This window comes from Chionomys nivalis, chromosome 2, assembly GCF_950005125.1.
Source record: "Chionomys nivalis chromosome 2, mChiNiv1.1, whole genome shotgun sequence".
NCBI classification, from domain to species: Eukaryota; Metazoa; Chordata; class Mammalia; order Rodentia; family Cricetidae; genus Chionomys; species Chionomys nivalis.
In genome coordinates, this window is record NC_080087.1 from 65,472,981 (window position 1) to 65,617,159 (window position 144,179).

Below are 144,179 nucleotides of genomic sequence, written 5' to 3' on the forward strand. Positions count from 1 at the left end.
TAAATTAGACACAAAGTAACCCACCATGAACTTTATAAGAAGGGTCTTAAACACCCAAATTATTGTTGGCCTAAAATTATCTCAGGACCTGTACCTCAAGGCCTGTAGGACAGAGAAAAGTCTGGGTCGAGTTTGAGAGATAGTCTCAAAGCTACCAAGGATGAGACAGCAAAAACTAGGTAGATGCTCTTCCAGCCAGAGGGAGGGCTTGGCTGTCTCTCATTGACTGGAGGAACCCCCACCTCACACGATGTCACTTAAACTATATAATCTGACGTTCACAGTAATAAACTGAGTTCCTGCTTTGACTTGACTCCCTATTGCATCTGATTATCCTGTATTATGGACCTGTGATATGGGTGGATAGCACACTCATCTTTCCCTGGGGAATAAGGCTAAGGATACCTGGAAAATTATACTGAAGACCAAAGAGACATAAGACTGGGTAAAATGAAGGATATACAAGATTTTAAAAAAGAAAGAAAGAAAGAAAGAAAAAAGATATCAAAGTATTGAAGAGAATTCAATCTGAAACCAAGTTAGAAGTGCAAAAGTCAGTAATCCAAATGGAAATCTCAAGTGAAGGCCTTACAAGTTGATTAGATCATATAATGATTACAGTATCAAGACTCAAAAGAAATGTAGAGGAATTTGCCTAATGAAGTAAAAAATAAAATATTTGAACTAGCACAGAAAAGAAATACACAGGTTATGTTGTCCAACACAAATATAATTTTTTAAATCAAAGATATAGATATGGAAGCAGAACCTAGACTCAAACTCAGGAATGACATGCCCTTGCTGATACTGGAAACATACATAACACCAAATAGGAAATAAGAGAGAGAGAGAGAGAGAGAGAGAGAGAGAGAGAGAGACCCCAAGCATGTTCCAGTTAATACATAGAACAAAACAAGAACATTTAACTCTGAAAAAGAAAAAGAACTAAATGTCATAAGTAAAGGAAAGCCCATTAGAATGACAACTGATTTCATAGGACAAAAAATAAATGGAAAGAGCTCAGAGCAATGCATTCAAACTCCTAAAGAGAATGCCCTTATTGGCTAATGTACACCATAAAAATGTCTACCATAATTGAAGGAGAAAGAAAAATATTCTTATGAATGAAACAGTGTCAAACAATAAATAACAAGCATGCCAACAGAGAGCTAAATATAGGAAACAGTATTTAACCCTGAAGAGATGACATGTGCTATTCCAGCTAGTAAAGCAGACATGTTAACTCAGACTTTTACCTCTACTTCTGCTGCATGAAATCCAATCCCACAGTCCATGCCCAGCTGTGCAAGAGAATACCTGTTACAACTCCATCTTCATTGGATAGAACAGACCTTTTATTCTTAACCTCCTTCCATCCACTCTTTTTCCCCAACTCTGGCGGGAACTTCCTGGAAACTCACAGGCCATTTCTGCCAGGCAAGATAGTAGGATAACTGCAGATCTTAACCTCTCCCTCTGTCTCTCCAATTCCAATCCACTAGTCTCAGTGTCAGCTCTGCCCAAATAATTTCTGGTCTGATGGATCCCACTTTTCTCACCCCAAGCCTCCCCTCAAATCCAGAAGAATCAAAGACAAAGACCACACAGGGTAAACAAGCAGATAGGCTAGTTGCAGATCTTCACCACTCCGTTCTTCAAGTCTCATCCATAGGTCTGAAAAAAACAAGCAAACAACTAAACAAAAAAGAACTCCATCTGTTTCCTTTCTTTTCCCCCCTGCACATATTTACAGTGGATCACCTAACTGATTACTTTGTTCCTATCTCAAACTCAAGCAGGAACTCCGGGACACATAGGCCATCCTGACCAGGGAAGAAAGGGGACTTCAATTATTCCTTAATTCCTCCCTTCAAGTCCTATCTCCCAGTCTCATCCCCAATTCTGTGGCAGATTTTCTGCTGTGGCCTCTCATTACTCTCAGTATATTTATATGTTGATGTTATCTGTGAAATCAATGATAACAATGCGACAGTCTGTAGAACACAAAAAACAGAATGAAGTATGGGGCTATAGGAAACAGATTTTATTAAGAGAGAGAAATTGAAAAAAATTTATAGATATATGGGAGGCTGCAATGGAAGAATCAGTTGTGCAGGGGGAGTGAAGAGGAAGTTCTAGGATAAAACACAGGGAGAGATAGATAAAATTAATTGTTATTTGAGGGGTACTCTGGTAACCAAATACAGTAGAACCTTCCTAAGGTATATACATATGTGAGAGCCCTCTAAATGAAATTGCTAAGTATATAGATATATGAAGGAGTTGTGAATAAAATGAAATTGTCAAGTAATGGGGGAGACACATTTCCAAATTACAGTCTGTTATAACCAAAGAAATTTTCAGTACAAGGATTGGAATAAATTTAATTGAATTGTTAGCCAAAGGACCCCACAGGGATAACCAAACAAACCAGGCTATTGATAGGACTAGAGCTTCCTCTCTAGGAATTGAAAGCAAGGTTTCATTGCTTCAGACAACACCTACACAATTCATTGAAAATGGAGATGTCAGCTATTGCCTACACAAAGACTTTAATCCCTATTTTCCTGTGTAATGGAACATGTTCTATATACTCTTAGAAGAGAAACATAAACAGCAAGTAAACCCCAAGCCCTTTATCTTTAACTGCGTTATGCATGTAAGATATGCCATGGCAAGGGTATCACAAAGCTTGTTTTAGTAAGCAACCACTATCTGATTTGACTTAAAGCCAACTACTCAAGATGGAAAGCAAAACTGACAGTGCTTAGGTGATCAAGAATATGAAATCAGATAGCCCAGGAACCTAGAGTAAAAGCAAATAATATTGGTCTAAAAAATAAAAAAATGTAATGACAAAAATAGACTCCTTGTGATAATCTGCTAAACTTACAGATCAGTGTCTTGTACAGATTGCATTAGAGAAGCTTGCTCCTACAGCAGATGAGAAAAAATATAGAGATCTACAGTCAGACATTACACAGTGAGTCAGAGATCTTGGAACACTCAGCCTGAAATGGGATGTCTATATCAAATCACTCACCTTACAGCTCAGGAAACCCTGCAAAAGAAGAGGTGGAAATAGTACGGGGGATTGAGGACACCAAGAAAACAGGGTCGTCTTGTAGCAAGTCTGTCTGTGTACCACTAGCTAGCTCCCAAATAATGACTCAGAGACATCTTATTAAGCTTGGCTTAAGATTAGATGTATCCCACTAGCTCTTGTAACTTAACCTGTTTTGATTAATCTATGATCTGCCACATGGCTTTGTTACCTGTAGTCTACACTATATGTCTGATGATTTAATGTCTTCCTGGTGTCTCCTCTGCACCTATATTTCTTCTCCTCTTTCTATCCTTTGAAACCTCACATGTTCTCTGTCTAGCTATTGGTCATTCAACTTTTGATTACACCAATCACAGAAACAGTTTTCACACATCCCACAATACCCCTTCAATCAACATTGTCAAATCTCAATGAACTCAGAGAGATGAAAATAACAAGCACAGCACCTGCATAGGTCTGCAACAAGTTTTATATGTGTATGTGTACACATATATATGTATGCATATATACCTACATTATGTTTACACACACATGTATAAAATTGGTATGGGAGGTTTTTCTGTCTATGTGTTGCTTTTATTGGTTAATGAGTAAAGAAACTGGCTTGGCCTGATAGGGTATAACAGAGATAGGTGGGGAAAAGTAAACTGAATGTTGGAAGAAAGTGAGCAGAGTCAAGGGAGAAGTCATGGAGCTGCTGCCGAAGACAGATACACTGAAACCTTGCTGGTAGGCCATGACCTTGTGGTGATGCACAGATTAATGAAGATGGGTTAAATTAAGATGTAAGAGTTAGCCAATACGAATATAGAGCTAATGGGCCAAGCAGTGATTTAATTAATACAGTTTCTGTGTGACTATTTCTGTTCTGAGCAGCCAGGACAAACAAGCAGTCTCCCTCCAACAAATTGGCACAAATGTGGCAACTAAATCCACTTATAAACCTGAGAGAGCTTGATTATTTCGGTTCTGGTGGCCGGGAAACAAGTAGCCCCCTGCAGCATAAAATGACTTCTGATTTAATGGTTTTGTGTGATTCCTGACATTGACAATTGCTTGGTCTCTGCTTCTTATATCTTCAACTCTTTTCCTTCTGTTGTTTTTTCTTGTAAAACTTCAATATGATAGGCTATGTTTTACCTAATTAAAATTTATTTTGTTACATTTAATAATGGATGGATGGATGGATGGATGGATGGATGGATGGATGAGTAAATGAGTGAATGAGTAAGTAAAAACTTTACTACATGAACAATTGAATTGTCAATTAACATGGTAGGAGAGGCAAAATAAGTAGTTAGAAGTAGAAGTCATGGTTTCCCTTTGATTGAGTGGGTCTTAAGTCTAATTAGAGAGCTGTTCATTAGCATCGCATCAAAGCTGGGAAAAGCTGGTGGTTGCTTCTCTTTTGTGGAAACTTGCTGGGACCTTTATATATGTAGTTCTCAGGGAGGGAATACTGCACACATTTCCAGCTCAGGAGTCTCTGGGCACTGTTTCTAAAGTGCATGGTGTCTTCAGCAATGGGGACTTGCCTTCTATTTCTGGGGCCAGACAAGAACAACTACAAATAGGCTGTGTGTTTTGAGAGTCTTTTGGAGAGCCCTGCCCAACTACTCAAAAGGACTTCCCATGACTGACTGTTATTAAGATTTTAGTTAGTTGTTCTTCAGCACTTGGAGACAGAGCTGTCAGCTCATATAAATTCATTAAATCATATATGAAACTTTATGTACAGAATTACGTGAAGTTTGATTTTAAATAGTACGGTTCCTTATGTTTGTTTCAGACATAAATTTTTTTCTGTTACCTTCCTTCCTCCTTCTGTTTGCACCTCCCTTCAACTTCCATTAGAAACAGCCCTTCCTTATTTCTCCTATCAGATAATTTATATCCTGTAGTTGTTTCAAGCATCTTTAGTGTTATGTTACCTTACTTACTCCCTCCTTCTTCAGTATTCACCTCCCTCAGGAACTCCCTTTCCTATTTCCCCTATCAGATCAATTGTGTCCTGCTATTTACCTTCATGCGCCTCACACCTGTTATCATATCTACTTCCTTCCTCTTCCCTAAGAAGTACCTGTAGTAGTAATCTAATTGGTCTTAGTAATAAAAACCGGGAGACAAATATTAGGGAGTGAAAGCTAAAAGATCAGAGAAGTAAAGTAGCCAGCCACTTAAGTTCTTACCTCTATGAAATCCTCAGACCGAAAGGACTGAGTTCCTGTCTCCTCCTGCTCTCTCCACCCAGCCACATTACTTTCTGCCTCCACCTCCCAAGTACTGGGATCAAAGGCATGAGAAACCAAGTGCTGGAAATCAAAGGCATGTGCCAACACTGCCCAGCCTCTGTCACTAACTAGTAGCTAGCTCTGCCCTCTGATTTTCAGGCAAATTTTATTTGAGCACAAACAAAATATCACCACAAGCATCTACTTTCTCATTGTTTCTTTTATGATGAAAAGTTTCTGTATGAATTATCACTCATGTTACAGCTAACATTAATGCTACCTTTCCAGTATAAAACATTTATAACCCAAAGCAGCAGTAAATATTTTAATTTACTAATTAGGAATATAGACAAGAGTCAATTTAATGTCATAAACAATCTGTAACATATAATTAAAGATCAAATACTATCAACACACTAATCTTTACACTGAAATATATGCTACAAATGAAAATACAGTGTTCAACTCAAATATACAAAAAAATGCAAGTTTGATTTTAGATAGTTACCAGAAATCTTATTCTGGTACAAGTTTTTATGCCTTAAATTATAAGTTCTATACCATTAACAATTGATTTCAGACTTACTTCTATATGAACATTAGAACATATACCGCCTATTTTCAAAGTAATTGCTTAGTGGATGACTTAGGTGGAATTTTTATTGCTGTGAAGAGACACAGTGAGCACAGTAACTCTTATAAAGGAAAACATTTAATTGGGGATGGCTTACATTTCCAGGGGTATTGTTCATTATCATCATGACAGGAAACATGGGCAGTACTATGGTAGAGAGGTAGCTGAGTTCTACATTCATATCGGCAGGCAGCAGGAAGAGTGACACTGAGCCAACCTGGAGCATTTGAAACAGTGATACACTTCTTCCCACAAGGCCACAACACTTAATACTGTCACTCCCTATGTGCCTGTCAGAGTCATTTACATTCAAAATACAAGAATGAATATAAGGTTTATTTCTGGATAAAATGCTTTCAAATTTATACAAGTGTAGAATTTCCTGGTGTTACTCTCTGATGTTAAGGTTTGAACATTAGTTAGAAGTTTCCATCTATTCTACTCATGTTAAAGATCATTTTTCTTGGGTGAACAGTGGGTTAGCATTACACTTGAATCTGTCTCTTACCTAAATCTTATGTGTTCTAAATTTAGAGTTGTGGTAATGGATTTCAAACACTCTTTACATCTCTAAGGTTTGTGTCCACTATGGATTCCATGGTGATACTTAAGATTTGAAAACCAGAGTCAGGCAGTTGTGGCACACACCTTTAATCTCAGCACTCAGGAGGCAGAGGATCTCTATGAGTTCAAGGCCAGTCTGATCTATAAGAGCTAGTTCCATGACAGGCTTCAAACTCTGTCTCAAAAACCAAAAAAGTAAAATAAATAAATAAAAGGGTTTGAAAACCAGGTAATGGAATTTGAACATTTATAAAGATTTCCTCATGAATGGATTTTTTGATGTTTTTGAAGAGTTGAGCCCACAGCAAAAGACTTGTCATAGTCTTTGCATTTGTAAGGTTTTTCTCCTGTATGGATTCTGTAGTGGCTTTGGAGATGTGAGTGCTGGGTAAAGGTCTTGCCACAATCTGTACATTTGTAAGGTTTCTCTCCAGTGTGGATTCTATGATGAACTTGAAGAGTTGAGTCCCTGGTAAAGGATTTGCCACATTCTTTACATTTGAATGGTTTCTCTCCAGTATGGATTCTGCAATGAGCTTGAAGATACGATCTTTTGGTAAAAGACTTTATACATTCTTCACATTTGTAAGGTTTCAGTCTCCTATGTATTCTTTGGTGAGTCTGAAGTTGTGAGTCCTGAGAAAAGGACTTGCCACAGTCTTTACATTTATAAGATTTCTCTCCTGTATGGGTCTTGCGATGTCTTCGAAGAGATGAGCTAAAGGAATAGGACTTACCACAATCTGTACATATGAAAGGTTTCTCTCCAGTATGGAGTCTGTGGTGGGTTTCAAGAGCTGAGCCCTCAGCAAAACACTTGCCACATTCATTACATTTATAAGGTTTCTTTCTACCATGTATTTCATAGTGAGTTTTAAGATAGGCACCCCAAGCAAAGGACTTGCCACACTCTTTACATTTGTAAGATTTCTCTCCAGTATGGGTTCTGTGATGTTTTCGCAGACTTGAGCTGTTTGTAAAGGATTTGCCACAATCTGTACAATTGTAAGGTTTCTCTCCAGTATGTATTCTGTGATGAGCTCGAAGGTTTGATCCTTTGGCGAAGGACTTCCCACATTCTTTACATTTGTAAGGTTTCTCTCCAGTATGGACTCTGTGGTGGTTCTGAAGATGTGTGCGCAGGGTAAAGGACTTGCCACAATCTGTACATTTGTAAGGTTTCTCTCCAGTATGAATTCTCTGGTGATCTTGAAGATTTGATCCTTTGGCAAATAACTTTCCACATTCTTTACATTTGTAAGGTTTCTCTCCAGTATGGACTCTGTGGTGGTTCTGAAGATGTGTGCGCAGGGTAAAGGACCTTCCACAATCTGTACATTTGTAAGGTTTTTCTCCAGTATGCACTCTGTAATGAACTTGAAGAGAAGAAGCATGAGTAAAGGACTTGCCACATTCTTTACATCTGTATGGTTTTTCTCCAGTATGGATTCTATGATGAATTTGTAGATATGATCCTGTGCAAAAAGTCCTTTCACATACTTTACATTTGTAACGTTTCTCCTCAGTATGGTTTGTATAATGCTTTTTAAGGCCTGAGAACTGGGAAAAGGACTTTCCACATTCTGTAAATTTGCATGCTTTTTCTCCACTAGGAAGCATCTTAATCCTGAGGCCTGAAGATCTGGAGCATTTCCCAGATTTCTTATATTTTTGACCAACAAAGAATCTTGAAGGCCCTGTAAAATTTGAAGGAGGGGTAAACTCTGGTCTGTATACTTCATATTTCTGAGGTTTTTCTCTAGTATGGATTGACTCATTTTGGACATTTAAATGGAAATTGAAGGAATTATTACTTTCAATAAACAGGCATGGTTTTCTTCTACTATCATTTATATTATCCTTCTCTATGTTAGATGATTCAACTGAGACTTTACTGTACTTATCACATTCGTGTCTGTAAAATTCTCCTGTAATCCTAGTTTCAGTACAAGGGCAATTTGATGACCCCTTTAAAATTTCATCCTGCTGCTTATTTTTGGATAAATTCTCTTGGCTTTGGTCCTGCTGGTGGAAAGGGGATAGTGTGCACTGACAAGAGACATCCATACATCTACCATTTTTGTAACAATTCTCCAGGAAACAATTACTTATTTGACCATCATTAAGAGTTACATGATGATTATACTTGGCCCATGAGTCATTACCTGTAAACTGGCATTCAAGCCTCGCTGGATTGATAGACGCATTCTTATGTTGATCTAAATGGCAGAACTTGTCACAAAGTAGATTTAATTGCTCAGGAAGTTGTAAAGAATTTGGAGTCAAACATTTTTCACACTGAAAACACTGTATGTGTTTTTCTGTATTATTAACTCTCTTTTCCTCACAAAGTGTTGAAGTAGTGCTTATTCCCATACTATATAAAAAATATCTCAAACATTCTGATCTATAACCACATATGTCACTTCCCAGTGTATTCACATTTCTCTGTAGAGTAAGGTAATGTTTCAAAAACTGATGTGAACATTTTCCTAGAAGAGGCTCCCACTGTGAATGTGAAAGTGACCCAGGGTGAGCCATGTCAGGAGAAGGTGAAGTTTCTCGATCTCCTCTGTTAGGAATGTCAGCAGTGAGTGTTGCATAAAGATCATAGCCATCAACATATAATTCATGCTCTTCATTGTCACCTGTACATTCCCAGAATTTCCTTACATGTAACTTTCTGAGGTTATTACTTTCAAATTGTCCTGATCCTTCTCTCTTGACAAATTCTTGTTTGTTCTCTGTTTTGAACAGCTCCTTGTTATGAAAGCACCACAGGGCTAGAAGAAAGAAAAGCAAATCATTATCTCACTTTGAGACCTTACATGAAAATAATATAAAAACATAATAAAAATGGGAAATCAGTACGGGAACTGTAGCAAGATGGTGCTACCCAAACTTCAGTTCTGCTGTCAGGAAACAAGTGTGCCAAACTTGAGGATTACAGGAGGATATCGTATGGAAACATGTAACTTGTAATAAATGGAAAGGCTGGCATTGATTTTGTAGTGTAAAAGACAAATTTTTGCTGTGCTTAAACATGTCTAATATAAACTATTCAGGGCCAGGTTCCCAAAGTTCAAATCAACACCAGCTAATTAGTCAGGTTGACCCATACTGCCGTCTTGCTTCCCTGGATCATTAATCTCCTGGCATTGGTAGTTGCAGAGGCATCTGTAACTTGAACCCAAAATGTAGAACTGGACCCTCAGAAGATAATAAAAAATGTTAAATAAAAGTAGAGGTTATGAATTTGGTTCCACCATCCAATGTCTCACAAAGGTAAATAAGAGTTAAACAGTATGGGTTCTTCTTAATCCTTGAGGCAAAGTATTTCCTACAAATACTAAGAGGTTTGTTAAGACTCAGAGGAGCAAAATACTCAGAACAACAGCTCTCCAACTTCATACAAATAACTGTAAAATTCATTCTTTGGTTTCTGGAACAAAAAACCACTGATAGTGAAAACTACAAGTGCACAGGAAGCAATATAAAAAGAGCCCATGTAAAGGGGAATAAATTTTGGATAATTATTTTGCAATCTGGATGTGAACAACACATTGCTTGGACCCTTTAGGAAGGACTGTAAAATGAAAAACATCTTCTGCTGTACACATCTTGACACCACAGGCTGACTGGACCCTATGGCTGCTCAGGCTTCCCTGTGGTTGCTGGGTCAGGCATTTGGGGTTCACCCTCATGTGTGATCTGAGTAGAGACTGGCATAACCTGGGATCAGTGTAGCAGTAAGCAGGTCTGTGCCTAAACACCAGGGATAGGTGGCTCTCCTGCCTCACAGTCTGACACGACACAGCAGAAGAGGGAGAAGGACCCAGTAATTTTGTAAGGGGTTTATAAAGACAAAAATCACAAGACCACCACAAGATTACAATCTCAAAATACAGAATTACTTATCACAATTGTCTAAAGGTTAGGTAAAGCTTAGCTGTTATTCTCTAATAGGCTGTCATTGCCTAGGGCGGGTTGTTCACTCATAACAACTGTCCCGTGGTCATGTCCTCAGGATATCTGCTGACCCTTTGCTAACCACAGGGGCTGCTTGAAAACTTATCTGATTGGTCCCTTGTTACTCAACTGATAGGGGAAGTTAGGTGGTCAGCATCATGTCAGTAGTTTTGTGTGACCTGGATTTTTCCCATTAGCTAATACTTCCCTGCAAAGGGGGCTAGCAACCCCTGGCTTTTCTCACGGTTGGGGGTGAAGTTCAAAGTCCCACAAGGTCCCAGGATCAAAATGGAATCCGTTCTGGCCTCACAAAAGAAATCATAGATTGGATAATGATAAGAAGGACAACTTATTGGTACAGAGCCAAAACAAATCATTGAGCCAATTAAATAATTGCAGGCTGATTGTTTCACACTGACGGGAAGTAATGGCACATTTTTGCTCAGAATCTATAGATAACCATTATCAGCAAGGTCTTTCAAGACTTTTTGAAGATATGCCATGAATAACATATAAAATTATGTCTTAAAAAGTCTAGAGATTGTTCTTACAGATGGCTCTTCAAAAGGACAAGGAGCTTGTATTTTATATATAAATTCTACATCTTCCACAAAAAATAAGAAATCCACACCTGACTATACAGCTCAACAGTCTGAACATACTATAATCAATCAGCTTTTCTTAGATGTTTCTCAGTTATTGAATATTTTGACTCTGCACACTGTGTTCAAAGTATTTCTTTCCTAGAAACTTCAAGACTTACATCCACCCACACTAACAATGTTATTTCACAATTATTTCTCTCCTCTTTCAGGCATCTATAAGACAATGGTCTCAAGAGTTGTTTCATAACTTACATTCATACTTATTCTAAGTTTCCAAGTTTGTTAATACTTAATTCTCATCTAATACTCAAGCTGATGTACTGACCTATTTCTTGCCCTTAATACTTTCTTTTACAGTCTCTTAAAAATCTGACGAACTTCTTTACCTTCTTGTTTCTTCAAATTACTGCCCTCTACTGATGGAACTAATCATCAAGGTTTAAAATCTAACATACCATTTGGCAGATAGTACTCATATCTCAGAATTTGATGTTTAAAATATGTTCATGTAACAGTGCATACTTTTTCTAATATAATTGTTGCTTCTGTTCCTAGCAGTGTAACAACTTTGAAGCCATTAATAATTTAGTATGTAACTTTTCCTTTCTAGGACTCTTATTACAAGTAAAAATTTATAATCATCTTGTTTATACTAGCAAACACTTTAAACAATGTATGTGATATTAATAATGTTACTATAATCCTTCATATTCCACATAATCAAGCTATTATAGAACAACATGACACCATCAAATATTTAAACAGCAAATTTTAAAAATAAAGGGTATACAGTCACCTAAATCAGCACATACTATGGTATATCCAACTATCTCAACTTTAAATGTTTTTACTTTAAAGGTTAGTTATTTTTCTGTTGCCCCAAAGTATTTGGCATTAAAAAAGATAGAGCTTAAAGTATATTAAAACTGTAAAACTCAAGAAACTAATCAAAAGAAAGAATAAGATGTCCTGCTAACATTCAGGAGAGGTTATACTGCTTCTTTCCAGGAAATCAAAGTCCCAGTTCGTACCTACTCTGATGCATTCAACCAGGACTGCATCCTGGAAACCAGCAGACAAAGCACATGAAGACTGACAACAAGCATATCAAGAGGAGACAACCCAAGAGGAAGAAGATCTTGACTTGTGGTGACAAAAGGACACAATACTATGGACCCCCAAATATGATACTCAGTTTGTCAATACAGACTCCAAATGCTTTTTTTTTCTTCTTTTGGTCACAGGGGATAAATGTTATTCCTGGAATAGACAGTAAGATGTTGTCTGTCATGGTAAGGATTGTTTAGATTGTTTATATGCTTTTTTTTTTTTTTTTTTTTTATGTTTTTCGAGACAGGGTTTCTCTGTGGTTTTGGAGCCTGTCCTGGAACTAGCTCTTGTAGACCAGGCTGGTCTCGAACTCACAGAGATCCGCCTGCCTCTGCCTCCCAAGTGCTGGGATTAAAGGCGTGCGCCACCACCGCCCGGCTGTTTTTATGCTTTTTGATTATCGGTCCCAAGAGTGATTACTGGTATAGTAATAAAAGTTTAAAATATGACTGTATGATTAGAAAAAGTACTAAAATTACAACAGATATATCATTGGAAACTAATAAAACTGTGAGTAAAATGAGAATGGTAGGAAGATAAGGCCTACAAGGCCGAAAGATGAGCCAACCTGAGTGCCTAACAGCAGGCACTGTCAGAGACCCTGATCGTGCCTAGCCAATGAAGGGTGACTACAGGATGTCAGTGGACTGGTATGCAAACAGGGTGCTGGGAGGAGGAACTACAAGGCTCTCCTCACTGCTGAATAAATGAGTCTGCTGTTTGCCTTTTACTTGACCCCTGGTCTCTATGTCATTGATAGGGTGCCTTCTCAATCTCACCCCCAAAGGAGTCTCTAAGACCCTGCAACATCTGGCACTTGAACAGGTTCTAGTTGTCTCCCTCTCACTTATGGCAATGGACAGCACCCCCAAGATGGTGTATTTCAGTCAGGAGCTCCATCAATATTGTGTGGTTTTTGGTAAAATGTTGAGACCCCATTTCTTTCCTTTGTTGATGTCTGTCATGTTTTTCTGCCAGTATGGTTAGGAAGACGCATTTTTTGTTTCAGTTCACAAAGCACCTCCACATAAGGGCTGACCCCCAAGGAGGTGGAGCAAAGGTTTGGCTGACAAACAACATCTCTCATGCAGAGATACCATTCTGGAAAACAGCCATGACCTAAAAACCAAGGAAGTCCCTGACTAAGCCTAAAACATGAAGGTCCGACAAAATTTTCCACCCCTGTTGACTGCCATCATCTCTCTGTTACTCACCTGCTGTCTCCCTCAAAACGGGTAACTTCTTAATCACCCTACCCACCCCCCTTCCATGACTGATCTCTCTTTGGCATCCAATGAGAAGACAGGAAGCTGAAGTCCTGCAAGAAAAAATGCTAAGGAGAGCACAACCACAGTTAGGACTGCAAAAGCCACTTCCCTGTCAGCTCCGTTCCAGCTGTGGGGAACAGCACTTCTCCTGAGGCACTCTTGGAGGGAAGTGCTTCAATGTCCACCTGCCCCTGATGATGAAAACTCCCTCACACTATGGCATGAGCCCTAGCCACTACAGTCCCTGTGCCCCCACCACCACCCCCCAGTCATCTCAGGCCTCAAAGGCCAGCAGAAGCCTTTCCAGTCAACCTGGGACGGAAAGCTATTAATCAGTCCTAGATTGCACCCCAACAGAAGGACTCTCCCTTATCCGGAAGGTGTCTAATGTCTCAGGTAGTGTAGTGGAGAGTAGACCTTGGCCCCACTAGGGAACTATTACTCAGACAATTGATTTGGGAAGGCCTTACTGTCCCCCCATGCAATGCAGTTGCAGCAGTCCTCAATAAGGATATTCGCAAGTGAGAACTGGCCACAAAAGATCTTGACCCCAGTAATGGACCCATCACTGTCCTCACCACTTCCCTAGATGTCTTCCTTGTGGACAGGCAGCATGCCTGTTGGACACACACTCAAGGGTCCACAAGTAGATAGATCTTGCTGGGGATGCGGCAAAGCAGGCCATCTGTGGTGTGATGGCCACTGAGCAAAACCTAAGATCCAGATGTAATAAGGGATTTTATTAGGAAAAGGATTGCAGATCATAGCCTGATGAAGCACCTGCCCCTTTAAACTCCAGGTAGGGCACTCCTTAGCCGCACCATTAAGAGGAAGCTCTGACAATCTAAAAATCAATTGCACACTGTCCGTTTTCTTCATGCTCCCCAATGCTGACCATCTATCTTGATGGACAAGCTGTTAGAGGCTTGGTGAACATGGGTACAGACATCACCATATCATGAGAAATGAAGGCACTTATCTTTCCCCATTGGAAATTTAGAGATGGCCCTCCAATTAGTGGAGTAGGAGGCCAATAAGATAAAAAAAACTTACCACCCATTCAGTCCATTGGAAAGACCTTGATGGCAACAAGGGAGTCACTCACCCTCTCATTTCTATGGTACCAAGAAAACTCTGGAACAGAGACATCCTGGAGGATATGGGTGGTGTCCTAATTACTGCCAATAAGAGTTTTCTTTGATCACCTTCAGGCCCACAAAAAGACAGATTTGGCAAACTGTGATTCTATGCATGACTCACACCCCCAATTCTAAGGGCCACTGTCCCTTAGAAATCCACCACGATCGAACCTCCTTACCCCATTTCATTGACATGGCTCTCAAATCAAGACATCTGAGTAAACAGTGGCCTATAATTGAACCCAAGCTGTCAATCCTAAAGATATTAGTTACAGTTATGTGGCATGGCTAATTGGCTTAAACTTTCTGTCGAACGTAGCCCGCTGTACCTTCTACAATTGGTGCTCCAAAGTGATGGACTAAATCCACTTAAAAATCTGAGAGGGCTTTAAAAAAAGGAGAGAGAGTATAACACAGCTTTTTTGCTGTTTGCTAGGACATGCCGTACAGAGATTTCCTGTTTCAGCAATAGCAGCAGAAAAAAAGTTGTGTCATTTTAAAATGTGGCTTCCTGGGGCTGTGCCGCCAGTGCAAACTCTGACTTTAAAGCATTTCAATGGCTTTTATGGGACTGGATGTTTGTGTTCCCGCTAGAGATCAGAAAGAAAGTACTCTGAGACCATGCCAATGGCTCAGCGCTCCCCGCCTGCACCTGGGCAGACAGCAGGATCACGCTTAGGCAGGTGGGAGAGCATGGCGGATTCCAGCCGCCATACACAGAGACGTTTCCAGGCTGTGCAGTGTTCTGCATAGTAGATTTGGCTGTAACTCAAAAAGAAAGAGTTTATGTGCCTCACGCTCAGTCTCAAGAGTTAAAGTGCTGAATGCAGCTCCTACTTGGTGGCACCAGAGCTAGTAGAAAATGGTACATCCCCCGTTTTGAAGTTGGAAAGATGTGAAGCCAACATCCAGAGCAGCCCCCCCCCAGAGGCGCAAGCAACTGATTCAGAGTCACAAGCGGCTCCGCCATGTTGGACTGGGCTGGGCAAGACCACAGTACCTGTCTTTGACCTAGGAATGTCACAGCTTAGATTCTTAAGTGCTCAGCAATTTAAAGGCACAAATCAAAAGTGCTCCTGGACGGTAAAAAATTAGATTCACAATAGAACAGTGTAGGGCCCGAACTACCCTTGTTCCTGGGGTTCATCTTGAGGACAGTTTCTGGTCAGCCAGCTAAAACATTCTGTTTGTTCCTGTGCTCCCTCTGCCCCACATGGTGATTAGCTGTAGGGCATTGTTGACTCCATCTTTGATGTGGTAATTTCCCACCTGCCTGGGCGGAAATCCTTATGCAGATATATATCTTTAGGGCTTATATATGATATATATGAGAAGGCAGAACAACTGTAAAGGCCAGAGGTCATGGATAACTAAAGAAAAGGCATTTTCCAGATATAACAGGACTATTGAATATATTATACTCACCAAGACTGTGACAGCATGCACAAGATTTACACAAGCTCAAGACAGAGAAACTCCCAGTGAGGAGGAGTAGAGAAAGAAGGCACAATCTCATACCCCTAGCCAAGCACCTATTTAAAGTCCACAGATTCTGGGAGAGGGAAAAATCAGTATCCTTCAATGGAATGGAGATGTTATATCAACCACATTTCTTAGTATGCCTCATGTTCAGAAGCATATGGCCAACAAAAATCCAGATCTTTGGCCTTTTGTGATTTTTTTCAGTCTTGTTTTGTTTTCATTTTTGAGAAACAGAGTGCATATAAAAAAGAAACCATGTTGTTGGGTTAGTGTGGCTGAAGAGAAGTGGATAGGAAAACAGTGAGAGAGGAGAAAACATAAGAAAAATATGTATTTTACAAAATTCTAAAAAAAACAACAAAAAACCCCAACCAATCAATCAAACAAACAAAAAACAAGTAAATGAATCTAGCAATACTGGCTAGTAGTGTATGGTGCAGCATGCAAATGCACCATGTAGAAGAACACACAATAACCCTAAAAAACAGTGCCACACTGATTTTGAAAAAGTAGATATTACCTCAACATTATTTAGATGAAATGAGATTAAAAACAATGTAATTCCACTGTATACTACATTCTGGATGCATTAAACATCATTTCTAATGAGGAAATGGGCTAATACCTCTGCAAGTCAGTATTGTTATTTGCTTTAAATTCACCACAGGAGATGATGTTTCATTCCAACTTACCTGATTCTATGCCTTTTGCCTCCTCTATGCCTGTAATTGAGGATTCTTTGTTTGGTTCAAGACAGATGACTCGTTCTGGTTTTGATATAGGAAGGCCTGTGCATTAGAAGAGACAAATGACAATCTCCTTACATTATGTTTACTCTGGTCGGGTTTCAAACAGTTTTTTAGCCAGTGGATAAGGGACTAGAATGGAAGATCCACAAGAGACTTCCTAATTGTTACCTTTTAAGAGATGCTTTAGACTTTCAGATATTGATACATTTAATTTTTGTATATATTTACTCTCCTTTAAATTACTCTGAGAAAAATTACAACTGGTGGAATCAGCTTTAACAAAGATACATATATGTGCTACTAAATGTCAGATACATGTAAAAGTACTATTGAATTGAAGGAAGGATTTTGCTAAATATCATGATAAGGTACAGTGGTTTAAAAAGATTCTATTAACAACTTCCTCAGTCTAGGATGAACAGAGCTGAGACTCAGAAAACAGACAGATATAAATAGAAAACATATTTGATAGAAACCATAGAATGAAGTAGAAATTATGAAAGAAAACTGTTCTCACCCATAGAGACCAGGTTGCTGTAATTCTCCAACATGACAACCCAGTACAAAGTCCTCTGAGCAGAGTTCAGGCATTCCCACTCCTCCTGGGAAAAGTCTATGGCCACGTCCTTGAAAGTTAAAGGATCCTGAAATAAAAATTGTTTCATTCTGTGTCCTTTGGCTGAGTCTTTACTAAGTGAATGAAATTTATAATTAACTACAAAATTTGTTCTGTTATCATTAATCAATCTATATTTTCCTAAAGTTCTGATCTGGGAGGGAGGGAGAGAGTATGTTTTAACTTGTCTACAAAGATCCCACGGACCCTCAGGTGATAATTTAATGGGCGTGGGTCTCTCCTCGGTAAGAAATAATCATCCACATCTTTCTCTATAGCACTTAGTATCTACATTCACCTCTATTTCAGAAAGTTTGTAAATATTTCAGATCATGCATTCTTGGAGAGAAACATAAAACAAGGGAAGAGAGGGGAAAGCACATTGCAGCACATAGGTGACATAAATTTTAAAGGGTTAATATTGAGAACCATATAAAATAATCAAAACAACAAAATAGGCTAACTATGATGATCAGGTCCATGTTAGTCTTGTTTTTAGAAGGATGGAGGACCTGGTGACAACTCATCTCTGTTATCTTCTGTAGTCTCCTCCAGTTGGGTGTGATGGATACACAGGGTGACAGTGGCAACCTTCACTGATGTAGAAGTGATAAGGATCACAGGATATGGGCCTTTCTATGTTGGCCTCTGGCTTTGGGTAAGCATCCTCTTCACCCACATAAGGTCACCAGGATGGAAGTTGTGGGCAGTCTCAGACACAGGTAAGGGTGCAGCCTCTTGACCTGTCTGATAAACGTCCTCTGGGTCTGTGTAGGGTCTATAACAAATTGAGAAGGAAGGGGTTAGTAACTTGTTCCTTGGGAACTTCTCTATATGGGGTGTACCTCACCTTTGAGCGGGCAGAGTAGGAGGTTGACCCAATTTTTACCTGTCTAAACAGAATATTTAGTTTTACCTATGCTGAGCAGAGCATATCATAAAGTTCATAAACACTGTAGATTATACATGATGGAGAGATTGATCCTGAAGAATATATGAGGCAAACAGATGACATGCTCTGTGCAAGAGTTGATATTGGCAATCATGTGAAAAAGTGTAAAATAAGTCTTATAAAAAGTGAGGAAGTAGTGACTGCTTGAGGGTTCTGCAAATGAAGCATTCCTGTAAGAACAACCTGTCCCATCCCTGTGCATACCTTAAAACAAGCCATCTCTCATTAACCTTCTGTTTGATATTCTCAGGAAACTTCACCTCAAAATTTCACCTTCCTCATGATAATCTAGATTTGAAGGCAAACAGCAAACCCTCTTTACACCTATTACTATGACCTCACTCTGCCCTATGTCATTGCAGATGTGCTTCCTCAAAAGCTCCTAGAGAAAGAAAAAGCCAAGGTTATTACTTTCTGTATTTAGGTAGGCAAGTGAGAGGAAGGCCTATATTGCAGACCTGTGAAGGTAACTGAAATCACCTGCTATACATTACACACACAGGTTGGCATTTCCAATGGAGCCTGAGCACAGCTGTCAGAAGCCCTAAGGACTCTTTTCCTCACTTTCTTTTTCTCTGTGATGTTTGAACAATATTGATCATTCTCTTGAGAATAACTGACAAAATTTGTGATGTAGCAACAGCTAAAACTATTTCTCAAACTGGCTGAAAGATCTAGATGTTATGTTTGATACCAAAAGGGAGCGAATAAATCCATGTCCCACAACTGTCTCCAATGAGGTACTCTGGTTTCCACATCCCAGTCTAAAATCCTATGATGCTGCAGCATGGCAGAGACACTCATAATCAGATTCTTTTACAAGTTTCCTTTTCACAATGACATTGCTTCTCTAGGATGCACTGTCAAAAGCACTAATGTAAAAAAGAGACATGAGAAACAGAAGGTGAAATTCAGACCAAAACGTGGTCTAATGCACTGCTCTAATGCCTTTGGTCGTTAAGACAGACAACTAAACTCCATCCTCAAACATCATTGTCATTGTCGGCAATTTAACGTATATAAAAGAATGAAAAATCTCTCATATATAAGTGTGCTCTAAAAAACAAGAATCCCTTAATTCAATTGTACCAAGAATGCACTGCACAATACTGGGAAGTGACACTGTACTCCATTTCAGACCTCACACATACTCAGTTTGTCTTCATTTTCTTCAGATATTGGGCAGTAACTACTCAACCATTCCTTTAATATTTAAAGGGAATGCTCAAGCTTTTCTAATTTCCTGTTTCTGTCTTCCACTGAGGTAAGGTGTTTCATAAAATCCAGGCTGTATTCCATGTATCTCAGGATGCAGAATACAGGTTGTATGGATCCTGCACTGTGAAATTTAAATTTCAGAGTTCACTTCAAAATTACTACAAATGACATATATCCATTGAATTTTAAGTGATCAGTAGCATACCAGTGCATAAAAAATTCCTTAAGTTAGAAATGAAAGCAGAAATTGAAAACATCCCTCAAGAGATTTAAATATAAACAACTCCAACATTGTTGGCTATGGAATTCTCCAGAAGAGGCACATCCAGCATAAAGAAATAAACCCCCCAAAGTCCAACTTTTCACCCAAGTTCCTGCAAGAAGAATAAGGAAGAAGAAGAAGAGGAGGAGGAGGAGAGGAGGAGGAGGAGGAGAGGATGAGGAGAAGGAGGAGGAGGAGGAGGAGGAGGAGGAGGAGGAGAAGAAGAAGAAGAAGAAGAAGAAGAAGAAGAAGAAGAAGAAGAAGAAGAAGAAGAAGAAGAAGAAGAAGAAGAAAGAAAGAAAGAAAGAAAGAAAGAAAGAAAGAAAGAAAGAAAGAAAGAAAGAAAGAAAGAAAGAAAAAGAAGAAAGAGCAGCACACAGTACAAGGAGTGAGAAAAAAGACCCATCACTTTGGATAATCAAGCAGAGGTATAGTGGCAGCATTCAAGATGTAGTACACCAGTCCTAAGCTTCTCCTTACTCAGAAAAAAAAATGCAGGGAAATAAACCTATGTTAACTAAGATGTTTGGTCACAGTAATTTCTTTCTTATTGATTCAGGCTCTGTATATCCACTGTCATACTGACTCTTCTCTCCTTTCTCCCAAAATAACAAGTCATTCCTCCTTTAAGTTTCTTTGTTCATACTTTCTTTTAAATCACAGTAATAGACACATTTAACACAGGAGAGAGCAAGCATTGGTGTAAAGGATCAAAAGAGAACTATCGAACAGGAAGAGAAAAATTGGAGTTTCACATGTTCTCATCATTACCAAAATACCAGAAAAACGGGTCCAAATCAAACTTCTGTCCTTTTTATTAGATTTCATCCATAAATTTCAAACAGCAATGGAGTTAAACCCCCATCTCTTACGCGTTTTGGCTAAAAACTTTCTTATAAGACTATGTATGCAGGTACTTGTACACACATTGGCAAACACCATATGGGCATGCATGCACACATACACACACACAAACACACACTAATCCGAGGTTGTCTATTTAAATCATTTTTTTTAGTTTAATGTATTTAAAGGTAAATTAAAACTACTAACATGCATTTTATGGGATTATAAAGAGATTTAGAATAAATATGACATGCATAAAATCTATATTTTATAATATAGATTGAGGATTAACCAATGACTTACTTTGTTATAGTCATTTCAATGTCCCTGTAATACTAAATATGGCCATTTAGAACAATACTATGCCAGTTAGTTCAGGTTTAAGTTCTCTAAAAAACTTCCCTAAGGAAACACCTGCATCTTCTTCCGGCCTATCTTGTTGTGCTTCTTGGCAAAGCTCATGTTCCTCAGGAACTTGGGGTCGACCCCCTTGAGAGATTTGTATCTTTGTGACCGGGGTTTCTTGATGCCATTTCTGTGCCAGTATAATTGTTCCTATTATATAGGAATGAATGAATAGAATGAATCTTTATTTCACAGAGGTTCAAATAATTGGGCAGAGTTTAATGATGTGTGTAGCATGAGGGCCAGTTTGTTGGGGTTTATGTCCCACCAGGTCCCTCAGCTGTTTAGTCCCAGAGAAAAATCACACAAAGAGTCTGCATTAATTATAAACTGATTGGCTCCTTAGCTCAGGCTTTGCATTAGGTCTTATAACTTATATCAACCCATCATTCCTATAGATAGTAACCACATGGCTCGGTACCTTTTCTCAGCGGGGCAGGTCACATCTTGCTTCTTCCATGATCTACACAGGACTGGGAGGAATGGGCTTCCTCCTTCCCAGAATTCTCCTGCTCTCATCACCCCGCCTCTACTTCCTGTCTGATTGACCCACCTATACTTCCTGCCTAGCCACTCAGCATTTATTCAAAACATGATTGACAGAATACAGACAATTCTCCTGCACCACTTCCCCCCCCCTTTTTTTTTAAACAAAGGAAAATATCCATAGTCCATTTTAGCGGGGAATGTGGGCATAGTATTCCAGGCTACTTCCAGCTGGTTGGGGGTGCTGATAATCTTATGGGGACCTAAATAAAATTTAGAGTTATGATCAAGTCCTGAGTGGAGTATCCTGTGGGGCTTGATCATCTCAGGCAGCATCCTGAATCTGTTCTGGATGTAGAACTCAGACATCTGGGCCATCTATTTCTACTGGAGATTTCTTAGGTGGTCTTCCTTAATCAAACCTGATTTTTCTTAACTCAGAATGAATCCACAGCCTCTCATTTCCTGTGGAAACAAAAGCAAAATCTCTTCTCCAAAGTAACATATCTTTTGACATCAATTTTGAAGTCAAGGTATTTTCAAAATACCTATCTTAGATTAATTCAGCAGCATTTATAAGCAAATATCTTTTAGCAGCTATTGCTCCATCCTCAGCATTCATACAATTCAAAGAGAGCACAATAACATACAGTATCAAGATTCTCTGTGTATTTTTCATCTCTATGTGGCTTTACTTTAACATTCGTTTCTTTTATTTTTACCTTTTGGCTTTTTGAGACAGGGTTTCTGTGTATCTTTGTCCTGGAACTCACTCTGTAGACCAGGCTGTCCTTGAACTCACAGAGATCTGCCTGTCTCTGCCTCTCCAGTGCTGGGATTAAAGGTGTGTGCTTCTCCATCATAGAGCAACATTTTATATTATATCATGAAATATAATACACTTATTCATTAAAAAAGCTACATTCCCCTTGTCCATAAACACAACTGTCAAATTCACATTTACTTGGAAAACACCTGGTTTCAGCGACTGAGAAACAATTACTCAGTTAGATTAAGAATCACTTTACCAGTACAAAATTATTAGGTTATCTGCTGACTAGGTTGAATTTTTTTTCCAGATATACAAAGAATAGGTTACAATTACTGATTGTTGTTCACATTCATTTCTGTCTATAAAATCTTATTGGAAAATTTCTAGTATTTGATAAACTGGTGATGTTATCCTAATGAAAAGTAATGAGTGAATTATTTTGAACACTCCAAATATTTTGCTGCTGGAATAGAGAATATTGCCTTACTGTTTTCACATCCTGCATGTCTCCAGAAACATAACAAGGGAATAAGGAAAAAACAGACAGATACACGATAGGTGATCTCGGCTCTCTGATGGAGAAATTATATCACCAGGAAAGCTCAGTCTTTTTGTATATAGCTGAACAGAGAGGCCAGGTTATTGAACACAAACAGTCAGGGTTGATAGATACAGCTGAACAAAGACATGCTTGACTCCTATCACTAGAAACATCTGTACACACTATCAACATCCACTTACGAATACCAGAGGAAGCTTTGTCGCCTTCCAAACTTCACATACTGGAGAGGGAGATGCTTTGCTTTTTCCCATGGTTCTGAGGCTATGGACACATACCCAGCCACTCAAGCCTTCATACATTAAGAGCTGCTTTTGCCTGATGATTGCATCTGTTGAATTTGTCTAAAGAGGGAGCTGCCAATTACGTCCAGCTATGGCCAAGTCCAATAACCACACCACACACAACCAGTCCCGGAAATGGCACAGAAATGGCATCAAGAAACCCCGGTCACAAAGATACAAATCTCTCAAGGGGGTCGACCCCAAGTTCCTGAGGAACATGAGCTTTGCCAAGAAGCACAACAAGATAGGCTGGAAGAAGATGCAGGCAAATAACGCAAAAGCCATGAGTGCGGAGGCCAACAAGGCCCTGATGAAGCCCCAGGTGGTCTCGCTTTCATCGCTCATCCCAAGCTTTGGAAGCGGATTAGAAGCTACATGGCCAGGGGTCGTAAACTCCAAAAAACAAAGCCCAAGGTTCAAGCCAAGGCAGAAGCCTCAGCTGCAGCGCAGGCTCCCAAAGGTGTCCAGGCACCTGTGAAGGCCCCATAAAGAAGGTCTCAGTCTGCCAATGTGAAGACAGATGGATTGGTGTGAATATCTATACAGTATTTGCAGATGTTCAGGACCTTATACTGTTTTTACAAATAAACTTGAGGCAAGTTCTGTTAAAAAAAAAAAAAAAGAATTTGTCTAAAGCAATCTACATTGTCCTGTCATAACATGTTGTTCGTTGCATCACGACTCATGGAACATCTAACATTAATGACACCATATCAGTATATAATGGACATTCATCAGTAATTGAACACAAACTTTAATATAGTTATTAGGTTTTGAAAAAAGAAAGGATTTGAGGCTAAAAACAATTTTTAATACAGTCTATTAAAAGCTCAAGTACTACCAACACAATCATCTTTATATTAAAGCTTATACAGATACCAATACTCTGTCCCAATAAATTTACACAAATTTTGTGAATTTTTTTTAATGTGGATGGTTACCATTAAACTTTGTTTCAAATTGTTACAAGAAACCAAGCTGAGAATATTACTCAAACACAGCTTATACTATAGATTGTATTTAATTGGTTATAGCTTAGAGAGGCAATTCTTTCCAGCCAGCTGAGAATACATTCAGGTATTCTATCCTTAAAAGCCTTTAGAGCAGCTGGGTCGTGGGGGCCCACATCTTTATTCCCAGCACTCAGGAGGCAGAGGCAGGCAGATTTCTCTGAGATCAAGGCCAGTCTGGCCTACAGAGTAAGGTCAACAAAGTGAGTTCCAGGGCAGGCACCAAAGCTACAGAGAAACTCTTATCTCGCAAAATCTTGAGTTAAATCATTGACTTATCCTGTTATAGAGGGAAACGTTGGTCCTAAGAACCATAGCTTAACTGAGTTTATTTTGTTTTATACATAGTTGGTCATGCAGGATCCCTCTGTTAGTCCAATCCAATAAGAATGAGTGGTTCAGCTAATGTTGATAGTGAGGTAGTCAGCCATAAGGACTAGGTAAACAAAGGTTGATACCAATTATCTGATCTACATCTACCTTTCTCCCTTTCTGTATTTTTTTTTTCTTGAACTTGGCAAGGTTTACCTTAATTACCCCTAAGTGGTTGGCATAAAAACAGCAAGTGATTCTCCCAAAGTCATGCAAAGTCCTCACTGCTTCATTTAAAAAAAAAAAAAAAAAAAAAAGTTAAGCCACCTTAACTTCTATAGCACTACCTTTGTGGAGGAGTCAGCTTGACTCTCCAGCATGGAAACAGAATTCTTCAAATGGCCTTGGTCTAACTCTATCTGGTAACCGAGTCCTCTCCTCTAAAGTTTTGGTACCCAACAACCAACGCTGAGGTGCCTATGGCAGGTCCACCAGTTTATTTCCACTACTAGCTTCAGGAGAGAGCTAGGGCCCATTTGACTACTATTAACAATGAGTCAAGGCCAATATCAACTCTGCCCTCTTCATTGCAGACATATGCCTACAGGTAAGAGCATAGACCAGTATACATATAGAGTGGTGGTATGAATTTCTAATGAGTTGGAGGAGCCATATTTAGTCAAACCAATTAGTACAAGACAAGCAAGCTAGTTAGATTCAGAGGCATAAAATAATATATATGGTCCTCTAGGCTAGCACTGGTTCTTTGGGCATTGGCACAAACTTTATTATAAAGAAGCAAGATTATAATTTAAGAACATGATACAGATACCTTGTCCTTGAAAAAACAACTCACCACTGGCAAAGCATACATAAATTTTAAATCCCAAAGGCCTTTTTCTAGCCAATCCTCTCCGCCATCTAATTTACTGATCCCTATCCCTCCCTAGAACCCTACTGTTTCATTCCTTGAAGGGACATAAAAGAACAGAGGTCCACCTGAAAGGTAGCATTTAGTGATTCACCCAACAACATTAGACACACTAAGTTCAGTGACTTCCAGTGACCTCTAAATATCGAACACAACCCAGCCAGATTACAACTGCTTCCCAGTCACTAACATGCCCCAGATCACCTTGACAGTCAATAAATGTTCCCTAAGTGCCATTTCCTAGTTTCCACATAACATGAAATAACTCCCAACACAAGGGTCCAAATAATACATAATACACCCCATCATGGAAGCAGCATTTATGCTTTCTTCTTCTTCTTCTTCTTCTTCTTCTTCTTCTTCTTCTTCTTCTTCTTCTTCTTCTTCTTCTTCTTCTTTCTTCTTTCTTCTTTCTTCTTTCTTCTTCTTTCTTCTTCTTCTCTTCTTCCTCCTCCTCCTCCTCATTCTTCTTTCTTCTTGTTTTTTTTTTTTTTTAAGACAGGGTCATTGGGTCACTGGCCTAGAACTCATTATGTAACAGAGGTTGCCTCTGATATCCTGGTCACCCTTCCTCTTCCCAATGCAGGGACTACAAATGGGTGCCACCAAGCCTGGCTTGGAAGCATCACTGAAACAAGCTTCTAGAAACTACTTTTACCATTCAGACTTGGTGACTGGTTATAGTAATAACACAATTCTCACTTCAACGGCAATATGAAGTTTATTCTAGAGCCAAGATGTGTTACCATGTCCTGGGAGCACAGATCAGGCTATCCAAAGACCATATGTCCTGCTTCATGGAAATGTCTGCTGGAAACTATGGGCCTGTAGGCCGAAGATGGATGCCCCAACGGTACAGAAGAACTTTGGGTGACTGTCCAGGCAGCGAGATGTCTCTATGATTTCTAGAGTTTTGTAAGTTGCTTACTTCTCATTTACTTAGGTAATATTATATCCTTCTGGAGTCTTTGATGGAGTTGAAGAATGGTTAGTTATAGTTTTCCTTAGTTATGATAAAAGATAAAATAGATATAAATATTATGACTATAATTCTTGCTTTAAAACTGTTTTGCTATATGTAATTTTACTATGTTAAAATGAAAGCCTTCCTTTTTGTTTAAACAGAAAAAGGGGAAATGATATGGGAGTGATTTCTTTCTAATCTGTTGCTTTCATTGGTTAATTAATAAAGAAACTGCCTAGGCCCATTTGATAGGCCAACCCTTAGGTGGGTGGAGTAGACAGAACAGAATGCTGGGAGAAAGAAGCCGAGTGAGGCAGTCGCCATGATTCTCTCACTCCAGACAGACGCAGGTTAAGATCTTTCCTGGTAAGCCAGCTCGTGGTGCTACACAGAATATTAGAAATGGGTTAGATCAAAATGTAAGAGCTAGCCAATAAGAGGCTGGAACTAACGGGCCAGGCAGTGTTTAAAAGAATACAGTTTCCGTGTAATTATTTTGGGTAAAGCCATGAGGGCGGCTGGGTGCCAGGGACGCAGCCCCGCCGCTCCCACTTCAACACATATGCCAATGCAAAAGAGTTTGATGAAATCTTTCTAGTAAGAGTATAAAACAAAGTCATAAATCAGAGTACTTTTATAGTATGTTGGTGAAAGCACCAGAATGGTTTAGAGGGTGCTTTACCAACATGCCTAACAACACAAGTTTGATGCCTGGGACACATATGGTAGAAGAGAACTACCTATAACCTATACATGCACATGCTCCCAAACACATATGATCATACAAAACACACACACAAATATATAGAAACCCACTCTCAGAAAATAAGAAAGAGAAGGCTTTAGGAAGAGACTAGAAATGGTCATCTGATTTCCATGCCCATTTCCATGCGGGTGCAGTCTAACAAATAGGTACACATACATACACACCAAAACAATACCACCATAAAACTAACATTGGTGGGACAATGAGATAGGAGCATTATAATAAAGTAGGGAAATCTCTATTATGGGCCTCAGATGCTCTCCAGTGACTTCCTTTGCCTCTCAGTTATTGGAAATCACTGGGCTGTTCAGGTGAAACACAGGGATGGATACTGAATACATATCGAAGAAACAAATACAGCTAAAGATGATTAGACTCCATACCTGAAACACACAAACTCTCTACAATCAATAGTACTTTCCAGTTCATCAGCCTCAAAGAATCTTTAACATAGGTGCAGATTTTAGTTTCTCGAAACTTTAATTGTAGGCCTATAATCCCAGCACTCCAGAGTGGAATCACAGACATATTTCAGGCCAGACTGCTTTGCAAACAGTTGCAGGCTAGTCAGGATTACATAGAGACATCCTTTCAAAGGAGAGACAGGAAAGAAAAAGGAAGGGAGAGAGAAGGAGGGGAAAAACACTTGCTGCTTTAGCAGAGGTCCAAGGTTCAGGACTCACATGAGGCTCACAGCCTCATGTAACTCTAATCCCTGGGTATCAGATTCCCTCTTCGGGGCTTCTCTGGGCACTATGAACACAGTTGGTGTACCTATATACAAGCAGTCACTCTTATTAAAAATAAACCTTAAAAATGAAACACTCGAAAAATAACAAAACACACACATACACACACACCTGCTTTTACTGAGAAGCATTGTGCATGTCTTCATCACGTTGGTTCTGACTTCTACTCTACTCTAATTACTAACTTATCTCATCCCCAGCCAGGCCTCCAGGTAAGTGATCCTCCAACCCCTGCCTCCAGAATGCTAAGATTACAGGGCAGTCCTGACTTCCTTGCTCATATTATACCTCCTTCCGCTCTTCAACTAGACCTTGGGAGCTCAGTCCAGTGCTCTGATGTGGGTCTCTGTCTCTATCTCTGTCTGACGATGGGATCTCTATTTGGATGCACACCTTCCTAAACCTGGATGTAGGGGGGAGGACCTTGGACTTCCCACAGCGCAGGGTAGCTCGCCCCTCTCAGGACTGGAGGGGAAGGGTAAAGGGTGTGGGGGCAGCTGGAGAGAAGTGGAAGGAGGGGAGTAAGTGGAAATTTTGATTGGTATTATTTATAAAGTAATAATTTTAAGAAAGGATTACAAGTCAGTCATGTACCACCACAACCTGCAGGACATAACTCTTAATTTCTAAACCTAAGCCTCAAGTCAGTATACCAGAGACAGACATTGGCCCACTAGGGCAATTTAAGGCTTCTTCTGGCTAATGTAACCAATGTATGAACTCTCAGCCTTTGTTTTTCTTTTTTTCCTCTAAAAAAAAAATCAGGTGGAACTCAGTTGGAGAAAGCAGCTCACTGGGGAATAGAGAAAAAAAATTTTTAAAGATTTATTCTTACAATTCCATTTTTTTTTCTCAATTTGTATATGGGTGGTTTTTTGCCTGTCTGTGTGTCTGTTCATCACAAGCACATGCACGCAGTACCCAGGCGGCCAGAAGGAACTGTAGCTCCTGCCAGTTCAAAGCCACCGCTGGGTGTGCGTGCTGAGAACCCAGCCCTGCTGAGCCATTTCTAGGCTCCCTCTGCTTTTCATCTTCACCAAACTCGACAATAGGCATACTAGTTGAGGCTGGCTCTTGCCTGTTTGGGTGCAGAAACTTAAGCTTCTGCCCTAAATCCACTCTGGAGTGCCTTTCTGCCTAACTAATCCTTATTACATCTACAGGTCCCAGGCACAAGCCAAACTACTGACCCAGCCACGCATCTGCAGAGGACTCCAGTAGTTATGGAAACTGGCAATAGGAAATAAATTAGGATTAGTTTTTAAAAATCATTTTTTTCTGTATTCAGCTCCAGTTCCATATAGAAAATACAATACAGGGAAAGGAACTTATCAGAATACTTGGTCACAGGTGCCACTTAAACATACCCGTATCTACTCTCTTTCATTGACTTCTTTCTTTTCAGTAGAAGGAATCTATAGCTTATGGTGTTTAGGCTGACATGGATGACGGATACTGTGTCCCAGTTTACACGTAAATAAACTCATTTTCCCATTTTTACTTACCGCTTGGACTTTTTCTCCCCTCTCAGGCCCGTGTTTGGCTCGGAGTCAGGGCTTCAGTTACAAGCTTCTCAAACATTACCGTACCATAAGTTGCGCCTTCACAAGCACCGGTCCCAGGCTCCAGCGCTGCCCAAGCCGCCCCACCAGTCTGACTCCCAAACCAAGCACGACCGGGGCGGGTCACAGGCCACCTCGGGAACTCACCCAGAATCTCCAGGATCCTGCTCCCACACTCACTGAACCCTCTGCCCCGACCGGGGTGAAATCCCACAGGAAAGCACACTGGGAAGTGACAAATGAACAGAATGAAACGGGCCGTTCCCCACCTGTAGCACAAACCGGCGCGAGGCTTCCCAGCGTCCTCCCAGTTCGCCGCCACTCTCCTAAGGCTCGCTGCACCTCGGAGACCCGGGACAACCGCACGCAGGAACAGAAGTGCGCTCGCGGACACCCACACTTCCAACGACCGCACTCCACGCACACGCGCAGTCCTCGCAGGGAACTCCGAAAAGACCTAAGAGGAAGTGACCACTCTAGGCTACTTCCGGTTATTTTGTTTACTGAGTCTCTCAGCCTACACTCATGCTACTTGTGGGAAGATACACAGGCGCGCTACCACTGGTGGAGGTAAATCTTGCCAGTACTTATTATGGCTCATTTGCTGGTTTCTGTTCCTTCAGAAAGTGACATGGCCGCACCCGCAATCCAGTGAATGATAGGAGGCCACCATCAAAGTGAATCAGTTCCATACAAACAGGTTTCTCTGGGAGGAACAGGCTTCTGCCTCAGCTGCCCAGTCCCCTTTTCTTTGGCTTTCTATTTTCTGATTATTTCCCTACACTCTTTTCAGGACACTGTATCAACTCTTAAGAATGTTTATTTTGGTTTTTCAGGTGGTTAAGTGTATAACAAATATTCAATAGTGAAAATCTAAAAATTTAATGTGATTCTTTAGGTAGGAGCTACCTATAAGCTGCAGGTGTACTTCCTCCAGAAATGGCATTGGGAAGTAACTTCCTGTGTTCTTCTGTTGTTTGAAATTAGACAGGTCATTCTTGTCTCTGCAAACATCTTATGTTGACGTAATGGCCTTAGTATATGCCGTTACAACCACAGCCTGCCTTCTATAATTCTTTGCAGACAACAAATGATGGATGGCTTTCTATGAGGGCAGATGCTTGGTCCTGTATCCATTCCCTTTCAGCCTAGGCTTTCTGACACAACCAGCAGTGGAGCTCTTACATGTACAAGAATGAAACCAGACCTTCAGCTCTTACCCAGCACAAAAGCCATCCTTAATTCAGTAAAGGCCTTCAGGTAAGAACTTCCAAGTTGAAACTGTTAGAGGGAAACACAGGGAAAACTCAAGATACTGGCATAGGTAAGGACCTCTGAAGAGGATTTTGTTCCTCAGGAAATAGTAGCGATGCTCAGCCAATTCAAAGTCACTGTGCAATAAAGGGAATGACTGATTAATTAAGTGAAGAGACAACCCACAGAATGGGGGAAACATCATTGCAAACTGTGCATCTAAATGAAGAGTCATAGATCCAGAACACTGAAAAATCAAAATAGAAAAAAAATGTTGTCATCATTTTGCAATAATTCTCTAAAATGACAAACACAAAGAAGAAGAGGAGAGGTGCCTGCTATGTTTAAGCCTTTTAGAAAATATGGAGTCCTTCATGTGGTCAAAAACATGAGAGTCTTTGAGAAAAGTAATACTTTAGAAATCAGGAGAATGGGTGTTGTTTACAAATTAATGGCCATAAATGGTGCCATTCTACATACTGTTAGTGTTGTGTAATATTCTATGCATTGGAATAAGGGTAAAAGCCATTCTTAGTTTCAGGTAGTGGAGACAGGGTTTCAAGTATGAATAGACTTTGTCTAATTTTCATCATGAGAACATGCTGGATAGAAGATAAAATTGTGCCAGTCTTTGGGGAAATAAAAAAAAGTAACCCCATGAACTGGTAGGACGTACATATGCTGTATACTTAGGAGGCAGAGGCAAGAAGGACCAAGAGTTTGAGGCTAGCCTACATTAAATGAAGAGCTTACATCTTCCTTGAACACAAGCTCATGTCTCTAAAACCACACAATTATCACAACAAAATGTAGTTTGTTTTTATTTTACTCTTTACTCTTTTGGGGGATGGCACCCAACTGCAAGTTAATACACAGAGGTTTATTATTACTTATGAATCCCCAGATTTAGCTTGGCTTGTTTCTAGTCAGCTTTTCTCTCTCTCTTTTTTTTATTTTTGCACACATTTTAATTTTATCTATCTCATTTTTTGCATACCAATCCCAGTTTGTCCTCCCTCCCCTCCTTCTGGTTCCCTCATCTTCCACACACCCCACCTAACTTTGGCTCCTCAGAGAGGGTAAGGCTTCCTTCCCATTGGGGGGTCAACAAACTATGTCACATCACCCCATTGAGGCACGACCAAGCTAGCCCCATGTCTGGGCTGAGATAATGCAGAAATTGATCAATTACTAATTGGAAGTGTGTTAAAGGCCTCAGAATTCCATAAGAAACATCATGTCAATGGCAAAGGTTTAAAGAAAGAGTTTTCTATTACATGGAAACAAGCTAAGGAGATTATAAAGAGATTTTCTATTTGCTGTTTCTATAACCAAACACCACTGCCTGCAGGAATTAACCCAAAGGATACTCAAAGAAATTAAATCTGGCAGATAGATGTGTTCCAATTTGCAGAATTTGGAAAATTAAAATATGTGCACCACACCATTGACAATTATTCTGGTTTTCAGTGGACAACTGCTTTAAGCTCAGAAAAGGCTGACTCAGTAATCACATATTTATTAGAAGTTGTGGCCATCGTTGGTATACATGCTCAAATAAAGAGGGATAATGGTCCAATCATCCCGTTTCCCCAAGTTCCCCCCATCCTCTCCTTCACACTTTTCTCTCCCCATCTCCCCTTACCCCCATCCCACCCCACCCCCAAGATGATCACAAGGGTTTTTGTCTCCACTCTCCAGTCTCATCAGTAAGAACCTTGTGAAGTTCTAATAAAACCGTTGCAGTCTAAAGACTATACAAGAGCAGGCCCAAGATCTGAAGATATCAGACACTCAGCCTTCAGCAACTTCTCGCTCTGGAATTAATTTAAATATTTTTGCCAGCTATGGCTCCTGTGATTCTGATGGCCTATTCTCAGTGTTGATGTTATATTTTCTCATCTCTCAATTGTCTAATTGGTGTATTTTTCCCATGACCTCAATTTTCTGGTGAAATTCAGAGAGGTGGATGGACACAAGTTGAATACTTTGTTTGTTTTTTTAAAATATTTTAAGTAGAAATTAAATTCCCAAACATTATTACACAATATCTAACTTTCCTTCATATAGAAGTAATAGAATAACAGCTTGAATGAGCACCTTTCATTGAAATTTTATTTTGTTTAGTTTAACCCACCATCTCTTCACTAAATTATGTGCATAAGGTATTACTTTTATGAAGTTTAATCTATATAGATTCATAACACATAAAAATTGTATATTACATAAATTATAGTATAATTTTAAGGTTTTTTGTTTTCATTATTACTACAGTTTTGATTAGTTCTTTCTGGAAATATGTCTGTAGAAGACTTTAATATGTACTTGTTTATATTCACTTGTTGTAATTTGTCTTATGTGCCTGTTATAATTAACAGCAATTTACACAGAAATTTTCAAGTTTTTCAAGATAGAGTTTCTTTGTGTAGCTCTGGATCTATCTCTGTAGACCAGGCTGTTCTTGAACTCAGAGAACTACCTGTCTCTGCCTTCTAAGTTCTGGGACTTCTGTCATGGACCACCACCCAAGCCTGGCAAAATCTTGAATATTTAAGAATAACAATTTTGCTCTGTCTTTTTTTTAAGTACTATTAGTCAGAACACTGAAGATACTTGTCATTTTCAGTGCAACAAAGATAATGACTAACTTAATATAATTTATCTTCATATATTCTACTAAAATAATGTAAAACATCATCTTTCAGACATATTGCTTAACTAGCTTCCTACAATTTTTAAATTTCAGAGGATACTGATCAACTCCAAACAATGAACAATGGGCAGGTCATCCAGGCAGAAACTAAACAGACACATAATGGAAATAACAGACATTATAACTCAAATGTACAGACAATTCCACCCAAACACTGAACAACTCACTACTGAGTTACCACTGAATCAAGGAAGAAATAAAGACTTCCTAGAATTCAATGACTTAAACCTATGTGACTCAATGAAAGCTGTGCTAAAATGAAAATCCATGGCACTAAGTGCTTTCATGAAAAATTTGGAGAGATCTCATACCAATGACTTAACAGCACACCTGAAAATGCTAGAACAAAAAGCAGACCCACCTAAGAGGAGTAGATAGCAGAAAATAATCATACTGAGGTCTAAAATCAATAAAATAGATAAAAAGAGAATAACAGAAAGAAACAATAAAACAAAGGGTTGGTTCTTTGAGAAAATCAACAAAATAGATGAATCCATAACCAAACTAACTAAAAAGCTGAGAGAGAATATACAAATCAACAAAATCAGAAACTAAAAGGACATAACAACAGACTCTGGAAAAATACAAAGAAAAATAGCACATTTGCATCTCATCGCTATAAAAACTCTTGCTACAAAAATCTTGGTATTTAATCATTTTCTCCACATAACAACTGAATGAATGTTAGAAAAAGCCTCTGGAGGAGTTTGATTTCACCAGATCCTATGTTCATTCTGCCTATCATTTTCTCTTCCTACCTTTAGTGTAGACAAGACGGCTAGAGCTCTCACATCCACCTGACAAATGAGAGTGAATTATAGATCAAAATCAAAAGATTAGATGGGAGAAAGTGGGTCGACATAAACTAATTTCTTATTATATGCTGCTTTATGACTAATACACCATTAACTGTGAGAGTCCTTTATAAGTATATAATCATTTAACCACTGCTATCATCTTCATTCATTTAGAACTATATCCTCTTACAGCCCCATGCTTGTCCTCAACAAGTAAAACTTTGGGTTATTTTCATACTTAGACCACCATGAATGCAAAGTCTTGAGCATGAGAATTCTGATAGTTCTTAATACTAGTTTTAGTTGAACAGAAAATATACTGGGAAGCCTGCTGAGATCCATAGAAATTCTGTCATTTTATGAGAACACTGTATAATGGAGACAGACATTAACACATGAAGAAAAAGAGAATGTCTGGAGAACATGTCTCACTCTTTTGTTTGTAGTAATGGGGTTGCTTTCATGTAGGCAAATATGTCCAAGTGTATCAGAATATGAACACTAAATACATGTGATTTTACATCAACTATTACAATGCAACATGCTTTTAATTAATTTTAGCTGATCTCTATGGAAAATTCCAATCTACTGCAAACAGAGATTATTTCATATGATACTACACAATTCCACAGCACAGTCAGAATCACTCTTAAACTTTGGAGCATGTTTTACTTTTACTCTTTGTTTGCCTTTTCAAATAAACTCCTCGAATATATTCCCTAGGGACTGGAAGGCTCAGTAGGCCCAACTATGGGATGTCATGGTTATAGTATTGTCCTGCACGTACACACAAGCAATGCTTTTGGTGTGTGGTAGGAAGACAAATTGGAAAACTGATAGTCGGATTTGTAGAAATTCTCAACCTTGCATTCCACATACAGTTTTATGTGATAAGTTTTACAAATAGTTTAAAAACTGGTAGATAGGAGATATTAGGAGTTGAGAAATACTTGATTAGAATGCTTTAAAAGTTTAAACTTTCCTCCACCAGCCACAAATGGCCTGATTCAGAGAAATTCATTTCCATGGAACAAAGAGAATTTCTGAGCTGCAAGGATTCTTGGACGTTCCTGGTGTTGGGAAGGTGAATAGGGTCACTACCAAGGTGAACATATTGGCCAACAGAAACAGTCTGTCTAATGGTTCATTCAGCTCCTAGCAGATCTGAAAGCTCAGTCAACCTGCTCCTCCTGCGTGGAGAGCAGTGTGCCCCTACTCACGAGGGCGTGGGCTATGGTCTCCCTCATGGCTACCTATAGCTGAAGAGAATCCTAGAAGAAAAAAAATCCACAGTCTACCTCCCACTAATGCCACTTGATTGTTAGGCTTGTCTAGAGTCCCTTAATAGCTAGAATTATCCTACTGGGCCTCAGAATAGAAGCATCCCCTACTAGATAAAAAGAGATTTAAAGACTAAGGCAACACAGACCTTCCCAGCTCTACCCTTCCATCCTAGGAGCAGACAGGGTTCTAGTATGGTAAATTTGTATTTTAGTTGAAACTATTCCAGTCTTTCAAAGCATTTTTTCTTCCAAGAAACCATAACCCTTGTGTATGTACTCCATTATGCTCTCACTGATCAGTGCAGCCAGCCTTCTTCCTTATAGCTTAGAAGTTCTGTGGCCAAACATAGGTCACATTCAAACACTGTTTTAAAAGGAAAAAGAGGCCATGAATGAGAAAACAATGAAGTATCTATGGGTGGACTTAGAGGCAGGAAAAAGACAATGGGAATGATTATTTTTAAAAGTTGAAACAGGGTATATATCCATGTGCTCCATAGATTGGAATCTGTATAGCACACACCAAGTACATATCACACATTTTCTCTCAGGCTCTACAACTTACACCTGTACAATAATAATTCTTTTAGGCAGGACCACACTATTTTATTCAGTTCTATTTTAGACAAACTAGTGTAACTACTGCAATGTGGTTTCATAAGTTCAGTTCTTTATCAAGAGTTTTGATTACCTATTCTGTGAATACAAGAAACGGTCAGTCATAAGATTTAACAATGATCTAAAGTTGATTACATTACTAGTTACTGCTTAATTGAACTATGGTCAAAGAAGAAAAGCTTTCATGCTCCTTCTTGCCCATCCTTTTCTCTGCTGGGGCTACACCTGTTTTAGAGTTGGTCAGTTAATGGGGTCCTCAAGTGTCCAGTTCATACGAAACCTTCCTCAGAGTTCAATTAAAGACACCATAAGTGAAAAGGGCTAGAATGTGAGGGTTAATAAATCTACTCACAAGTTCTTTTTGTCCATGTCTTTTTATTCTTCTTCACTTTCTTACTCTTTATTCTTCCTTGTTCTCCTCCCATTACAAATGTTCCCAGTCACATACACCCTTATAACCAGCAATTCCCAAGCTATAGCATGTTCTGGGGCTGGAATTCTTTCTCCTTGATAAAATCAGATAAGAGTTTTAACACAGAGAGACTTTTCATGGCTGTTAGCTCAAAGGTGGAAGTGACTTAGAGCATGTCCAGAGAAGTCCTTGATGGAGAAAGTTCGGAAAGGAAAAAAAATCATCATGTTAGAGCAGAAGATTCGTGCACTATGCTACACTTTTGGGTGACTGGTAAAGAGCTAAAAGGATTATTTTCAGTAAAATTATGAATTCTCTGGTTTGCAGTTAATCAGCAGTTTTGCTATCCTTGAGAGTAAAACAAAAGTAGTTAAATTTTCTAAAGTAAAATCATCAGTAAACTGAGTTGAAGGTGGGAATAAGGATTTGGGAATCTTTTAAAGAAGGTTAACTTTTGGTCACTGTAAGTGAGGTAAAACCAGGGCTAGCTTATTCTTCTATCTGGACAGCTATGAATTAACAGTTTGGGGCAGGTAGTAATTCTATGTCCTTGGATATCTGTGAATATATTAAATGGGATACTTTTGCCTGGACCATAAAGACAGACCAATGCTTGCTTGGTAATTGGAGGAGGGTATATTTTTGCATTTCCCCAGGAAAGAGGAATGAAGGCCTGATAATGGGAAGCTGTTTTCGCATATAGATAGATAGGGGAATGTGATCAGTGAGACCCAAAAGCATATGAGACAGTTCTGAACTGTGGGAATTAATTTCCAAATATGTAACAAAAGGAGAGTTAGCTACAATGAAAAATCTACAGCAAAAGACAAATCTTTATTCACAAAGGAATAATGCCCCAAACCCTTGCCTTTGGTTTAACCTTTATCAAAGCCCTTAATTCTGATAAGTCACTCATGCAAAGATGGCTGAGCAATTGCTGCATAATGCTGCAGCTTGCAGCAGTCAGTCAACTCAATTCTTACACATGTTCCTCTTCACTTGTAAGTTTGCAATAAAATCCAGAGATACTGGAGGACACGCATTTACTGGTCTAATTTTTCTCCTCACTGACCAGTTAAGACCCAGTCTTGAAGTAGTTGCAAGACTTTCTTTCCAGTACTGGGCAGCAGAAGCAGGATAAGGTGTTTAAAGCAATTGTCAAATCATAGTTTGAGGCTAGCGTAAACTACAAGAGACATTGTGTAACCGCCCAGCGGGTCAGTTATTCTAGGGTTGTAACCCACCTGGTAGGTCAGTTATTCCAGGGTCCTGAAGAGGCACTATCTGAAAAGACATGGGCGGGAAAGAGGAAGGAGATCAAGCAGAGTTCTTGTCAAGGTCTCCGTTTATGAGCGTAATGGTTGTGGCTTATATAGCCCTTGAATGAGGAATTTGGCTTGGGATGGGGGCAGGGGCATGGGGAGGGCAGGAAGGGATCTTGCAGTCACGAGTCGACACTTGGTCACAGTTGGTCAGGAGGTCACAAGTTGACACACCTAGTGTTCTCTATGCAAGCAGAATCGTTCCTTTTGTGATTCCAACCACAAACAGTTCTCTAGATAGTTGGAATGCAGGGCAGGTTCTGCTAACAGATAGCTCTCAAGATAGTTGGGTGTGTGGTGGGCTCTGCCAACAAACAGTTCTCAATACAGTTGGGGTGTGGGGCTCTCAGCAAACATCCCCAGGACAATGGTCTCTGCTATCATCTTTGGGAAAATGGCTCCTGACACATTGCTCTAAACAAATAATTAGCAACAACTGAGAAAGATAAAAAGAAATTCTTAATGACCTGCGAACAATGGGAAATAGAAACAAATAAGAGATTAAAGCATGGTGTATTTAAGGAAAATAAAACTTAAAAACTGAAACAAATAACTGTCTTTTTAAAAAGATAAATATTATTGAGAAAACACAAGGCCATACTAACTTTGAAAAAGAGAAAACCATACCCTGATAAAGGGGTTAGCATTAATAAGATATTATTGCACCATGCAATTATGTTCAATGTTAGCGTGTGAGACCTGTGACCTGACATATACAGCTACAGTTAATAGATATGGCCATGACAAGAAGGATTGTCCATATCTGCATACAAGAATTTCATTGTTGGAAACTCAGTATTCATTGGTGCAAACTAGTCTTCCCATATATACACCCCAAATCTGTCCTGCCATCATTTACCTAAGATGGATAAATTAATGCTGGGAAATGACAAAAATCACTGATCCTGCCACAATCAGGTCCTATTTCATAATGGTGACTTCACCAGCTGTTTGCCTACCCATTTTCTCCCTACAGTGTATACAATAAACTATTCCTTTTACTTTAGTCTGAAGGCAGAAGCCATGCTTCACAAACAAATCCTTTTTCTGTTACTGAAATGGACAGTTGACTACATGACTCAAATTTGGAATTTTAAGACTCATTGGTGGTTGAGTTCTTTAATATATAAATGTAGTTGGTATAATCACAAGGGCAGCAAGGTCATTGGCCTGGCGAGCAATGACGTGGGATCAATGCTACCAGATTCAACATAAGAAAATTTGTCTCAGAAATATTTTTTACAAGTCTTGAGTTGCTGCTGTTCTAGAATTAATATGACTTTCCAAGGATGACTCATTCCACACATTTAAAAGTTTAATTAAAAAAATTTCTTTAATAACAACACACAATCAATGGTGGTCAATGCTAGAAGAGGAGTCAGATTGGCACAGAGTTGGCATTCCACATATGCTGTCATCCTTAAGCCTCTTTTAGGTTCCTACCTGAGATTATACACTGAACAATTTAAACAGGGACAGGAGAATGCGAGTCTAATCACGTAGGCAGATGGAGATTTACAGAGCAAAACTATCTTTTAGATGAAGCATTATTAGGTAAATATAAATATACCACAATGCATGATTTATAAAACAGATCATAGTCTAACATCTAAATGATATATTTAAAAGATGTATCAGTGCCACAATGCTCATACAATCAAAAGACAGAGAACACAAATTTAAAAAAAAACATACGAAAGTCACATATCCCCACTGTGAATAACGATCTTAAATGAACAGCTATTCTGAACTATTCTAACCTTAGAATGAGGCTTCTTTTGCCTCCATGCAAGTTGGCTTAAAGGAAGGCTGCAGAGACTTCTATGATAGACAGCCTTGACTGCTGTCTCAAGACTGTGTGACATTACTGTAAAGAACTGAATTTTAAGCTTTATTTTATGTCGATGAGTATTGGCTCTCATGTGTCTGTGTTCAGTACGTGCAGAGGCCAGATGAGGGAATCATATCCCTTGAAACTTAAGTTACAGGAGATGGTTAGCAATCCTGGTTCCTGGAAATTTAACCTCTGTCCTCTGCAACAACACCAGTGCTCTTAACTGTGAATCTATCTCTCAAGCCACACATTTTATTTAAAATTTATTTCTATACATTTTAATTAAAACTTACTGCATCACTTTAACTCTTCCTTGTCCTCTCTCCGTTTCCAAATTCTTCCCTTCAAATTCATGCCTTGTTAAGTAGGTGTGAATAAATATGTTTTAATTTATGAGACCTACTGGGTACATTTATGTTCCTTGTGTGTTATGACTTCAGTACTGAACACTCGGTTTTGGATATACAAATAGAAAGAACATCCCTGCCTGAGGCTAAATGACCCACTAACAGGAGAATTTTACTCTTTTTTTTTTTTTTGAGTCTGACCCTTAAGTATCTTAAGTGCCTTGAACAGAAAATATTATCAAGAAAACTTTGAGTGGTAAATACCTCAGCTAATACTTCCTAGTGCCATAGTCCTGAAGTTTTACAGCTACAGGGGATACTATGGACACCGTCCTGAGATAATCACAGTCTCCCAAGGTTCCATGGGCCTCCCACCATACCCTAATGGCCATTTTCATCTTGAGTGACACGTATGAATAATTTGCATTGATGTGGATTTTAAGGTCAATTTTGTTATATGTATATGTATTTCTGATCTTGATTAAGGTATTGTGATTGTGACGTTCATTTAAAAATATAATGTATAATTAGGAAATATAGGTTGCTAATGGATAATCATCGATAATAATAAAGCTTGTAGTCATGTTAGTTAGATTTTCTAGATATATAGAGATATATTTCAGTTGGATAGGCATTCTTCATATCTTTCAAAGACTACAGAATATGACATTTTAAATGTTTTAATAACTTAGGGCTTTTCATGACAATGAGACACATCTGCTCCTGGCAGCACCAGCTACTTCAAGAGGAAGATGGGCATTGAAGAGGCTCCTTATGGAGTATGATAGCCATTTAGGCAAGAAACTGCTCTTGCATGGACTGTTGCATAAACTGGACACAAGGAACCCACAGAGTGAGGACTGCTGAACTTGCCTAAAGGTGAGATGGTCTTTCAGGGTTCCTGACTCATGAAAGAGTCTGCAAGACATTCTGCAGGACACAGCAGATAGTGACTAAACTGTCTTTAAAATTTCCTGCTTCATGGAAATGTCTGCTGGATACTATGGGCCTGAAGGCCAAAGATGGATGCCTCAACGGTACAGAGGAACTTTGTGACTGTACAGGCAGCGAGATGTCTCTGTCATTTCTAGAGTTTTGGATTTCTTATTTGTTTAGGAAATATTATATCCTTCTGGAGTCTTTGATGGAGTTGAAGAATGGTTAGTTATAGTTTTCCTTAGTTATGATAAAGGATAAAATAGATATAAATATTGTAACTGTAATTCTTGCTTGATAACTGTTTTGCTATATGTAATTTTACTATGTTAAAATGAAAGCCTTCTTTTTTGTTTAAACAGAAAAAGGGGAAATGATGTGGGAGTGATTTCTTTCTAATCTGTTGCTTTCATTGGTTAATTAATAAAGAAACTGCCTAGGCCCATTTGATAGGCCAACTCTTAGGTGGGTGGAGTAGACAGAACAGAATGCTGGGAGAAAGAAGCTGAGTCAGGAGTCACCATGATTCTCCCACTCCAGACAGATGCAGGTTAAGATCTTTCCTGGTAAGCCAGCTCGTGGTGCTACACAGAAAATTAGAAATGGGTAAGATCAATATGTAAGAGCTAGCCAATAAGAGGTTATAACTAATGGGCCAGGCACTGTTTAAAAGAATACAGTTTACGTGTAATTATTCCGGGTAAAGCTAACTGGGTGGCGGGACACAGCCCCACTGCCCCACCAACAATCTTGGACGACTTTGAATTCTTGCCTCCACTAAGTGTCATGGTTACAGGCCTATGCCACCATAGCTGGCTTAGGTGGCTTCAACTTCATTTAGTGAGTCACTAGAAGGATGAGATGAATAGGATGAAACTACACAAGTATATTAAAAAAATACTTATCTGCATAAGCCAGAGCTTTACTATATATAAAATAAGGACAGTACCTTGCCAAAGTCACTTGATAAATTACAATAGACTCAAAGACAAAGAAAAGCAATATGGCTTGTATTTGGAAAACAGTGGATTTTGAGGCAGAAGGGCTGCAGTTGATAGGAGTCTTTTTCGGCTGGTTGTCTGCTATGTGCGCACCTATAAATCAGGTATACTGGAGACAAGGTGGGCAAATCTGATGTTCTACAAGAACTTAGTCTATATAGTGAGCTCCAGGATACCCAGAGATTAATAGTGAGATTATTCTTCAAAATAAAATGAGGGCAATAAAAAAGAAAAATGAGCAAATTATTATAAAAAATTAAAAACATGACTTTTTTTTCATTGTGACTAATTTGGAACACTGATGAATACATAAGGCAGTTAATCCATTCTTGGGGTCCTAAAAGGTTGAGATAAATGACAAGAGATATACACAACTAAGCAATAAAACTAAGCCATGTAATGAAAGTTTTAACATCTCTAAAATGTCCCCCAACCTTAGATCCTGTCTCTACTGCAAAGTGGTCAAATAAAGAGTGAATGTTTCTTCAGGAGAGACATTCTCATCTGGAGGAATCGGTCTTTTTCCACAAAAAAATTCCTAGGGAAATTAGAATTTCATGTGACTGCTATTTCACTATTTGTTCACCAAAGGGAGAGATATAAATGTCTCTTAGAATTCTCTTAGTGTCTGGGCTACCTCACTCCGAATGTTTTTCTCTAATTTGATCCATTTGCATGCAAATTTCAAGATGAGCATGGAATGTACTCACTCATAAGTGGATACTAGCTGCAAAGCAAAGGATGAAAAGCCTATAGTCCTTAACCCCAGATAAACTAAGTAACAAGGAGAACCCTAAAAGAAACATATATAGTTTCTCCTTGGGAAGGGTAAATAGAAAGAGCTCCTTATAAAAATGGGAGCAAGGGGGTGGAGCGAGAAGGAAGGTTAGAAAGGGAGGAGGGTGGAAGGGAAGGGGAGGATAACTTGAGAGGGAATATGATGGTCAGGATGGGGGAAGGGAAAACATTAACCAATAAAAGCAACACATATACAGAAGGGAATCCCACATCAACTGGTTCTGTGCCCCGTTGGATAGGGGTAGTGTGTGTTTCTTTGGCTCCAGGTCCAGGGAAAAAGTGTTTCTTCATTCTCCCCTTTTAACATTTGGGATCTGTTTTCAGGGTCAGGGAGTTTCTTTCATTGGCTCTGAACTCAGGGGCAAGGTGTGTTTCATTGACTCTGGTTTCACCACCAAAGTATGTGTCTTTAACTAGTGCTGGTTTTAGGGCCAGGGTGCTTTTCTTTAGCTAGCCCTTCTACCCTATACATATATATGGCTTCATAAATTCATAAATTATTTTTTTCATGAGTTTACTGGTACAAACAATATAAAATCAGATATAAAAATGCTTGAACAGATTTTGACACAAATTTTTTTCTACTTAATAAATACTCTTGTGCAACTGATTATAAGTGTGCTGGCTAAAGATCTTACCAAATGATTGCAATAAGAAGCCCTCAATATTTTTTCAGGTAGTCAAAGATTACTGTGATATGCAAAGCCTTTAAAGATTGATTGCACACAATAAGTTTTACTCCTGTATAAAGGGTAAAATTTTACCTCACTGACTACATTTATAGAGGTTCTCTGCAGTATGATTTTTTCTCATGTTTTCGAAGACTACATATCCATGAAAAGGCTTCACCACAATGACTACATTCATAGGGCTTCTCTCCAGTATGTGTTTTTTTATGCCTTTGAAGATGAACTTTAGATGTAAATGCTTTACCACATTGATTACATTCATAGGGTTTCTCTCCGGTATGTGTCCTTTTATGTATTTGAAGATAACTGGGAAATGGAAAGGCTTTACCACATTGATTACATTCATAGAGTTTTTCTCCACTATGGGTTCTTTTATGCATCTGAAAATAATTGTGAGATGCAAAGGCTTTACCACATTGATTACATTCATAGGGTTTCTCTCCAGTATGGGTTCTTTTATGCATTTGAAGATTGCCCTGTTGGGCAAAGGCTTTACCACATTGATTACATTCATAGGGCTTCTCTCCAGTATGTGTTTTTTTATGCCTTTGAAGATGACCTTTAGATGCAAAGGCTTTACCACACTGAATACATTCATAGGGTTTCTCTCCAGTATGTGTCCTTTTATGCATTTGAAGATTGCCCTTTTGGGCAAAGGCTTTACCACATTGATTACATTCATAGGGTTTCTCTCCAGTATGGGTTCTTTTATGCATCTGCAGGTGACTGTGAGATGCAAAGGCTTTACCACATTGATTACATTCATAGGGTTTCTCTCCAGTATGGGTTCTTTTATGCATTTGAAGATGACTGTGATATACAAAGGCTTTGCCACACTGATTACATTCATAAGGTTTCTCTCCAGTATGTGTTTTTCTATGCATTTGAAGATGACTGTGATGTCCAAAGGCTTTAACAAACTCATTACATTCATAGAGTTTCTCTCTAGTATGTGTTCTTTCATACTTTTGAAGATGACTGTTATATGCAAAGGTTGTAGTACATTGAGTATATTCAGAAGTTTTCTCTCCAGTTTGACTTCTTTCATGTCTGCAAAGATATAATGGCACATATAAAGCATTATCATATTCAATTCACTGTTGGATCTTTTTTCTCTTTATGAATGAATTTTACAATTTTGTCCAATTGTAAAGAAGAATTATATCTTAAAGTTTTACCATTGTGTTTACACTCATGTTGTTACCCTTTACTATGATTTGTTTTGCATCTTTGGAGACACTTGTGATGGTAACATCCTTTATTACATGGTTCTCATTTACAGAACCTTTTTTCTATATGAGATTTTTCAGAAATTTGAATAGAACTGGAAAAAAATCAAACCTTTACCAACCTGATTGCATTCATAAAGTTTCCTATACTGTGATACTACATCTGCTACATGCACTAGGGCAAACAGAAGTATTTATACAGTCCTAGTACTCATGGGGCTTTTAGGCCACGTGAGTTTGTTAATGTATTAACAATAGAAATAAAAAAGAAATTACTTGTATACTTTAATCAAATTCAACAAGAATACTCAATGTGGGGACTGTTACATATCTTCTAATTATTCTGAGAGAGAGGTATGCTATATCTTTCCACATGCCTATGCTCATATGCCTTGTAACCAGACAGAAATATAATACAGCTAATGAAGGAAGAATAAAAAACATAAGGTTTCCCATTGAATACACAGTTTGACTTTCTGTCCTCATAGACTTGTGATATAGGTATTAAGGTTACTCTAGAACAACTGTCCCTTGCCCCTTGACTCTAACTGCCACCTCAAAAAACTTAGCACTCAGCACAGTCACAAGTATATGAGTTATACTAGTTTTACTATGGTCAATTTGTGTATTACAAAGTTTTGGAGATATACTTATCAGCTCTTCAATGTGTAAACCTTTTGCAATGTGAGCAATATGAAATAAATGGAATGACAATTCTACATCATAGCTCTCATGGAGCTATAATTAAAATGGTAACATATGTTAAGGCATTGTTTCCTTGACTTCTTTCTTAAAAGGATGCCTTGCATATGCAGTTCACCAATCTTATATGCTTTTGTAAGGACTTAATAATCTCCGATGCACTTTAAGTTGTGCTCATTCACACTGTTGCTTTTGTTTAAAAATTCCAGGACAGATTACGATTTCTTCAGAGGCAGATTTGTATCAGCTTGCACATGAAAATTACCTTTCATGTTTTCTAGAATGTTGACAATGTTCTTCAATATTATGGTCTTCCCAGTTGTATCCTAAAAGATAATACCAGAAAATGAATGTTATATTATTGCAAATTTGAAAAAAAAACTACTATCTTTAGTGAACTTTAGAACTATGCCTGTTGTACTCACCTCATTCTTCTTCTTTCTCAATCAAATTACAGAAGAATATCAAGAACCAACAAACAGTTGTCCCCTTATTTTAACACATGAAGGAAAATTCAGTCTTACCAATGGTAGTGAGGTTCCTGTAGGTCTCCAACATCACATCTTTGTAGAGAGTCTTCTGGGAAGGATCTAGCAAATTCCACTCTTCCCATGTGAAGTCGATATGCACATCATCATAGGTCACTGCATTCTAAAATATCCCATACACATGTATAACAGAAAACATGTTATTGACAATATTATACATGTATACTTCTTTGACAGTACAGTCACATAACTCTGGTGTTCCCCATTCTTATTCCATGATATAGACATGATAATTGAATCACCAAGTTACTTTAGAAGGAAATTGAATAGGAGATTCACCTTTGTCATTTCTGTTCCCTTTGAAAGGGATATCACCTTGCAAGAGAAAAGCCTACTGAAAACGAAAGACAAACAGATCAACAGTACAAGGACACATGAGAGAAACTGTATATAAACAATTAATTCCTAACTAGATAAGAGAAAAATAAGATGGGCAAGCTGGGTACAATGACTCTTGCCTTTAATCCCAGCACTCCAAAGCAGAGGCATGTACTGCCTCTGAGTTGAATGCCAGCCTAGTCTATGTAGTCATTTCCAAGACAGCAAGAAGTACATATTAAGACCCTGTTTCCCATGCAAAAAAATCAGTCTAACAAAAAAAAAGATGAGGAAAAACTCAGGGTTTTTGTGAAACTTCTAACAAAGTGTTATGCATTCACTCCAGTTCTTTATTCATCTTCCAGATACCTGAAATGCCCCTATTTAAACTGTAACATCAAAATGATTTTACTAAGAGGAACTGTGTATTTAAGAAGTTACAAATGGATAGATTAAAACAACAGAAAAATTAATGTTAATCACAAATAACCAATACAAGGCAGGAAAGATGGCTCAATAGTAAAGAACTCTTGTTGGTCTTGCATATAGTTGGGCTTAAGTACATGCATGGGTGATCACAACTTTCCACTATTCCAAGTTCAGAGTTTCTGGGACCATCTTTTGATTACTATGAGGTACCCATATGGTGCATATCCATGCATACAGGTAAAATACTCATATTCAATAAAAAATTCAGAACAAATACAACAGTCAGGAATAAGGTTATGCACCTGCAATCCAAAGGCTAAGAAAACTCAGCTAGGACTAATGTCATGAATACACGCCATTCCGAGACACAGAATGATAACCTTTGCCAAATTTTAAAATTTAAGATATGGGTGAAGCTCAGGACAACAGTATATACTTGACAGAGGCAAAGCCATAATTCAATAATATAAAAACAAAAAAGTCAGGAATGTTGGCACACCTTTAATTCCAGCACTTGGGAGCCACAGTCCAGGGAACTCTTAGTGTGAGGCCAGGCTGGTATACAGAGCTACTTTCAGGACAGCTAGGGCTACACAGACTATCCTTGTCTTTGAAAACAAACAAGCAAAAATTAAAACAGTAGACTACCAAACTGCCTTAACACTGAATAGCAGTTACTTCTATTGAATTGTATATGATGTAGGAACAAAGTCTATAATGATGGTGAAGGCATAACACCACAAGAAGGAAGCTAGACAGATTAGTTTCAACCATAACACACTAGACACAAGCAACAGGAAATAGGCTGATGCTACAGAGATTCATATCATATCCCCAATGAGGAATTTTATCCTGAAGGGCTCCTCCTAATAATTAATAATGGTTTGTTAACTTAAGGTTTTCATGACAATGAGACACATCTGCTTCCGGCAGCAACAATTTACTTCAGAGATCATACACAACTGAAGAAACTGGACTGGAATTTGCTTTCATTGCAGCAAGATTAGCCACTGGGCAAAGAAACTGCTCTTGCCTATAACTGCTGGCAATGTGCTGTGCAGGCTGCACATGGAGGGCACACAGGAAAAAAGGCTGTTGAACTTTGTCAACATAAGGTACAACAGACTTTCAAATTTTTTGCTTCACTGAAAAGTTTTACAGCTCTTCTGGGCCTGTAAGCCAAAGATGGATACCCAAACATCACAGAGGAACTGTGGATGATTTTCCAGGCAGTCAAATGTCTCTGTTGTTAGATGATATTACATCCTTCTGTGTCTTTGATGGAGTTAAAGATTAGATAGTTATAGTTGCAGGTTTTCTTAGTTATGATAGAAAGTAAGTTAAGTGTCAAATTTTGGATTCATTATGATAGGATAGATAATGCATTATTTTCTCTGAATACACTAAGTGCAAATGCACAGCATATTTAAACATAATTCTTACTTGATAATTGTTTTTATTGTATGTAGTTTTAATAGGTTAAAGTTAAAATCTTTCATTTCTGTTTAGACAAAGAGGGGAAATGTTATAATATCATTTTAGATGTGTTACATTTGGTTATTCTATGGAAAATTTGCTTTGAAGATGAAAAAGGTGTTGCATTTATTTAACACTGTGAAGCTTGACGGTCTTATAAGTATCTGAATGGCTAGTTCCCACCACCCAGCTCCCGGCCACTGGCTAGCTTTACCCAAAACCCAAAATAATTACACGGAAACTGTATTCTTTTAAACACTGCCTGGCCCCTTAGCTCTAGCCTCTTCTTGGCTAACTCTCACATCTCGACTAACCCATTTCTAATAATCTGTGTAGCACAACCAGGCAGTAGCTTACCAGGAAGGATTCTAGCCTACGTCCATCTTGGGCAAGAGCTTCATCACGTCTGCCCCAGAGAAGAGAGGCATGGCAATTGCCTCACTTCCTCCCAGCATTCTGTTCTGTTTACTCTGTCTACCTTATTTTCTGCCCTATCAAGGGCCAAGGCAGTTTCTTTATTAACCAATGAAATCAATACAAACAGATTGACAGATAACAATACTACATCATTTCCCCTTTTTCTGTTTAAACAAAAAGGAAAGGCTTTAACTTTAACATAGTAAAATTACATATAACAAAACAGTTATCAAGTAAGAATTACAGCTACAATATTTGTATCTACTTTATCTTTTATCATAACTAAGGAAAACAATAACTATCTATCTATTCTTCAACTCCATCAAAGACTCCAGAAGGATATAATATTACCTAAGTAAACAAGACATAAGAAACTTCCAAAACTCTAGAAGTGAGAGAGACATCTCACTGCCTGGACAGTCACCCAAAGTTCCTCAGTACCGTTGGGGCATCCATCTTCGGCATACAGGCCCATAGTATCCAGTAGACATTTCCATGAAGCAGGAAATTTCAAAGACAGTTCAGTCACTTTCTGCTGTGTCCTGTAGAAAGTCTCACAGACTCTTTCATGAATCAGGAACTCCGAAAAACCATCTCACCTTTAGGCAAGTTCAGCAGTCCTCTTTCTGAGAGTTCTTCGTGTCCATTATGCAACAGTCCAGGCAAGAGCACTTTCTTGCCCACTGGAGTTTACTTTTATTGTTGCAAGACTAACCATTTGGGCAAGAAACTGCTTTTGCCTTGACTGCTTCAGTGTGTTGTGCAGACTGAACATGCAGGACTCACAGAAAAGTGAATTCTGAACTTTGCTAAAACAAGGTAAGACAATCCTTCATGATTCTTGCTTCAAAAAAGTCTGTGAGAAATTCTTTAGGACACAAAGGAAAATACTCATGAACTTTGCAAATACTAGGCAGGTTAGTACTTCAAATTTTCTGCTTCATTGAAAAGTCTGTCAGATGCTCTAGGTCTGTCAGACAAAATGGATTCCTCAATGTTTCAGGGGAACTTTGGGTGACTGTCCAGGCAGATGTCTCTGTTGTTAGGTAATCTTAATTTTTCCTGAGGTCTTGAAAGGAGTTAAAGAATAAATAGAGTTTAGTTTTCTGTAGCTAAGATAGAAAGTAAATTAGCTATTAATCTTTGGAGCCACTAAGATCAGATGAATAATAGAGTGTTTTCTCTGAATTTGCTAAATACAAATGAACTGAATATTGTAAATGTAATTTTTCCTTGATAATTGTCTTGTACAAAGTTTTACTATGTTAAAGTTAAAATATTTTGTTATTAGACAACAGGGGTGAAATATTGTGGAATATTATTTTAAGATGTGTTATTGATACAAGCTGCAACATTATACAGTAATTGTTTAGCCATTTTTTTTTCACAAGTGACTTATCATAACCAAGGGATCTGATAAAGGTTAAAGCAAAAAGAAAGCTTTTTTGGCATTGTTGCTTTGTGAATAAAGTGGGTGAACTTTGTTGGAGATGTTACTAACTCCCATTCTGTTAGATATTTGGGAATTACTTCCCATAGTACAGAACTGTTTCTTAAAAATAGTTTCCCACTACCAGTCTTTCTTTCCTCTCCCCTAGGTATACACAGAGATCTGCCTTCCTGCAATTATCTTTATCAGTAGGCATTCAGTCAGTACACAGGCAAAGAGCATCCCACTTAAGATAACCACAGAGCTCCAAGCACATAGAATTACTATCTGTAAAAGCTGCTGCTCTAGCTTTACTGCAGGACCAGAATAACTGATAACAGCATACCCCAGAACTGATAATTTAGAAGACTGGGTCCCTTATGTTTCTTTCTACTGCCTAGAGTAAAACTCCAGACCTAGGTCCATAGAAACTTCAGTGTCTGGTATATGTGCTATTTGATCAAGAGCCATCAGCTTCCTCCTGACTGTTTATGTAGATTGCCTGGTTACTTGGTAGCCTCTATGCATACTGGGAGAAAAGAAGCTGCACTCTGATTCAAAATATAATCTATGCTTTATTCATAATTTTACTGAACAGGCTGAGACTGAACAGAGTGGACCAAGAGGTAAATGATTACCCACCCAGCAGAGCACCCCACTCTCTAGGCCCTCAGTAATGGGGCAAAACCCTGCGACCCACCCCCACCTGCCACACTTCTCTAGTCAGCCAGCAGGACAGCTTCCTGCAGGTAGGCTGTTCCAAAACCCCTACCCCATCAACTGGACCCTGTAAGCTACAAGTCCCACTCCGGGATCAAACCCACCTATACTGTGCTACCTCAGAGGAACTCTGAAGAACAGACTAGAACTGTACAGAGGAGACCACGAGGTGAGTGATAACCCTTGCAGCTGGAGGACCCACTATCTAGGCTCTCGGTACCAGGGCAAAACCCTGGGCCCCTCCCCCATCTGCCACAGCTTGTCTAGCCAGATAGCAGGCAAGCTTCTTCCAGGTAGGCTGCTGCAACAACCCCACCCCATCAATCAGACCCTGTAAGCTACAAGTTCCAGTCTGCCCCCAAAACTGCCAATACACCCAACACCATCCACTTCCCCATCCGTCACCCCTGCAAATCACAGAGCAAACCAAAAGAGCCGACCAAGGACATCAGTAATAACCATTCAAAAGATTCAATATTCCAGTTAAGGAACTAGCCCACTATTTCTTAATTCTGATTTACTAAATCTCCAGAATAAGAAAGGCCAAAATATCACACAAATGACTTCTAGCTTTAACTTTTATGGTCTGTCTTTTTCCATCTGAAATGCTATGATCTCAATCTCTACTTTCTGCTATTTCTTTTAACATTCCCATCTTCCTGGTCCTACAAGGATAGCAAATTAAATTCTGTATACAACTTTCTATGTTTTTTGCCACATAAAGTCATTTCATACACATTCTTCTAAAAAGACAACATTTCCAGGTTCTACCTAGCAACAAAATTACATTTTGTGTTCAATTTTTTGTTCTAACATGCTCTTTTTTTTTTAATTTTCATTTTTCGAGATAAGGTTTTTCTGTAGCTTTGAAGCCTGTACTGGAACTAGCTCTTATAGACCAGACTGGTCTCAAACTCACAGAGATCCGCCTGACTCTGCCTTACAAGTGCTAGGATTAAAGGCATGTGTTATCACTGTAGGACTTTAACTTGTATTTATGCTGCTGGACAAAAATGCAAGTTAGAGGCAGGTGATCTCTGGAGTTCAAGATCAGCCTGATAAGTAGAGTGAATTGGATGACCATAAGGGCTCCAAAGAGAAACCCTGTCATGAAAGAAAAAAAGTATTTTCATAAGTAGCAAATCATGCAGCAATAACCCAATGATAATGTTTGTTAAATGCAAGGCAGGTCTTGGGGGTTACAGATTCAGACCATCACTGTCTTAGTGTTACTAATGTTATAATGAAGTACCATGACCAAAAAAGTAATGTGTGGAAAAACAGGTTCATTTCACTCAGTTTCATGTAACAATTCATCATCAAAATAAGTGAGGACAGAAACACAAGCATGGTAGGAACCTAAAGGTAGGCACTGAAGCAGAGGCCATAGAGGGGTCCTGCTTACTGACTTGCACTCTATGGCTTGCTCAGCCAGCTTTTTCTTATAGAACCCAGGAAAGCCATTTTGGGATTGGCCCCATCAACAATGGGCTGGTCACTAGCCCACTAATCACTATTTAAGAAAATGCCCTTCATTTTGACTGCAGCACAATATTGTGGAAACATTTTCTCTGTTGAGACTTCTTTCTCTCAAATTTTCCTAGATTATGTTCAATTGACATAAAACTTGCCAGTACAACCACAGAAGTAAATAACATGTGAGTTTTGTTGTTATTGTTCTTGTTGTTTCCCAATGCATACAAAATTGTTTCTAACCGGGCGGTGGTGGCGCACGCCTTTAATCCCAGCACTTGGGAGGCAGAGGCAGGTGGATCTCTGTGAGTTCGAGACCAGCCTGGTCTACAGAGCTAGTTCCAGGACAGGCTCCAAAACCACAGAGAAACCCTGTCTCAAAAAACCAAAAAAAAAAAAAAAAAAAAAAATTGTTTCTATACTTTCTGTACAACATGATAGCACTATTTCCAAATAATGTATGATCCCTAACTTAGAAATGTGCTGCAGATTCAGCAAGATGGGGAAAACCACTGGGCCCTGAGCCTGAAGTTCTTAGTTCCATCCACAGAAACCACATGGTGGAAGAGCAGAACCAAATCCTGTGAGTTTTCCTTTGACTTCCACACTCATATTGCCTTAACACAAGCGCACATTCACATGTAAAGAATAAATATTAGATTAGTTTAAAGAAAATTATGCTTCAGCTAAGAACTATTGATGATGACAGGTGTGGGAGGTCATGCCTGTAATTGCAACACTTGAGAGCACGAGACAATCTAGACTACATAGTGAGTTCCCAGACAATCTGGGATAAAGAGCAAGACAGTGCCTCAAGAAAAATAAGCTGGGTACATCTGGGTGTTACACATATGTTCATTTGGAAGTCAGGATGCGGAGGCAACAGAAGACTAAGATTGAGGTCAGTATACAATATACAATACAAGAAAAACTTGCCCCAAATGGACAATCACCACATTCAGCATAGTGTTCCCTTTTTGCTGGAGGCATAATTGATTTTGGTTTCCATACATGTTGTCTTATGCAGGGGCTGCATACGGGCTAAAGATTGGGTACATGTGACAACTTCCTCAAAGAGCTCAAAAGATTAGTTTCCTATTTTCACTACACACACACACACACACACACACACACACATACATATGCCCACACACCCCAGTATGCTGTGCTGCTTGATAGCATTTTACCTGCAGTAAAATTTTCTTCAAAATCAAGAGAAACCTGTCTCGAAAAACCAAAAAAAAAAAAAAAAAAGAAAAGAAAAGAAAAAAAAAGAAAAGAAAAAAAGAAAACAAGGGCTAAGAATATAGTACATTTCAGTAGTAATTTGAAGTCCTAAATTTCATGTCAAAGGACTGTCACAAGTGGGGAAAGGGACATCACTAACCTTTCAAGCAACCTGGCTCTTACCATGGGAGCCCCGATTGAAAATTACTAGCAAGATATTGGTAGTTTGATATAAAATGTTCCAACCTTGTCAGGCAGTGGTGGCACATGACTTTAATCCCAGAAATTGGAAGACAGAAGAAGTGGATCTCTGTGAGTTCAAGCCCAGCCTTGTCTATAGGAAAGGCTTCATAGCTACAGAGAAACTGTCTTAAAAAACCAAAACCAAAAAAACAAACAAACAAAATAAATGAATGCCCCAGCCTTCAGAACAGTAGGTAGGCATATTTATTTATTTCTTGTAAGTTAGCCAGCCTTGGATATTATAAAAATAACAAACTAATATAGGTCTTACCATCTATATTCTAACCAACATAAGTACCTGGGGAGGATGCAGTGAAAATACTTTTTTTGCCTGCTTGAAATACAGTTGCTGTTTACTCATGGAGGACACTAGATATCTCCTTGTTTTAGCAGTTATAAATAGATCTGCCATGATCATCCCTGTGGGGGAGGGAAAGGGAGAACTAGAATCACAGGTGGCCACACCCCAAGCTGCAGAACAAAGATACAAGCCTTGGAATCATAGTGAACCTGAAAGTCAGGTGAAGGACCAGAAAACAAAAAATAGGTGCTCATCATTTAATAAAAATTCAACAGCCATTCATGACAAAAGTCTTGGAGAAAGTAGGGATAGAAGAAACTTATCTAAACATACACACAAAAAGGCAATACAGAGCAAGCCAACAGCCAACATCAAACTAAATGGAGAGAAACCCAAATCGATCCCACTAAAATCAGGAACAAGACAAGGTTGTCCACTATCTCCTTATCTATTCAGTATAGTACTTGAATAGATATAGTACACCTAGTTACAGTAATAAGACAACAAAAGGAGATCAGGGGGATATAAATTGGAAAAGAAGTCAAACTCTCACTATTTGCTGATGATATGATGGTATACATAAGAGACCCCAAGAACTCTATCAAGGGAGCTCCTACAATTCATGAACACATTCAGTAATTTAGCAGGATACAAGATTAAGTCGAAAAATCAGTAGACCTCCTTTAAAGAGATGATAAACAGGTTGAGAAAAAAAAACATCAGAGAAACATCTCCCTTCACAATAGCCACAAATAATATAAAATATCTTGGGGTAACTATAACCAAACAAGTAAAAAACGTGTATGACAAGAACTTTAAAACTTTGAAAAAAAAAATGAAGAAGAAACCGGAAAATGGCAAGATCTCCCATAATCTTAGGTAGGTAGAATTTACATAGCAAAAATGGAAGTCTTACCAAAAGCCATCTATAGATTCAATGCAATGCCCATCAAAATCCCAGCAAAATACTTCACAGAGCTTGAAAGAACAATAATAACTTAAAATGGTAAAACAAAAAACCCAGGATAGTTGAAATAATCTTGTACAATAAAGAAACTAGTGGAGGCATCACCATCCCTACCCACAAACTCTACTATAGAGCTACAGTAATGAAAAATGCCTGGTGTTGGCATAAAACCATACAGGAGGACCTATGGAATTAAATAAAATAACCGAATATCAATACAGACACCTATGAACACCTGATTTTTGACAAAGAAGCTATAATTATAAAATCGAAAAAAGCATATTCAACAAATGGTACTGGAATAACTTGGGTCAAATCTGTGACTACATCAAGAATTTATACTGGATTCTCTGCGAGCTCCGTGGAACTCTGTCATACATTCTGCGCCAGTACTTGGGGGACATAAGAGGTAAGTAATTAGCAGCCCTGTGACCCAGACACCCGACTCCCTAAGAACTACAGGGAGGAGAAAAGTTAGGGGGCCCTTCCCAGGTTCCTTGGCATTTCTAGCCACCAGCAGGGAGCTTGTCTGCTAGCCCTCAATCCAGGATATTAATCCACACACCTATGAACACCTGATTTTTGACAAAGAAGCTAAAATTATACAATGCAAAAAAGAAAGCATCTTCAACAAATCATGCTAGCATAACTAGATGCCAACCTGTAGAAGAATGAAAATAGATCCACAAATATCGCCATGGACAAAACTCAAGTCCAAATGGATTAAAGACCTCAATATAACTCTGACCACACTGAACCTGACAGAGGAGAAAGTGGGAAGTAACCTTCAATGCATGGGCACAGGAGATTACTTCTTAAATAACTCCAGTAGCACAGACAATAAGAGCAACAATGAATAAATTGGACCTCCTGAAACTGAGAAGCTTCTGTAGAGCAAAGGACACTCATTAAGACAAAAAGGCAGCCTACTGAATGGGAAAAAAATCTTCACCAACCCCACATTAGACAAAGGACTGATCTCCAAAATATATAAAGAACTCAAGAAATTAGACATTAAAATTCTAAATAAACCAATTAAAAAGTGGTGTACTGAACTAAACAGAATTCTCAACAGAAGAATTTCAAATGGCCAAAAGATACTTAAGGACATGTTCAATTTCCTTGGCTATCAGGGAAATGCAAATCAAAACAATTGAGATACCATCTTACGCATGTCAGAATGGCTAAAATAAAAAACAACAATGATAACCTATGCTGGAGAGGATGTGGAGTAAGAGGAACATTTATCCATTGATGGTGGGAATACAAACTTGTGCAACCACTTTGGAAATCAGTGTGGTGGTTTCTCAGAAAACTGGGAATCAATCTATCTCAGGATACAGCAATAACACTCTTAGGAAAATACCCAAAAGATGCTCAATCATACTATAAAAGCATTTGTTCGACTATGTCCATAACAGCATTATTTGTAATAGCCAGAACCTGGCAACAACCTAGATGCCCCTAAACTGAAGAATGGATAAAGAAAGTGTGGCACATCTACACATTAGAGTACTACTCAACGGTAAGAAAATAATGACATCTTGAATTTTCCATGCAAATGGATAGAATTAGAAAACACTATCTAAAAACACAAAAAAATGAATATGGTATGTACTTACTCATAAGTGGATACTAAGCATAAAAAGGGGGGGCATCGAGCCTATAGTTCATGATCCTAGAGGAACTAAGTAGTAAGGTGAACCCAAAGAAAAACATATATAGACCCTCCTGGAAATTGGAAACAGACAAAAATTTGGAAGCATGGTGGGAGGGGGTAGAAGGAAAGAGAGAAGGGGATTGAGGAGAACTTGAGGGAATGGGATAGTTGAGGTTGAGGAAGGACAGATATGACAACAGGGAAAGAGATATCTTGATTGAGGGAGCTATTATGGAGTTAGCAAGAAACCTGGCTCTAGATAATACCCAAGAATTCACAGGGATGGCACCAGCTAAGACCCTGAGCAATAGAGAGGGTGTCTGAGCTGACCTTACCCTGTAGTCAGACTGACGATTATCTTTTTTTTTTTTTTTTTTTTGGTTTTTCGAGACAGGGTTTCTCTGTGGTTTTGGAGCCTGTCCTGGAACTAGTTCTTGTAGACCAGGCTGGTCTCGACCTCACAGAGATCCGTCTGCCTCTGCTTCCCAAGTGCTGGGATTAAAGGCGTGCGCCTCCACCGCCCAGTCTGACGATTATCTTAATATCACCATAGAACCTTCATCCAACAGATGGGAACAGAGGCAATGACCCACATCAGAGCACTGGACTGAGCTCCCATATCCAGTTGAAAAGTAGAAAAAGTGAGAGTTTGAGCAAAGAATCCAAGACCATGAGGTGTTCATCCACTGAGACAGTTTGCTTGAGCTAATGGTAGCTCACTAACTCCAATTGGACCAGGAGTCAACTCTAAAGGGGGTTGACAGTAGGGGCAGACTGAGGGGCCAATGATAGTGTCACTGGGATTCGTCTCTACAGTATGTACTACTGCCTTCTTGGGATCCTATTCTCTTCGGATGTAAACCTGGCTCAACCTAAATGTAGTAGGGAGGGCCTTGGACTTTCCACAGGGTAGGGTGCACGGCCCTCTATTAAGATTGGAGGGGGTGGGGTGGGAGGGTCTGTGAAGGGAGTAGGATGGGACTAGGAGAAGGGGAGGTAGTAGGGAGTGGGAGGAGTGGAGGAAGTGGGAATTTGGATTGGTATTTTTTAAGTAATAAAATAACATTAAAAAATTATACTGAGAGAAGTTCTGAAAATATGACAATGTATGAAAACCGTCTTTAAAACTTTTTACACTTATGCAACCTTAAATGCTTCTTAATGAGGATAAAACACAGACCCCTGAAGAATGTGATGCTTTGTAGCAGGTTCCTGGAGACTGAAGTGATCTGTCTTTGACAGGAGCTGACTAATTCAGGAAATGTACACCTCAATAAAGCTTCAAAGAATTCTTGAAACTGACAGGATTCAGAATGCTTAACTCAAATGGAGAATGTCAGATCATACTGTTTAAAGTGGATTTGATAAAATGATCCACCAAGATAGAATGAACTTTAATTTGTATTATGCCTACAATTCTGCAGTATGCTCCAGGTGGCCTGTATGCTTATCTGCATCCTATGATGATTGTATCTTTATGATTACAACAGTCTTAGAGTCCCTTGCACTACAGTACGCAATTATTTTCCCATATTCCTCTAAGTAACCCCAAAATGAAGCTCATTGTTTCAACAAATTTTAAAAAACAGATATGAGTAGCTGTTAATTCAGACACTTCCATCCCTAAATGAGCAGAACTCAGACCTGAACTTTCTTATCTGCCTGGAACAACAGGTGTCCTTAGATGCCTAGAGAATAAGGGTCCCAATGTGGTCAGACCTCACACTCTCAGGAAATGATGAGGTTCTTAACTGATATCTGAATGGGCTGCAGATTCTTTGTGACTTAGCTGCCTTTTGATTTCATAAGGCTGTGTTCTACTCTTCCACTGGCTAAATATCTATGTATGTAAAAGGAGCAAGCATCTGGAGGAACCTCATGATATGGGATGACACTAAATGACAGCTGTTGCTCAAGTCCCAGCAGCAGCATGAAAGTTCCCCACATGACTGTGGTTTAGTGGAGGTAGTTGAGAGCACTGTCCAAGTAGAATCTGGAAGAACAGAATAGTAGCTGAAGAACTGACTGCCTCATCTTAAACAAACAACAACAACAACAAAAAAAAAACAACCAAACAAAAAAAGACTGAGTTCATACTTAAAAGCTCAGAATGTAAGAAGATGGCAGGATCTGGATATCCAGGCCAATATCCTGAATCTGGTGCTACAGGTCGGTCCCGTATGACTCATCAGGTTAGGCTGGAGGCTCCAGATAGCTACTGAGTGAAGAGCTGTAATCTTATGCTGCAGTGGTCACCAATCCTCTGTTACTCTGCCCCTTACTGATCCATCACTTTTTTGTTCCAGTGAGAGTAGCCTGCTATTGTCATTCCCCTGCACTTGGGACAGATAAGACAACCAGGAGAATTGGCAAGGAGGAATACCGAATTGAAAAGATGGTGCTGGGGGTCACATAGAACCTTGTTCATATTGCAGCTACATTTAAGTACATTTGAAGGCAAACTGCAGTGATGACAGAGAAAGATCTTGAATCACAACAGGCAAGTCCTGGATCTTCCTGAGGAGCAGGCAAGTTTTACACTTGATGTTGACTGCTAGACACTTGGGCAGATGGAGGGAATCCCCAAATGAGTATTCTGCACAGACACTGGGCACATCTACAACCATAGCTGAGGTAAGAATCTGGAGCCCTCCTGAGGCCTGAGGGTAGGCTCAATGTATTTCTGTGATTGAATGACTGCACTTCAGGATATATTTTGAACAGAGATCCTGTGTGCATGAGGTTCAGCATTAGCCATAGTAGCCAAGAGGTGTGGGGGCGAGCCATTTATCTATGGATGGATGAGTGGATCAGATAAACATGATCCAGCTAGGTATGGTGGCACAAGGCAATAAGCCCAGGTCTTCTGATTCATGGTAGGAATATGGAAGACTGAAGGGTAGTCTGTGGCATATAGCAAATATATTGACTCAAAACCAACAAAATAGCTGGGCAGTGGTAGAATACTCAAGAGTCAAGGGCTGGCAGAACTCTGTGAGTTCAAGGACAGCCTGGTCTACAAAGAAAGTTACAGAACATCCAAGGCTAGAGAGGGAAATCTAGACTGAAACAAATAAATAAATAGCAACCAAATATGAATAGAGAAATCCAGACTCAAATAAATGGATAGCAATAAATCAAGCTAGATGTGATGGCACATGCCTTTTATAGCCACACTTGGAGGCAGATGGAGGCTGATCTCTGTGAGTTTGCATAGATCCTGACATAAAAAGTGAGTTCCAGGACAGCCAAGGCTACTACACAGAAAAACCCTGTCCTTAAAAACAAATGAGAAAAAAAAATGAATCAAAAGAATGTAAGGCAGATTACTGCCATATCAGCCTTGTGTCTGCTAAGAATGCTGGACATTGCACTGATGGCTTGTTGTAGCTTTCTACAATATCTCCTCAACTGCTGGCTTCTGACAAGACCATCTTCCCAGGTACCTTCACACCTCAAGGCTCACAGTGGGTGTGGATCATAGAGAGCATCCCAACCAACTTCCAGCCTGGCAGATGATCCCCCTCAACAGAGAGGTTGACCAATGGAATCGAGTCAAAGACAAGGATATTAATTCACACACCTATGATTTCCATCATTTACCTCTGGATTGTACTTAGGAGGCTGAAACATAAGGATCATGAGTTCAAACATCTCCCTTACTAACTACTGACATCCCAATTAGGCTGGAATAACAAACAACATCCCAAGGGAATTTATGAAAATATAAAAAAACAAAACCAGAAATATCAGTCCATGACCCTTTCACAGACAAATTTACTTGAAAGTTATGATCACAAACTGCCTGATATTTACATAAAAAAATGGACGCCTTTGGTGATTGATATCCAATTCAATACATTGCAGAAGAAAAATAACTATCATTAAGGAGAAGCACAATGGAGAATAAACAAAGTAACACAATGCATATAAGGACACCAAAATAAAATTTAACAAGTGGATTTGTCATATATGGCATACTTTAATATTGACATCAAATGTTGCAAATAGGGAACACAATGTAGTTATCTCCACCATCAGTCTTGAGGGAATATGGTAGTAATTTACTTCCTTCAAAGATAAAATGAAAAAGATTTTTTTTCTCCTTGAAACTGATGGCAACTAAAATATCTAGTCTTTATCCAATCATTTACATGAATATGGTCTTTCTCTTGTATGAATTCTTCACTATTTCCTGATTTCAAGTTGATATAAAAAGGTTTTTAAAAAATTATATGGCTAGAGACATGGCTTTAACAGAGTGATTGCATGTTGAAAGATTTAATCTTGTATAAAAACTATCATGAAGTGCAAAACCTTACCACATTGACTAAATTTATCAGGATTCTCTGTAGTATAATTTTTTCCCATGACTGAAAAGACTACAGAGACATATAAAGTCTTTACAACATGGATTACTTTAATAGGGGTTTTCCTCCAATATGTTTTCTTTTATGTACATGGAGATAATTCTGTTGTGAAAAGGCTTTCTAACATTGATTACGTTCATTGGGTTTCTTCCAGCATGTGTTCTTTTTATGATTTTTGAGTTGACTCTGTTGTGTAAAGGCTTTACCACACTGTTTACATTCATTGGGTTTCTCTGCAGTATGTATTCTTTTATGCACTACAAGATTATCATTATATGCAAAGGCTTTACCACATTGATAACATTCATAGGGTTTCTCACCAGTAGGTGTTCTTCTATGCCTTAGAAGGTGACTGTTCTGTGCAAAGACTTTCCCACAATGATTACATTCATAGGGTTTCTCTCCAGTATGTGTTCTTCTATGCCTTAGAAGATGACTTTTCTGTGCAAAGGCTTTACAACACTGATTGCACTCATAGGGTTTCTCTCCTGTATGTGTTCTTTTATGATTTTGGAGACTACAGTGAAATGCAAAGGCTTTCCCACAATGATTACATTCATAGGGCTTCTCTCCACTATGTGATCTTTTATGTTATAGAAGACTTCTGTTACATGCAAAGGCTTTCCCACATTGGTTGCATTCATAGGGTTTCTCTCCAGTATGTGTTCGTTTATGTCTTTGGAGGTAATACTGTAGTGAAAAGACTTTACCACATTGGTTGCATTCATAGGGTTTCTCTCCAGTATGTGTTCGTTTATGTCTTTGGAGGTAATACTGTAGTGAAAAGGCTTTTACCACGTTGGTTGCATTCATAGGGTTTCATTCCAGTATGTGATCTGTTATGATTTTTAAGCATATTCTGATGTGTAACAACTTTACCACATTGATTATATTCATAAGATTTCTCTCCAGTACAGATTCTTCCATGCCTTTTAAGATGATTATGATATGCAAAGGCTTTAACACATTGAGTAGTTTCAGGTTTATCTTCAGTATGGCTTCTTTTAAGCCTGCAATGAAAATTGGCATATGTAAAAGCTTTACCACATTCATTACACTGTTGACTATATCTGTATAAATTAGTTTACAATTTGGTTTAATTATAAAAGGCAATCAGATCTTAAGTTTTTATCACTTTGTTTACACTCATGTTGATCCCCTTCATTAAGGATTGTTTTTCATTTTTGAATACACCTGTGATGTAAGAACCTTTCTTACAAGACTCACGTTTAAAGCATCAGTTTTCTGTAAGAGATTTTTCACATATTTGAAGAGAACTGGGAAAACTCAGAGCTTTACCACACATTGGATTCATAAAACTTTCCTATAGTGTAAGTCATACTATGTTTTTAAAGTTAACCAGGACAAACAAAATTATTTCCACATTACTAGTACTCATAGAGCTTTTGTGCAGTGTGAGTTTGTTGATGTATTTCCAATGAAGCTGGAAAAACAATTACTTGTAAGCTTGAATAACATTCAACAAGTATATTCAATATGGGGGACAACTAGAAATCTAATTGTTCTGAAAGAAAGAAGGATATGTCACTACAATCATTATCCCATGTTCATATGACTTGTCTTCATAGTGACATATTATATACCTATTAAATGGAGAAAAACAAATAAAGAGTGTCCATGTAGCAGTCACACAGTTTGATTTTCTTTTTCTCATAGACATATAGTATACTAACTAAGGTTTCTCCACAACAACTTCCCCTTGGTTCTTGACTCTAACTATATCTCCTCTCATTAAACTTAACAGAGTCATAACAAAAATATGAGTAACATAAAATCTGTTATGGACTATTTGCTTCTTAGAAGGTTTTGGACATATACTTATAACCTATTCAACATGCAAACATTTTGTAAATGGAGTGGTATGAAACTAAATAGGTTGGCAGTTCTATGGCATAGCTCTCATGAGGCTATGATTGAAATGGTGATATCTGTTAAGGCATTGTTTCGGTGTCTTCCTTCTTAAAAGACTCACTTGCAAACACAATTCACCTACTTGACATTGAGGTACATGGTTTTGAGAATTCAATAATCATCAATGCACTTTAAGTTGTATTAATATACTGCTGCTTTCTTCCAGACATCTTAAAATTTCTTCCAAGGCATATTTGTATTAGCTTGCAAATGCAAATTACCTTCCATGTTTTCTAGAACTTTGACAATGCTCTTCAATATTATGATCTTCCCATTTGTAGCCTAAATTATAGTATAATAAAATATGACGTTATTTGAAATTGTATAAAATAAATTATATAATCAGTGAACCTGAGAACCATGCCTGATTTTTTCATATCATCATTCGACAGTCTCAATCATAATTACAGAAGAACATCAATAACCAAAAAAAGAGTTGACCCCTTATTTTATTTATTTATTTATTTATTTTGGTTTTTCGAGACAGGGTTTCTCTGTGGTTTTTGGAGCCTGTCCTGGAACTAGCTCTGTAGACCAGGCTGGTCTCGAACTCACAGAGATGCACCTGCCTCTGCCTCCCAAGTGCTGGGATTAAAGGCGTGCGCCACCACCACCCGGCTTGACCCCTTATTTTAAAATGTGAAGGAAAACTCACAGTCTTACCTATAGCAGTGAGGTTCCTACAGGTCTCCAGCATCACATCATTGCAGAGACTCTTCTGGGAAGGATCCAGCAAAACCCATTCTTTCCAGGTGAAGTCAACATGCACATCATCATAGGTCACTACATTCTAAAATATCCCATAAATGTGGATGAAGAAAATGATACTGAAAACACAGTAAATATATACTTCTTTGAAAATATAGTTATTTAATTCTCATGCTATCCACATGTATTCCATGACACAGAAACTCTATTGCAATCACCAAGTCAGTTTAGAAGAAAACTGAAGAGGAGAGTCACCTTTGTCATTTCTGAACCCTTTGAATGAGATATCACCTTGCTAGAGAAATGTATTAACAGACATAGAGAGAAAAGTAAACAGATCACTAGTACTGAGTATGCATCAGAGAAATTGTATGAACAATTTCAACTGAAAAAAAAAGGCGTACTGACTCATGCTTTTAATTGCAGCAATCAGAAAGCAGAGACAGATAGGTCTACCTCTGAATTAAAAGCTATTCTCATTTATACAATCAATTCCAGCACAATCAGAAGTACATATTAAGACCCTGTCTCCTCTGCAAAAATCAAACAAACAAAAGGATAGAAAGAACTCAGTGGTTTTGTACTGAAATTCCTACAAAGAGCTATGCATTCACTCCAGTTCTGTATTCATCCTCCAGAAACCTAATGTACCTGTCTAAAATGTAACAATAATAAGATATTAATGAAAGGAACTGCAGGTTTAAAGAGATGAAGACCGGACCAAAGTAAATGTTGATAATAAATTATCAACATAGAAGATAAGAGATGGCTCAGCAATAAAGAGTTCATATGGTTTTCCATATAGGTGGGCTTAAATGCCAGTGTTTACATGGGGAATTACAACTATCCATTATCTAAGCTCAGGGGTTCTGAAGTCATCATTTGACAACTATGAGGACAAGGCACCCATAGGGTGCACAACCATGAATGCAAATAAAAGGCTCATTCATTTAAAAACAAAAGTCAAAGCAAATGCAACAGGCAGAGAGAATATCACACAACTGCAAATCCAATGACTCAGAAGGCTAAGACAGTATTAGTGTCATGAATGATACCTTCTGCCTAACACAACACAGTAGACACAAAGAAAATAGGTTAAGGCTAAGGGCACTCATCTCCAATCCCCAGTGAGTAATTTCATCCAGAAGGGTTCATCCTATTTAAGGTTCCACCAGCACCCTCAGAGAGAGCCACCAAGGAGAGACACATGTTCAAATACATCATCTGTCTGGAAGGTTTTGAATTCAGTCGACTACATTCAGACCCAAGTCACAATAGGCTCATGGTAATCCATGAAGAAAATACCGTTAGCCACTTCAATGATCCTCAGAGTCTATAACAGGCTCTATGGCATTCAAATTTTCAAAATCTCTTCTGAACTCAAGATAAGCTCTTGATTGTGACATCTTGTAAAATCAAAAACAAGTCATATCTTTCCAAAACACAATGGCAAAAAATACCCATTCCCAATCCAAAAGAGAAGAATGTGTAAACAATGGATAACTGGACCAAGGCAAGACAGAAACCCAGCTGGGCAATCATCAAATCCTGTAACTCTGTTTCGGAGGCATTTGGATTTAGTTTCAAATGGCTTAGATGGCCCTTTGATTACTTGCACTCCACACATGTAGAAATCCATGACTGAGGTCTCATATCATGGCTATTTCACTATCTTCTGGTCAAAAATACAACACAGGTTTCATCTTTAGAGCATCATGCAACAAACTCTCTCAGTCTGCTCATTGTAAATGACTCTACCAAGCACAGATGCCTACAAGAGTTCTAAACTGAAACCATGGACTAAGAATCAATGACGTGAAATTATACATCTCTCTTGCTTTCAGAACCAAAACATTATTGAAAATTCCCCCAAATTTGGCATCTAAGTTGTAATGGAACCTCCATGGTTGTAAGAAGTTGCTTCCTGGGATTTGTGATATATTTTTAGCATTTTAATAAATAACGCATGTCTGAAGGTCACTGCAGTGCATCCTACTAGTCAACCATACAGACCAGGCAGTGGTGGTGCACACCTTAATCCCAGCATTAATGAGAAATATACGGAGGGATGAGACAAGAACTCACACTTTTTCAGTCTGAAGATTTCACTGAGGTAAGAACTCATGGTAAGTACAGGCTGCTTTGATTTTCTGATCTTCAGGTTCAACCACAATATCTGTTTCTGGGTTTTTATTGTTCATGCTACATTTGGTGCCCAACATTTGGGGTACAAATTCATGAAAAAGCTGTTTGCCTGTGGCTTCTTAGCCACCGACACAGGCCAGAGCATCATGTGGGATTCCAGTACCACCAGGCTAGGCTTTCATTTCCTTTTTCCTCAAGCCTCTGAGCGAGTTTGGGATTTTCCTCTTTTAGCCTCTCTGAAACAGTCTTCAGCTCCCACCCAAACATCCGAAGCACCTGGGCTCCAAACACCACAGAGATCATAGGTCCTAGACTTGCTGGTTCTGCTATTAGGCAACCCCCTGCTACACATGCATTTTCTGAACTCCTGTGCTTTTTTTTTTTTTTTCAAACAGCTTTCTCTCACCCCCTCTGTCTTGCTCTCCCTGAACCCCTTCTGGGCTGCTGCAAAATTAGGTAGCTGCCTTGAAATCCAGTCAGGCTTTTACTATTCTACGCTCTATGCAGCAGAAATAAACCTCACATCTTCATCAACATCCATCAGTAGATGTGGTAAGACAACTGGAAAGTTTAAAGGGAAGAATTAGTTAAAAGAGAGATTTTTCCACATTAAAAAATGGCAAAAATCATTACAATGGAGAGATTTATCTGTATATTAATACACTAGACAATTTGAAAATGGAAGGATTGGTAGGGTATCTAATTTAGATGTAATTTACTTAATATCAATTGTAAATATCAGCTTCATCACTTTTTTCTTATCACTGAAAATATTGGTTAATCTGAGTGCTAAGACACAGGCCTTAGAAAAATCTAATAAAACACATTACAGAGCTATTCAAATTCAGACAGAGGAACTTGTTGGAGAAGTAATTTTAAATTTGCATTATAAGAATAAATAGGATCAGCCTAAGGTTTTCAGACAAACAAACTTAATATATCCAGTAACCTTACAGGAATTGTCAAATGGCAAAGGCTCTGCCTAACAAAACTCCTGTGCCAGTGTTGGATATAAGGAGATTCAAGAAAGCAATAATCTCTTATGGAATGCATTCATCTTTTGTGAAGAAAATGTTAAACTCATGATCAGTTTGTAATAGAATTATCACTAAAGACTGGATAGATTTGGTTAAAGCTGTTTTAGAGCCACATCCACAATTACAATGAAGCACCTAGTTCAGAGATGAGGCTAAGATTATTGAAGAGTGAAGAAAAGTTAGAAGTAGGGAAATCTCCCAAGATTAAATTTTTGGAGAAGATAGTGCTACTATAGAAAGACAGTCTTTATATGATGACTACACCCTGAATTTATACCACAAGCTTTGAATGCTTGGAACAGAATTGGAGAAACAGGAAAGAAAATTGAGTCATTTACTAAAGTTCTACAGCATCCAAAGGAAGACTTTATGGATTTCTAACAAAGATTAACTTCAGCAATAAACAGAAGGATAGTAAATTCAGGAGACAGACAAAAATTAAATCTCTGGCTTTTGAAAATGCCAATTCTCTATCAAAAAGGATAATTATGCTATTAAAGGTAAGGTAAATACATTTGGAGGAATAATTCTGAGATACAATTAATATTGAATCTCATGAAAATGAAAATGCATGAGTAGGAGAGGTGATATCCAGAGGTCTGAGGAAAAATCAGAATGTCAAATGTTATAATTGTGGCAAACAAGGTCACCTTAGAGGGACTGTAGACAGGTGATGGAGGTGGTTCTTGTATTTTATCTGTTGCTTTCATTGGTTAACTAATAAAGAAAACTGCCTTAGCCCATTTGATAGGCCAAACCTTAGGTGGGTGGAGTAAACAGAAGAGAATGCTGGGAGAAAGAAGCTGAGTCAAGGAGTCGCCATGATTCTCCCACTCCAGACAGACGCAGGTTAAGATCTTCCCTGGTAAGCCAACTCGTTGTGCTACACAGAATATTAGAAATGGGTTAGATCAATATGTAAGAGCTAGCCAATAAGAGACTGGAACTAATGGGCCAGGCAGTGATTAAAAGAATACAGTTTCCGTGTAATTATTTCGGGGCATAAGCTAGCCATGCAGGCAGCTGGGTGCCGGGGACGCAGCCCCGCCGCTCTTATTACAACAGTGGCACCCAACGTGCTAATGAACTCCACGTAACACCTGAGAGGGCTTAAAAAGGACACAGAGAGAATTTAAGACAGCTTTTTGCTGTTTATGGGTTGCGTGCTGCAAAGAAATTGTCCTGACTCAGCAGCAGGAAAAAACTGGCTGTTTTAAAATGCCGGCTTTCTGGGCTGTGCCGCTACTGCTATCTCTGCCTGGCTCCTGCAGGAGACAGAGTCTTTGGATCATTTGGAGTAAAGTGCTAAGGCTTGCTCTATGGCAACTAGATTCGCTGTGTGCCTAAAAGGAAGTCATTGCGTGCTGCGGCTCAGAGGCACAAGCAGCTCCACCATGCTACTGGTGCAATGTGCAAGGATCAGAGACACGAGCCGCTCCGCCATGTTGGACTGGGCGGGGCAAGCAGGCAGTACCTGTTTTTGACCTAGGAATGTCACAGCTTAGATTCTTTAGCGCTTAGCGATTTAAAAGCACAAAACAAAGTGCTCCTGGATACTAAAAAAATTACAGATTCACAATAGAACTGATTCAGACACTGTTGGATGAATATATGTAGGCTTGAGAGAGAAAAAATATATATATAAAGAATAAAGTTAATGTCTTAAAAAAGGGTAAAGTCTTTAAAGATACAGAGTACAGATAGTTATAGATTAAAAGAAATAAAGAAAAATAAGCCACGTAGAAATGGAAAATTCACAGAGAGTCTGGATTCTTTGTATTATTGTGTTTTCTTTAAAATTTTTGACTGTGAAGGAGCTAAGTACAGAGAGACATTTCATTATATGGGCTGCCAAGCTAAACCAGAATGGATATAAGGGTATTATGATTTCAGAATATGGGTCTAAGGATATGATGCTTTGGAGAGGGTCTTCTTTTGTTTTCACAGAGGATGAGACTCTGTGGATTGCGTCTATCCCGATATGGTATGATAGACCACGCCCTCCTGAAAGGTTGCTGTGAACACCTTCAGAAAATTACTTCACTCAACTGCCGACTGAGATGACCCTGACACACAGGTTACACCATGAAAGATCTGAATACAGCGCCCCCATTCAGCAGGAAGCAGTTTGGAGAGAAAAAACTGCGCCCATGTTCCCAAATATTGTTTATAAATGTTCTTTTACATTTAAAGGGGGATATGATATAGATATGAATAATTTACATTGGTGTGGATTTGAAGGTCAATTTTGTTATATGTATATGCATATTTCTAATCTTGATTAAGGTATTGTGATTGTATAGTTCATTTAAAAATGTAATGTATATAGGTTGTTAATGGATAATCATCAATAATTGTCAAGCTTTTAGTCATGTTAGTTAGATTTTCTAGATATGCATAGATATATTTCAGCTAGATAGGCATTTTTCATATCTTTCAAAGACTACAGAACATGGCATTTAATGTTTTAATAACTTAGGGCTTTTCATGATAATGAGACACATCTGCTCCTGGCAGCACCAATCTACTTCAAGAGGAAGATGGGCACCGAAGAGGCTCCTTAAGGAGTTTGATAGCCATTTGGGCAAGAAACTGCTCTTGCATGGACTGATGCATAAACTGGATACAAAGAACCCGCAGAGAGAGGACTGCTGAACTTGCCTAAAGGTGAGATGGTTTTTCGGGGTTCCTGACTCATGAAAGAGTCTGTGAGACATTCTGCAGGACACAGCAAAAAGTGACTGAACTGTCTTTGGAATTTCCTGCTTGATGAAAATGTCTGTTGGATACTGTTGGCCTGTAGGCTGAAGATGGATACCACAATGGTACAGAGGAACTTTGAGTGACTGTCCAGGCAGCGAAATGTCTCTGTCATTTCTAGAATTTTGGATTTCTTGTTTACTTAGGTAATATTATATCCTTCTGGAGTCTTTGATGGAGTTGAAGAATGGATAGATAGTTATAGTTTTCCTTAGTTATGATAAGAGATAAAATAGATGTAAATATTGTAACTGTAATTCTTGCTTGATAACCATTTTGTTATATGTAATCTTACTATGTTAAAGTGAAAGCCTTTCTTTTTTGTTTAAACAGAAAAAGGGGAAATGATGGAGGTGGTTCTTGTATTTTATCTGTTGCTTTCATTGGTTAACTAATAAAGAAAACTGCCTTAGCCCATTTGATAGGCCAAACCTTAGGTGGGTGGAGTAAACAGAAGAGAATGCTGGGAGAAAGAAGCTGAGTCAAGGAGTCGCCATGATTCTCCCACTCCAGACAGACGCAGGTTAAGATCTTCCCTGGTAAGCCAACTCGTTGTGCTACACAGAATATTAGAAATGGGTTAGATCAATATGTAAGAGCTGGAACTAATGGGCCAGGCAGTGATTAAAAGAATACAGTTTCCGTGTAATTATTTCGGGGCATAAGCTAGCCATGCAGGCGGCTGGGTGCCGGGGACGCAGCCCCGCCGCTCTTATTACAACAGACAGGGAATTTCTAGAAACAATGTTTTTTCTAAGAATAATCAATTCAGAATGCCCCTCCCTTCTAGATTATGTAGAAGGTGTGGTAAAGGCATGTATTGGACTAATGAATGTAGGTCAATGAGGAGTATTCAAAATAATCCTTTACCATCAGGAAACTGTGAAGAGTGCCAAATCAGGTTCAGTTGTTTTCTACCATTGTAGAGAATACTCCTTCCTAGAGCAATTTAAGTACCTAATGCCTACTGTAAAGAACAATACTGCTCTGAATAATAGAACAGCTATAGAAGAGAGGACAAAAAAAAAATCAGAAAAAAAAAAAACAGAACAAGTATTTTGGAAAACTTCTATAAATGAACAAAGACCAAAATTAAAAACACAGATAAATGACGTTGACATTGAAAGTCTGGTACACACAGGTGCAAATGTAACAACAATTTCACCAGAATCTTGGCATCCAACTTGGCCTCTTGAGTAGGTTAATGTTCAGCTTTTAGGGATTGGCACTTTATTTCAGGTAAAACAGAACACAAGATGGGTCAAATGTATAGGGCCAGAAAAACAGACAGAAAAATTAAAGACATGTGGTTAAAATAGCAATGAATTTGTGGGGACATGAATTGTTATAGCAATAGAATACTCAGACTAACATTTGCCCAATCTGAGAAACAAACAAAAAATTAACATATGTTACTGGAAAAATATTACAAGATATTATAAACAGTCACAGAACATTCAGGTTGTACAAGAACAGGGCACAGCAGATGCTGATCTTTCAAAGACACCAACAGCCTGAACTTTAAAATGGTTGACAGACAAACCTGTATGGGTTGCACAAAAGCCATTAACAAGAGAGAAACTGAAGACTTTAGAACACTGTTACAGGAGCATATAAATGCTCAGCAAATTGAAGAATCAACCAGCTCTTGGAATTCTCCTATATTTGTTGTTTAAAAGAATCTGGAAAATGAAGAATGGTAACAGATCTAAGAGATGTTGATAAGGTGATTGAGCCGATGGACTCCTACAGTCTAGAATTCCTTTGCATTCTCTATTGCCTAAAGGATGGCCTCCTAAAGTTATTGATTTGAAAGATATTTTTTCTTCACTATATTTTTACAAGAAAAAGACAGAGAAAAATTTGCCTTCACAGTGCATACTTAAGAGAGTTCTCAACCTGCTAAGAGATATCAATAGAAGATTTTCCCACAGGGACTATTAAATAGTGATCCTGTGCCAATATTTTATATGTCAGCCATTGGAAATAATATGTAAGCAATATCCTGAGTCTAGAGTTTTTCATTATATGGATGACATTTTACTATCTGATTCAAGTAGAAAGAATGTTTAAAGAAATAAAGAAAATGTGTCTTGCTGGGGATTACAAATTGCTCCTGAAAAACAAAAGAGAAATATCTACCAATTACTTAGGCTATCAAATAGGTTTACAAAAATAATTAGACTTCCAAAGTGCAAATTAGACTTATTGCGGGCTTTAAATGATTTTCAAACATTGCTAGGAGACATTTCAAATCTTTGGCCCACTATTTGGTTAAAATCTGAAGGACTGATTAATGTAAACCAAATCTTAGATGGTCACAAGGATTTAAATAGTCCCAAGAAATTATGAGCTGAAGCTGAGAGAGAATAGACTTTGACAGAAAAGGCACTACAGAAGGTACATGTGGAACATGTGGCTCCGAATCTTAACTATGATCTGGTCATATTACCCTCCAAATATTTCCCTACAGGAATTTTAATGCAGAGGTGAGATAATATCGTAGAATGACTAATTTTACCACATAAACCAAGAAAAGCAATTGAAATCTTATATAGAAAAGGTCTCTGAGATAATTCGAACAGAAAAATTGAGACTTTGTCAATTAGCAGAATAGACTGAGTAGAAATTATAGTACTTTTTATTTAACAAGGATGAAACTCACAAGTTATGAACATAAAATGAACCCTGGAAAAGAATGCATATTAATTTTTGGTAGAGATTAACAACAAATATCCCAAAAGCCAGAGAATTCAACCTATAAAGAGACTTAGATGGATCTTTCCTTCAATTGTACAGGGAATATAAATAATTAGAGCGCCTACATTCTATAATATTAAAAATAAATCAGGAAAGGCGGGTTACAAATCAGAAAATTTAAGTAAAGTAGATCAAATCACTTATGAGTCTGTTCTAAAGTCAGAATTATATGCTATTCTCATGGTACTAAGGGATTTTAACGAACTTCTGAATATAGTTATCGACTTGCAATATATAATAAGAATTGATTTGCATATAAAAAACCACTGAATTTATATCAGATGGTACAAAATTGACATCTAAAACCACAATAATAACAGTCCTGTTAGGCAGGGTTAAAAGATTATACACAGATCTATTTTGGTTGAACTACTGTAACTATAGCTATTTGGTTTCATGATAAGGTCAGTCTTTTTCCAGATTCTTGATTGCCCTGGTCTGTGGACCCCAAGAAATAGCCAACATTTATGGGGCATCTAAAATTGATTATCTGATTCCAAAGATAATCTCAACTACTGTTGAAAGAAGAAAGCTCTCAACCACCATTCTGCCTCTCACTTACTGCACTGTGACTCCACCATCTTCAAAGTTGGTCTATGAACCCACTTCTTGCACAGGTCCCTCTTCATTTATAAGTCCTCACTAAAAGCCAGTGAGATTGGTGGTCACTCATAAACAGGCTTATTTTTCCTTCTCACTGATCACTCAAGGCCCAGACTGGAAAGAGTTGCAGAACTCTTTACCCAGCACTAGGGAACAGAGGCAAGACTGTTCAAAGCAATTCTCAATTATATAGCATGAGAAAGTGATATTACAAGTTCAGAGTCTCCCATGCCAGGATGGCAGAGCCTCACCCTACTCAGGGAATCCAAAGTGAACAAATCTCAGTAGTCAAGGGCACTACACAAGTCACCACAGGGACAAACAGAACCTCAGTCTGGCTCATGGTCCATGCCAGTACAAGTAGCTTTGACAGCTCAGCTAATTTGTTCTTCCTGGTCCGGTGACAGTGGCACCCACATTCACCATGCTATGGTTGTGGTCTTCCTTATAGTTCCCTACAGAAGAACAATAGGAGAATCCTGGAAAGAACCTGTAAGATAGCTCCCACTGGTGCTCTTCATTGCTAAGCTTTTTCAGAGTCCCTAGCTAGAGTCCTTAGCTAGCGCCACCCAGCTGGGCTTCAGGACATTTGCAGTTTCCATACTGGGTAAGCAGAGATAAAACTACTCAGAGAGCAAAAACCCTCTCAGGTTTGTCCTTCCATACTAAGGTCAGAGAGGACCCAAATCTGGGAATTTTGTTGTTTCATAAAATCTACCATTCTCCCAGATCATTTTCTGCTCTCTTCCAAGGCACAGGTTCCTAAGCATGTACATTCAATTACACACTCGATGTCCAGTGTGGTCAACCCTTTACTTCATAGCTGTGAGGTTCTGCAACCAAACACAAGTCACATTCAAACAGTAACTGTTGTTAAACAAAAAGAGGCCATGAATTAGAACACAATAAAGGGTCTTTGGGAGGGCTTGGAGGCAGAAAAGAGACATGGAACAATGTAATTTGAATTCCAAATAATTCTGTTAAAAGGATGAAACAGGCTTATGGCCATGTGCTCCAGAGACTAGGGAGCTGTATTAGAGTCCACCAAGCACTGCCCACATCCTTTCTCTCAGGGTATACATCTTACACCTGGAAAACACAGTAATAAGCTGGGCCACACCATTTTATCTAGTTCTTCTATTTAGGTTGAACTGGTGTAATTACAGTAATTGGTTTTATGAAAATTCAATTCTTTATCCAGATTCTTGATCATCTGGTCTGTGAACCCAAGAAATGCCAGTGAGAACATGTATTGATCATCAAAAATCGATTACATCACTATTCTTTGCTAATGTCAACTACTGTCAAAGCAGGAAAGTTCTTACCCTCCTTAAAGCCCACCCTTTTCTCCACTGTGACTACACCTACTTTTCAGTTTGTCAGTGAAATCAAGACTTACACAGGTCCCACTTCATCTGCAAATTCACATTAAACTCTAGAGAAGTTGAAGGATACTCATTCACTGGTCTATTTTCCTCCTAAGGACCAGTCTAGGACACCTTAGAAGGAGCTGTAGGACTGTCTGCCCAGCCTTGGGCAGTAGAGGCAGCATTAGGTGTTCAAAACAATTCACAGTTATATAGTGTGAAGCTAGCCTGAGCTACAGGAGAAATTGATTTAAACAAGTAGTTCTCAACCTTCTGCATGCTATGACCCTTTAATACAGTTCCTCACAATGTGGTGACCCTCCAACCATAAAACTATTTTCATTGCTACTTTATAACTATATCTTTGCTACTGTTAAGAATTATAATATACACATCTGTGTTTACTGATGGTGTTATGCTAGTCCTGTAATAAAGTCATTTGTTCCCCGAAAAGGGAAACATGACTGCCAAGTTTGAGAAACACTGCTCTAAATGATACAAGTAAACATATAAATAAGCAGCACTTAAGAAGAAATGGAATGAAACCCTTAAACTTTGAAATATTGAAAAATAGAAAAAAAAGACGAATGATGCATTTAAAGAAAATGAATTTTAAAAATGATACAAATAATTGTTGTCTTAAAATAATAAAAATAATTGGAAAAAAGTATGTAGCTATACTGACTTTGAAATGGAGTTGGCACTACCCTGGTAGAGGGAATGCCATTCATAAAAGAGTGTATGACTTTGTCCCATGTATATGTTAGCCACTGAGTTACAGCCAAAGGCCTGTGTCTCAAAACCTCAGCTGACTTAGCTGTGTCAATCAGAATTGCACACATCTGAATTGGAGAATTTGCTAATTAGAAACTGAATACTTAGTAGTTCAAGCCAACCTCCCAAAAAAAAGGTACACCTCACCCACCAATTCTGTCTTCAGTCACATGGAAGGAATTAATACATCAGGGAAATTACTGAGAAAGTCACTCACCATGCCCCAGCAGTCCCTCATTGTAATGGAGACCCCTACAGCCCACTGCCTTCAACTTCAGTCTGTGATCTGGCTGCTCTCTAGTCTGTTTCCCCCTACAGTGTGGACAGTACACTGTTCCTCCTCTTTTAGTCTGAAGAGAGAAGCTGTGCTCCACATACAAACCCTTTCCCTGCTCTGCAACAGGCAGTCCACTCTGTGACTCAAACTGGTGATCTTAGTACTCTTGTGTGCTGCAGGTGTGTAATGCCAGCTTTAGTGTGGTTAGTCAGGAGCATAACAAGGGCAATGCCTTGTGGGGTCAGACAGGGTCCAAGTCCACCTCAAGCAACAAAGAAGACCTTGACTCAAAAGTGCTTTCCAAGAAGATTAGAGATGCCGCTGTTCTAGAATTACTGTACATTTCTGTCACACTAGGACTTTATGTTAGTTGTGACCCTTGAGCAGCATTTAGAGGCTGTTTTTATTTTTATTTTCTTTGTTCAAAACAAGGTTTCTCTGTGTAGCCTTGGCTGTTCTGGAACTCACTCTGTACACCAGGCTGGCCTTGACCTCATAAAGATCCACCAGCTTCTGCCTCAAGACTGCTGGGTTGAAAGGTGTGGTGCAACCCCACCTAAAGGTTGCTTTTTGATGGAGAGATGGGCCTTTCAGTGATAGTAAATCAGGCTGGTCTCCGTTGTTATGGGAATGTAGCTGGTTAATCCTAGGGAACAAACATTTACATCTTATCATACTAACTCCAACAGGCTTGGTTAGCTGCTGCTTATTTTGTGAGTAATTGGAATGCAGTTCTCCTTTACCTAAATTCTACCTCGTGACTCGATACTTCCTAAGAACTGGTAAGTCCTGGTACCATCAATTCTACTCTTCTACATCACAGGTTAGCAGTAGAGTGCAACTCTACAATGGAGATACCATTTTACAAGCTCCATAAAATTAACTCCAGATAAATCCTAAACGGAAAAGTTAAATGTTAAAACTGTCGAACTTACGGAACATATTAGAGAGACCAGCACTCTCTGATTCTGGCAAATGTGTTCCATAGCGACAACACAAGCACTAAGGGCGCCGATATTTCACAGTGATGTCAAACAACAAGGATATTTCAGACAACAGTCCCAATCCAATGCTCTGCCCAGACGCAGCCGGTATAGTTAAGTTACTCAGAGACTGCCAGCGAATTGCAGAGAATACACAGGACCGCTCAGGACCACACAGGAAAATGCAAAACCACTACGCCGGACCATGCCAGACCAGGCAGGAACATGCTAATCTCTAAGTTTGGCCACTGGCTCCCACCCAGGCAGGGGAGGAACCGCCACATTCATTCCCTTTGCTCAACAGACCGCTCCTCCTAGTCTGGGAATAGCAGCCCCAAGCTCACCATGTCGTGGTTTTCTTGATCGCCCACACTCTTTGTTCAGCTCCCTGTATCAGGACCCTAAGCACAGAACACGCAACACAGCATAGGAAATTACTAGATTCAGCTTCACTTCCAAGCCAAGCCTGAAGCTGGCTACTGGAAGGATCCCGCACAACTTCTGACTGTCAGATCGCCTGGAGAGCCTGATTGGCTAGTGAAGCTTGAGTGACAAGAGCACCGCCCATAGAGTTATACTGTGCTTAAAGACACAGCACAATGATTCTTGAGCTGGCCTCCATCCTAGAGAAAGACATTTCCTACAGTAGCAGATATATGCATTTCAATTGCACTTGCCCCTGTCAACAACTGTAGATCTTGCTGTCTTCTTGCTCTCCATAGGCACTTCCCCTTTGTCCTGGGCACAACTTGTACAGCCCACTATACTATGTGGGGAGGAGTGATTCCCTGTCACACAGGTGGAAGTGTGTCCAGAATATTTAACAACTAAAGACAGATTTAAGAACACAAAAGGAGCGGTTTGCTATTATGTGGCTTCACAATGAGGTCAGGTGAACTGATGGTACCTTTTACCCGGTTAATCCTAAACAGGATCAGCTAACAAATCCATTTCTAAACATGATCACAGTGTTAAAGCAGAGACCTTTAGGTGCGTTATTACTTCAAAGTCATGTAGAAACATATAAATTATAGAAATGGTGGAAAGAAATGCTCTGGCATGTTCATCTTGTATCTAGCTTGTTTTTAAAAGGTACATTCAGAGTTTCTGTCTCATATTCGGAGTCATCTGGTATGGGACAGAAGAAAGACATAATAATAAAAAATTTTACTTTTTCCGTGCCTATTTTGTTGATATCATATTTTTCATTGAACGTATATTTATATGAATGATGTTTAAGTTTTTCATGATGAACATAGATTTTCCTGCAGATCCTTTTCCTGCAGTAATTTTTGAAGTTTCCAGGAAGAAGATGGGGCCCCACAGCAACAACTCCACCTAGTTGAGATGACATCATGATGCAGACAGCGCTACTATAAGACTGCTTTTTTGGATACCAGCTGCTGAAATGGTGCACCTTCTCATGACATTCTGGCCAGAACTCCAAATGAGAACCTTGGGGAAAAAAAAACCCTATTGACTGCTCGGAAATTGTTTCCAACTCTACAAGACAGTAATTTTGGAACTTAACTACCACTTAATTTTTACAGAATCCCATTAAGAGAATATCACCCCCATGACAAAGGGAAGCAATTCTAGAAGATGACGCCGCCTATCCCAAAAAAGTTTGTCCATAGAGTAGGGAACACTGTTTAGGGGTTGTTGATTATTTCTTGTACTAGACAGAGAGTTGGGGTGAAACCTATGTTTGTTCAAAAAAGGGGGGATAATAATAGTGGGTAATAAAGTGAATACTTGTGTGCTATCATTTATGGATATTTACATTGGTATAGTTTTTGTATATTGATACAAGTTCAAATTATATTTGTTACTTTTGTTTACATTATTTGTACATATATACAAAGTTATTTTGTCAGATTGTATATATGCATGTTTCTACCTCAGTTTAGGACATTTTGTATATTGATATAACTTTTAGAATATATTTTAATATTATTATAGGTAAATAGTTGTTCATGTTTATTGTGAATATAGCTAGATCAAGTAGGTTCTTTAGATGCATAGAGATTGTATTCTGTCTAGATAGGTATTCTTCAACCACTACAAAGATCTTTGGAACATGGCATTTAAATAACTTAGAGTTCTGTAGACATGAGACATGATTGCTTCTGACAGAACCAATCTATTCCAGAGAGAATGTTGAGCACTGAAGACACTCCACTTGGAGCTTGTTTTCTTCTTGTCAAAACTGGTCTTTGGGCCGGGCGGTGGTGGCGCACGCCTTTAATCCCAGCACTCGGGAGGCAGAGGCAGGCGGATCTCTGTGAGTTCGAGACCAGCCTGGTCTACAAGAGCTAGTTCCAGGACAGGCTCCACAACCACAGAGAAACCCTGTCTCTAAAAACCAAAAAAAAAAAAAAAAAAAAAAAAAAAACTGGTCTTTGGGCAAGGAACTGACAATGCTGCAACCACTGACAAGTTACATAGTATCCAGAAATGGATAAGCAGGACTGTCAAATCTTGCCAAGAAAGGGTAAAACGGTTTTGAAAATTTTCCTGCCTCTGAAAATGGTCTGTCAGCTACACTATGTCTTAGCCAAAGTTGGTTGCTTCATTGTTGCAAAATGAGACTTTTGGGTGATTGTTCAGGTAGCTAATTGTCTCTGTCACATTTATTAATTATTGCTTTCAGTTTTTGTTCTGCTGGTGTTATTTTTAGGAAGTGGCCTTTCAAGAATAACAAAGGATATCTTTCTAACATACAATGACCAGAATATACATTCCCTTTCCAAAGGAGAGGAGACACAGAGAGGAAAGATTGGATCAAAGAAAAACTTAAATCCAGTAGGTCAAACATCGAATCCTGCTTGTTTCAGACATATGGGTTTTCACTTACAAAAAGCTTAGGTGTTGCTGTATCCCTGCAACTAATTATACACCTTACACTGCTTACAAGCAGCTCTCCATGGCAGATGTGTTATAACTTGAGCATCTTAATGTATTTGCTCTAAGAATGTAGCCAGACTTCATCCTCACAACTTCATGCAATGAAATCTCAGGATTTACTCAATCATTTCTGACAATGCCAAGTATAGATGCTTGCAACTGTGCTGAACTGAAACCAGCACAGGAATCTATGCCCACTATATTTTACCTTTTTTTTTTTTTTTTTTGGTTTTTCGAGACAGGGTTTCTCTGTGGCTTTGCAGCCTGTCCTGGAACTAGCTCTTGTAGACCAGGCTGGTCTCGAACTCAGAGAGAAGAGATTCACCTGCCTCTGCCTCCCAAGTGCTGGGATTAAAGGCGTGCGCCACCACCGCCCGGTTTATTTTACCTTTTTTAATCCAGAAAAAGTAGCATTCAAATGGTATCACCATATGGGGATATGATTAAGAATGAACTCTACCCCACTTGGAACAGTGTAGCAGCAGGTTCTGTATGAAGTTGCTTTCTGTGGCTAGGAAGCAGCTTGCCTTTTATTTCCATAACTTGATGTCTTAGATAAGTAGGGTCTTATTCCTAGGGTACCTTTTCTATGCTTACAATGAAGGTCAGGTGTTTTTTTTTTTCTTTTTTTTTTGTCACTAACCTCCTTCAAAATTATTGCTTCTGTTTTAGTTTCCATAACTTGATGTCTTAGATAAGTAGGGTCTTATTCCTGGGGTGCCTTTTCTATGCTTACAATGAAGGTCAGTGTCTTTTTTTATTGTCACTAACCTCCTTTAAAATTATTGCCTCTGTTTTAGTATGTCACTGCCAACTGAAGCTAAGTGAGTTCTGAATCAAAGGCATGTGTCATCAGGCCCAACTTGTCCACCCTTTTTTGAAGTTAGTAATTGTTGATACTAACTTCAGAAAAGTTACTAACTTGAGTGTCTCTTAATATCTGTCAGGAGGCGTTTTTCTTGTAATGTCATATCCTACTCAATGGTTCCATAAACAAGAAGGCTAATCTTGCTTTTTTCTCTTTTAAAATATCATTTTTTTCTCTCCAATCATGTTTCATTTCTTTTTGCCCTACTTATTGCTCTTTTTCACTATAGACTTGCTTGAATCATAAATACCAATAAAGTGTGATGCTAATTAGTCTTATCAATAAAAATCAGGAGACAATTATCAGGGCAATAACCCAAAAGACCAGAGATGCAAAGGAGCAGCCATTGGTGAATTTTGACCTATCTGGATTCTCAGATCAAAAGAGCCAAGATCCTCTCTCCACTTCTAGATTGTGCTGGGATTAAAGTCCTGAGTCTTCCAAATGCTGGAATCATAGGCAGGAGCCTCCCAAGTGCTCAAATTAAATGTGTGAGTCTCCCAAGTACTGGGATTAAAGGTGTGGACCACTACCTAGCATCTACAATTTAGCTAGTGGCTAGTTCCACTCCCTGATCTCCAGGCAAGCTTTGTCAGATACAGTCAGTATAGAACACAGCATACTAACTGTATCACTGACTCAATATGCTTTTTCCAAAGAAGGTATTACTTTTCAGTTCTGCCTGTTTCTCAAGAAACAGGCAGAATACAGACTGATTTTTTTTTTGCCAAAATAATACACAAATGACCTGTCTAAATTACTGTTTTACTGCCATGAAAGGGAAACCGTCAAATCAACTCTTATAATAGAAGGCTTTTAATTGGTGCCTTGCTTATACTTTTCAGAGGATTAGCCCATTATCATCATGGCAGGAGGGATAGCGGTAAGCAAGCACGGAGTTCACAGCTTACATGCTGATCTCCAGGCAAGATACAGAAAAGGAGGGCTAATTTCCAATGACACATCTCCTCCAACAACATATCCCCTAATGCTTCCCCATCAGTTCCTCTAATTGGGGAATAAGCATTCAACTATTTAACCATATGAGGACCATTCTCATTCAAACCACATGAACTCTAGCCTAGGTTTTTTAGTTTATTTCCCAATGCATCCTCATGACCTTCACCTCCACCATCTAAATTACTAGCACTTTGCTTTGTCCATAACAGGAAGAGGTGTGTTTTGAGGACTATTTTTTCTAACTTGGAGCGACTTGATTGAAGTACTCTGATGTTCCAACTTTGGAGATAATAGTTTGAATAAAAAAATTTATTCCCTTGCGATAAAGAAAATCATGACTTTAATGATCACTTATAAACTATTTTATGTTTCCATGATTGATCATAGGATGTAATTCTGTATTATACTGAAGTAATATAACTTTTTCAAAATACAAATGAAGATGACAGATATTTAAAGCTGTCTGAATTTTATTATACAAATATAGCAATGTGCTTTGCTCTAATTCCTTACAAGCCATAAGTGCTTTTGGCAAAATAAAATATTCCCACTTTATGTATGTGTAGCACCAATTCTAATTGGTCTTAATAATAAAAATCCAGAGCCAGATATCAGGGTAAATGTTAAAAGATCAGAGAAACAAAGGAGCAAGCCACAGCCACCTCTTTCCTCACCAACTCCTCAGCTGAAAAGGGCCAAGCTCCTGCCTCTACCCCACCTTATAGCTTTCTCTCTCCACCTAGCCATATCATTTCCTGTTTTCACCTCCCAAGTGCTGGGATTAAAGTTGTGTGCCACCACTGCCTGTCTTCTATGATTAACTAGTGGCTAGCTCTGCACTCTGAGCTCCAGACTAGCTTTATTTGCTAGAGCACCAATAAAATATCACTACATGTGTTTGTGTATAAAAAAGAGAATGTCTTCCATGTGAATGTAGATGACACCCCAGACAGCAGTGTGTCAAGTCACCTGGTTTGGGAGTTGCAGGTAGTTATGAGCCTCCCAACTTGGGTGTTAGGATCCAACAACAGGTCATCCCCAAGAAGAGTATCTGCTGATCCACCCGTGTAGGCACAAAGTAACTTTTATCCACTAGAGTAAATCTTCCATATATTATGAAAAATAAAATAACTAAATAAATGGTAGGATAGTCAATGATCCTAGTCAGGAAGATGAATCAATATTATGATGTTAGGCATGTACAATTTGCAGCACAAATTGAACACACTCAAAGAAAACTCCCACCCACTTATAAAAGAAAGCATCATTGTAAAGCTATATGGAAAACAGAAAAATCCAGAATGCTCAATAGGATTGTGACGAAATAATACATATATTGACCTCTATGCGAATCTACAACAATCAAGAATGTGTGATAAATTTGTGCACAATTAAACTCATGGAAAGAAAAAGTCAATAAAAAAATCTCAAAAGTCTAGTGAGGTTTAAACAAACAACCTAAAGAAACTCAGCCAGGAAAAGTGTGATCTTAACCAATGTTATACAACTGCCTATGATTCTATACATAGAGAAATTAAGTACACAAAGACTTCACAACTCCCCTAAACCCGATTTAAAGTAAAACCTAAGCTTTTATGTTATGAACTCTCCAGCTGCTGATCTTTCTGCCTAGAGAGAGGCACCGTCCTCTGGAGTGTTCTCTGGATATGGAGGTGATCAGAGAAGTCTTTTATGCTTCTGCCAACCCTATTTCCTCTTTGGTGTCAACAAATGCAGACATGGTGACATAAGAAATATCAAATATGAATCTTTCCTATCAAATAGTATCAAAGTTGAGTTTAAGGTATGGAATTTAAATCTCAATACTTCCTTCACCAAGTAAAATATTTATTCCAAGGTCCAAGTCTGATTCTAGGAATTTGTTGGCGTGGAGCAGTGCCTCCCTTCCCCTTCATTTCCTGTACACCAATTCCTTTCATACTCACATAATAAATAAGATTGTGGGGCTTGATTCCAAATACTGGGAAAAGGACACAATAACAGTTTTCCTCAGGATAAAACCAACTGCAGTTCCTGTCAAAGTAAATTCCCTTTTCAAGAGCACACCCTCCTGATTAAAAGTTGTCCCTTGTTCACAGACTTAGTTGACTTAGCAATTCATTTGAATTAGCAATTCACAGGTTATTCTAAGAATATAGGTCAAATAACAAACCACTCAGGTGGCCTCACAGCATAACTGGTTCCAAAGAGCTTCCGTAGTTGCCCTCTGGCTCTGGAATTCTGCAGTTCAGCAAAGGAACTCCAGGGCTGGACGTCACTAGTGACAATGGTACAAGGAAATTACCAGGGCCAATCTTTACAGACCAAAGGTAAGACAAACTAGGGGGAAGAGAAATCTATTCCTTTGGGGTCAAATCATTGGTGGGGGGGGGGGAGGCATGTATTTGTCTTGAAGATTGAGTGCAAGAAATCTCCATAAATGGAAACTGAGGACAATGCAAGCCAAGATGGGAAAACAACCTAGGTAAAATGAGCTCTAAAGAAAAAGAAACAGAAAGACAAAGAAACCGAAGAAAGAAAATACTTCCCTTAAGCAGAGGGAAACCAAGTCATCTGCCTGAGCTACCGGCTTCCTTAATACAACCTGTCCTATCTTGACAAAAGAGATTTAACACAGCCCAGAGAAGAGCTCCCAGGGCTGCTTCAGGGTAGCAAAAAGAAAGCCACAGAATATTGGGGTTTAGAAATAATTTTTTATCTATCTGATGGAATAAGACTCACATATGTACTGAGAGTCACTTGCTTTAATTCGCTCAAGTTGAATTTCTCTTTCTTTATTGCACAGAGCTTATATACACCCAATAGAAAGCTTTGAGTAATAAAAACTGGTTACATTTGAAGGTCACATTACATTTCTTGAGTAAATGATAAGGAGCAAATAGTCATCCTAATACCATATGTGAAATAAATCTGTCAGCTCTTCAATTAGTGTGTCAACTGTAACTGTAAATGGGAGATCCAGCCATTCCATTATCTACTGAGATAGATTATAAAAGGGGACAAAGTTAAACTATTTGCGAGTCTAGAAAATAGAGACATTGTGCATTATATTCTATATTTATAACTGTGATAAATATACTATACTAACATTCGTAATAGTGTTGGTTTCTCTTGGACTTGTAGCACTGCACAGACAGGAAAACGTAGAGTGCAGTTGGTACGAGTACGAGCGAATAACCATGGCAATTACTGGCTGCGAGGCTCCATGGTGTGCAGGCTGAAATGCAAAGGCAGGAGTATATTGCTGAGTGCTTGGAACTTTCTCACGGACAGCGACATTAAAAGAATCCCAAAACCTAAGATATATTCTATCCTGCATGAAACCTCAGATCACAAGGAAAGAAACTTGTAAATCTTTTGCAGGATTATTAAATTAGATTGTCCTCTATAGTCCTGGCTAGCTGGGAAACTTTTCCTGTGGTATAACTAGATGGGGAGAAAACAGGCTGTTTCTCTCTGAACCTTGGTTAATTGCTTTTTCTGTCAACCACATAAATTTCAGGATCTAAAATGAACAGTTAGCTGAATCTGGCATCTTGTATCATAAAACGTAGCTCATGCAGAGAGTTAACTGCTGAGAAACTTGTGCAGGGAGTTAATCATTGGTCTTATGTTATCAGCAAGACACTAACAAGAGAGAAGCTTGCAGCAAGGTTGCTCTATGACTATAACCTTGGTTCAACAAAACAAACACCTGGCAACTTCGATTTTGTGAAACTGGACTGCAGCTGGCTATCTGTCCTTGTAAACCAGGACAGCATTTTCTGAGAAAGTTTACCTTACTATCCCTTTGCAGGGGGATTTGGACTAATTTGACCTTACTTTGGAGCTGTAAATCAGCTGAAGGTATAAATGCTATCTTTGTAGCTGGCAATACCATTAACATCCTATGCCAGTCTAAGCTAATGACATAAGAGTTTTATAGGTTTCTCACAGTATTTGTGGAACAAAGGCCTAGCTATGAAGGCATACTGTATTCATCAAAATTACACAATATCAGAATAAATCATCTTTTTGCCAGTCCACAGAAAGAAATGTGCCCAAGATATTCATGAAGAAAACATACTGTCAACTTGGGTTGTGGGAGAAAATTGCATGGCTGTTTAAGGAAGACATGTAGCAGTCGATGAGAAAATTGCAGACAGAAGCAAACAGTATTCATAGTCCATGACAAGACAGTTGATGTCCAGGAGGGAATTAATCATCTGGAGGGTTGACCTGTTGAATATTAGTTGTCAACTGCTGCATATGGCCATGGGTTCTGGCTGAGATTGAACAATGGGAGGACTCAAACTTGGGTTTCATCTTTCCTTTGCATGCATGGCATAGCATTATCCATTGTATCCCTCCCCACACAGTTCTCTGAGAGAATCTGGGAAACCTTGGGTCAAATCTGGTGGAAGGATCAAAGGCAGTCTCTTTGTGTGGTTAAGTCTGATGGTCTTAGGTAATACCATGAGACAAAGCTTTTCTGAGTAAAAGTGCCACAAAAAGCTAAATTCAGTTTTACTACAAACTGAAGAATCATTTTAATAAGAATTTTTAATTTTAATGAGGATTTAATTATAACAAGGATAATTAAAAACAGTCTTGTTGAAGGAGAGAGGGCCTGCTTTTGGTCCCGGTCACCTGGCTAGCATACACCCAACATAATCACGCAGAAACTGTATTAATTAAAACACTGCTTGGCCATTATCTCTAGCCTCCTATTGGCTAACTCCACATCTTGGTTTAACCCATTTCTATTAATCTGTAATCACCATGAGGTCATGGCTTACCGGGAAAGATTCAGCATGTCTCACCTGGCATCTCCATGGGGGCTCTCTCTCTCTGATTTCTTCCTCCTAGAGTTCAGTTCTGTCTTCTCTGCCTACCGAAGTTCTGCCCTATCAAGCCAAGCAGTTTCTTTATTGATTAACCAATGAAAGTAATACATAAACAGAAGGACCTCCTATACCACTATCTCATTTCACAAAGTGACTCATCAGAGCCAAGGGTTTTGGTGAAGTTGTAAACCAAAATGCAGGGCCTATTGGTGTAATTGCCTTGTAAATAAAGTGGCTATTTTTTTTTCTGACTCTCCTTCTGTTACAAATTTGGGCTTTATCTCCCATAGTTCAGCATTATTTGAACTATGTGTTAAGACAGTCACACAGTCAAGAAACCTGCTTCTCACTACCAGGTACTTGTTCCTCTCTCTTATGTAAACATAGAGTCTTCCATCCTGCAATTATCTTTATTGACAGGTATGTGGTCAGCATTCAGGGCCATTTAAGATACTTCCAGACTTCCAAGGACATAGAATTGCTACATGCCCAAAGCTGTTAATTCACTGCTGCTCACATAGATAGAAAAAATAAGCATGCCTTGGTTTTACCTCACTTATAGATAAGAAAAGTGATGACCTAAAACTAAACTTGAATTAAAAGATTCCTAGCTCCTCACTTCACCTTCACCTCAGTTCACTGACAATTTTAGTTTGGGAGATTTATTGCTTGTGTCTTACTCTCAGGAAAAATTGCTAACTATCTACCCATAGCTTATCACTGGTGCCCCCGATAAGCATCAACTTTGCTAAAATTGAAGCTTGCAAACATTTAACTAAAACACTAATGGACCAAGGGCCATAAACTTCCCAATGCGTGAAAGGTTTCTTGAGTCTTTTTAGCTGGGTAAGAACAAAGAGAGTTAACAGAAGTACAAAAAGAAAGAAGTGCGAACAGAAAGAAGCTGGAGCCAAAGTTAAAACAGAAGCAAAATCATCCCAGAAATTTAGAGTTAGAAAAAGAAAAAAGAAAAAGAACATAGCAGAGAAATGGAATTGAAATTAGGATTGAGATAGAGAACTAGAGCTAAGAAATTATAGACAGTTAGGACAGAAGAACTGGAATAGAGTACCAGGAAGAGAGAACAATATAGAGACGGGGATAGAAAGAACGTATTATGAATACACTTATTGACCCTCAAATTTTAGTTCCTTTTGCTTATTGTGGCATCTTTATTTTGAATCCTGAGAGGAAATCTTAGAGGCTGAACCTTTAAGGTTTCTGTGGCTTTAAGGTTTGTGGCTTTGGTTAAGCTGTCAGTCAGTCAGTTTTTAAAACTTGTCTTTTTTCCCCTGATCAATTTTTCTGTATTCTTCCCCACATCTTGTGGATATTTGCCCTCAGAAACATCTTTAAATACCAGGTCTAAGTTAGCATCTCATTCTATCAATCTTACATTTCCTCAGGGTCACCTTGGCTGAGGTAAAGATGTATTTAGGATCGGCCACTCACTCATATTTTATTGCTAATAATTTCATATCATAGGGTCTGAACAGTCTGCTCAGAACTAAAAGCAACAACTGCTCATTTACAGGGCCTGGCTATGATTACAAGCATGCAAAAGAAAGCTCACAACTCCCTGGAACTTCAACCATGGAGCATCTGACACCATCTTCTGGTATCCCCTGGTACCTGACAATCATTTGTTGTGCACAGTTGTAAGACTTATACACATAAATTAACTTTAATTAATTTTTTAAAAATAATATATACATGAAGAAAACCTTTATAACAATCTGGAACCACAAATATATCTGTATTTTCAACGTTTGCATTTCTGGTTCCCTAAAAGGCCAGAAGTGGTATCAGATTTCTTAGTTCTGAAATTACAAGTTATATTTTTAAATTTAAAACAATATTATTTTACACACCAATCCTAGCTCTCTCTTATCCTCTTGCTTCCCCCATTTTCTCCTCACCCCACCCCATCTACTCCTGTGACAGGATGAGACATCCCACAGGGAGTCAACAAAGTTTGTCAAAACACTTGAGGCAGGACCAAGGCCCTCTCCCCTGTATCTAGGCTAAGTAAGTATCCCTCCATAGGGAATGGGATCCAAAGAGCCAGTTCATGCATTAAGGATAAATATTGGTTCCACTGCTAGTGGCCTCAGAAAGTGCCCAAGCCAAACAACTGTCACCCACACTCAGAGGGCCTAGTTCGGTCTTATGCAGGTTCCCCAGCTGTCAGTTCAGTCAGCGAGCTCCCACTAGCTTGAGTCAGTTCTTTCTGTGGGTTTTTAGCATTACTCTGTTGGCCCCTTTGCTCATAACTCCTCCCTCTCTATGCCTGGACTCGAGGAGTTTGACCGGTGCTTAGCTGTGGATCTCTGCATCTGTTTCAATCAGGTACTGGATGAAGGTTCTATGATGACCCTTAAGGTAATCATCAATTTGATTACATTTAGGTACTCCATACACTATTGCTTAGCTTCTTAGCTGGGATCATCTTTGTGGATACCTGAGAATTTCCATAGTACCTGGTTTCTCATCAACCTCATGATGGCTTCCTCTTTCAAGGTATGTCTTTCCTTGCTCTCCCTCTCTGTCCTTCACCCAACTTGACCTTCCCAATCCCTCATGTTCTCCTCCCTATGTCCCTTCTCCACCCCTCACTCCCCTACCTCACTAATTGGGTTATTTTTTTGCTTTGTTAATTTCTTCCATTAAAAAGTGTTTTAACTATGTTCGTGTGTTTTAACCTGGGCCATGGTATCTATTATCTACTTTTTCTATGTGAACTCTACAGAGGAAACCCAGAAAGTCATCTGACTGCAAGTGGTCTTAATGGTACTTAATTGTTTTAAACAATTATTTTTGTTTGTGGTGGATGGGAGTATACATATGCAACAGACCAACTGCAGAAATGAATAATTTTGTGAGGCTAATATGGGTCTCCAACAGACTGAACACAGGTCATCAGGCTTAGCAGCAATCAGCTTCACTAAGTCAATTCTCTGGCTTTCATTTGTATTTCTGAGAAAGTGTTATGAAAAAGTGTTTAGTCCTTAGGATCCGGAAGAAAGTGGTAGCAATATATTATTTTCATTTGCAAATAGGATTCTTGTTCAAATTGTCATATCTTCCTCTATCCTAGGAGGAAAATATATTTACAATCTGACAAGATAGTGATACAAAGTTTCAGGTAATCTTATTTGAGCACCAGTGAGAAGCCTCAGAGTAAAATGTGATCACCGTATGAGGAAGGAAAAGTGTAGACCCCACAAAGTTGCCTTCTACTTTCCACATATCTGTCCTAGCCTAAAAATCATACCGGACATATGAAAATGCTGTTTTGGATACACAGATGAGGTATTTACTGTTTCTTATATTTCTTTTAAGCAAGCATTTTAGCATTAACATTGTTAAAACATGAAGAGAAAACATCAGGTACTGGGAATTCATTATCTACCTCTGGATTGTACTCAGGAGGCTGAAACATAAGGACCATGAGTTCAAACATCTCCCTTACTAACCACTGACATCCCAGTTAGGCTAGATAACAAACATCGCAAGGAAATTTATAAAAAGATGAAAAACAAAACCAGGAACATCAGTCCATGACCCTTTCACAGACAGATTTACTTGCAAATTATGATCACAAACTGCCTGATATTTAAATAAACAATGGACACATTTGGTGACTGATATCCCATTTAAATGAATTGGTTCAGAATGCAAGCATGTAGGCTTGAAGTCAGAAAAATCAATCTCCAGTTGGCGACATCATTTGAGAAGATTCAGGACATGCTGCCCTCTTGGAGGAAATATGTCATTAGGGATAAGCTTTCATAATTTATATCGAAAAACTATTTCCTATTCACACTCTGTGCTTCATACTACAGGTTGAGGATATGAGATCTTTGCCTCATGCTTTAGCCGCCATGTCTGACACCTGTTGCCATATCACTTTCATGGTATCCCTCTGGAATCAAGAGTCAAATTAAACTTTTTCATAAGTTGACATAAACAGAATGTTTTATCAGAACAACAGAAAAGGCACAAATATCCATAAACTTTTACACCTGAATGTTATTTCATGTCATTGAAGAGATGTATGAAATCTAAAAGGGTTATTATATCATTTAAATTCATAGGGCTTTTTCCATGACTTTGCAGGTACAAACAAAATAAAGATGGGCATTATACTTCTTGAACAGATTAACGACATGGCCAGATTTTTTTTCCCAGAATAAATACACTTGTGAAACAAAAAATGTGTTGGCTAAAGATCTTACCAAACCCTTTATAGCTAAATTCTCTTCTGTATGGGTTTTTTTTTTTAAGGTCTTCAAAGATATTTTATAGGCACAGGCTTTAACAGAATGATTGCACACTGAAAGTTTTAATCTTGTATATAAGCTATCATGAGATGTAAAACCTTGACTACATTTATAGGAATTCTCTGTAGTATGATTTTTTTTCTCATGATGCAAAGACTTCAAAGACATATAAAGGCTTTACAACACGATTACTTTAATATGGCTTTTCCTCCTATTTGTTTTCTTTTATGTAGTTGCAGATGATTCTGTGTGAAAAGGCCTTCTCATATTGATTACATTCATTGGGTTTCTCTCCAGCATGTGTTCTTTTATGATTGTTGAGATGACTCTGTTGTGTAAAGGCTTTATCACATTGTTTACATTCATAGGGTTTCTCTGCAGTATGTGTTCTTTTATGTACTAGAAGACTACTGTTACTTGCAAAGGCTTTACCACATTGATTACATTCATAAGGTTTCTCTCCAGTATGCATTCTTTTATGTCTTTGGAGGTGATACTGTTGTGAAAAGGCTTTCTCACAATGATTACATTTATAGGGTTTCTCTCCAGTATGTGTCCTACTATGCCTTAGAAGATGACTGTTCTGTGCAAAGCCTTTACCACACTGTTTGCACTCATAGGGTTTCTCTCCAGTATGTGTTCTTTTATGATTTTGGAGACTACAGTTAACTGCAAAGGCTTTCCCACAATGATTACATTCATAGGGCTTCTCTCCAGTATGGGTTCTTTGATGCAATAGAAGACTGCTGTCACATGCAAAGGCTTTACCACATTGATTACATTCATAAGGTTTCTCTCCAGTATGTGTTCTTTTATGCCTTTGCAGATGATAATGTTGTGAAAAGGCTTTCCCACAATGATCACATTCATAGGGCTTTCTTCCAGTATGGGTTCTTTCATGTATTTGCAGGTGACTGTGATATGAAAAGGCTTTACCACATTGGTTGCATTCATGGGGTTTCTCTCCAGTATGTGTTCTTGTATGCATTCGAAGATGACTGTGAAATGCAAAGGCTTTCCCACACTGATTACATCCATAGGGTTTCTTTCCAGTATGTGATCTGTTATGATTTTTGAGCATACTCTGATGTGTAAAGACTTTACCACATTGATTACATTCACAGGGTTTCTCTCCAGTAAAAATTCTTTCATACCTTTGAAGATGATTATGATATGCAAAGGCTTTAACACATTGAGTAGTTTCAGAAGGTTTATCTTCAGTATGGCTTCTTTTGAGCCTGCAATGAAAATTGGCATATGTAAAAGCTTTACCACATTCATTACACTGTTGACTTTATCTGTATAAATTAGTTTACAATTTGGTTTAATTATAAAAGGCAATCAGATCTTAAGCTTTTATAACTTTGTTTACACTCATGTTGCTCCCCTTTCATTAAGAATTGCTTTTTACTGTTGAATACACCTGTGATGTAAGAGCCTTTCTTACAAGACTCACGTTTAAAGCATCAGTTTTCTGTAAGAGATTTTTCACATATTTGAAGAGAACTGGGAAAACTCAGAGCTTTACCATACATTGGATTCATAAAACTTTCCTGTAGTGTGAGTTATACTATGTTTTTAAAGTTAACCAGGACAAACAAAATTATTTCCACATTTCTAGTATTCATAGGGTTTTTCTGCAGTGTGAGTTTATTGATGTATTTCCAATGGAGCTGGAAAAGCAATTACTTGTAAGCTTGAATAACATTCAACAAGTATATTCAATACGGGCGACAACTAGAAATCTTCTAATTGTTCTGAGAGGAAGAAGGATATGTCATTACAATCATTATTCCATGTTCATATGGCTTGATTCCACAGTGACATATTATATACATATTAAATGGAGAAAAACAAATAAAGGGTATTCCATGTAGCATTCACACATTTGATTTTCTTTTTCTCCTAGACATACAGTATAGTAACTAAGGTTTCTCCACAACAACTGCCCCTTGGTTCTTGAATCTAACTATACCTCCTCTCATTAAACTTAACAGAGTCACAACAAGAATATGAGTAACATAAGGTCTGTTATGGACTATTTGCTTCTTAGAAGGTTTTGGACACATACTTACCACCTATTCAACATGTAAACATTTTGTAATGGAGTGGTATAAAACTAAATGGATTGGCAGTTCTACAGCATAGCTCTCATGAGGCTATGATTGAAATGGTGATATCTGTTAAGGCATTGTTTTCTTGTCTTCCTTCTGAAATGAATAACTTGCAAACACAATTCACCTACTTGACATTGAGCTATATGGTTTTAAGAATTTAATAATCATCAATGCCCTTTAAGTTGTACTAATATACTGCTGCTTTCGTCGAGACATCTTAAAATCTCTTCCGAGGCATATTTGTGTTAGCTTGCAAATGCAAATTACCTTTCATGTTTTCTAGAACTTTGACAATGTTCTTCAATATTATGATCTTCCCATTTGTAGCCTAAAATATAGTATAAGAAAATATATGTTATTTGAAATTGTGCAAAATTTAAATTATATTCAGTGAACTTGAGGACCATGCCTGGTTTTTTTTTTCATATCATCGTTCCACAGTCTCAATCATAATTACAGAAGAACACCAATAACCAAAAAAGAGTTGTCCCCTTATTTTAAAATGTGAAGGAAAACTCACAGTCTTACCTATAGCAGTGAGGTTCCTACAGGTCTCCAGCATCACATCATTGTAGAGATTCTTCTGGGAAGGATCCAGCAAAGCCCACTCTTCCCGGGTGAAGTCAACATGCACATCATCATAGGTCACTACATTCTAAAACATCCCATAAATGTGAACAAAGAAAATGATACTGAAAACACAGTAAATGTATACTTCTTTGAAAATATAGTTATTTAATTCTCATGCTATCCACATGTATTCCATGACACAGAAACTCTATTGCAATCACCAAGTCAGTTTAGAAGAAAACTGAAGAGGAGGGTCACCTTTGTCATTTCTAAACCCTTTGAATGAGATATCACCTTGCTAGAGAAATGTGTATTAACAGACATAGAGAGACAAGAAAACAGATCAATAGTACTGAGTATACATCAGAGAAATTGTATGAACAATTTCAACTGCAAAAAAAGTATACTGGCTCATGCTTTTAACTGTAGCACTCAGAAAGCAGAGACAGATGGGTCTACATCTGAATTAAAAGCTACTCTCATTTATACAATCAATTCCAGCACAATCAGAAGTACATATTAAGACCCTGTCTCCTCTGCAAAAATCAAACAAACAAAAGGATAGAAAGAACTCAGTGGTTTTGTACTGAAATTCCTACAAAGAGTTATTCATTCACTCCAGTTCTGTATTCATCTTCCCGAAACATAAAGTACCTGTCTAAAATGTAACAATAATAAGATATTAATGAAAGGAACTATAGGTTTAAACAGATGAAGACTGGACCAATGTAAATGTTGATAATAAATAATCAACATAAAGGACGTGAGATGGCTTAGCAATAAAGAGTTCATATGGTCTTCCATACAGTGGGTTTAAAAGCCAGTGCTTATGTGGGAATTACAACTATCCATTATCTAAGCTCAGGGGTTCTGAAGTCATCATTTGATAATTATGAGGACAAGACACCCATGGGGGGCACATCCATGAATGCAAATAAAAGACTCATTCATTTTAAAAAAATTCAAAGCAAATGCAACAGGCAGAGAGAATGTCACACACCTGTAAATCCAATGACTCAGAAGGCCCAGGCAGCATTAGTGTCATGAATGATACCCTCTGCCTAATAACAAAATTGAAGATGTTGGTGGAGCTCAGTACAACAGGACATACTCAACATGTACAAAAACCTACATTCCAGGCCCATCACCAAAAATATCAAACAAAACAAAACCCAGGAATGTTGGCCCACCCTCAATCCCAGCATTTGGAGACAAAGTCAGGAGGATCTCTAAGTTTGAGACCTTCTAAGTCTACAGAGCTACTTTCAGGACAGCAAGAGCTACACGGACAAACATTGTCTTCAAAAACATAACTAAGAAAATAAATACAGCATGCTACCAAAATGGTTAAGCCATTCAACAGCAATGGTTTCTACTGTATCTTATATAACTTAGGGATAAAGTCTATAATGCTGGTGATGTCATGAAAGAACAAGAAGGAAACTAGCTCTATCAGTTTCAACCACAACACCGTAGACACACACACACACACAAAAAGAAAATAGGTTAAGGCTAAGGGCACTCATCTCCAATCCCCAGTGAGTAATTTCATCCAGAAGGGTTCATCCTACTTAAGTTCCACCAGCACCCCCAAAGAGAGCCACCAAGGAAAGACACATGTTCAAATACACCATCTGTCTGAAAGGCATTGAATTCAATCTTCTACATTCAGACCCAAGTCACAACAGGCTCATGGTCATCCATGAAGAAAATACAATTAGCCATTTCAATGATCCTCAGAGTCTCCAACAGCCTCTATTCCATTCAAATTTTCAAAATCTCTTCTGAACTCGAGATAAACTTTTATTGTGACATCTTGTAAAATCAGAAAACAAGTCATATCTTTCCAAAACACAATGGAAATTAATCTCAGGTGAAACAGAACACAAGAGGGTCAAATGTATAGGGCCAGAAAGGCAGAGAAGAAAATTAAAGACATGTGGCTAAAATAGCAATGAATGTGTGGAAACATGATTTGTTACAGCAACAGAATACTCAGACTAACATTTGCCCAATCTGAGAAACAAACAATAAATTAACATATGTTACTGTAAAAAATATTACAAGATATTATAAACAGTCACTGAACATTCAGGTTGTACAAGAACAGGGCGCAACAGCTGCTGATCTTTCAAAGACACCAACAGCCCTAATTTTAAATGGCTGACAGACAAACCTGTATGGGTTGCACAAAAGCCATTAACAAGAGAGAAACTGAAGACTTTAGAACACTGTTACAGGAGCACATAAATGCTCAGAAATTCAAGAATCAACCAGCCCTTAGGATACTCCTGTATTTGTTGTTTAAAAGAAATCTGGAAAACGGTATCAATGTAAGATTTTCCCACAGGGACTATTAAATAGTGATCCTGTGCCAATATTTTAGATGGCAGTCATTCGAAATAATACGTAAGCAATGTCCCGATTCTAGAGTTTTCCATTACATGGATGACATTTTACTATCTGATTGAAATGTAGAGATACTTTAGAAAGAATGTTTAAAGAAGTAAAGAAAATGTTGTCTTGTTGGGGACTACAAACTACTCCTGAAAAATAAAAGAGAAATATTTACCAATTATTTAGGCTATCAAATGGGTTTACAAAAAAATTAGACCCCTAAAGTGCAAATTAGATTGATTCGCAGGCTTTAAATGATTTTTTTTTTTTTTATTTTCGAGATAGGGTTTCTCCATAGCTTTTTTGATTCCTGTCCTGGAACTAGCTCTTCTAAACCAGGCTGGCCTCGAACTCATAGAGATTCGCCTTCCTCTGCCTCCCGAGTGCTGGGATTAAAGGCTTGCGCCACCACCGCCTGGCTTTTAAATGATTTTCAAACATTGCTAGGAGACATTTCAAATTTTCGGCCCACTATGTGGTTAAAATCTGAAGGACTGATTAATGTAAACCAAATCTTAGATGGTCACAAGGATTTAAATAGTCCCAAGAAATTATGAGCTGAAGCTGAGACAGAATAGACTTTGACAGAAAAGGCACTACAGAAGGTACATGTGGAACATGTGGCTCCGAATCTTAACTATGATCTGGTCATATTACCCTCCAAATATTTCCCTACAGGAATTTTAATGAAGAGGTGAGATAATATCAAGAATGACTAATTTTACTACATAAACCAAGAAAAGCAATTGAAAACTTATATAGAAAAGGTCTCTGAGATAATTCGAACAGAAAAATTGAGACTTTGTCAATTAGCAGAATAGACTGAGTAGAAATTATAGTACTTTTTATTTAACAAGGATGAAACTCACAAGTTATGAGCATAAAATGAACCCTGGCAAAGAATGCATATTAATTTTTGGTAGAGATTAACAACAAATACCCCAAAAGCCAGAGAATTCAACCTATAAAGAGACTTAGATGGATCTTTCCTTCAATTGTACAGGGAATATAAATAATTAGAGCGCCTACATTCTATAATATTAAAAATAAATCAGGAAAGGCGGGTTACAAATCAGAAAATTTAAGTAAAGTGGATCAAATCACTTATGAGTCTGTTCGGAAGTCAGAATTATATGCTATTCTCGTGGTACTAAGGGATTTTAACAAACTTCTGAATACAGTTATCGACTTGCATTATACAATAAGAATTGATTTGCATATAAAAACCACTGAATTTATATCAGATGATACAAAATTGACATCTAAAACCACAATAATAACAGTCCTGTTAGGCAGGGTTAAAAGATTATACACAGATCTATTTTGGTTGAACTACTGTAACTATAGCTATTTGGTTTCATGATAAGGTCAGTCTTTTTCCAGATTCTTGATTGCCCTGGTCTGTGGACCCCAAGAAATGGCCAATCAGGACATTTATGGGGCATCTAAAATTGATTATCTGATTCCAAAGATAATCTCAACTACTGTTGAAAGAAGAAAGCTCTCAACCACCATTCTGCCTCTCACTTACTGCATTGTGACTCCACGATCTTCAAGGTTGGTCTATGAACTCACTTCTTGCACAGGTCCCTCTTCATTTATAAGTCCTCACTAAAAGCCAGTGAAATTGGTGGTCACTCATAAACTGGCTTATTTTTCCTTCTCACTGATCACTCAAGGCCCAGACTGGAAAGAGTTGCAGGACTCTCTACCCAGCACTAGGGAACAGAGGCAAGACTGTTCAAAGCAATTCTCAATTATATAGCATGAGAAAGTGATATTACAAGTTCAGAGTCTCCCATGCCAGGATGGCAGAGCCTCACCCTACTCAGGGAATCCAAAGTGAACAAATCTCAGTAGTCAAGGGCACTACACAAGTCACCACAGGGACAAACAGAACCTCAGTCTGGCTCATGGTCCATGCCAGTACAAGCAGCCTTGACAGCTCAGCTAATTTGTTCTTCCTGGTCCGGTGACAGTGGCACCCACATTCACCATGCTATGGCTGTGGTCTTCCTTATAGTTCCCTAAAGAAGAACAATAGGAGAATCCTGGAAAGAACCTGTAAGATAGCTCCCACTGGTGCTCTTCATTGCTAAGCTTTTTCAGAGTCCCTAGCTAGAGTCCTTAGCTAGCGCCACCCAGCTGGGCTTCAGGACATTTGCAGTTTCCATACTGGGTAAGCAGAGATAAAACTACTCAGAGAGCAAAAACCCTCTCAGGTTTGTCCTTCCATACTAAGGTCGGAGAGGACCCAAATCTGGAAATTTTGTTGTTTCATAAAGTCTACCATTCTCCCAGATCATTTTCTGCTCTCTTCCAAGGCACAGGTTCCTAAGCATGTACATTCAATTACACACTCGATGTCCAGTGTGGTCAACCCTTTACTTCATAGCTGTGAGGTTCTGCAACCAAACACAAGTCACATTCAAACAGTAACTGTTGTTAAACAAAAAGAGGCCATGGATTAGAACACAATGAAGGGTCTTTGGGAGGGCTTGGAGGCAGAAAAGAGACATGGAACAATGTAATTTTAATTCCAAATAATTCTGTTAAAAGGATGAAAACAGCCGGGCGGTGGTGGCGCACGCCTTTAATCCCAGCACTTGGGAGGCAGAGGCAGGCGGATCTCTGTGAGTTCGAGACCAGCCTGGTCTACAAGAGCTAGTTCCAGGACAGGCTCCAAAACCACAGAGAAACCCTGTCTCGAAAAACCAAAAAAAAAAAAAAAAAAAAAAAAAAAAAAAAAAAAAGGATGAAACAGGCTTATGGCCATGTGCTCCAGAGACTAGGGAGCTGTATTAGAGTCCACCAAGCACTGCCCACATCCTTTCTCTCAGGGTATACATCTTACACCTGGAAAACACAGTAATAAGCTGGGCCACACCATTTTATCTAGTTCTTCTATTTAGGTTGAACTGGTGTAATTACAGTAATTGGTTTTATGAAAATTCAGTTCTTTATCCAGATTCTTGATCATCTGGTCTGTGAACCCAAGAAATGCTAATGAGAACATGTATTGATCATCAAAAATCGATTACATCACTACTCATTGCTAATGTCAACTACTGTCAAAGCAGGAAAGTTCTCACCCACCTTAAGGCCCACCCCTTTCTCCACTGTGACTACACCTGCTTGACAGTTTGTCAGTGAACTCAAGACTTACACAGGTCCCACTTCATTTGCAAATTCACATTAAACTCTAGAGAAGTTGAAGGATACTCATTCACTGGTCTATTTTCCTCCTAAGGACCAGTCTAGGACACCTTAGAAGGAGTTGTAGGACTGTCTGCCCAGCCTTGGGCAGTAGAGGCAGCATTAGGTGTTCAAAACAATTCTCAGTTATATAGTGTGAAGCTAGTCTGAGCTACAGGAGAAATTGATTTAAACAAGTAGTTCTCAACCTTCCGCATGCTGTGACCCTTTAATACAGTTCCTCACGATGTGGTGACCCTCCAACCATAAAACTATTTTCAATGCTACTTCATAACTATATCTTTGCTACTGTTAAGAATTATAATATACACATCTGTGTTTACCGATGTTGTGAGGCCAGTCCTGTAATAAAGTTATTTGATCCCCAAAAGGGAAACATGACCGCCAATTTTGAGAAACACTGCTCTAAACTGATACAAGTAAACATATAAATAAATAAGCAGCACTTAAGAAGTAACGGCATGAAATTCTTAAACGTGGAAATATTGAAAAATAGAAAAAAAGATGAATGATGCATTTAAAGAAAATGAATTTTAAAAATGATGCAAATAATTGCTGTTTTAAAATAATAAAAATAATTGAAAAATACATAGCTATACTGACTTTAAAATGGAGTAGGCACTACACTGGTAGAGGGACTTTGTCCCATGTAAATGTTAGCCACTGAGTGCTGTAAGCTAACACATGGAGTTACAGTCAAAGGCCTGTGTCTCAAAATCTCAGCTGACTTAGCTGTGTCAACAAGAATTGCACACATCTGATTTGGAGAATTTGCTAATTAGAAACTGAATACTTAGTAGTTCAAGCCAACCTCCCTAAAATGTACACCCACCAATTCTGTCTTCAGTCACATGGAAGGAATTAATACATCAGGGAAATTACAGAGAAAGTCACTCACCATGCCCCATCAGTCCTTCATTGTAATGGAGACCCCTACAGCCCACTGCCTTCAACTTCAGTCTGTGATCTAGTTGCTGTCTAGTCTAGTACACTGTTCCTCCTCTTCTGGTCTGAAGGGAGAAGCTGTGTTCCACACACAAACCCTTTCTCTGTTCTGCAACAGACAGTTCACTATGTGACTCAAACTGGTAATCTCAGTACTCTTGTGCTATAGGTGTGTAATGCCAGCTTTAGTGTGGTTAGTCAGGAGCATAACAAGGGCAATGCCAAGTGTCCAAGTCCACCTCAGACAACATGGAAGACCTTGACTCAAAAGTGCTTTTCTAGGGCTGGAGAGATGGCTCAGTGGTTAAGAGCATTGCCTGCTCTTCCAAAGGTCCTGAGTTCAATTTTCAGCAACCACATGGTGGCTCACAACCACCTGTAAAGAGGTCTGGCGCCCTCTTCTGGCCTTCAGGCACACACACAGACAGAATATTGTATGCATAATAAATAAATAAATATTTTTAAAAAAAGTGCTTTTCTAAAAGACTGGAGATGCTGCTGTAAGGGTCCCTTGAGCAGCATTTAGAGGCTGTTTTTATTTTATTTTCTTTTTTCAAGACAGGGTTTCTCTGAGTAGCCTTGGCTGATCTGGAACTCACTCTAGTACACCAGACTGGCCTTGACCTCATAAAGATGCACCAGCCTCTGCCTCCAGAGTGCAGGGACAAAAGGTGTGCACCACCCAGGCTAAAGGTTGCTTTTTTAATGGGGAGGGGGAGGAATGGGCCTCTCTGCTGGTTGTAAATCAGGCTGGTCTCCTTTTTTTTAAGGGAATATAGATGCTTAAGCCTGGGGAACACACATTTACATCTTATCATACTAGCTCCAACTGGCATGGTTTGCATGCTGCTTATTTTGGGAGTAACTGGAATGCTGTACTCCTTTACCTAAGTTCTACCACGTGACTCGATACCGCCTAAGAACTGGTAAGACCTTATACCATCAATTCTATTCTTCTACATCACAGGTTAGCAGTAGAGTGCTACTCTACAATGGAGATACCATTTTACAAGCTCCATAAAATTAACCCCAGATAAATCCTAAACATAAAAGTTAAATGTTAAAACTGTTGAACTTACGGAACATATTAAAGAGACCAGCACTCTCTGATTCTGGCAAATCTGTGTTCCATAGCAACAACACAAGCACTAAGGGCGCCGGCATTTCACAGTGATGTCAACAACAAGGATATTTCAAACAACAGTCCCAATCCAATGCTCTGCACAGACGCAGCCGGCATAGTGAAGAGACTGCCAGAGAGACCCAGCGAATTGCAAAGAATACACAGAACCGCTCAGAACTACACAGGACAATGCAGAACCACATTGGAGCATGCTGTATCAGCAGGACTATGCCGGACCATGTCAGACCAGGCAGGAACATGCCAGTCTCTAAGTTTGGCCACTGGCTCCCACCCAGGCAGGGGAGGAACCGCCACATTCGCTTTCTTCGCTCAACAGACCGCTCCTCCTAGTCTGAGAATAGCAGCCCCAAGCTCACCATGTCGTGGTTTTCTTGATCGCCCACACTCTTTGTTCAGCTCTCTGCATCAGGAACCTAAGCACAGAACACGCAACACAGCATAGGAAATTACTAGATTCAGCTTCACTTCCAAGTCAAGCCTAAAGCTGGCTACCGGAAGGATCCCGCACAACTTGTGATGTCAGGTCGCTTGGAGAGCCTGATTGGCTAGTGAAGCTTGAGTGACAAGAGCATCGCCCATAGTGTTATACTTTGCTTAAAGACACAGCACAAAGATTCCTGACCCTGCCTCCTACCCCAGAGAAAGACCTTTTCTAAAAGAGCAGATATATGCATCTCAATAGCACTTGCCCCTGCCAACAACTGTAGATCCTGCTGTCTTCCAGCTCTCCTTAGGCACTTCCCCTTCTTTGTCCTGGGCACAAATTGTACAGCCATGTGGGGTGGAGTGATTCCCTGTCACACAGGTGGAAGGGTGTCCAGAATATTTGACAACTAAAGAGAGATTTAAGGACACAAAAGGAGCGGTTTGTTATTATGTGGCTTTCCAATGAGGTTAGATGAACTGATGGTACTTTTTACCTGGTTGATCCTAAGCAGGGTCAGCTAACAAATCCATTTCTGAACATGATCACAGTGTTAAAGTAAAGACATTTAGGTGCATTCTTCTGTACAAACATATAAATTATAGAAATGGAGGAAAGAAATGGTCTGGCATGTTTATCTTGTACCACAGGTCTTAGCTGAAAACCAGGTTTACAGAGAAAGTAATTTGCTTTGGAGCCTATGTAACCTGTCAATCTTGATGTCCAATGTAAAAATGACTGTACCAATGCCCCAGTTCTCACAGATACAAAAGGTAGAGAACACAAATACAGAAAACATCAAGGAAAAGTGACTTATCAGCACTGAATACTCTGTTCTTAGATGGACGGTTATGATGAGCTCTCTGACCCTCAGAATAAAACTGCTTTTGCCTCTGAGCAGGCTGGCTCAGTGCAAAGGCCACAGCTGCTTCCATGCAAGACCAGGAGTTCATTTTAACTAGCCCTAGATGTTCTGTGTCTTGGGGCTGTGGCATCACTGTAGAGATTTCAATCCTTCTGTTTTGTAAGCTTTTTATTAAAAAAAAATGCTTATATAGTGTTTTGCTGGCATGTGTCTGTGCCCAGAACTTACTGAGGCCAGAAGAAGGCAAGAGATGTCTGCGACTGGAGTTGCCTCAAATGGTTAGCTAGCACGTTAGTCCTGGAAATGGAACCTGGGTCTCCTGTAACAACACCTAGTGCTATTACTTGCTGAGTCATCTCTCTAGCCCTCTTTTTACTTAAAATTTATTACCATAAATTGATAAGTAAAAATAATACATCAATTTCCCTTTTATTTCTTCATTCCCCTCTCCCTTCCACATTCTTCCTCGTTTAGTATGGGTGAATATATGCTGAATTACATGACTACAACATGCTGTGTCCATTTTTTTATTGTACATATATGGAAAGTTGGCTGACCATGCATTATTGGATAAACAATTAGGGAGCTAATCTCTGTGTGAGACCTATTCTCTCAAATGAATGATAATTGTACTTTTGAATCAGCATCAGAAGTCTTCGCCAAACTAGGCTGCGTTGGACAGGAAACATAATCAAGAATAGAAAACTTAGGGTGGAAAATGCCATACTAGTTAAAAGCACTGAAGATTCTTTCAGAGCATCCACCTTCCATTGTTAGTATATATAGAAGTGCACTACTATCTTTATCTCTAGTATCAGGCATTCTGACACAACCTCCTGACCTACTTGACGACCATAAGAAGGAGAGATTTAGCCCATAAAAATGATTTTTCAAGCTATGTGTGGCATCACACTAGTTTAGTACCAGCAATCTGGACACACAGTTAAGATCACTGTGAGTTTTAAAGCCTGTGCTACATAGTTTACACACACACACACACACACACACACACACAAGAAAAGAACAAAGCTTAATAACATACAAGAATAGGAATTTAAAGAATTGCGACATTTAATTAATTAAATTAGAAAATTAAAGACCTTTCAAGTGTCTGTCACTAGTTTCCAGAGAATCATTTTCAAAAATAAATATGGCCAAGCATGCAAGCCTACGCCTTTAATCCCAGTCACTGTGAGAAACTGAATGTTTGACAGTGGGCAACCACCTTACCATGAGACATGAACTGCCCATCACAAGCTGAATGTTATTGAACCCACCACCTCATACAGTAGGATATGTACAGCAGAAATCTATTATCAAATGGAAGAAGTATATAGAGATAAGACCCAAACAGGTCCTGAAGGTACAAGCTAGCTACTTGAAGAAGTTGTTCAAATGTCTATGATTTCTACTCCTGTTACAATGCCTTGTGCTGTCAAGCATGGACTTATACCCTCATTGATTCTTCACTATGATTGGTTGACTGAGGAAGAGAAGACAAGTTCCAGGTTTACTGATGGTTCTGTACATCATGAAAGCACCACTAAGAAGTGGACAGCTGCAGCATTCCAACCCCACTCTGGGACAAGTCTGAAAAATACTGGTGAAGGGAAATCTTCACAGTGGGCAGAATTTTGGGAATTACACTTGGTCACATAGTTTGTTTGGAGGAAAAAAGGACAAATATGCAACTACGCACTGATTGACGGACTGCAGCCAATGGATTGACTGGATGGTCAGGGACGTGGAAAGAGCGTGATTGGAAAATTGGTGAGAAAAGAAATCTGGAGAATAAGTATGTGAATAGATTTCTACAAATGGGCAAAGGGTGTGAAAATACTTGTATCCCATGTAAATATTAACCAAAAGGTGACTTCAGGTGAGGAAGAGTTCAATAACCATATAGACAGCATGACTTTCTGTGAACAATTCCAAGCCATTCATGTCATTCATTGCCCAATGAAAGTGGCCATGGTGGCAGAGATGGGGTCTATGCATGGGCTCAACAACATGAACTTCCACTCACCATGGCTGACAAGGCTACTCCTGCTGCTGAGTGCCAGTTCAGCCACCAGCAGAGAACAACACTGAGCCCCAGATACGGCATCACTCCCTGGGGTGATCAGCCAGCAAATTAGTGGCAGCTTGACTACATTGGACGACTCCCTCCACGGATAGGACAAGTCTTTGTCCTTACTGGAGTAGATACTTATTTTAGTTATGGATTCACCTTTCCTACATGTAATGCTTCTCCCAAAACCACCATCAATGGATTTACAGAATCTATTATCCACTGAAATGGCTTTCCACAAAGTATTGCTTCTGATCAGGGAACTCACTTTACAGTCATAGAAACCCATCAGTTGAACCACAATCATGGAATCCACTTGTCTTATCTTGTTCTTCAGCATCCTGAAAAAGATGACCTAATAAAAATATGGAATGGAGTTGGGTCTTTAGAAGATACAGTTATAGCATCAATTAGGTGGCAGCATCTTGATGATTGTGGCAAGGTTCTCCAGAAGGTAATATGTCCTCTGAATTAGCATCTAATATACGGTGTGGTTTCTTCGATAGCCAGGTAATAGAAATCAAGGGGTAGAAAAGGGAATAGTTCTACTCACTATCACCCCTAGTGAATCACCACAAAAGTTTTTCTTTCTGTTTCCACAACCCTACATTCTGCTCACCTAGAAGTTTAGGTTTTAGAAAGGAGAGTGTTCTAGCCAGAAGCCACAGCAAACATTCCATTGAACTGGAAACTCAAGACTTCCCTCTAGTCATTTTGGCTTCAAATGCCCTTAAACCAACAGATTGAGAAAGAAGAGGTTATATCACCCTACCATTAGGAAGTGTGGTATAACCAGATTACCTCTGAGTCCAAGCCCAGCTAATGATTGTGGGCTGAGACCTCCAGAAGCCACCAATGCATCTGTGTTCCCTGGTCCCAAGAGGAACCACCAGAGATGCAGGGTTCATGACTGCCATTCCCAGCCCAGGCAATTCTGTAAAAATGCTAATTATTGCAGTCTGTCAGAAGCTGCTTGGAAACCTTTTAGAAAGAAAGGCAAAGACAGCCTATGTCCAGTATTTGGAATGCATTTTACATTCTAAAGAAATTAAGCAACAAAAAATTGGAAATTAGGAAAGATAGCTTGAAAACTTTGAAGGATTTTTAGAAATTATTAGGAGAAATTCAATGCTTATGATCTTATTTTAAAGTATCTACTGGTGATTTGGAACCTTTAAGCAACATTCCAAAAGGAGACAATGATTCTAATTCACCTAGACTGTTAACTGAGGAGACAAATTTACACATTTGATAAAAATTAATACAGGAGTCAAAAAATCAATGTAAATGGCATTTCTCCACATATCCTTACTGTTTATGTGGCACTCCTAGTATTTACCTCTTACTTAAACTCAGGATCACTGTGAAGTGGGAATAAAACTTTACAGGCAGTTTCTACCTACAGGAGAATATCTATAATGTATACTTTCACTTCACTATGATTTAAGTATACTCTTCCCAAATTTGCTTGTTGTCAATGATGGTTTTGATCACTAAAAGATCTTTTAAGTTTTAATTTTAGAACATCCATGATCTATAATCTTCTTCCCATTGTGAAGAGGAGTGGTTTTACCTATTTGTAGTGGTTGTGCTTTATAGGAAAAAGGAGGGGTCAGGGGTCCAGAGCAAACTCAAGGATCTCCCTCATCGCTGGCTTCATGCACGGAATCATATTGACCAAAGCCAATATGAGGAAAGAGATTACCTGGCATTGACTGAGATTGTCATGTTCAACTATGCCATTGAGAGTGTCAGCCAGCTTACCAGCAAGAAGGACACACTGATACTCATCACTGCTGACCACTCTCATATCTTTGCTTTTGGTGTACACACACACTTCAGAGATCTCCATCTCTGGAAACCAAGGGACAGTGTCAGGTGGTTTTACCTCAGGTATATGGGGACTGATATAAATGGGCCTCAGTTTCCTCACCTGTCAAAATGACACAAAAAACAACTACTGTATAATGATCGGTAAGAATTTTAACGACTGAGCAGGCAAAATGAGCTCACCCACACCCCAAAGGCAGTATAGAAAGAATGAGGATATGATGACTCCCTTCCTCCAAGCACTTCTGGCCCCACTCAGTGCTGTAGAACTCAAATTCTACACTATCGTTCTCTGTGTGAATTTCCTGGGGTGCCTGCTTACTTCAGGCAACTGACCCAGTGTCCAAAATACTAAGAGTGGTAAGTGCCACAACATCGCCTCAAACACCCTTTCTCCTTAGTTGACCCCTCATACCGGCATCAGGCTGCTGTAACCCTGTAGTCGGGAGACCTACAACGAGTTGGAAAGGACCATATTTGGGTGTGATCCGCAGGCACACCTGGCTCATGAAGTCCAGTAGCTGAACTGTCACCCATGTCTGGCCTTTGCAGAATGCTACACTGACTGTGGTCTGGCGCCCCCTGGCGTCCAGAGCAGCGTTATCACATCAGAGCAAATTACCACCACAAACACCAGAGCAATACTGAAGTCAGAAAGACCTCCTCTTGACAGATGACTGTCCTGCTGTCCTGGCAACTGTTGGTCAGCCCGGTGCTACTAGTAGGAGCAGCCATGGTGGCATCCTATGGACCGGTCACCTGCTAGGCTCCTCCCCAGTGTCCCACCGCTGGTTCCTTTTACCCCTCGCATGGTTTCCTTTGCCTATCAGTTCACCATGCTCCACCCAAGGGTCTCATTGTCGGATTTTGTGCCGCAACTTGGTAGTTCTCTTATCCAGATACTGAAACACAAGTTCAAACCAACTTTCTAGTGACCACCTCCGAGAAAGCACCCTGGGGTTATAACACTTCCCGGGGCTCCTGTTTTTTCAACTGGCTGCCTCTAGAGTAGGAGATACTAAATGGTACCCAAGAGGCTGAGTTGGGTTTAGGGTTGCTCTAGACTCCCTTTCCCGCCATCACCATTCACAGGGACACAAAGAAATTTACTTTTCATGCCTTGCTTTGCCCTCATACTCTTTCTATGAAAGAAATCGACATAAAGCTCCAGGAGCTTGTGGGGTCTCAAAAAGCAGCCCAAAGGAGCCTTTGACTTCATGCCTTCTATCTCAGGATGTACATAGAATATTTCCTACCTACCTTGGGACTGCCAGTCCTTGAAGAGATATAACAACAATTAAATGAACTGTTATACGAGAAGGTGCCTCCAGTATTTTCTAATATGAAAAACCCTGGGCACCTTGGGTGCAGATGGAGAGGTGGAGATTAAGAAATCAGGGAGAAGCTGAGGACTGGAAGTTGAGTGAAAGTGGACAAATTGGGGTGAGTCATCACCTTCAGGATCTGCTGCCTGACCAAAAGCTGGTGGTTTCTGAGGTTAAATGAGCTTGACAATACAGCTCATCCCTGGTCTAAGCCCCCCTTAGCTTCCTGAAGAAATAGGGGGAGAAAAGAGAGCCGATGAGTGCGTCTTGGAGCTACAGTAATAGCCATAGTCCAAGCTGAGCCTCAGTTGGTAACTGTTCAGGTGGAGGACAAGAGAGAACTGAATGTCTAACTCAGCATCTGCACACTACTTTAAACCCTGAGCAGCCAGCAGACGAGAGTGGCAGGTGGCCTGTCCCAGGCATACTTGGTGTCCATTTCTGGTACTAATCATTGTCCTCCATCTCTCAGGCTACTTCCTTCTCGAGATGAGCAAAGACCGATGGGCATTTGTCGAGGTGGTCAGGGAACATAGCTGTGGTCACACCTGCACTGAAAAATAACCAATACTATCCATCTCACAATCCAAGGAGGTAAGGACAATTTAGGAGGACCCAAACCTGCCCTGACTCCCATGGCACAGCAGTGAACACCAGCATGTGACTTGGGGATCTGGTTTCCCACTCTGTCCTCCCATCTGTCTCCTGCAGTGCTGCTTTAGCAGAGATAAGAAATTAAAAAGTTACCAAGTACCTAGCTGTAAGATACTAGTGGAGGGGCACAGAGCCAAGGAGCTGGGAGTGCAGGAGTGGAGAATCTGTAGCCCCACCTACGGAGTGTGAAGTGGAGGAGCTTTGCACACCTGCTGTAGATGCTTCAGGGATAGCAAAGCCTCCTCATTCTTAGGGCAGCTACTTTTATTGTTGCTGTGGGTCCAAAGGCAAGAATCAAAGGACAGTGAGCTCATGGGTATCCAAGGACATGGAGAACCTTGAACATACCTGAGAAGGAGACTCAGAGCTCCAAAATCTTCCTCTCGTTGCCTGTCCATCTTTTCAGGACAGCCCTCATAGAATAGTTCATCTGCAGCTGCACCCAAGTCATTTTGCTGTACATAGAGATGATGTCTTCCAAAGGAATAATTATATTTTGACAGAGAGTTTTAGAGTGCAAGGTAGATTGACCCAGTCCTGATCTTTATTCCATGTCCCTGTCCTAGCCCTAGCACTGGAAGACACCAGATCCTGTTGCTTCCATTGGTTAGCCACTGCTTCAGCTGTAGTATCTCTGAGATCCTACACAACATCTGCTCCTTCTGTTTCACATCTGCTTCCAACAGGCTTAGCAGATGCTTTTCGGACACCCTGTATGCCACCAGAATCTACTCCAGGACAGAATCTCCTCCATGAGACTGAGTGTGGGAGAGATCCCTCTGGGATCTGAACACCATTTCCATTAGAGTTATTGTCTCTTCCTCTAACTTCCTTAGATAATATGGCTTCCAAAGTTTGACACTCAATACTCCAGTGAAATTATTTACTCCCTTTCCCAGCATTCTGCCTGAGTCTGCCTCCACTCAGATCCCCTCCCAGTACCAGGCTACCTCCCAGATGCCCAATATTTGGGGAGTTTCCATGGATAGCACACACACTATCTCACAGTGGGAAGAGTTTGTGGGGTTCAACATGACAGTGAAGAATACAGCCATGCTGCCTATGTCCTGAGCCTCATTCAACAGGTGACTAAGGATCAGAGTCTTTGCAGCTAGTGCCATTGGCATATGTGTTCAGAGCACACAGCAGTAATTAAGGTATTAATGCTCCAGGGGCTCCTTCATCTTTTATGGGCTTCACTATTGTTATGGCAAACAAAATCTCTATATACCTTTAAGTGAGCCTGTGACAATGCAGATGGTCAGGCTCCCACTGCTCTGTGGTAAACGTTCCTTTTAGTCTACCCACAGCAGAACACAATGTACCTATCTGCTCTGTGGAGCAATATTAGCTATGTATGAGAGAAACCTTTAGTCAGGGAGGTTGAGGGAAACATGGTGGGTAACCGAGCCTTTTCCCACACCTACTTAAATGCATCGGCAGACCTGGCCTGAACGGGGAGATGCTGTACCACAAGTAATGACAGGGTTACTGGCGTCATGGGGGATTAGATTACTTCAAGACACAGTTCACCTCAGTGCCCAGGTGTTTAATAATTGCCTACCAAACCCCTGCTGGTACTGTGGGCTTGGAACAATGATCACATGAAGTCTGCTGTATGTGATACCAGGAGAAAGAGGCATAATGAAACATTCTTTCTTGAGCATAAGGCAGGATGATCACACTTCTTCTGCCTATTCCTGGGGGAGGCTCCCATGAGGGAAAGGTGGACAGTACTGGGATATCTCCCTGGAGGAAGGGGTGTTCCCATGACTATCTGGGTTCCCTGCGCATGCTGGGTTCTCACTCCTGGTGTTCCACATCTGTCCACAATGCCTTGTGATCTTTGAGTGTCAAGGACTGTCACCAAGCTCATAGTGAACTGTCCTGATGAGGCCTGTAGTGTAGAAGCAGTTAGGAGCCATTCCTGCTCCGTCACAGAGAATAGACAGAACCTGACAGCCTGCCCCCGAGAGTTAATTCCATCAGTCTGGTGTCCTCCAGTCCCAGGCAAAGGTTATTGAAAAGTGGAAGGAACATAGACACCCCACCCCACTCACACACTCAGAATCCCTGTGAAAGATTGAAACATGTTCCATTGCCTATATTCACTGGTGAATTTTTTGCTCTCGTGTTTTTTGTTTGTTTGTTTCTTGTTTTGTTCTTTTGAGCCAGGATCTCTGACAGCTCAGGCTTCTTACACCTTGAGCTTTTGATCCTCATTACTCCTAAGCCTTGAGATGAGACACATACACCATTATGGGCAATTTATGTGGCACTGAAGATGGAAACCTGACCTTCAGGAATCCTAGACAAGCATTCTACCAATTGATCTACAGCACCAGGCATTTCATTTGTTTATCTAGGCTGTTATGAATCTCATTTAGTTCCCAAAACAACCTTGGAGTCCCATCCTCCTGTCTCTATCTACTGAGTGCTGAGACCACAAGTGTGCACTGCCACACCTGATTCTGAGGCCTGTATCTTTAACCCCATTAGTGCAGCTGTCAATGGAAGAATCGCAACTATTATCCCCATAGTCAGGTGACTCAGACATGAGGTGGACACAGGGATGTACGTAGCCCAAAATTGCTGGGTGGTCTATAACCTTTTTGTATAGATGAACATTGTTTCCTGTTTCTCTGTGTGGCCCTTGCTGTCCTGGAACTCATTTTGTAAACCAGTTGGCCTCCAACTCACAAAGAAATGCCTTTTGTCCCAAGTGCTGGGATTAAAGACATACTCCACCACTGCCTGGCAATGAAGGTCTTTTGGATCACCTCAGGTGACAGGTGATGTGTTCTTGGTCTCAAATCTTTTGAATGCATATAAAGAATATTTAGGAAATCAGAGCAAACCACAGCAGAGGCCCTCAGAGTCACCATAAAAACAGCATGGGAGGCTCTTGACATGTACACCTAACAAAATAGTAAAGATAATGGTAACAGCAGAATCAAAATTGTGGCACTATGTCAACCTCTAAAACATAAAATATTACTATATGTCACATAGGGAGTAGCCAAATGAGATTTTTACAATAAACAAGGAGTCTATGGACTTGAATTTAGATGCGACAAAAACTGAGTCATTGAAGCATTGCTGGGCGCATGTGAAGTGGTGAAGTTACTCTCCAAAACTGTTCACCAGTTCCTTCAGTGGATATTGCACAAATGTTTTCCTGATATCCAAGAAACCCTTGGTTGGATCCCCAGAAGCCAATAAAACAAGGCATGGAGGTGTATGCTGATGATCCTAGCACTCCTTGACCACATATTGAGTTCAAGCCAGCTTGGGCTGTATGTCGTCCAGCCTCAAATTAACAGATACACAAATAAAAATCAAACCGACTATCCGCAACTGACTGTGATATAATCTGCCAGAGAAATTCCAGCACTCTGGAGATGGAGGCAGAAGATTGGGAGTTGCAAAGTAACTCAAGATCTATAGTGATTAAAACTACATTTGTATTAAAACCAAAACACATGGGGTACTGTAGCATCGTCCTGAATTGAAGGGCTTGGGAGGTGGAAGTTGGAGGATAAGGTGTTTAGTGTCATCCTAGGATACATAGCAAGGTCCTGAGCTACGTGAGGCAATGGCTCAATAAAACAAAGAACAAATCAAAAACCTAAACAAACACTATCAAAAACCAGACATGGAAGCTTATCCCATTCATTCCATGACTTTGGAGACTGAAGCAGGAGAATTGTTTTAAGTTTGAAGCCTGCATTACTTTAGAATGAGATCCTATCTCAAAAAAATTAAAAATTACATCTCTGTGTATCATAGTGGCACATGCCTCTAAGCACAACTACTTGGGATACTGAAGAAGGAGGATCCCAGTACCAGCCAGGCTATATAGTAAAGCCAAAAACCACCTGGGCAACCTATTGAGACCCTATCTCAGAAGAAAATTTTTTAGGGAAGACTCAAGGGAACAGGCCTGTAATGCCAGGTTTGGAGTGAAATTGGTCACATTCGTAGCTTTGGGGGTATGGAGGCCAGGAACTATCTCAGTTTAGTTACATTAGGCACCTTACCAACAGCCAGCATGAATGTTATCAGACACAAAAGATGACAGGTATCACTGGGGAGGAAGAAATAGCTGAGTTCTCTGTTGAGTTCAAGACCAGATGGTCTGTAAAGACAGTTGTGTCATCAGGACTTGCAAGGTTGGTGCTGGAGGATTGTAGTCTGAAACAAAATTATGGAATGTCATGTGTTCGAGGCCAGCCTGGAATAGATGGAGAAAGGAAGTTTCAAGTAACCAAAAAGAAAAAAACAAAGCATGTTTGATTTCCAGACCTTTCTTCTTCTCTCATTTTTCTTTAATGCCATTCTTTTCTGAGTTATAAGGGATGCTCTGAAATGAGTTTCTAACTACAAATAAACAATCTGGACAAGTGAGATGGTTCATTTGTATAATGGTGCCTACTCCCAAGCATGAAGATTTGATGTGGGTCAGGAACCACATAGTAGGAGAAAACCGACTCCTGTAAATTGTCCTCTAACATCCATAAGCACACTCCTCACCCCCAACAGCAGCAGCAACAAACATGTAATTTAAAAAAAAATAATCTGGTTGAATAGACTGATATCGTTCCATAGAACATTGACAAACATTTTTTTATACTATCACTCCTCTTATAATCTAGTGACTCTGATGGTAAGGACACAATCACTTATCTATTGATTCTTCATTTATTCACTGAATGGAGGAACTTTAATCTTGGTTGTCTTGGAATTTAGATCTATAAACATTTATGTAGAACATTTCCAAGCACATTGCTTTGCAGCATTGTAGACCCCTGTGTAGCATGAAATTTCAGTCCCGACCTGTCCTGCAGCCATTCAGTTGCAAAGAAACACACAGAAGCTTATATTAATTATAAACTATTTGGCCTATTAGCTCAGGTTTATTATTAACTCTTATAACTTAAATTAACCAATAATTTTTATCTATGTTTAGCCAAGAGGATGGCACCTTTTCTCGGCAAGACATTTTCATCTTGCTTCCTTTGCATCTGGCTGGTGACTATGTCTCTACCATTCTTCTTCCCAGAATTCTCCTAGTCTGGTTACCTCACCTATACTTCCTGATTGGCTAATGGTCAATCAGTGTTTTATTAAACCAATGTGAGTGACTAATAATTACAGGTTATAAGAGCATTATCCCTTTTTTCTTTTTATTTATTTACTAAAAATTTCCACCTCCTCTCTTCCTCCCATTTCCCTCTCACTCCCTCCACTCTCCCTCCCCCTCCCTCTCCAGTCCTAAGAGATGTCAGGGTACCCTGCCCTGTGGGAAGTCCAAGGCCCTCCCCACTCCATCCAGGTCTAGGAAGGTGTGCATCCAAAAAGCCAGTATATGCAATAGAATCAAAACTCAGTGCCATTATCATTGGCTTCTTAGTCAGCCCTCATTGTCAGCCACACTTGGAGAGTCCAGTCTGATCACATGCTCATTCAGTCTCAGTACAGCTGGCCTTGGTGAGCTCCCATTAGATCAGTCACACCATGGGTGGACGCACCCCTTGCAGTCCTGACTTCTTTGCTCATGTGCTCCCTCCTTCTGCTCTTCATCTGGACCTTGGGAGCTCAGTCCAGTGCTCCAATGTGTCTCCCCTTTTTTTCTTTTCAAACAAGAACCTGAATTAATCTCCTTTGTTTAGCCTTTTTTCTGGTTGTTATTCATAATAACTTGTAACCAACATGTTAAATAAAGACAAGCATCTATAATCCATTTTGGGGAAACGTGGATATAGTTTTCTATGCTACTTCCTGCTGATTAGGGGCATTGATAATATTATGGGAACCAAAAATACCTTAGGTTATGGTAACATCCTGACTATAATATTATGTTAGGCTGGATCATCTCAGCCAACAGTCTTGAGGCTGTTCGGAATATACAACTCAGAGGAAACTGCTATATAGGTGCTCTTAAATTTTGGATCATCTGGGCCATCTGTTACTGTTGGAGATTTTTCAGGGGGTCTTCCTTGATTAAACCTTACTTTTCTCTCTTTTTTTAAAAAAATGCTTTTTTTAGACTTATTTATGTATACAACATTCAGCCTCCACGTATGCCCACACACCAGAGGAGGGCACCAGATCTCATTACAGATGGTTGTGAGCCACCATGTGGTTGCTGAGAATTGAACTCAGGACCTCTGGAAGAGCAACCAGTGCTCTTAACCACTGAGCCATCTCTCCAGCCCAACCTTATTTTTCTTAATCTAGAATGAACCCACAGTTTATCTCTCGTGGAAATAAATGCAAAACAACTTCTTCATAGTAGCATATCTTTTGACTTACATTTTGAAGTAAAGGCATTTTCAAAATATATAGGTTGGATGAATACAGCAGCTTTTATAATCAAATGTCTTTCAGCAGTTGTTGCTACTTCCTCAGCAGTCAAACATTCAAAGAAACACAATAATATACCGCATTCAGATTCTCTATGTATTTTCAACCTTTACATCGACTTTTTTTACTCTATTTCTTTTATTTTTACATTTTTGATTTTGTGAGGCAGGGTTTTTATGAATCTTTGGCTGTCATGGAACTCTTCCGTAAACCAGGTTGGCCTCAAACTCCCAGAGATCCATCTGACTCTATCGTCCAAATCCTGGGATTAAAGGAGTGTGACACCACTGCCTGGCCTCTAGTGGCTTAGTTTTATCTTCTGATTTTCACACATGCTTTACTTATGAAACATAAATATCACTATACCCTTTCTCTTTAATTGTCCATAGTTTTGTTTTCTAGGCATAAACTTTGGCAGCCCTCAGTTCACTGGTTCTTTCCTTCTCTAACTGGCCTGAGTGCCCAGGTTAGGAACCTGCTGATCACTGTCACTATATTTGTCAAATGAATGGATGCATAAAGCCCTGGCTGAATTCTCTGGGAGAGATGTGCTCAGTAGTCAAGGTTACCCATTTGTTTATTGTTGCAGCCCACCTCTGGTCTGTAATTTGACCTGACTGCCTCTTGCATAGTATTTGGGCAACACTTCTGGGACATACATTTAACTCCTTCCCAGAAATGTTCTTTCATAGCCAGTACACGTATCCCATGCGCTACACCCTAATGAAATTCACCATGAAGTCCTAATGCCAAGGATGTGATTGCTAATTTATGCTGTGAAATTGTTTTTTTTCCCATTTTTAATCTTGGACCCAAATTATTTATAATTTGGAATGGTGGGTTAGTTAAAAGCATGACTGTTAAATATTGTCCACAAACAAAAGTAAGAGAACATAAGAGAAACTTTTGATGGATCAGAATACAAGTGATTTACTTACTGTCACCACTAGGTGGTGCCACCAATTAGTGAAAACAATGTGGTTGTTCTTGCTGGCCAACCAAAAACCAACCACAGCCTTGTGTGGCACATGACTGAACAAGTATATATATCCATGAATGTGTGCACACACAAGAGAAAGGGTCTCATGAGTCCCCACAGTGTGAAATTGGCTTTAATCATCTGAAACATGTTTGTTTGTTTAACATGAGCCATTGATGAATGCAATATCTTTGTATAAATTCAGCAATGTGAAAGATATATCACGCAGAAAACAAACCTAGGTCATTTTCTTGTGCTGTCTTTCACTAGTTTAAACTGTGGAATTATAGAGGTCCCTGTTCATTTAATTCTGAAAGGAATTAAATGCTTCTCCTTAAGGAAAACTAATCTTTGAATAACTATTTAAATAATATATGTAATGTTATAAAATGTTGCTACCTTAACAATATAGAACACTAAACATATTCAAACTGATGTACTAAACATTGAATATTTAAACAGTGTCCAAAGCATAAATGAAAGCACTAGTGTTTAAGATGGCTTCTTTCACAAGAGTCACAGGTTTAAGATTATTAGATTTTCAGTTTCACATATTTATTGTAATTTGCAAAACAAATGATTATGTGTAAGCAGAGACTGTTCCTTTGCTCCCAGCTGCACAGACTCAAAATAATCACACAGAAACTGTATTAATTATAACACTGCTTGGTCAATTAGCTTATGCATATTTCTAGCTAACTCTTACATCTTGAATTAACTTATTTCTATTAATCTATGTATCACCATGAGGCTCAAGGTTTACCAGTAAGGTTCTCCGGCGGCTGTCTCCTTAGGTTGCTACACGGTGTCTCCTTGACTTTTCCTACTCTCTCTATATATCTCTTCTAGCCTGACTATATTTTGCTGTCATATAGGCTGAAGTAGCTTCTTTTATGACCAATGGTAATAAAACACATTCACAGCATACAGAGGGAAAGCCCACACAGAAAACAATGGTGAAGAATAACTTAATGCACAGTGATGTTGAAGAATAGTTTAATGCCTACTTCCTAACACTTGGATTATGACGCAAGATATAGAATCTGTGCTATATACCAATGCAACCACAGTCTCTGTCTACATAATGGCACCCAACATTCAGCAATGTATATATTGATAAAACCTGAAAAGCTTAAAAAAGGGGGCTTCAATTGGAGCTTCTTGCTAGCCACAATTTTTCAGATAGGCTCTGTTTGCTTGCTGCAAGCAGAGACACAGCTTTTCTAAGAGGTGGTTTCCTGGTTCATATAGGTGGCACTAATGACTCTGGCACTTTCAGGACGTCAGCAACTAAACTGGGTTTGTAAGCAAAAGGTTACAAGTTGCTGAATGATGACATAGACCAGTTCCATCCCTGCAGCATGGTGAACCTGGCTCACAGAGGCAGTAAACAGATCTCTGCCATGTTGAATGGGGTGGATCCAACAGGCAAAGTAGCAGTGTGAGTCCTAGCCATGCCTGCTTAGCATTAAAAAAAAAAAACCTCTCTGGGTCAGAAAATTATTATAGATGCACAATAAGGTGGATTCAGACAAAATGATCTCTGAGTCACAGTGTTGGGTAACTGTACAGGGGCTTAGGAGAAAGATAAGAAAGAGTATAATCATAGATGGAAAAAGTAAAGATAAAAAACATTAAAAAGTAATAAAGTAATAAAATATATACATATTAAGCCATGTAAAGATGTAAAATACACAGAGAGTCTGGATTATGTTTATTAGAAGTTCTTGTTTTGTTTCCACAGAAGATAAGAATCTGTGGACTCCTTCCAGGCTAATGTAGTTTGGTTGAACAAGACCCACCAAAAGGTCTCCATGAACCCTACAAATACTTTGTCCTACAATGAGCAGGAAGCAGCTTGGAGAAAACTATGTTAATTCCCAAAATATTTGTTTTCATTTACAAGGGGTTGGGTACAAATGGTCACAATCAGTCTTTCTAAAAAGGGTGGGAGGATATGATATAGAAATGAATACTTTACATTGGTACGGAGTTTGGTTTATCGATACAAATTTAAGATTAATTTTGTATATGTATATTTCTACTCTTGCTTAAGTTATTACATTTATATAGCTCATTAAAAATTTAGTGTATAATTTAAAATTACAGATTTATAGTCATTTATAGCAGCAAAACTTGCAGTCATGTTACTTAAGTTTTCTAGATGTACAGAGATATATTTCAGTTACAGAGATAATCTTCAATACTTCAAAGAATTAGAGAATATGGTAATTAGAAGGTTATAAAAACTTTTATCAACAGGGAGTCAAGTCTACTTCTGGCAGCGCCAATCACGGAGAATAATGGACATTGAAGAAACTTATTATAGAATTTACCTTCAATGAGACAAGGCTAGCCACTTGGGCATGAAACTGTTCTTGCCTTGACTGCTTGGCAGTATTCTATATAAACTAGACACACAGGACCCACAGAAAAGTGACTGCTGAACTTGTGAAAAGTGAGAAGTCCTTCCAAATTTGTGCTTCATGAAAGAGTCTGCCAGACATTCTGCAGGGCACAGAAGACAGTGACTGAAATGATATAGGTGGGTCTTCTGTCTATGTGTTAATTTCATTGGTTAATAAAGAAAACTGCCTTGGCTTTTTGATAGGGTGGAACTTAGATAGGAAGAGTAGACAAAACAGAATTCTGGAAGGAAGAAAGCAGAATCAGGCAGTCACCATGAAGCTCAGGCCCAAGATGGACATAGGTTAGAATCTTCCCAATAAGCCACTGCCTCGTGGTGCTACACACATTAATAGAAATGGGTTAATCAAGATGTGAGAGTTAGCCAGTAAAAGGTTAGAGCTAATGGGCCAGGCAGTGTTTAATGAATACAATTTGTGTGTTATTTCTGGTGTAAAGCTAGCCATGCGGGAGCTGGGCAGAATGAAAAGCAAGCCTGCTTGCCTCATCATTACAAATATCAATATAGGCAAAACAGTCTTTCAAATCTCTTACTTCATGGAATAGTCTGCCAGATACTATAGGTCCACTACAGAAGAACTTTGTGTGACTGTCCAGGCAGAAAGATGTTTTCGAAGTTGCTTACATTGAACTTCCTGTTTATTTAGGTAATATCAGATCCTTCTGGATTTGAAGACAGACAGTTATAGGGTTTTTTTTAGTTGTGATGTAAGGTAAATTAAATATGAAACTTTAGACTCACAAAAATAAAATAGATGTTAGAATATTTTCTTTAATTTTACTAGACACAAAAGACTAGCTATTGCAGCTGTAATTCTTGCTTGCTGCCTGTTTTGTTATATGTAATTTTACTATATTAAAGTTAAAATATTTTATATAGAAAGAAAAGGGGAAATGATGTAGGATTCTTCTCAGCATGCTATACAGATGTTTTATTAGCGGTGGTTAATAAAGAAGATGCTTTGGCCTATGGCAGGGCAGAACATAGCTAGGTAGAAAAACTAAACTGAATACAGGAAGAAAAGAAGGCAGAGTTAGATATCATGTAGCCAGCCAAGAAGCAAGATGTGAGGTAACAAACCATGAGCCCTGTGGTAAAATATAAAATAACAGAAATAGGTTAATTTAAAATATAAGAGCTAGCTAGAAATATACCTAAGCTGCTGACCAAACAGTATTGTAATTAATGTAGGTTTGTGTAATTATTTGTGACTGGGTTGCCAGGAAATGAAAGCACAATCTCCATTTGCATTCTAGGGGCATCTTATCAAGTAAATTTGTATTTTAGTAGAAACACTTCTAGTATTTCAGGGTATTTTATTTTCTTCTTCCAAAATAGAGTGTTCCTTGGATGCATATTCCATTACAAACTCGATGTCCAGTGAAAACATCCCTCTGCTTCATAGCTCATAAATCCTGCAGTCAAACATAGGTCACATGTAAACAACCACTGTTGTTAAAGCAAAAAAGAGACCATGAATTAGAAAAAAAAAAAAAAGAAGAAGTGTCCATGGAAGGGCTTAGAAGCAGGAAAAAGATTATGCAAATGATGCAATTTTTATTCCCCCAAAATTATTTTTTTTTTAAAGTTGAAATAGGTTTTATGGTCATGTGCTCCAGAATCAAGAAATTTGTATTAGAGCACACCAAGTTTTAGTCACATTTTCTCTCAGGATGTACATCTTAAACATGTAAAAACACAGTTCTTTTAGGCAGGGCAATACCATTTTATTCAGTTCTATTTTGGTCAAACTAGTGTATCTTCTGTAATTTAGTTTCATAATAAGTTCAATTCTTTCATTTACATTCTTGAATCACTGGTCTGCACATGCTAGAAATGACCAGCCAGAACATTTATCAATTGTTGTATGATATTTTGTTTGTGTTCTGACAAATAATCTAATCACTTACCTGGAGATTAGAGGGTGGAGCTAACCACTAGTTGACCATAGCACTCAGGATGAGGTGGCTCAAGCCTTTAACCCCAGCACTCTGAGGGTGGAGACAAGAATATAAAGTGGGTGGAGACAAAATTTCAGCAACCATTTGGTCTGAGAATTTGGAGAGGTAAAAAGTGAATGTGGCTGCTCCTTTGTTTCTCTGGTCTCCCAGCTTTATCCTAATATCTGACTCTGGGATTAAGACAAATTAGGATCACACTTCAATCAAGCATCTAAAATTTATTACCTCACTACTTATTTTTAATGTGTGCTACTTTCAAAGAAGGAAAGCTTTCATGCTCCTTTTTGCCTATCCTTTTCTGTGCTGGGACTACGTACACCTCTTTGAAGTCGGTCAGTGACCTCAATTCTTACATAGGTCTCTCTTCATTTGTAAATTTGCAATAAAATCCAGAGAAGTCAGAGGACACTCATTCACTGTTCTATATTCCTTCTCGCTGACCAGTTATGGCCCAGCCTTGAAGCAACTGCAGAACTTTCTTTCCAGCACTGGGCAGCAGAAGATGGATTTAGTGTTCAATGCAACTCTCAACTGCATAGTGTAAGACAAGCCTTAGTTACAAGAGACATTGCTCTAAATAGAAATAAAAATCAACAGAACTTGAGAAAAATGGAGAAGAAAATTCTAAGGACCTAGAAACAAAAGGGAATAGAAAGAAGTAAGAGATTAGAGCAGTGATGCATTTAAAGAAAATCAAATTTAAAAATCAAAACAATGGAAACTCCCGCAGCTGTTTGCCTACACTGCACCGGCGTCATCCGCCATTTGGTGTTTCCAGAAGAAGAAGCTCTATTTATGTTTTAAACCATACATTATGATATATTTAGATCATAATGCATGATCAGAAAGATAGCTTTGCTCTGGAAATCTCCATCTGCCTAAGTGACTAGACATGCCTTCTCCTGTCCCTATTTAAATTGTTCAAAATATAACCTTGGGCTTGAACCTAAAAGATACTTAAGGGTGATAATATATGTAGAACGCAAAATCTTTGCCAGGCAGGCTCCTCTTTTAACATTAACCACCACTAGATGCATGCTGTTATTAAAAAGATTTTTGTTTATTAAACTACTGAGTGTGTGGAATGATTTATCCCTTAGAAGACATATTAATTCTAGAACAGCAGTGCCTCCAGCCTTGTAGAAAAATGTTTCTGAGACAAATTTTCTTATGTTGGATCATGCAGCCTTGATCCCACTCCATTGCTCCCCATGGCAATGACCTTGTTCTTGTGATTAAACCAACTAATTTCCTAGATTAAGGAACTCAACCACCATTGAGTTGTAAAATCATAAATTTTAGATATATGGGTGTTTGCCCACATGTGTGAAGTACCCACAGAGGTCAGAAGGAATCAGATCCCTTGGAACCTGAGTTACAGGAGATGGTAAGCAACCCTGGTTTCTAGCAACCTAACCTGTGTCCTCTTCAACAACACCCATTGCTCTTAATTGTGAAGCTATTTTTAAAAATTTATTTTTAAACATTTTAATTAATATGTATTATATGACTTTCAACTTTCCTTGTCCTCTCTCCATTCCTTTCCAGGCCCAGGATTAGGAGGCCCTGGTGGCTTCCCCGGAGGATTTGGCTGCGGTCTGAGGGGCTGCAGCTGTGGTCGAGGCCTTGGCCCAGGACGAGGCCGCGGGGCTCGCGGAGGTAAAGCTGAAGACAAGGAGTGGATTCCTGTCACCAAGCTGGGCCGCCTGGTTAAGGACATGAAAATCAAGTCCCTAGAGGAGATCTACCTGTTCTCCCTGTGGGAGCTTCCCTAAAGGATGAGGTTCTGAAGATCATGCCCGTGCAGAAGCAGACTAGGGCAGGCCAGCAGACCAGGTTCAAGGCTTTTGTCGCTATTGGGGACTACAATGGTCATGTAGGTCTCGGTGTCAAGTGCTCCAAGGAGGTAGCCACTGCCATCTGAGGGGCCATCATCTTGGCCAAGCTTTCCATTGTCCCTGTGCGGAGAGGCTACTGGGGGAACAAGATTGGCAAGCCCCACACTGTTCCATGCAAAGTGACAGGCCGCTGTGGTTCTGTGCTGGTGCGTCTCATCCCTGCCCCCAGAGGCACTGGCATAGTCTCCGCTCCTGTGCCCAAGAAGCTACTGCTGATGGCTGGCATTGATGACTGCTACACATCAGTAAGGGGCTGCACTGCCACCCTGGGCAACTTTGCCAAGGCCACCTTTGATGCCATCTCTAAGACCTACAGCTACCTGACCCCCGACCTCTGGAAAGAGACTGCGTTCACCAAGTCTCCTTATCAGGAATTCACTGACCATCTTGTGAAAACCCACACCAGAGTCTCTGTTCAGAGGACCCAGGCTCCAGCTGTGGCCACCACATAAGGATTTTGATACAAGGAAAATAAAAGTGAATTAAGTCTGTTAAAAAAAAAACATAAATAGATCATAATGTATTATCTAAAAGACACATTTAAAAGCTGTATCAATGACACAGCTTTGATACAAAGGAAATAGAACACAATTCAAAAAAATGGGAAAGCCACCTATCCACAATGTTAAAGATGTTCTTAAATGAACAGTTGTTCTGAGTTAGTCTAACCTCAAAATAAGCCTTCTTTTTAACTAGCCCTGACTGCTGTCTGTCTCATGACTGTGAAATTTCTGTATAGAACTTCATTCTTTAAGCTTTATTTTAGATATATGGGTGTTTGCCCACATGTGTGAAGTACCCACAGAGGTCAGAAGGAATCAGATCCCTTGGAACCTGAGTTACAGGAGATGGTAAGCAACCCTGGTTTCTAGCAACCTAACCTGTGTCCTCTTCAACAACACCCATTGCTCTTAATTGTGAAGCTATTTTTAAAAATTTATTTTTAAACATTTTAATTAATACGTATTATATGACTTTCAACTTTCCTTGTCCTCTCTCCATTCCTTTCCAAATTCTTCCCTTCCAATTCATTTCTTGTTAAGTATGTGTGAATAAGTATGTGCACATAAATGAATAAAATCTCCTGGGTCTGTTTCTATTGGTCGTATGTTATGGTTTGAGGACAAAAGATGCTGCTTTGGATACATAAATATGGAGCGCATGCCTGCCTGAGGATAACACACACTTGCAGGAGAATTTTACTCTTTATTGAGCAACTTGAGTCTGCCCCTAGGCTGCCTTCGACAGAAAACATTATCAATAATAGGAAACATTGAGTGGTAAATAACTAAGCCAACACTTGCTGGTGCCATGTCCTTGAAGTTCAAGACCTGCAGGGAAGACTATGAACACTGTCCTGAGTCAATCACAGTCCCCAGAGGTTCCATGGGCCTCCTACCATATATACCCCATTGATCTTTTCACCTTGGTTGACTTTGAAATTCTGAAATTCCTCCACCCACTTCCTAAGTATCATGGTTACAGGCCTGTGGTACTATGCCTTACTTGTCATCAACTTCATCTAGTGAGTCATAGAATGTTGGGATGACTAAGATGAGCAGTTACACTTAAGTATATTAAAAAATCACTTATCTCTGTGTGCCTGGGTTTCACCATCTGTAAAAGAAGAAAGTGCTCTACCCTAGTCCCTTGATAAATTATAGTAGAGTCAAAGATAAAGAAATACAATATTGTTCATAGTCTGAAGTCAGTGGACTTTATAAAATGAGGCAATTCTCTGGCATATATTTGTGGTCCTAAGAAAGTGTTATAATTGTTTAGTCCCCAGAATGAACAAATAAAAGAATGTATGATAGTGTACATATTTTATATAAAAGGAGAACTTATTATTCAAATTATCCTATGTTCCTCTTCTCTTTGTATGAAATTATATTTACAGTCTGAAAAGAAGATAATAGTTTACTGTTGTAATGTTTCTTCTAATCATATTTGAGCACCAATGAGACAGCTCAGTGGGAAAGGTCTGTGGTGTACAAGGCTAGAAACCTGACCTCAATCCCCTTAGAACATCAAGCTATGGTAGGAAATACAGAGTTGTTTGCCAATTGTCCTATTTATTACATATCTACCAGATAAATGAGAATGCTTCTTTAAATATACACATGAAGTATTTACTGTTTCTTAAAATTTCTTCTCTTAAGCATTTTAACATTAACATTTTTTAATTGTGTTGACAAAACAACACACATTCGGAGTGCATCATCCACCCTTGCACTTGTACTCAGGAGGGGTACACATGAGCATCATGAGTTCTAATGTATCCATGAATCATTACTGACATCCAAGTCAGGATGAATAACAAACAACAAAATCTCAAGGAAAACTGTGAAAATATGAAAAACAAAACCAAGAACAGCAACCTACCACCCTTTCACAGACACCCTTACTTGAAAAGTACGATCACACACTGTCTGATATTTAAATAACCAATGGAACACTTAGATGATGGGGATACCATTCTACACATTACAGCTGAAAAATACCTATCACTGGTTAAAAGCACAATAGAAGATAAACAAAGGCCACAGAAGGAAATAATGACCACAAAATAAACCTCACTAAATGGATTTGCCACACATATAGCACACTTTAGTATCTATCTCAAATGTTTCAAAATAGAAACCATAATTCAATGTTCTTCAACATCAATCTTGAGTGAACGTGGCAAGTAATTTACTTCCTTCAAGGCTATGATGAAAAATAATTTTGTACTTGAATCTGAACACAACTATGAAGTCTAAAGTCTTTAGCAAATTGTTTATACAAATAGGGATTTTTCTCTGTATGAATTTGTCCCTATTTAGAGACCTCAAAATTATGTAAATAACCTAGAAAACATTTACAATGCTAGAGACATGGCTGGGGGGGTTAAGAAATGCTCATTCCCAGGACCAAGGTCACATTTTTGACAACTTCCTGTAATTCCTGTTACAAGAAGAGCCAAGGAACCAATGTTCTCACAATATATAGAATGCACACTCACATACCCACACAAACACAAACTGACATCACATAGCTACAATTAAAACAACCCTTTAAACAATTTTTCACTCATGAACATTTTTCTCTTTGTAAGCTTTCATTCCTGTTAATACAGGAGTTGAGACATCTAACAGCTTACTTACAGAAATTTTCTTCACCATGAATTCGGTCACGTAAACAGAAAGCAAATACTTAGGCTTGAAGTCGGACAAATTAATCCTCCTAAGTAGGTGGTACCACCAGATTTAGGAAATGCTGCTCTGCTAGAGACAACATGTCACTGGGGGGTAAGCTTTGAGAATTTACACCCACACACCATTTGCAGTTCCCACTCTCTGCTTCATGCTGCAATTTAAGGACATGAGTTTTTAAGCTCCTGCTTTAGCTGCCATGTCTGACACTTGTTGCTATGCCACTTTCATGGTGATCCTATATCCCTCTGCAACCAAGGACCAAAATAAATGCCTTTATAAGTACACACAGACATTATATCACAACAGAAAAGGAACATGTACACATCCATAAAGTTACCACCTGAATTTGTTATTTCACACAATTGAAGAGAAGCATAAAATCTGAAAGGGTTACATTATCATTTAAATTCATAGGGCAAGTGTTATAGCTCTGGAAGGAAAGGTATGCTGACTATCTCGTATCAGGCTATACCTACACCTATGAAGGAAAGGTATCCTGGATACCTATACCTGTGAGTAGAAAAGAATCCTGTCTGTCAGGAAGTCAGACTATACCTGAAGTTGTGCTACAGTGGGGAATGATATCCCTGCTGGATATAACAGTCCTGTTGCTCTCTAAGAGTGATCTCTTTAGCCTACATACACATAAGGCTCCATAAAATTTATAAATTCAGTTTTCTTCATGACTTAGCTGGTGCAATCAATATGAAAACAGACATTATAATGCTTGAACAGATTGTTGACACTGTCATTTTTTCTAAGAATAAATACTGTTGGTTATCTGATTGTAAAGATTGTAAAGATATTACCAAATAATTTATAAGAAGAAGACTTTACCTTCTTTTTCAGGTACTCAAAGATTATTGCAATATGCAAAAGTTTTATTAGGTTGATTATACACAAAAAGTTTTACTCCTGTATAAAGTGCAAAACATTACCACATTAACAATATTTATAGTCTCACTGCAGCATGACTTTTCTGATGTTTTTGAAGACTACACTGATTAAATTCATAGGGTTTCTCTCCAGTATGGGTTCTCCTATGCATTCAGAGATAATTGTGACATCCAAAGGCTTTACCACACTAATTCCGTTCTAGGGTTTCTCTCCAGTGTATTCTTTTATGCATTTGAAGATGAAAAAGACACGAAACAGATTTACCACATTGATTACATTCATACAGTTTCTCTCCAGTATGCGTTCTTTTATGCCTTTGAAGAGTAGTGTGATAAGCAAAGGCTTTACCACACTGATGACATTTATAGGGTTTCTCTCCAGTGTGTGTTCTTTTATGCATTTGAAGAGTACTGTGATGAGCAAAGGCTTTATGACACTGATTACATTCATAGGGTTTTTCTCCAGTATGTGTTCTTTTATGCCTTTGAAGATGACTGTGGCATGCAAAGCCCTTACCACACTGATTACATTCATAGGGTTTCTCTCCAGTATGTGTTTTTTTATGCCTTTGAAGACTACTTTGACATGCAAAGGCTTTACCACACTGATTACATTCATAAGGTTTCTCTCCAGTATGGGTTCTTTCATGCCTTTGAAGACTACTTTGACATGCAAAGCCCTTACCACACTGATTACATTCATAGGGTTTCTCTCCAGTATGTGTTCTTTTATGCCGTTGAAGACTACTTTGACATGCAAAGGCTTTACCACACTGATTACATTCATAGGGTTTCTCACCAGTATGGGTTCTTTTATGCAATTGAAGAGTGCTGTGTTGAGTAAAGGCTTTACCACATTGCTTGCAATCATAGGGTTTCTCTCCAGTGTGTGTTCTTTTGTGAATTTGAAGAGTGCTGCAATGAGCAAAGGCTTTACCACACTGATTACAGTCATAGGGTTTCTCTCCAGTATGTATTCTTTTATGCCTTTGAACAAGACTGTAACGTGCAAAGGCTTTACCACATTGATTACATTCATAAGGTTTCTCTCCAGTACATGTTCTTGCATTTCTTTGAAGGTGACTGCCGTATGCAAAGGCTTTAATACATTGAGTATATACAGAAAGTTTCTCTCCAGTTTCATTTCTTTCATGCCTGCAACAATAATTAGCACATACAAAAGCTTTACCACATTCAGTACACTGCTGAATCTTCATATTTATGTGAAGTTTACTATTTTCTCAATTATAAAGAGGGATCAGATATTAAGGTTTTATTGCTGTGTTTAGACTCATGTTGTGTCCTTTAGTTAAATGTCATTTTGCATCTTTGAAGACAACTGTGATGGTAAATTCCTTCATTTTATGGTTCACTTTACAGAAACTTTTATTCTATGATGTTTTCCACATATTTAAAGAGAACTAGATAAAGTTAGAGCTTTACCACCTTTACTGCATTCATAAATTTTCCTATACTGTGAATGATATTACATTTGCTAAATGAACTAGAACTACTAGAGTATTTACACAGTCCTAGAACTCATAGGGGTTTTCTGCAGTGTAAGTTTGTTGGTGGATTAACAGTGATGGTGGAAAACCAATTACTTGAATACTTGAATCAAATTCGGCAAGTATACTCAACATGGGGACTACATATCTTATAATTGTTCTGAGAGAGAGGCATGTTACATTTTTCCATATCCCTATGCTCATATACTTCTATCAAGAGTAACATATGGTATACATAGTAAAAGAACAACAAATAAAAAATTTCCCCATTGAATTCTCACAGACTGACTTTCTATTCCTCTTAGACTTTTGGTATAGGAATTGAAGTTTACCCACAACTGTCCCTTGACTCTTGATTTGAACTGCCCTTCTCACTAAACTTAGCACAGAAACAAGTATATGAGTAATACAAGCTTTACTATGGACTATTGGCTTATTATAAGGTTAAGGAGTAATACTTATCACCTTCTCAATAATATGAGTAGCATGAAATAAATGGATTGGCAGGTCTACAGCATAATTCTCATGGTACTATGATTCAAAAGGTATTATTTGTTAAGGCGGTGTTTCCTTGTCCTCTTTCTTAAAAGAATGTCTTTGAAATGTAATTTACCTACCTGAAATTGAGATGTACTGTTTCAGGAGAATGTAATAATCATCAATGCACTTTAAGCTGTGCTTATTTATGCTATTGCCTTTGTTTAAAACTTCCAGGACACATTACAATATCATCAGAGGCATATTTGTAGCAACTTGCACATGAAAATTACCTGTTATATCTTCTAGAACTTTGACAATGTTCTTCAATATTATGGTCTTCCCAATTGTATCCTAAAATATAGTACCAGAAAATGCATATTATTGAACATTCTGCAAAATTTAAGTTACTATCTCTATTGAACCTTACAACCACGGCTGACTTATTCATCTCATTCTTCTTTCTCACTCAAATTATAAAAGAGCATCAATAACCAAGGAACAGTTGTCCCTTTATTTGGAAACATGAAGGAAAATTCACTTTTTACCTATAGTAGTGAGGTTCTTATAGGTCTCCAGCATCACATCTTTGTAGAGATTCTTCTGGGAAGGATCCAGCAAATTCCACTCTTCCCAAGAGAAGTTGATATGTACATCATCATAGGTCACTGCATTCTAAAATATCCCATACATGTGTATATCAAAAAGTGTGATACTGACAATATTATAGATGTATACTTCTTTGCAGTACAGTCATATAATTCTAGTGTTCCCCACTCTCATGACATAAGTATTATAGTGAATCATCAAGTCACTTTACAAGGAAACTGAACAAGAAGTTCAACTCTGTCATTTCTGTATCCTCTGAATGGGATAACACCCATTCTTGAAAGAGAAATGTCTATTAACAAACAGAGAGAGACAAGTAACCAGATCAACAGTATAGAGTACACATGAGAAAATTTCTATGAAGAATTACTAAAAAACTACAAAAGAGAAAAATAAGATTTACAAACTGGGTATACTGACTCATGCCTTTAACCACAGCACTAAGAAGGCAGAGGCAGGTCTATCTGCCTCTGAGATGAATTCCAGCCAAGTCTATGCAATCAAGTCCAGGGCATGCAGAAGTACATATTAAGATCCTGTTTTCACTGCAAAAATCCATCAAACAAATAAAAAAGAGAAAGAATTCAGAGGTTTTTAACTGAAGACCCTACAAAGAGGTATGCATTCACTCCAGTTCTGTATTCACCTTCTGGAAACATGAATTGCCCTAATTTAAACTGTAACAGCAATAAAATTTGACAAAAAGGCACTTCATGTTTAAGCAGTTACAAATGGACAGATGAAAACACTAGCAATATAAATGTTTGTCATAAATATTAAACAGAGTGTCGGAGCCCGTATGGGTCCAACATAGATTCCCTAACCCGGCTGGAACGGAGTCGCGAGAAATAAAACTGACACAGCTTACACGGTCATCATGGAAAAAGCCAGAATCACACTTTATTCTCCAAACATCTTATAAACCCCCCTGAATTGAGTGGGGGAAAACACATTAGGCTGTCTCCTAGGCAACCAGGTGCCTCGGCTTAAGTCATGTCTGCATCTAGCAGTCAGGTAGGCCATGAATTAGCATCTCTATAAGATATCCTCCAAATTACAAAGGAAGGGAAGCACCGAACCTCTAAACTATTAAGTCATCAGCTTCGGTCAACATCTGTTGTCAGGTAATCTACTTTCTAACAAAAGAAAACTAGGAGCAGCGCATCCTGGCTTTTGTTAAGGCAGAGACAGTTTGTCTGCAGAGCTATGTGACCAGCTCAGACTGGGCTAATGGCTTCTGTGCCAAATCGAAATATGGGCCCACACACAGGGCTGGGGAGATAGTTCAGTAGTGACGAGTTCTTGCTGGTCTTGCATATAGGTGGGCACAATTGCCAGTACTTACATGGGGATCACAACTATCCATTATTCCAAGTCCAGGATTTCTGAGATCACTGTGAGGACCAGGTACCCACGTGGTGCATATCCATACAGGCAGTTCAAATAGTCATATTGATTGAAAAAAAATCAAACAAACACAACAAGCAAGGAGTTCATGTACCTATAATCCAAAGACTCAGAATATTCAAGCAGTATTAATGTCATAAATACATGCCATCCTGAGAATCAGAATGATATCCTCTGCTCAATTTTAAAATCCAAGATGTTTGTGAAGCTTAGCAGAGCAGCATATGCTCGACATGTGAAAAACCTATATTCCAGGGCCCTCACCCAATAATATCAAAACAAACAAAGCCATAAATGTTGGTCCACCTTTACTTTCAGGTCTTTGGAGTCAAATTCAGAGAGACCTCTGAGTATGAGGTCAGCCTGGTATACAAAGCTATGTTCAGGACAGTCAGGGCTACACAGACAAACCTTGCCTTGAAAACACAAACAAAAAATTAAAACAGCAGGCTACCAATTGCCTTAGCACTGAATAACAACTGTTTGTACTATATTTTATGTGATGTAGAGATAGAGTCTACAATGGTGGGGAAGACATGACAGTATGAGAAGGAAGATAGCTGATTATTTTCCACCACAACACAGTAAATATGTGCTATGGGAGCACATTCTGCTCCTTCAGTCAATAGCCTTTAAGATACCAGACCACTTGGGCATGGTCTTTTACACTGTAAAAGCAGCTATAAACGTGCACCTGCTCTCTTGCTTCCAGCTCCCGCTTCAGGCTGCTAGACTCTGTTCCTGCTTGCACAGAGGGCTGTTTTCCCCTTAAATAAATAACCCTTTTACTATTCATAATTCTGAACTGGTGTGGGATTGTTTTGTGATTTATGCCTTCATCTGGCACCAGACCATTTGGTTTTAGAGCACCCCCAGCTCTGCTGACGCTGCCAGCTCGGAGTGCACCCAGCTTGGTGCAAGACCTTCCTCAGCTGGCCGTGGCCTGTGCATGGAGCCAGCAATTTATTTGGATATAGAATTTTCCCGAAGTGGTGGCTTTTCTTGCTACAGATCGGCCATAGTCCTTTATATTATATCATTACTTGCCTCAGAGTGACTTCCAGTCCCCATGTTCTTGCTCCAGTGTCTGTGTGCTACCACCACACACCGCATGGAAATTCAGATGGGATACAAGTTTGCTGGGTGCCTGCTGTTATCTTGTTATCCCTATCCTGTTGCAGCTGCTAACCCATCAGGACCAATCATGGTGCACATAGTCTGTGATTTTTATTAAATAACTAATTATTGATCAAAGCATATCTTTCAGCATTTCACACTAAAATCAGATTGAGACTAGTCACATGATTCCAGGTATGCTGCTGGATCCAGCTGGGTTTGTTTCATAGGGAGCTTGCAACACCTACTGGCAGGTAATGGTAATTGTACCTAATCCAGCTAATTAAACCACAGGTAAGATTTAATATCCAAAATATAAATCATAAGTTATTAATTTAAAAGGTCAATATGTCAGAAAACCTAACCATTCAAGGTTTCAATAGCCTCTTTACTTATACCATGTGCAAGGTTTTACAAGAGTTATATGATTTCCCTTCTACATCACTATTTTTGATTCTAGGGATTAGTCTTGTCCTCAATATTTTTTTCTTAAAAATATGGTTTGACAATAGGGCTAAGAATGAGGCATTTTTAGAAATGGTACAGTCTTTACAGACTGATACAGGGCTTCTCAAAAAAAGAGGTTGGAAATCTGAAGAAGGATATGGCCAATTTAACTAACAAAACTCAGTCAACTGAAGTACTTTTAGAAATGTTACAGACTGATATTAATTTATTTAAAGGAAGATTCACCACTCTGGAGAAGGATACAGCTGATTTGGCTCATAAAACATAAACCTAATCAATGACAGTGGTTCCTGAAACATTATTTGAGAGAATTGGCACTGTTGAATGTATTAATCAGACTCTGTCAAAGGGGTATGACAGATTGACTGATAGAATGTCTCTCCAGGAAGGCAATATGCATGCTATAAAGATTATGTCCAAGGATGAGACAGGAGAGACTTCTTAACTTTGAATCCTCAATGAGGGCATTAGAGCAGAGCACTGGACAGGAGATTCAGACATTACAAAAGGCAGTGGTAAACAGATTTGAAAAGATTGAGGAAATTATCGAATTTAATGACCAGAAACAAAAGGTAAAAAGGCAAAATTTAACCTCGTTGGTACCTACAAATCTCCAGGATAGCTTCCCAGAGTTCTGCCTGCCTTTCCAGTAATAACATCAGAAAAAGTATTTGACCCCAAGAGCCATAAGGTTGCCAAAGAATATTCATGGGAGCCCATATGTATGACTGATCTAAAGGAAATTAAACAAGCATTTGTAACTTATGAACTACATTTGTCCCTTTTTTAGGGAAATGGTTAAAACATAGTCTTTCAGTACCAAAGCAACACCTCAATGTTGGATTCAGTTAATCTCAGCAGTACTAGAAAGTGGACTGCAATTATTTTGGAGGTACTTTTTAAAGAGGAGGCAAGAATTTTAGAGCAACAAGAAAAAGCAAAAGGACTTGAGATTTCCGTAGATCAAATTCTAGGTGAAGGACTTTACTCTGATCCTAAGGATCAAGCTCTTTATGATGACCACATCTTGTCCCTATGTAGCACAGCAGCTTTAGAGGGTTGGGACAGGATCCAGGAACTAAGAAAGAGAGTTGAATCATATCTTAGGGTTAAACAGGGTCAGAGAGAACCTTTTAGGGACTTTTTGCAAAGACTAGCTAGGCCTGTACAAATAGGGGTAACTGACCCAAAAGCTAGATGTATAATTGAATCTTTGACTTATTAGAATGCCAACATAGAATTCAAAAGGTTCCTTGGGCCTTTAAAGATCAGATCAACACCCGTAGATGAATGGGTCTTGCATACAATGAATGTTGAGACACTTGACTATGGTCCTGAAGTTTGGGTAGGAAAAGCAATTTCCAATGGTAAGAGAAGACATCAAAATACCAAATGTATTAATTGTGGTAGAATGGGACATCTGAGAAGGGATTGTAGAGAAAAGATGCTTAGGAATAATGTATCCTCTGCAAATGGCAGAAAGATGAAGACTCAACCTTCAGGTATATGTAAGAGGTGTGGCAAAGGCCAACATTGAACCAATGAATGTAAGTCAATGAAAGATAGACAGGGCAACCCAATACCAATAGGAAATGTCATGGTGGGCCTCTTGCAGGCCCCCAAGACAAATGTGGTCCAGTCATTCCAAGTTACTGTGGAGAATGTGTCTCGCCAGGCAAATTAAAAAATCCAGTGCCTACTGTTAACAATACTGGTCTGAATGATGGGTTAAATGTGGAGGATGAATAAAAAACTCCAGTAGGACAGAGGAAACATATATTCTGGCATATTTCTATAAATGATCAAAGACCAAAGCTAAGAGTGTGTATAAATGGCATTTTTACTAAAGGCTTACTAGACATGGGTGTGAATGTAAGTACCATTACTCCAGATCTTGGAATCTGAATTGGCCTCTTCAAGAGGTAGATGTTCATTTCCTGGGAATTGGAACACTACCTCAGGTAAAACAAAGCATGAGATGGGTTGAATGCATAGGACCAGATGAACAAATAGGAAGACTGAGGCTATATATCACCAATAGTGCAGTGAATGTGGGGTCGTGCACAATGCAGTAATGGAATACCCAGATCAACATTCCTGCAGCCCCAAAAATTTATGTTTCGGAGGAAAATATTAGAAGATATTATAGGCGATGGACACCAGCCATTGGGCTGTACAAGAACACAAAACAATTGACAAACCTTCACAGATACCAACAGCCCTACCTTTAAAATGGTTAACTGAAAAACCAATATGAGTTAAGCAGTGGCCTCTAGCTGAAGAAAAGTGGCAGGCTTTAGAACAGCTGGTACAAGAACAACTAGATGTTCATCATATTGAAGAATCAACTAGCCCTTGGAATTCTCATGTGTTTGTTGTTAAAAAGAAATCTGGAAAATGGAGAATGGTGACAGATCTAAGGGCTATCAACAAGATTATTCAACCTATGGGCCCTCTACAATCTGGAATTCCTTTGCTTTGTCTGTTACCAAAGGGATGGCCTCTCATAGTTATTGATTTAAAGGATTGTTTCTTCATTATACCGTTACAAGAAGAAGATAGAGAAAAAGTTTCCCTTCACAGTGCCTACTTATAATAATTCTTAGTCTACTAGGAGATATCGATGGACTGTCCTCCTACAGGGAATGAACAATATCCCACCCTGTTCCAATACTTTGTCATATTGTGTTATATATTACTCCTACACCTGATCAATATACTTATAGATTGTTTACATTTTGAGGTCATTGTCCTCATTTGTTGCACATTTGTTTTCAGATTATTTAATATTCTGACATGAAGCTTTAGTCTTGAAGTTAGACAGGTATTAATTATTATAGGTCAATAGTTGTTCATGCTTATTGTACATACAGTCAGATCAATTAGGTTCTTTAGATACATAGAGTTTGTATTCTGTCTAGATAGGTAATCTTCAACCACTTCAAGGATCTGCAAAACATGGCATTTAAATAACTTAGGGTTCTGTCGATGTGAAACACAATTGCTTCTGACAGCACCAATCTATTCCTGAGAGAATGTTGAGCACAGAAGACACTCCTCTCAGAGTTTGTTTTCTTCTTGGCAAAACTAGACTTTGGGCAAGGAATTGCCCATGCCTCAAGCACTGACAAGGTATATGGTATGCAGAAATGGATAAGCAGTACTGTCAAATCTTGCCAAGACAGGGTAAGACAGTTTTGAAAAATTTCCTGCCTCTGAAAAATGTCAGTTACATTAGGCTTTAGTCAAAGTTGGTTGCTTCAATATTGCAAAGTGAGACTTTGGGTGATTGCTCAGGTAGCTAATTGTCCCCGTCATACATTGCTCACTTTGGAAGCTACTTTATTGTACTTCCTGCCTGTTCAAGTAATATTATCTCCCTTCTCAGGGGTTGAATATTGGATAGTCATAGTTATTGCACTCTTATGATCTAGCCAAGCCATGTCCTATACAAGTCTTAGGCTCTATAGGATAGAATGTTTATTAAAACATTTAGCATACGTTCCCTGCTTAATATTGTTTATGCTGGTTGTGATTCTGATTATACTTGATATCTGTTCCTAGTGTATATAGTTTTGTATTGGGTTTGGAACTCTCTTATTTAAACAAAAGGGGGAAGTCTGTGGGAGCACATTCTGCTCTTTTGGCCAATAACCTTTAAGATACCAGCACACTTGGGCATAGTCTTGGATACTGTAAAAGCAGCTGTAAGTGTGTACCCACTTTCTTGCTTCTGGCTGCTAGAGTCTGTTCCTGTTTGTGCAGAGGATGGTTATCTAGGACAGTAATCTGTAGTTTTCCCCTTAAATAAATAACCCTTTTATTATTTATTATTCTGAACTGGTGTGGGATTGTTCTGTGACTCACACCATCAAATACAAAGTATAGGAAATGGGTTGAGGCTCTGAAGACTCATATCACACCCCTAATGAGGAATCTCATCCAGAAAGCCTTTGCCTACTAAAGGATTCACAAGTAACAGAAAGAATGTCACTAAGAAGAGGTTACAAATTCAAATATATCATCCTATATGGAAGATTTTTCATTCAGTTGACTACTTATGACCCAGGTCACTATAGGCTCATGGCCATCCATGAAAAAAATATATTTATTCACTTCAGTGAATCTCATAGTCTGCAGCAGCCCTTATCCTGCTAAAATGGCCAAAATCTCTTCTGACACTCAAGACAACCCTTAACAGTGACATCTTGTAAAATCAGAATACAAGTTAAATCTTTCCAAGCAACGATGGCACAGAATGCCATTCACATTCCAAAAGAGAAATAGAGATACATTGAAGAGAAGATTGGACCAAGGCAAAGCTGAAGCACAGCAGGAGTTTAATAGCTAATAGCTTGGCAGGAAAAATTGATAGGCAGGGCTGGCAGGGAAAGAGAAGAAATGAAAGGAGAAATCAGGGTGGGGAGGAAGGAGGAGCAAGAAAATGAGAGGACACCAGTGGCCAGATACACAGCTACAAAGCAAGCCATGGAGTAAGAAGTAAAGAAAGGTATATAGAATAGAAAAAGATAAAAGCCCAGAGACAAGAGGTAAATGGGATAATTTAGTTAAGAAATTTTGACTAGAAACAAGCTAAGCTAAGGCCAGGCATTCATAAGAAAGAACAAGCCTCCATGTATATGAATTATTTGAGAGCTAGGTGGCAGTAAAATTATGAATAGGACACACGTTTAAATCAACAAGCCACTTCTTTTCTCTCAGTATGCATAGAAGCTACCAGGTAACTAGGCAACCTACAAAAACAGCCTGGGAGAAGCTGATGGCTCTTGATCAAAGAGCACATACATCAGACGCTGCAGTTTCTATGGGTCTAGGTCTGGAGTTAGACTTACTGCTCTAAGCGAAGAACAGGCCTGGGCCTCTAAATTATCAGTTCTGGGCTATACTGATATCAGACATTCTAATTTTGGGGTAAAATCAGAGGAACAGCTTGGGCAGGTAGTAATTCTATGTTTTTGGAGATCTGTGAATATCTTAAATGGGATGCTCTTTGCCTGGACCCTAAACACCATCCAAATGCCAGCTGATAAAGATAACTGCAGGAAGGCAGATCTCTGCATTTACTTAGGAGAGGAACAAGGCTTGGCAGTGGGAAACTGTTCTGAACTACGGAATTAATTCCCAAAAATATGTACCAAGAAGAAGGGAAGTCGGTTACAGTGAAAAATCTATAGCAATGGACAACCACTTACTTACAAATCAATAATGGTAAAACGACTTGCTTTTTTGGTTTAGCCTTTATCACATCTCTTGGTTCTGATAAGTCATTTGGGAAAAGATGGCTGAGCAATTATTGTATAATGTTGCGAATTGTAGCAAACCTACAAGCTACCTCCCACTGGTACTCCTAATTGCTAAGGCTTTCCAGCATCCTACATTATCTAAGGTAACCCAGCTGGCACTCAGGACAGTCGCAGCTCCCCTACTGGGTTATCATAGATCAAATTTCACAGAGAGCAGAGGCATTCTGGACTTTGCCTTTACATCCTAGGGGCAGAGAGAACCCTAATGTGGGAAATATTTATTTTAGCAGAAATTCTTCCAGCCTCCCACAGCACTTCCTGTTCCTCTTCCAAGGCATATAGCCCTTTATGTACAAATTCCAATACACTGATTGTACAGTGCAGTCAAACCTTTGCTTCAAATCTGGGAAGTCCTTCAGTCAAACACAGGTCACATTCAAACTGTAACTGTTGTTACTGTGCAACTGTTAGTAAAGAAAAACAGAGCATGAATTCTAAAACAAAGAGTGGCCAATGGTAGGGCTTATAGGCAGGAAAACGAATGTGGGCATGATGTAGTCATAATCACAAAGAATTATTTTTAAAAGTTGAAACAGAATTCATGCCCATGTGTTCTAGAGACTAGGGATTTGGATGAGATCAAACCAAGGATTACTCACATCTTTCCCCCCATCCCCCCCGTGGCTATACATCTTAAGCAAGGAAAATAATAGTCCTGTTAGGCAAGGCCCATTTTACCCAGATCGTCTATATTTGTTGAATTAGTTCAACTACAGCAATTTGATTTCATGATATCCAACACCTTTCATGATAAAGGTCTTGCAGAGAGCAGGGATACAAGGAATATATCTAAACATAATAAAGGCAATATACAACAAGCCCAAACTAAATGGAAACTCAAAGCAATTCCACGAAAATCAGGAATAAGACAAGACTGTCCACTCTCTCCCTATCTATTTAATGTAGTACTTAAAGTTCTAGCTTGAGCAATAAGACAACAAAAGGAGATCAAGGGGATACAAATTGGAAAGGAAGAAGTCAGACTTTCGCTATTTGAAGATGATATGATAGTTTAAATAAGTGGCCCCAAAAATTCTGCTAGGAACCTCCTACAGTAATAAATACCTCCAGTAATATGGAAGGATACAAGATTAACTTAAAAAATCAATAGCCCTCAGATATACAGATGATAAACAGGCTGAGAAAGTAATTAGAGAATCATCACCCTTCACAATAGCCACAAATAACATAAAATATCTTGCAGGTAACTCTAACCAATCAAGTGAAAGACCTGTATGACAAGAAATTTAAATTTTTAAAGAAAGAAATCAAAGAAGATATCAGAAAATGGAAAGATCTCCCATGCTTTTGAATAGGTAGGATCAACATAGTAAAAACTGCAATCTTACCAAAAGTAATCTACAGATTGAATGCAACTCCCATCAAAATCCTAGCAAAATTCTTCACAGGCCTTGAAAGAATAATACTCAACTTTATATGGAAAAAGAAAAAAAAAAAAACAGAATAGCCAAAACAATCCTGTACAAGAAAGGTAATTCTGGCACCATTACCATCCCTGACTTTAAGTTCTACTATAATGCTATAGTAATGAAAACAGTTTGATATTAGCATAAAAGGAGACAGGTGAACCGAAGGAATTGAATCAAAGACCCTGATATTAATCCACACACCTATGAACATCTGATTTTACAAAGAAGCTAAAATTATATAATGGTAAAAAGAATATCTTGAACAAAGGGTACTGGCATAACTGGATGTCAATATGCAGAAATATGCAAATAGATTCATATCTATCCCCTTGCATAAAACTCAAGTTCAAATAGACCAAATAGACATAAATCCAACCACAACGAACCCCACAGAAGTGAAAGTGAGAAGTACACTTGAACGCATTGGCACAGGAGACCACTTCCTAGATGTGACACAGACACTAAGAGACACATTGAATAAATGGGACCTCATGAAACTGAGAAGCTTCTGTAAGGCAAAGGACACTATCAAGAAAACAAAACAGCAGCCTAGAGAATAGGAAAAAATCTTCACTAACTACACTTCAGAGGGTTGATCTCCAAAATATACAAAGAACTCAAGAAACTAGATATTAAAATACCAAATAATCCAATTCAAAAATGGGGTACAGATCTAAACAGAAGATTCTCAACAGAGGAATCTCTAATGGCTAAAAGGCAGTTAAGGAGCTCCTCAACATCCTTGGCCATCAGGAAAATGCAAATCAAAATGAAGATATAATAACTCTGAGATATTACCTTATGCCAGTGAAAATGGCTAAGAACAAAAATATTAATAACAAGTATGCAGAGTAAGAGGAATACTCCTACATTGCTGGTGGGAGTGCAAACCTATACAGCCACTTTGGCGGCTTTTCAAAAATTAGGAATCAATCTAATCCAAGACCCAGCAATAACACTATTGGCATATACCCTCAAGGATGCAGATTCATACCACATGGACATTTGCTCAACTATGTTCCTAGCAGCATTTTTAATTTGTTTATTTACTTTTTATTTTTTAGCAGCATTTTTATAATAGTCAAAACCTGGAAACAACCTAGATGCTCCTCAACAGAGAATGGATAAAGAAAATTTGGTACATTTACACAATGGAATATTATTCAGCTGCTAAAAACAATGACACCTTGAAATTTGCAGGCAAATGGATAGAACTAGAAAAAAACATCCTGAGTGAAGTAACCCAGACACAGAAAGACAAACATGGTATGTATTCATTCATAAATATGAATATTAGTCATAAGACAAAAGATAACCAGCTTACAACCCCAGAGGACAAGAAAGAAGGAGAACCCCCAGGAAGGGGAAGTAGGTAAGATATCTTTAGTAAATAGGCAGCATGGGGGAGGGGGAGGTTGGTAGAGGAGTGGGAAGAGGAGAAGGAGAGCAGAGGAGAACATGAGGGATTGAGAAGATCAAGTTGGGTAAAGGAAGATCTCTGAAAGAGATACCTTGAAAGAGGGAGCCATGATGGGGTCAGCAAGAAACCAGGCACTTCCAGGTAACCACAAGGATGACCTCCCCTGCAGTAAGAATCTAAACATGAGTGGAGGGGGCACCTAAACTGCCCTTCCCCTGTAAACAGATTGATGACTATCTTAATTGTCATCATCCAATAACTGATGGAAGCAGATGCAGAGATCCACAGCTAAGCACAGGACCAAACTCCTGAGTCCAGTCATACAAGGGAGAGGAGCAACAGTATGAGCAAAGGGGTCAAAACCATGATGGGAAAAGTCACAGGAACAGCTGACTAGCTAGTGGGAGCTCACTGACCCCAGACTGACAGCTGAGGAAACTGCAAAACATGAGACTAGGCCCTCTGAATGAGGATGACAGCTGTGTGGCATGGGCAGTTGGTTGGACCACTAGCTATGGAACCAGTATTTATCCCTAGTGCATGAACTGGCTCTTTGGAGCCCATTCCCTAAGGAAGAATACCTTGCTCAGCTTAGGTACAGGGGGGAGGGCCTTAATCCTGCCTCAAGTGATGTGACAGATGTTGAATTACTATGTGAGGCCTCACCCTCTCTGAGGGTTGGATTGGAGGTGGTGTGGGGAGAAGGTGGGATAAATGATAGGACAGTAAGGAGAAGGAATTGGAATTGGTAGTAAAATAAGATTAGTTTTAAAATAAAAGAAAAAAAGGATGGAAAGAAATGCCTCTGGCATGTTCATCTTGTACCACAAAATTTCAGCTGGAAATCAAGGAAAAGGCACTATGAAAATAGGCTTTGGAGCCTATGATGCCTGTCAATTAAGATGTATCAATGCCACAATTCTTATAAGAACAAAGGACAGAGAAAAACAAATACAGAAAACATCAGCGAAATGTTACCTATCATCACTGTGGTCATTGCTCTTAGTTGGACAGCTCTGTTGAGCTGTTTACAGCTCAGAACAAGGCTGTTCTTGCCTCTTTGCGGGCTGGCTCAGAAGGTCAAAGCTATTCATCAATCTGACTACAGGGCAAGGCCAGTTCAAGCACCATCTCCACTATTTCTTGGGGTCTTAGCTGGGGTCATCCTTGTGGATTACTGGGAATTTCTCTAGTGTCAGGTTTCTTGCTAGTCCCATAATGGCTCCCTCAATCAAAATATCTCTTTCCTTGTTCTCATCTCTGTCTTTCCTCCACCTCAACTATTCCATTCCCTTAAGTTCTTTTCTCCTCTCCCTTTCTCCCCTCCTCTTTTCCTTCCATCTTCCCTTCTCGCCCCACTCCCACGCTCTCAATTTTGTCAGGTGAATCTATGTTTGTTTTTTCTTAGGATTAAGCTTGGAGGGTGGAGTGGGGAGATAGGTGGAGGGGATGGGAGAAGGGGGCGAGAGTGAACTGGGATTGGTAGTAAAATGCAATAAAGATAGTTTGTTTTCTTTCTGAAAAAAGAAAAATCAAATAAATTAAACTGAAGAAGAGGAGGAGAAGAAGGCCAAAGCTCCTTCCGTGCAAGACAAGAAGGAGTTTATTTCAACTATCCCTGGTCTGTCTCAGGCCTGTGACATCACCGAAGAGAATTTCCTTCTTCTCTATTTAGGTTGAACTGGTGTAATTACAGTAATTTGGTTTCACAAAAATTCAATTCTTTATCCAGATTCTTGATCATCTGGTCTGTGAACCCAAGAAATGCCAGTGAGAACATTATTAATCATCAAAAATTGATTATATCACTACTCATTGCTAATGTCAACTACTGTCAAAGCAGGAAAGTTCTCACCCTCCTTAATGCTCACCCATTTCTCTGCTGTGACTACACCTACTTTACAGTTGGTCAGTGAACTCAGTTCATACAGGTCCCACTTCATTTGCAAATTCACATTAAAATCTAGAGAAGTTGGAGGATACTCATTCACTGGTCTATTTTCCTCCCAAAGAGCAGTCAAGGACAGCTTAGAAAAGATTGTAGGACTGTCTGCCCAGCACTGAGCCACAGAGGCAGCATTAGGTGTTCAAAGTGATTCCCAATTGTATAGTGTGAGGTGAGCCTGAGCTACAGGAAACATTGATCTGAACCAGTGGTTCTCAATAGTCCTAATACTGTGACCCTTTCAGACAGTTCCTCATGATGTTGTGACCCCCAACAACAAAATTATTTTCACTGCTACTTCATAACTATACTTTTGCTACTGTTATGAATTACAATATAAATATCTGTGTTTTCCAATAGTCTTAGGCCACTCCTGTGATAGGGTCACTTGATCCCCCAAAGCTCGGAGATGTGACCACTGAGGTTAGGAACCACTGCTCTAAATTAATATAAATAAATACATAAATAAATAAAAAGCATTTAAGAAAAAATGGAATTAAATTCTTAAAATAGTAAAATATTAAAAAATAGAAAGATAGATATAATGCATTTTTAAAAATGAATTTTAAAAATGATAGCAAGAATTGATGTTTTTAATGATAAAAATAATTGGAAGAACACTTAGCTCTACTGACTTTGAAATGGAGTAGGCACTACCCTGGTAGAGGGAATGCCAGTCATAAAGAGTGTATGAATTTGTCCCATGTAAACGTTAGCCACTGAGTGCTGTAAGCTAACACATGGAGTTACAGCCAAAGGCCTGTGTCTCAAAATCTCAGCTGACTTAGCTGTGTCAACAAGAATTGCACACATCTGAATTGGAGGATTTGCTAATTAGAAACTGAATACTTAGTAGTTCAAGCCAACCTCCCTAAAATGTACACCCACCAATTCTGTCTTCAGTCACATGGAAGGAATTAATACATCAGGGAAATTACAGAGAAAGTCACTCACCATGCCCCAGCATTCCCTCATTGTAATGGAGACCCCTGCAGCCCACTGCCTTCAACTTCAGTCTGTGATCTAGCTGCTCTCTAGTCTGTTTCCCCCTACAGTGTGGACAGTACACTGTTCCTCCTCTTTTAGTCTGAAGGGAGAAGCTGTGCTCCATACAAACCCTTTCCCTGCTCTGCAACAGACAGTCCACTCTGTGACTCAAACTGGTGATCTTAGTACTCTTGTGCTGCAGGTGTGTAATGCCAGCTTTAGTGTGGTTAGTCAGGAGCATAACAAGGGCAATGCCTTGTGGGGTCAGACAGGGTCCAAGTCCACCTCAAGCAACAAAGAAGACCTTGACTCAGAAGTGCTTTTCTAAAAGACTGCTGTTCTAAAATTACTGTACCTTTACATCACACGAGGTCTTTCTGTTAGTTGTGAACCTGTAGTGGTCCCTTAAGCAGCTTTTAGAGGCTGTTTTTTTCAATAGTGGGATGGGCCTTTCTGCTGGTTGTAAATCAGGCTGGTCTCCTTTGTTATGAGAATGTAGCTGGTTAATTTTTGGATAACAAACATTTACATCTTATACTAATCTCTAACAGGTGTGGTTAGCAACTACTTATCTTTGGGGTATTTGGGATGCAGCCCTCCCTTACCTTAATTCTACTTTGTGACTTTATGTCTCCTAAGAACTGGTAAGTCCTCATGCCATCAGTTCTATTATCATCAGTTCTACTCTTCCACATCATAGTTAGCAGTGGAGTGCTACTCTAACAGGAGTTTCTGTTTACAAGCTCCACAGAACTAACTCCAGGTGGATCCTAAACCTAAATGTTTAAAGTGAAGACCTTCTGGAAGATACTAGAGGGACGAGTGCACTCTGAGTTTGATAAACCTGTGTTCCATTGAGACAACACAAGCACTAAGAGCGCTGGCATTTCTCAGTGACGCTAGTATCAAAGCACAGTCCCACTCCCAAATGCTCTGCACAGACGTAGCCAGCAGCGTTACTCAGACAGGCCCAGCGAATTGGAAAGATCACACAGAACCACACAGGACCACGCAGGACTATGCAGAACCGCACTGGAGAATGCAGGATCAGCCGGACAATGCTGGACCAGGCAGGAGCATGCCAAACCCGAGTCTGGCCACTGGCTCCCACTCTGGCAAGGGAGGACCCACAACACTGGCTTCCCAGGGCTCAACTGACCGCTCCTCCTACTCTGGGGATAGCAGCCGCAAGCTCACCATGTCGTGCTTTTACAGCTTGCCCACGCTCTCTGCTCAGCTCCCCACAGCAAAACTCCCCGCACAGCCAGCGTCTCTTCAAAACCAATCCTGAAGCTGGCTGCCGGAAGGACCCTGCCCGACTCTGACTGGCAGATGTCCGATTGGCTACTTAACCCTGAGTGACAAGACCACCTCCCATAGGGTTACACTGTTCTTAAAGACACAGTATATGGTTCCTGACGCTTCCTTCCACCCCAGAAAAAGATCTTTTCTAAATCAGCAGAAATATGCATTTCATTAGCACTTGCCCCTGGTTCCTGTAGCAGATCCCGCTATCTTCCTGCTCTCCATAGGCATTTCCCCTACTTTGTGTTGGAAACAATGTGGCTAGTTGCTTGCACAGCCCACTATACTATGTTAGACTATGTGCTATGTGCGGTGATGTCGTTCCTGTCACACAGGTGGAAGCTTGCCCAGAATATTTAACAACTAAAGAGAGATTTCAGGACACTAAAGGAGGTGTTTCTTATGTGGCTACACACTGAGGTTAGGTGAACTGAAGGTACTTATTACCTGGTTGTCAAAGGCCAGAAGAAGGCAGGAGATGCTCTGTAATCAAATCCATTTCTGAACATGATCACAAAGTTACAACAAAAAAATTTGGGCACATTCTTACTTCAAAGTCGTGCAGAAACATATAAAGTATAAAAATGATGCAAAGAAATGCTTCTGGCATATTCATCTCATACCACAGGTCTTAGCTGAAAACCAGGTAAATGACATAGAGAAC

At 39.1% G+C, this 144,179-nt stretch overlaps 2 protein-coding genes and 4 pseudogenes across 5 annotated transcripts; 2 read left to right on the plus strand and 4 right to left on the minus strand.

Annotated features, from left to right (window-relative positions):
- Positions 1 to 5,763: 5,763 nt before the first annotated feature.
- LOC130870392 (zinc finger protein 420-like) lies at positions 5,764 to 29,934 on the minus strand. 2 transcript variants are annotated; one of them, XM_057763107.1, is made up of 5 exons: positions 29,782 to 29,934; positions 17,947 to 18,212; positions 17,336 to 17,462; positions 16,762 to 16,857; positions 5,764 to 9,279 (listed from the first exon to the last, which is right to left on the minus strand). In XM_057763107.1, exons 2-5 carry the CDS (start codon positions 17,959 to 17,961, stop codon positions 6,758 to 6,760), a joined length of 2,760 nt encoding a protein of 919 aa, XP_057619090.1. In that variant the 5' UTR covers positions 17,962 to 18,212; positions 29,782 to 29,934; the 3' UTR covers positions 5,764 to 6,757. The 2 variants fall into 2 exon arrangements, with proteins under 2 accessions (XP_057619090.1, XP_057619089.1); XM_057763106.1 differs by lacking the exons at positions 17,947 to 18,212; positions 29,782 to 29,934 and having other exon boundaries at positions 17,336 to 17,544.
- LOC130870417 (60S ribosomal protein L29-like) lies at positions 23,310 to 23,707 on the plus strand (annotated as a pseudogene).
- A 9,407-nt stretch (positions 29,935 to 39,341) lies between the features above and the next one.
- On the minus strand, positions 39,342 to 61,483 carry LOC130870408 (zinc finger protein 120-like; annotated as a pseudogene).
- On the minus strand, positions 61,071 to 63,056 carry LOC130867742 (zinc finger protein 239-like; annotated as a pseudogene).
- A 26,567-nt stretch (positions 63,057 to 89,623) lies between these two features.
- LOC130870396 (zinc finger protein 431-like) lies at positions 89,624 to 101,117 on the minus strand. Of its 3 annotated transcripts, XM_057763114.1 has the most exons (5): positions 100,982 to 101,117; positions 93,924 to 93,984; positions 92,882 to 93,008; positions 92,621 to 92,681; positions 89,624 to 91,474 (listed from the first exon to the last, which is right to left on the minus strand). In XM_057763114.1, exons 1-5 carry the CDS (start codon positions 101,029 to 101,031, stop codon positions 90,448 to 90,450), a joined length of 1,326 nt encoding a protein of 441 aa, XP_057619097.1. In that variant the 5' UTR covers positions 101,032 to 101,117; the 3' UTR covers positions 89,624 to 90,447. The 3 variants fall into 3 exon arrangements, with proteins under 3 accessions (XP_057619097.1, XP_057619098.1, XP_057619099.1); XM_057763115.1 differs by lacking the exon at positions 93,924 to 93,984; XM_057763116.1 differs by lacking the exon at positions 92,621 to 92,681 and having other exon boundaries at positions 90,700 to 91,474.
- A 16,722-nt stretch (positions 101,118 to 117,839) lies between these two features.
- LOC130862508 (40S ribosomal protein S2-like) lies at positions 117,840 to 121,878 on the plus strand (annotated as a pseudogene).
- Positions 121,879 to 144,179: the final 22,301 nt, after the last annotated feature.

Excerpts from the sequence above, each read along its gene's own strand:
- LOC130870396 (XM_057763114.1), bottom strand. The coding sequence starts at position 101,031 with ATGCAGAGAGCTGAACAAAGAGTGTGGGCGATCAAGAAAACCACGACA. Across the intron at positions 93,009-93,923 it reads CTGAGTCATTGGATTTACAG|AATGTAGTGACCTATGATGA; the intron begins GTGTGTGACATT and ends GGGATGTTTTAG. Across the intron at positions 92,682-92,881 it reads TAGGAACCTCACTGCTATAG|GCTACAAATGGGAAGATCAT; the intron begins GTAAGACTGTGA and ends ACTATATTTTAG.
- LOC130870392 (XM_057763106.1), bottom strand. The coding sequence starts at position 17,483 with ATGAAACAATTTTTATTTCAGGATCCTTTAACTTTCAAGGACGTGGCC. Across the intron at positions 16,858-17,335 it reads CAGCAACCTGGTCTCTATGG|GCCTTCCTATATCAAAACCA; the intron begins GTGAGAACAGTT and ends TCTAATGCACAG. Across the intron at positions 9,280-16,761 it reads GGCAAAAGGCATAGAATCAG|CCCTGTGGTGCTTTCATAAC; the intron begins GTAAGTTGGAAT and ends TCTTTCTTCTAG.